At 44.4% G+C, this 143,558-nt stretch overlaps 2 protein-coding genes across 2 annotated transcripts; both read left to right on the top strand.

The window, feature by feature from the left end:
- Positions 1-33,815: 33,815 nt before the first annotated feature.
- Positions 33,816-118,650, top strand: GALNT10 (polypeptide N-acetylgalactosaminyltransferase 10; the record flags this gene model as incomplete). The annotated part of the gene is made up of 12 exons (XM_082489859.1): positions 33,816-33,989; positions 75,873-75,975; positions 77,232-77,370; positions 81,511-81,677; positions 100,787-100,972; positions 102,665-102,848; positions 103,740-103,857; positions 112,423-112,530; positions 114,398-114,619; positions 115,352-115,468; positions 117,555-117,704; positions 118,483-118,650. The coding sequence occupies 12 exons, from the start codon at positions 33,816-33,818 to the stop codon at positions 118,648-118,650; spliced, it is 1,836 nt and encodes a 611-aa protein (XP_082345985.1).
- An 11,846-nt stretch (positions 118,651-130,496) lies between these two features.
- SAP30L (SAP30 like) lies at positions 130,497-136,748 on the top strand. Its single transcript, XM_082489929.1, has 4 exons — positions 130,497-130,779; positions 132,656-132,778; positions 134,437-134,535; positions 136,500-136,748. The coding sequence occupies exons 1-4, from the start codon at positions 130,594-130,596 to the stop codon at positions 136,626-136,628; spliced, it is 537 nt and encodes a 178-aa protein (XP_082346055.1). The 5' UTR covers positions 130,497-130,593; the 3' UTR covers positions 136,629-136,748.
- Positions 136,749-143,558: the final 6,810 nt, after the last annotated feature.

Here is a 143,558-nt window from a genome sequence, read left to right as displayed (position 1 = left end):
CAGCTCCTTTTGTAGATTGGTGCTGTAGCCTCCTCCTGAGGACATATTTGAGTTATTTAATCTGCAAATTGTCCTGAAGTCCCCAAGGCAGGAGAAGGCTCCAGCCAGGCAGAAGCAGGAGTTTTGCTGGGAGCAGTGACTGCAAGGCAGGGGCGTAACGAGCTGTGAGCAAGTGCCGGGCTGGCCACGATGAGCACACGGATAAAACCCACTGCTCAATTATCCCGTGGGTGAAGCAGGAGCTTATGGCATGTGGGAGCACCCCCCAAGATCCCTCTTCACACCAGGCAGCTGCCTCCAGCCCTGCTCACCCACCCCAACACCCTGCAGCATCTCCCCGGTAGTCTCAGCAGCCTTAGCACCCGCTGCCTAATGAAATGTGCAGGCAGCAAGGGGAGGGGGGGGCTCAGTGCCGGAGGGTCTCCAAAAAGCAGACAGTACTTTGATTTATTAAAAATTACATGCTCGAGGACTCAGCTCACACCTGGGACCTGGGCACAAGAGCCGCACGTGTGCTGCAAGCAAGTGGGCACCTGCAGCCAAGGAACACGCCGTTGGGGCAGCCTCTGCAGATACCAGAGAGAGAAATATCAGAGGGGGTTTGCTCATCATGTTGCAGGGCAAGAGGTGAGTGGCAAGAACTGTGCCCCTCGGCAGCGCTTCATGCGATTAGGCGCATTAAAGGCAACAGCAGCTGCAGCATCAGGTGCTTTGGAGATGCTGGGAGAGAGGGAGGGAGCGTTAATCTCTTCCCTGCTGACAGTTTCTGCGACCAGTGGCAGCAATTAGAGCATCCCCGAGGAGGACGTGGAGCCGTCGTGGCCTCAGAGCCTAACACCAGCAGCAGAGGCAAGGCAGGACTCAGTCCAGGTCATACCGTTGATGCTGCACACTCACAACTTCACCTCCAGGGGATCTGAAGCGTGCACCAAGAGCCCCAGGGCTGTCATTTATGTCCCACGGCACCATGACAGCTCCTCACCCTGAGGAGAGCACAGCAGGATGTCCCCAGCTCTCTAACAGGGTCCTCGTGCGAGGAAGAGGGAGGGAGAGCTGGTGGCCTCCCCCAGGACAGGCAGGAGAGGAGTCAAGGTTGTGCTCAGCACAAGGGGAAAATCAAATTGCAGGCATTAGGATCTGCAACCCGATGACTGCTGCCCCGGGCAGTAGCCCTCTCCTCTCCTCTCCTCTCCTCTCCTCTCCTCTCCTCTCCTCTCCTCTCCTCTCCTCTCCTCTCCTCTCCTCTCCTCTCCTCTCCTCTCCTCTCCTCTCCTCTCCTCTCCTCTCCTCTCCTCGGGAGGGTGGCTCCTAAGGGCACACAATTTTACCACGGCCAAATTGCATTGAATTCGCTCTGGTTTGGCTTTGGGTTTCCCTCTTAGCCCTTCTGTCAGCACACAGGAGGGAGCTCTTCCCAAAACCCTTGCCTTGAAACATTGTGTTATCGATCCTCCCGGCATGTCAAGACACCACCTCCCTGCTCCCCCCTGCTAATTGCAAGATAAACCTGGATTTGAGGAGGGATGGCACACAATGTTTGAGTGCATGAGGGAGCTAAGGGACACCAAACATGGAGAACCAGAACAGGGACACCCAGTGAGACAAGGGGCTAGCGGTGAGGTCCCCGGAGAGTACTGGGAATTGCAATGTTCACTGCACGGACCCATTGGCTTGAGAGGAGTGGTGGATTTCTTTATGTTACAAGAGCTGACATGCCCTCAGATTACCTGCCAAAAGCTGAGACACGAGGGAGAGGACAAGGACACCCCCGTAACGCTTCTCCTCCTAGCAGAGCTCACACCAGCTCAGCGGCTGGTCCATCACCAGGCAAATCTGCTCTTGCGTCGAGCAGCTCCTCAGCTCTGGACACCCGAGCTTATCCTCCAAGAAAGCAGAAATCCTCCTGCGTGGGATGCCGTGCTGCTGGCACAGCCACACACACCAGCTTCCTATAGGTTATATTAATATTTTTTGTTGTATGTCATTTATGAGCTGCAGACTCAGAAACGCTAATTTCTTGCCTTTGTCAAAAAAAGGAGCAGCTCTACATATGCATTAAAATGCAGCACACACGATTTACCTCAAACCACCCAAACTTCTTGTTCTGGTGTATTATCTGCCAGCATCCGCCCTGGGAGGCGTTACATGGCATTTGTCTGCATGGAGCCCCAGTCCGTCAGAGCCTCGGTGTTTTAGATCATATTTCCTCAATAAGACATAAGCTGTTGGAAAAAAAAGAGCAAACACCACAAAAATGAGAGGGAGCCTGTGAGCGCATATGGAGAAAAGTCAAAGCAAGTTTTGGGTTTCCCATCCATGTTCTCTTGAGTGTCTTATTAAATTTGCAAACCGACCGGAGGCAGAATGCTCCAAAGCCCAGCTGTTTCGCAGCCGTGCAGCGGGAATTGCTCTTGGCCCCACGCTGCAGTTTGTCAAACAACGTTTTCATCTTTACAGGCTCTTAATTAGCCCCTTCGTTGTTTGCCAAAACAATCTTTGGGTTTTCAGCCTGCGTGTTGGGATGGGGTGACCCTGGGTGCAGGATCCCAGGTTCCTGGATGATGCTGCCCTATTCCCACAGGACAGTTCCAGTTCCCTGTGTAGCCTCTATGGAAATGCACAGCGACACTTCCCTCTGCCCTCCCAATATTTTTTCCAAATCACTTCTAAGAAACTTAGAAACAGGCTTAAACCCCTCCTTTTTGGTTCCATTACTGCAAAGCACCAATGCTATAAACAAATGGCAACAGCTTCAAACCTCTGGGCAGAGGCTCCTCCTTTGGGGGAGACCTCTCCCGAGCCAGACTGCTCCTTGAGGCTGCCATGCTGCTCCCCCAGGAGAGCGTGGGGAACCCACAGAGCTCCATGGGGCATCAGGGGGGGCTGTGTCATGCCTGCATCTCCTGCCAGCCTCTGCAAGAGCAGGGACTGTCATGTCCCCTTCCCGCTATCCTCCAACCAGGGAGGGAAAGCGCAGGGATGAAGCAGGACCTAAAGCATCGCGGGGCTCCTAAGTGACTCAGAGGAGGAGCAGCCAAACGGCGCTCTCTTTATTGATTTATTTATAGAGAATGAGATATTAATGCAAGACCTGTTGTTTGAACCGGTTTCTTCTCACCGTGCCGAGAGAGAAGCCCTGCTGTGCCCGGGTGTGTGTGCGTGCAGGCGTGTGCAGAGTGCTAATCCCTGCCCGGTCCCCTCCTCACTCCATCTGTTCCTTCGGATGATTCGCTTTGACTTCTCAACTTCCTATTCCCTTTCCCCGCTCTGAGCAGGGAGCGGCTGGCAATTAAAATACTAGCAGGGGGGAAACGTTTCATAATGCACATGATTATTCCTTTAGCCCAAGGAATTTTAATTAGCTGAAAATGCAGAACAAATTTTTGCAGGTCGGACCCTGCAGCCTGGAGGTGAGACCTCACTGGCTGCCTTCTCCTGACTGCAACGTGCCTCGGACGGTCCATTATTACATGGCCAGATCTTGTGCCGCCAGATTTTCCTGCAGTTTCATTATTACTTTTATGTCCACAATTTTATAACACACAGGCTTTACAGCAGGGTATTTTTTGTGATGGGTTTTTATCTTGGTTTTGGTTTTTGTTCCATAGCATAACAAGACGATGGGATTTATGGGCAACTCTGGGTTTTCTGTTACTGCTTTTCTTAGCAAGATCATCACTTTTGTCACTACCCATGCTGGCCTTTCTCTCCGGCTTTGGTGGTCCCCAAGAGACGCAGCCACCATTAGTCTCCAGCTGTTGTTCGAGCAACCCGAGCGGTGATCACACAGGAGCTGTTGTAGCTAAATAAAAGTTTCAAGAACAGCAGGGTTTTAAAAGTCTTCTGAGGTATTTCTGCTGTCATCCATTAACACTGGCTTGGGCAGAGCCCTGCTTACAGGGTACAGTGGGAAAAAGCATCCTCAGTTGGAAGGCTAAGGACTAACACAGCAGTCTTGAACGGCCAGCCAGGGACTGAGAAAACAGCTGAGAGCTGCAGCAAAGCCAGGAGCTATAAACTGGCAAAATGATAAAAAGAAGTGGGGTGTTACTCCTTAACGATGCCAAACTCAGGACCCGGGCAGCAAAGGCGTGAGACAGTTCCAGGATGTGCCCGAGCTGCTCTAGGAGGAGCTGCCCCATGGCTGAGGAAGCAGAGGCTCTGCCCGGCCATGAATTTGGGGCTGTGATTTTGGGGGCAACGGCCGTGAAGGCTGAGGGATCCCTGGAGGGCAGAGGGCATGAACCTTCCTGCAGTTTTGTGATGAAGGGAGAGCAAAGAGCATCCTGCAGCTGAGATCGTGGTGAGAATTTGGGAAAGCCCTCGCCGGGCAGCCAGCAGCCTTTGCAGGCTGATTCTTAATCCAGCCCCATCTCAAAAGCACGGCTCTTAAAACACAGTGTTTTAGCTTAAGTGGGCTAATGAGATTCACTCGTTAAAAATCCCACCAACCCGCCCACCCACCCACCAGGCAAGAGTGTGAGGATAAAGATCCAGCAAAAATCTCCTCCCCCCTTGATTTTGGGGAGTTAACACTTGAGTCTTCTGATTTCCTTTAGCCAGAGCCCCAGCGTGGGCACTGAAGGGCGAAGGGACGTGGGTACCACAGACTTTCTCCTTCAGCATCTTTCAAGGAAGGACAAGGGCCAAACAACTCTCTTTTTACACCCTCGTGTCTAACAATTTGCAGAGTCGAGGACATTTCAATGCTTTTGCATACACTTTGCAAATATTGCCGTACACGTTTGTCCAAATACTGTATTTTTTTCCCCTCAAGAGAAAAATCTGTTGCGATGTGGTCCATGACAGTGCTAAGACAAGTGCAGGGACTGGAGGTGTCCCTTCCAAGGGTTCATTGCCTGGAGCTGTGTTTTAGCTTAGCAATTACAAGATGATTATCTTGCAATTCCTTCCCTGGAAGATGCCGTAGGGGAATCCCTGGGGGTTTTACACCAGGGGCACCGATCCTGTGTGATCACCGCTCGCTCGGGTTGCTCGAACAACAGCTGGAGACTAATGGTGGCTGCGTCTCTTGGGGACCACCAAAGCCAGAGAGAAAGGCCAGCAAGAGTAGTGACAAAGTGCCACTTCTCGCACCGACAACCCCCTCCTTACCACTCAAACAAAAAACTTAAAGTAAATTTCTAGAGGATCCCGTAGCAGGAGCTCTCCTCTCCTCCTCCCCGCAGCAGCCAGGGCATGGCAGGGCTGAATCTGCCCTCCGGCAAGATGAGAAACTGCTCATTGGGCAGTGTAAATATTTCAGCCACGTCTCTCCCATGTGTGAGTGCCCTGTCCACTCCTGCGGACGTGCCGCCAATTCCCCAGGGTCCTGTGCAGAAGCAAAACCAAGCCGCCGGCCCTGAAGAGAATGCAGCCAGAATGTCACCAGTTTTCAAGGAAAAGTTAAAAAAAAAAAAAAAAAAAAAAAGGTGAAGGAATCACGTTTTACTACTCCTAAAGCCCGGCTGGGCTGGCTGTGAGTCGCTTGTCTCTGCGCAGGGCTGAGGCCAAGCTGGGACAAACCGAAGCCAACACAAGCCGGGATGAAGTGACCATCTGAGCAGCACTTTGCTCCGCAGCCAGCCCCGGGGGCATGGCCAAGGTGGTGCGTTCAGACCCTTGATCTGTGCATCACCAGAGCGCTGGACCTTTGAGGAGATTATAGACCCAGGTCCCTGGGGACGGTCACCAAGGCCTCTTGTGGCCATCCGTCATTGGAAGCTGTTCAGGCTGGCAGCAGGGCAAAGTGTCACCCACACACTAAACTCTGGGGCTTTCTGGTGGCTGACAGGGACACACACATGGCCTTAATGGGCTAGAGACACTTGCTCGTGGCCCCTGGACCAGGATAAAAATAAAAGTCTGGAGCAGAGGAGGTTTAGGGGAGCTGCTGGAATGCGCGTCCCAACTCCAAGGGCAGAGTAGACAGAGGGGGATTAAGAACAGAGACAAATATCTATCAGAAATGGTTTGGTAGAGCTGGTCCTGCCCCAGAGCTGAGGGGGGTGATACCTAGTGATCCCTTCCTATGAAATCTTCCTGTGGAAAATAAAAAAAAAAGATATTCATCCTAGATTCAGTGGTGACACATAACCTACATCAACAAGGCATTATCACAGCATTAGCAAAGCCTCCCTCCCCAGAATTGCTACCAGCTGGGACAGCAAGACATTATCCCATTATATTTGGGAACGAGATTAGAAATTTCGTATGGTTTCCCTGCAAGAGGCAAAGCAAGTAGGGCTGGTTTCTTTGGCAGGGCCACAGAAAAAGTCAGAGGAGGAAGGGGCCGGGCTTTGCCAGCACTGGGTGACGCGGGGCAGCAGCGAGGGATGCTGATGGAGTGCAGCCGAGGCTATCTCCTCCCTGTGCCAGGCATCTGCAGGACACAGCTGCTGCAGGACCAAAGCCAGGCTGGGCTGGTGCAACGCAACCCAAACCCAATCTGTTAAGCAGGGAGAAATTACAGAGAAATGACATTTCCAGCTTTAGAAGAGAGAGTGCGTTTTATGGGAGGAGTTAGCAGAGAGATGAGATGCTCAAAGGGGTGTTTGCTATCAGCAATCAAAAAGAAAGGGGCAATCAAAAATAAAGGGGGCGAGAATGTGGGATAGAAGCAGAGCTGTAGACACGGGTAAAAGAAACCTTTGGCAGAGACATAGCTCAGCATTCATCTTTCCCAAACTGCTGGAGGGCTCGGGCTGACCTGGGCATCTCTGTCCTTCATCCCACAGGAGACTGATAGCAGCTCCAGAAGGAACAACACCTGTCCCTAGCAGCCGGTGGTCAAAATAATAATAATAAAAAAAAAAAAAAAAAAAAAAAAAAGGAGGCAGAAAGCAATCGAAGCCCAGGAGAGTGAGGTGAATTTAAAACCAGGCAGGAATTTCCCGGGAGACCAGTTTGCTGGCTGAAAATGCCACTCTCATAAAAATGAAAATTTTTCCATGGGGAATATTTCAAGATTGATGAAAAATTATGAGTTTCCTCTGGGAGAAGGGGTGGGAGAAATGAAGACATTCACCTAGTCCCATTTCTGCCTTCAGGGAGAAAACAAAATTAATGGGCATTGGTTGAGCAGTCACACGTTGAGCCGAGAAACCCCACTGAGCTCTCCTAAAGCTTTTTCCACCCGATCTGAATATCTCCTTCCGTGAAAAAAATAATCTGATATCACATTTTACCCCAATTCAGGTCAAAAATTGGCTTCAAAATCACATTCTTGAGCATAGGATGGGATTTCATTTTCCAGCTGGCAGCAGCAAACTTGCATCAGCAAAACCTGTGCTCTCTGCAGCATGCCGTGCCCTGCCCAGCCTGCCCCAGTGTCACCAGTCTAATTAGCTGCTGTCCCCAGTGCCTGTGGCTCAGCTTAACCTCATGCGAATAAATCCTGCTGTGTCGGCTGAGCCGGACTCCCGCTTGCACCAGAGAGACATCAGTGCCTTTCTCCCCATTTTTTTTCCCAAGATTTCAGCCTGACAGAAATGAAAGCTCAGAAGACAGCCCCAGATGGATTCATACCTGCCTCGGTCACTCCATCTTATCTTAGGAGGAAAATGGGAAAGAAGGGACCTGTGGGAAACAAATCCTCCGCTGACCCTTGGTGTGTGGCTTTCCAGGCTGCCAGTGTCTGCCTGGGAGTGGGATTAATACCCATCATGGGCATTTTGGAAGTGAAGAACACCCTCACCAGATTCAGGAGGTTGCAGAGAGGGGCCAGGAGGGCCGCATGGGGGTAGAAAACACAAAGACAGGCTGGCAAAACTGGGCTCTAGGCTCAAAAAGAGCAGGTTTGTAACAACACGACAATGAGAAAAGTGATGGCAAGGAAGGGAGGTATTGGTTCTTCATCCTCCGCTGGGCAGGACAAGGTGGGATGGACTGAAACAGCAGCAAGAACATTTGGGGTTAGACATCAGGGAAACCCTTTATGGGCAGCGATGAATTCTGGGGTGGGTTGGTTGGGGAAGAAGACAGATGCACTGTCATTGTGAAGAACAAGCCAGATGCACCTCTCCAGAATGACGAAGGTGGAGCTGGTCCCGCCTGGCTGCATGGCTCTGGGCTAGACAAATTGCTGAGGTTTCTGCTGCTCCACTTTCCACTGGTCCAGCCCAGGGTCTGACCCTGCCTGACGCCCTGGGGGGGATCAGTTTATAGCCACTTTTATCACTTTACCACTTGTTTTCCCAAATGACAGCAGCACCCACGGAAAGCTTGAGCATCCAGGTGGGACCCCATGGAGGGAATTGGATTTTGTGAGCCACAGGCAAACCTGCACATCTCTGTGTGAGCTAAAAGTACTGCATCCAGCTCTGGAGGCCCCAACATAAGAACAACATGGACCTGCTGGAACATGTCCAGAGGAGAGCCACGAGGATGATCCGAGGGCTGGAGCACCGCTCCTATGAGGAGAGGCTGAAAGAGTTGGGGCTGTTCAGCCTGGACAAGAGAAGGCTCCAGGGAGCTCTTATTGCAGCCTTCCAGTACCTAAAGGGGGCCTACAGGAGAGCTGGGGAAGGACTTTTTACTCGGGCATGTAGCGATAGGACGAGGGGGAATGGCTTTTAACTGGAAGAGGGCAGGTTCAGATTGAACATTAGGAAGAAGTTTTTCACTTTGAGGGTGGTGCAGCACTGGCCCAGGTTGCCCAGAGAGGTTGTTGAGGCCCCATCCCTGGAGGTGTTCAAGGCCAGGCTGGACATCGCCTTGGACAACCTGGTCTAGTGGGGGGTGTCCCTGCCTATGGCAGGGGGGTTGGAAATTGATGATCTTCAAGGTCCTTTCCAATCCAAACCATTCTATGGTCTATGATTCTGTGAAAAGGGCTGGCAGCATGCATGGCTGGACGCAGAGAGTGGGGACAAGAACACCCACTTGCAAATCTTGCATGGGCACAGACATGACTTGGAAAATACCTTGGAGAGATTTGCTGAAGAAAAGATTTTCTTGGTTTGCTCCATCAACTGGATGAGGAATCTGCAACTGGTATCTCAAAGCACTGAAGGGATCACTTTCCCTTTGGATATATGATCAGGGACTTCTCCAAAAAGATAGTAGAAGACAGCCAGAACATTTTCTCCCAAGAAAAAGAGCAGTGCCAATGGGCAGGACTGCATCTACCAGGCTGACCTGCATTTCCCTGCATCCCACAGCTGTGTCCTGCTCCTTCTGCCGTGGTTCAGCCACAAGCTAAACCTGCCCCATCGTCACAGTTTAGGCTGGACTGGCATCTAAACAAGTGACAAATGCTCTCTTTTAACCTCTCTCCCTTCCCAGAAGAGAAGGGAGAGAGAATAAGGGAGAGAAACTTACGGGTTGGAAAAAAAAAAAACACTACAGCAGCTTTAATGAAATATTAACAATCAAAAGAAAAGATCATAATATTAATAAGAAAATAACAAATAATAAAATAGTTAAATGTATACAAAACCAATATCAAGCTTGCAGGATGATGATCACATCGCTGGCAGGCACTAGGAAAATCCCAGACTGGATTCAGGAACACAGGGATTGGAGTCAAAGGCAGAAGAACAGAGAGAGTCCTCCTCGGGTGCCAGCCATTGAAGCAAAGACCCTTTTCGATCCCTCAGCTTTATACTGAGCATGAGGCAGATGGGATGGATTACCCTGTTGGTCAGTTTTGGGTCACCTGTCCTGTCTCTCCTCCCCACAGGTGTGACCCCTTTACACTCTTCTGCCCCCAACCCTCCAACTCGGTGCATAACAAGGTTAGCTGATTTTGGCTGACCTAGCAGTAAGTGAAAGCAAGAGTCTCTCCGCGCGCCATTCCTTAGTATTAACTATAAACATCAGGCCTGATCGGGGCTAGAAGCAGGCACTGTCTGAAAAACATGCTGTTAATTTCAGAGAGTACAGTCAGTTAGAAGAGACTTAACTGAAAAGTAAAATTACTGAAAATAAAATTGGTTCCATTCTACCTCAAACCAGGACGCCCATCCACGCCGAACCCGCTTCCCCATAGCAATGAGCAGCGGTGCGCTCGGGGACAGGGTTTCATCTTGCTCTCGGGGTAGAGGAGGGGAGTGGGAGGGATGCGCGGGAGGGGGTAACCCTGCTGCTACGGAGTTTACCGGCCTTTTATGGTGCCTGATTTTTGTCATCTGCAAAACTATCAGCTGAAAACGTCAAATTAGTGCTGTTAGTCCACTGCGCGGCTCTTATCTGTGTCTCTCAGGATGGAAGACACTTCAAGATGATTATTGTTCCCCACTGCTCCTGAAATGAAATCGGCCCTCCTGGAGCGCTAAAAGAGAACCAAGAAATTGTTTGCCTGAATTTGCATGAAAAGCCTTGGAGACATAATGAAAGGGAGTGACAGGCCCGGTGTCACCTTCTGCCAGCTAAATGACGGAAGAAAAATTTTCCTTTGCATTTCTGCATCATTTTAGGGCATTGATTCCCTCTTCTGCCCCTTTTCCCCACCCGCCCCCGAGCCCTGTACATCTGCCCCCCCCCGACTGCCATGGGGGCTGCCTGCTTCGGAACCTGGATGATACTTTGCCACCCAAGGAAGGATAGTCTGTCCCCTACAGAGATGTGGACCCTATTCCCAGCACCACAACAGTGTCTGTGTGCCCAGGGACCGGCTCTCCCGCCTTCACCCCAGGGGCAAAGTGGGGTTGTCCCTGCTCTGAGACACCCCATCCTGCTGTAGCTTTTCCCCAGTTTAGGAAGTCCTGTACAGTAGAAAGGGGCGCAGTGACACTAATTCAAGTCCCAGCCACTCCATCATTGCAGCTTGATACTTTCCTTTTGATCCACTCACTCGGCTGCGAGTAAGCAAGGCAAACACTCTCTCATGGGATGGACAGACAGATGTCTGCTTCCAGGGCTCCTCCTCATCGCCACGGGATTGTCAACCCAAACCTGCAACACCCTGTATGGGGCAGGAGCTTAATGATGGGGGTTTGCTGGTGAAACACCCACAGCATCGAGGCAGATGCTGCTGGGGTTTGCCTGGGGAGAGGATTCTCACTGGACTGACTTTGCAACGTTTCAGCAGCCAGCTCCTGCAGTGCCCAAACGGGACTCCAAATCCAAATCCCGCTTTGCCCAAGCGTGCTTGTATGTGCGTGTGTGTGCGCTGGCCGGTGCTGGGCAGCAGGCAGGCCGTGCAGGCAGCTGCCTCGGGCCGAGCTGCAGCCAACTTCCAGCAGTGGATTTGCTCACAAGTCGTATTTTGTGAAATTGCTGATTCCCACCAGCCTTGTGGAGTTTGCCGCCTTCCCCCAGCAGTGGTTATCCCCGGCTGGTGGATTTCCTTCAGAAAGGGAGCGCCTTCCTCGATTTCACACTTGCGGAGAACACCTGGAAATCACGATGCAAACAAGACCGAAAGCTCAGAAACCTGAAGGCAAATACTGGGATCACAGAAGACGCGATTAAAACGTAGAAACTCGTGATCGGTTTGGTTTGGGTCTGAGAGAGAAGACAAAATGCTCTGCGTTGTTTCATCAGGGCAGTACTGGGCCATCTCCTCCCTGGTGACTGTGGGTGCTGCTTTTGGAGATTCCAGCCTCTCCAGCCCCTCTGTGCCCAAAAAACTTCATCCCACACAGGTCTTCCCTCTCCTGCCTCCCCAAAGGGCTGCTCAAGCACCAGCACAAATGCTCTGCACGGGTGCAAATGCCTCCAGCTGGAGGTGCAGGGACCTTAATTGACTTTGTTTCTGTTTTAATCCATACACAAGGAAACGTCCCAGAGGTGGGACCAGCTCTTGCTGGGATCGCTCCCTCAGTCTCAACTTTTATTCCTGAGCTGATTCCTGCAATTCTCCTGGTGTGGCATCTTCTGCTGCCAATTACCCGGCGCAGGGCTCACAGACTGCAGCCCATCTAATGAGAAAAGGCTGTTCCCCTGCGCCGGCAATGAAGGGCAAGGGGAGGGAGAGCGACCGGGCTGGCGAGCTGTGAAAGCATCCACTGTGTCAGGGAGGGAGGTTCAAAGCAGCAATAATTCATTGCCTGGAGATTTCTTCCCCTCTCATAATTGGGGGGGAAGGCGGACGTAAGCCCCCACTCAGCAGATGGGTGGAAACGGCCATTTCAAAGACAGAGACTTTGGCAGGGGACCCCAAAACTGGCCCGGGGCAATGACAAGGGGGGTGCAAGGGCTTCATGAGCTCTGGCTCACATGGTCAGTCTCGCGGGACCCGCTCCCTCGCCATACTGCCACGGCCTCAAAACTCTCTTTCTTCTTGAATAGTAAATTGGTCCCAGCCATGCCCAGCTCCAGGGTCATCGGAGCCGCTGTCACCTTGCTCAACCGAGCAGACATCCTCAGGTTCAGAAAGCAATGCCTCTGAACCCTAGAAACCCAAGTTTTGGGGCACTGTGTTTTCATTTGCGTGGTGGGAGGTGGGGTTGGGAGATCAGCCCAGGTAAGGAGCACAGGCAGGGAGGGGTGTTCGTGTGATGCTCTTCCTGCTGTGATCCGTTTTCTCTGCTTTAACAGCAGGCTCAGGAGATGGCAGGAGCGCCAGCCGCCACTGCCAGCTGCAGCAGGGCTTTTGGGGGCGATGCAGCGGTATGGCACACAGAGGATGTGAATCTGCCCTGCCACAGGGCTGCATTTAGAGTGTTTAATCCTGGCACCTCACTAGCTGTGGCTCTGTGAGGGACCCAGCGGGGTCTGCCACTTCATATATGTTCCCATTTCGCCATCACCCTGCCCAGCCGGCATTTTTGCCTCAACATCCACATTGGTTTGGGGAGCTCTGGAAGGGCTTTGAAGCATGGCGGCAGCTCCCTGGCCACAGGTGAAGTTTTGCAGGGCTGGTCTGAGGATGCCTGGTGGCAGCAAGAGGGATGGATGAGCACTCATGTTGCATTGTGCCGTCTCTGGGGAAGGGATTCCCATCCACAGCAGGGCTCTGAGTGACAAAACACAATGGAGCAGCCAGCATCTGCTGGGGCATCCCTGTGGGAGGAGAGCCAATATGGGGCTCCCACCATGGGGACCCTGTGGGACATCATCTTGTCCGTCACCCTCCCACACCCTAACACATCTGCCCCAGTCCCAGCAGAGCAGCACTATCCCCTTTCCCAGATGGACATCTCCCAGGCACAACATGGGTGGCATCCACAGCAGACACGAGGTCCCACAGCGTGTTTCCTCCAGGTTTCTGCCTGCTTTTTACTCTCTGCAACAGCTTCTGCCTTCCCTTGCAGGGACCAGGAACCCACAGCCCATCTGTGCTGGCAGCATCCCACCCCACACAGGGTCACAGGCAGGCTGCGGAGCATCTGCACGCGGGAGAAAATACAACCGGAGTCACACAAGTGTCTTCATGCCACTGCTCGGAGAAACTGTGCTGAAACATTCTCCCTCTTCACTATTTTTCCCACCTCCAGCAGCGCAGTGGGAGTTTTCTTGCTGCTTCACCTCCCACGGCCAAGCGAAGGTGGGATGTTGTGTAACAGGCGCCCTCGGGAAGGGAAACTGAGTCACGGCGTGGGGGGGTCAGGGTCCATCCCCCCTATTTGATGGAGGGGAACATGGGAGGGCACTGAGCAAGCCCAGCTTCACCATCACTATGTGGCTGCAGGAGCCCCCTCTGAACTGGAGCTCGGGCGCAGCGGGGAGCATCCCTGCAGCAGACCTCGTTGCCATGGTGGGGAATAAACCTGCCTGGAGGGAGAGAGAGGAGAATGTGTAAACAGCCATTGCATCCCTGGGAAGGCTCGTATGCTGCGGCTGGCTGCAGGGGGAAAAAATCAGATGGAAAAATAAATGGCTGGGAATTAGGAGGGAGCTCTCGGAGTCAAACAGAGGGACCAAAAAGCCTGACTACAGAGTCAGAGAAGGAAACAATTAAAACTCTTGCGGTTTGGTGGTGAAATGAAAGCAGCATTACAGTGGGAAAATGTATATATAGCCAAGGAAGACTAGATAGCGGTCATTGTGTTATGGAAGATGTGAAATGTGAAGAATGCAAAAAGCAATATGAAAATGCCAGGGAAAAAAACATGCCTGGAAGGGCTAGGGGCAATAGGAAAGGAGATTTTAAAATTATATTTGTATTATTACAGACAAATGCTTAATAGAGATGGCAAAATTTCTAATGATGATACGTACCAGGCAGAAACAGGAGCAAATATTTCTGTTTGGTATTTGGAAATGACCAGGCAGCTATATTTGTCTCACGTTGGGCTGCTGAAGCGCTTTCTAGTTCATTAATGATGTGTCCTTATTAAATATCATCTGCCAGGAAAAAACACTGGAGAAGCGGTAGGCCAGGGTGCCTTGGCTCCATGCCCTGCCCAAGCTGCGATCACAGGTCCTGGAGCAAAGCCCGGAGCTGGGGATGCTGCAGGAGGTAAAGGGGGGGATAAAGGTGAGTCAGCTCCCAGAGAGGCGATGTGGGATGACCCAGATCGGTGCTGCCTGCTCAGGCTGGCTTTAATCCTAGGCAAAATAAAAGAGAAGCTGATGTAAGATTCAATTAATAAAGAATTAAAGGATAGGAATCTAATTAATGCCAGTCCACGTGGTTTATAGAAAACAATGTCTTGCCAAACAAAGTTGGTTCATTCTGTGATGGGATGATGGGTGGGATTAGCAGAGGTGACCGCGCGCTGCACCAGCACACGTTTTGTGGGGCCCTGGCTCTGAACTGGAGGGTGTTCTGGTCCTCCAAAACTGATGCAACGCCTGTTAGCAGAGGACACACAGTCAGGAAGAAATCTGTGCTACAAGCAGCTCACAGCATCACAAGGACCCTCACACTGCACAGCCCCAGCTCCCCCAGGCTCCTGGCCCCCTGGCAACCTGCGGCTGTGGCATGCACACCGTGACACGCACAGGGACGCTGCTCTGCCAGCCCGTAAGCTCTTAAGGGTTGGTGTTACCCATGTTAATTAAGGTAGAAGAAGGGGCTGCGCATTTATCGAGGCCAGAAGGATGCTTCCCACACTCGCTGGGGTGCACAGGAGGATTTTGGGGGCTGGAGGAGAGTGCTCCAGTGTGCGGAGCTGGGGTGCAAATGGGTGCTGTCTGCAGGGATGAGGGCTGTGATGCTGGCTGCAGAGGACGTCTGTCCATGGGCAGTGGTCAGTGTCGCTGCTCTCCCCGATCCGCCAGCACACACACAGCCAAATCACAGACCCGCAGACGAGGCACAGCGAAGGGGACAGGCATTGGTGTCATGTCTGGTAGAGCCACGTACATCTGGTATTCGGCCCAGAAAGTTAATCCTGTAGCTGGGCTGCTCCCCCACCCCCAGCACAGCATGAAGGTGCTGGTGGGCACCAGGTGGGCATCGCTCACACCCCCCGTCCATGGCAGGGGGTTTACCAGGGACTGCACATTTCTGCTATGCTGCACATCACTCCGTATTCGCTCCAGGGGAGGAATTATCCTTACAGGAAAACACAAAGATGTGCTACTCCAGCGGGTCCCAATGTAGCTGGCACCTCACCTAGAGGTGCAGCACCAGAGGGGGACTGCGAGAGTTGCTTGCAGGGCAGCGTGGGCTAGAAAAGTCCCTGTGTCAATGGGAAAGGAATGGAGAAAATAGTTTCTGTTCAAGGCACGGGAGCAGAAGAGAAGAGGGAAACATCGCGGCGGTCCCAGCATGTGTGGGAGCACCCTGGTGCCATGATCCTGGCCGACAGTGAGCCCCTGCGAGGCTCTGTTCCCACACGGCTGTCCCCACCTCAGGGACCATGTCCCCAGGTGGGGAGCAAAGAGGTACATCTGCGTTGGTTTTATCTGTGCTCCGGGGCTCAGCCCGCTTCAGCCTCATTGCGATTCCACGTCCTCGTGGTGTCTCCTGACACTGGATCATTTACAATGCCCAGGAGGCAAATACAATGAGTCATTATTATTAGTTAATGAAGCATCCAAGCACTAAACCCACAGTCTGCCGAACGGATGAAGAGCTCAGGCTGAATCCGATTTACCACGCATCTCGCTGGCTGCTCTGGCAGCGACGGAGCTGCCGCCTACCGCAGCCCCCCGGCCCCTTCCCCGCCACTGCAGATGCAGGCAGCAGCCAGGCGCTGGCAGGGAGCGGGGCCGGGAGCATCCATCCTGCTGCCGGGGCTGGCGAGCAGTGCTGTCTCTCCCCACTGTGTCAGCTTGCAGATCAGCGACCACCAGTAAGGCACCAGTATCTCCCCTCCTGCAGTGTCATGGGCTTGGAAGGGCAAAGTCCTGACACAGCACCGGCTTGGAAGCCACCAGATTCAAATCCACTGGCCCCAGGGGACAAAGGGCCCTGGTCTGCATTTTGAGCCTGCACCAAGGAGACCCGGGGGACAGGGACAGTGGAGGCGTGAAGGACACGACAAGTCCTTGGCCAGCAGCACAGATAACGCAGATTCTCTTAGGCTGCATCTCCCTTCCCAGAAGGATAAATATTTGATAACAAATTACTTTGAAGATAATCCACTTAATCCTTTGACATGTCTCCAGGTTTCACTGTAATTAAAGTGTGATTAATTTTCTGAAGAAAAGCTAAAACCCCATGCCTCTACTCACCCCCTGTCCCCAGGGTGCAAGTGAGGGGCTCAGCCCCATGACAGGAACGATGGGGTCCTGCAGAGCCTGCTGCCAGTGGCCAAGCAAAGCCCAGAATTGGACCCGCACACATCCTGCAAGGCTCAAACCACCAAGCTTGGAGCAAGGACATGAAAGCCAGACATGCCTCCGGCACTGGGAAGGGCAGACACAGGCGTGCAGCCCCTTGGAGCTGCTCACCTAGATGTGTCCCTGGACTGGGAAGGAGCTTTTGACCCCGTGTCACCTCCCCCTAATGTCTTCCCTCAGAGCCTCACCTCCCTTAGCCCTCGTCCTCTGTCCAAAGCAGCTGATATCCCACTGGTGTCCTTTTTGTAGGGCTGGGGTCTCCAGAGCTGGTAGGATGTCCACCCCATGCCCTCCTGCATCTCCCAAGGGCTGGTGCAGCTCCACACTGGGGGTTTCAGACGCTCAGCCCTTTAACCCCACCTTCATAGAGGCAAAACCATATCATAGGGTGTTTGTTCGTAGTGGGGAGCTGCCAGTGCAGAGCTGGTGTGGGCCAGGGAGCAGTGCAGAGGGGACATGTGCGGGCTGTGCCCCGCTGATGGAGCGGGATCACCTTTCCATTCCCCAAGCACCAAACCCAGGGTTGACTCAGCTGATCAAAAATAGAGAGTGAGGGGAGGTGTGAAAGCCAGAAAAAAAAAAAAGGAGAAAGGGAGAAAAAGAAAGAAAACTCAACCAACCTGACTAAGGCAATCTGCATCCACCTCCGCCTCCCCCGAGGTCCCGGAGCCCGGGGAGGGGGGACCCGGCTCGTGTAAGAGTATTTCAGAGCTGAGCCGTTGTGACATCTCCCCCAAGGTCCCAGCCATGGCAGGGCTGGTCCCCACAGGGCTGGTGGCAGCTCTGACGTGGTGTCACACTTCGCAGCACACCAGGAGGGGATCCGAGGGGTGGGGATGAGGGTGCTGGCAGCAGTTGATGTCATTAGAAGTGGAGGGTAGGACCCTCCCTCTGCTCCTCACTTCCCAGCACAGGGACTCAGACACTCAGACACCATGAGGTGCATCCCTCGTTCCCAGCTGTTTCCCTTGTCCCGCAGCTGTTTGCAGCAAAACCAGATTGGTTTTTCTGGCTTTCTGCTGGTCAGTGTTGAGTGGGACAACCCAGGAAGCTCCAGCTTCCCTATGGACCATCACTGACCCAGATTTGGGCAGTGTCCTTGAGGCAGTATGGGCTGACCTCAGCCCAGTCCCATGTGTGCCCCGTGGTCCCACTGTCCCCTGCCATTGGGGTAGAGTGGAGGAGAGGACAGAGGTAACCCTGGCTGCCGGCACTTAAATATTCCCCTTCACTCGTGGCAGAGCAGCTTTCCCGGCCAACACTGGGAGGATGGACCTTGCTGCATCCAACTCTGACTCTTGGTCCTGCACGACCAGTGTCACCACCTTGGTCTTCCTAGGCAATTTCTCAGGACTGAAGCCAACTCCTTTCCACCTGGGTTTCAATCCTGGATGCCCTGAAAAGTTCCCAGTCCCAGCAGAGTCCAAGAGGAGAGAGCTGAGCAGCCAGGAGGGTAAAGCTGCAGGGAAGGAGTTGATGGGACCTGCCCCTGCTTGGGGGCATGTCAGCACATCACAGGCATGAAGCCACCACCCTTGGTGCCAGGCAAGCCAAGCTGTCCATACCAGCCAGGAGAACATTAATTTGCTTTGCCCACATCTAATGAGGACGTGAATCCTGGCTAAAATTAACACTGTGCCAGTCCTGGTGGGGCTTTCTTTATTATCTGTCCCAGGATAGTTGTATCTCCAGGTCAACTCTGTTAAGAGAAGCTTTGGAGGTTGGGACCATTCGTCGTAGAGTAAAATCCCCCTGAGCGCAGGGAGCGTGTGAGAGTGGCAAAGAGCCACACTTATCAGATAGTTCAGCCCAGTGCCGGCTCTAAGGATGCAGATGAAGCTGCATTACTCAGAATATTGGGGTTTGCTATTGAATCCCAATAGCCGGCCAGCACTTTTGAAGCAGCAAACAGAGCAGGCACCTCCCTGCAAGCTGGGATGTTGCCCTGGAGCCACTTCTGCAGCAGGCACGCATGCACGGACGTGAAAATTTGCTGGAGAGAAAGAGCCAGTTGGCAAAGGCTGCCAAATTGTCAATGGAAAAAGAGTTACGCTGCTGAAGGATCAGTTATTCAACAGAGATGGCAGCTTCATTGCTGGGATGAATCAAAGAGCCGTGTCAGCCCGTGGCAGGGGGACTCTCTGCCCACACGGCCGTGCAGCCGTGGGGGTACGTGCTGCTGTGAGCCGTTGGCGCGATGCTGCGCTCTAAGAGCACAGTCTTTTTCCAATAAAATATTACTAGCTTTTGCATCATGAGGTTTGGGGGTTTCATTAAATTATAATGTTAAGGAATAAAACTCAGCACATTCCTGGTTTTTGTCTTGCTGGTACTCAGCACAGCGCAGTCTGCGAGGTAAGTGAGCTCTGCTCTGAGTACTTTGCTTTTGCTGTACCCCAGGGTAGCCCCAAGGAAGTGAAGAAACTGTTGCTTTCATAAGCCTTCCTCCCTTTCTCTTTCCTCCTCCTCTTCCCCCCAGCGAGCTCAGATTCCCAAACAAAACCAGGCAAAGAAACTCCCATGATGGTCACCGACAGAGCCCGCTCCCATCACCCAGCTACAGCAAGGAGCTGTATTTTAGGGGTCCCCCCGCTGGGCTTTCTGCATTTCTCCCTCCCTTTACAGCACCTGGACGAGCCGTACTGTGAAAGACCAAGGGAAGAGGGATTGAAATCACCATCTGCCTTGACCAGCACCTCCAAAAGCCGCTTGACAGCGCAGCAACCCCAAAGATTCTTCCCTGTCTCCGTGTCCTGGCCGGCCGTGACACGCAGGGGACTGGCTGAGCATCCCCGCTGTCCCCTGAGCCCTGGGATGCCCCTGAGGGCTGTGCCCACACATGGGGTCCATCCAGGGCAATGCCAGCAGGCAAGTTTTGCATTTATTTCCCTTGAAAACATCTCCTTAACGGGCACTTAACATTATGCTTAAGTGACAACGAATTACACGTTTTATTTAAGAGCAGGCACAAGGAACAGTGTAATTCCCTATAGACTAATGGCACATTTCTCCTCACAGACAGCCAATTAAATATTTAATCAGCACAATAGCCGGTTAAGTATTGTATATGGGCATAAATACAACCCAATACATTTCCACGCCACATTAAGCTGAAGCTTGTAGACACTTGTCTCCCCAGCATCAGGCACGACAGCTCAGTCAATGCATCCTTCGAAAGCAGATTCTATTTATTTTGTCGTATTAAGTAGGCGTCATTTCTGCCTCGTCCCAGCCAAGCATATTAACTCTTCAGCAGCATCATATGAATAATCTGCATCAAATTGTGGATTAGGGGAAGATTGCCTCCTTCCCGCTCAGCAGCTATCTGTGAGCTGACTGCAAATTTCCGTGAATAATTTCTCTTTGGGTCGCACCCTGGAGCTGCAGCAGCAGCTGGAGGGCCATTGCTCTTCGTGCTCCTCAGATGCTATAGAAGAGATGGGAGATTCAGCAATTAGAGACACAAGCTAGAGAAAAAAGGGAAAGAAAAGAATTCTGTTTCTCCTCATTTAATGGAGACGGCTGAGGTGAAAAAGACATTAAAAATTAGGTTTTCAGACAGAGCATCCCACAGGGAAGGAGGGACGGGGCTTCCAGGGATGCACCGGAGTGCTCAGTGCTCAGAGCTCTCGGTGAAGGCGCAGCACAGGCTGTGGCTTTGGGCTTGAGTGGGGTTTCCCACGGGCAAGCGGACCCGGCCGCGAAGGAGGGCAGTGCTGGATCCGTGCGTGCAGGGCTGTGCTCAGTGCGGTATACAGAGAGAGAAACATTCATTCCATTTTCCTACCGTCTAGGAGGTGTATTCACTCCACGAGTGTCTCCTTTTGGGCTTGGTTTCTATTCAGCTTTCTTTCAGTCTCCACTTCCCAAGCTCTCATCGGCTCAATAATAAAATGTAAGAATAAATCTATTTACGGTGCATTGTTGCAAAATGAATCAATATACCCGAAGCAAAGACAAGGCCAAATCCTCAACAACTCGAGCAGGCGGCTTTGTCTCGGTTGCAGTGGGTGCTGCCTCTCGCATCGCCCCTGTGTTTCTCAGGTAAGTGCTGTTTGCAAATGCAAGGGTCGTTCCTGCTACAGAAAGTTAAGCAAAGTGGGTTATTGACAGCTTATTTTCTTTTCTGGCTTCTGAGTGACTTCAGATACAAGTCAAAATCCGCTTCTCATTTCTGCAAGCCATGGTGATCGGTGCTGGTAAAGTACAAGAAGAATATGAGCCCCTGCTTGCAGAGCTATTCTGCTCTCGGAAAAGGGGTCTTTGCTTGATTTCATGATGAGCACATAACACAGGGCATGCTGTGAGACTGCACCTAAACACGGCAGAGGCTGAGCAAGAACGGGATGTAGCGTTAAACAGCGCCTTCCCTGCTCAAGGCATTTGTAGGGTTTGCACAGCACCGAGCTGGCAGAACGCAGGCAGGGGCAAGCAGGTGCCAATCTGCCCCACGCCGGGATGGAGCTCCCAAACATCAGGGACCATTTAACTAGAGGGGCACCAGGGTAAATCCTGCAAAATGTCATTGTAAAAAGGCTTTTCAAGGTTTGTGAGCCACCCTTTGGAGAGCTGGGGGCTGTGAAAGGACAGACACTGTGTGGAGGGAAAGATCAAACTATGGGAGGGACACCATATTTTAGCTATCTTAGAATAGTTCCTATAGAAATCTTTTAAGCTACATAAAGGCTTGGGGAAAGCGAAGGCTACGTGGCTCGCTGGAGAATGACGAACAGACTGGGCACCCCAGCACTGTCCAGTGCCATGACCAGAGCTGATGGGCTTGGCCAGGCTGTGCAGGTCCACACCTTCCCAGTGAGCTGTGGTGGCCAGCTGGCGCCATGATAACGGGCTTCATGAGCTCTTAGTGCTTTAATCTCACAAGTTATTTCGTCCTCAGCCAGGCCATGAGCACGCTTGTGCCGATTACATCATCTCAGATGAAGCTTTAAGCCCCATGAACGCCACTGGTTATGTGCCCATTGCCTTAATTACAACCTGAATTTCATGAAAGGTTAATTTGATCCTAGACACAGGGAGAGACAGAGCTGGGACTCTGCCTTCAGGTACCCCCAGCCACCCTCATTGGATTCCTACTAATAAATCTCCTTCCATTAGGAAACAACAGGCAAGTGCTAAGGGTGATTTCAACTTTTCTACCTCTGTTGCTCTTAGTTCAACCTCTGCAACAGCTGCCAGGAGCCATAAATCATGGAGCACAGTCCTGGAGCTGGGGATCACTGTCTTGTAAAACAAATATCTTCCAGATTTTCTAGCACCTGATGCTGGTTACAAACTGTTGGTTGTCAGGTTCTTCCTCCTCTCTTCCATTTATTTCCCAGCCCTGCATCTCTGTTACTCCTTGTCTGCTATATATCTCCCTTTTATTGTTATTTCTTTCCCCCCTTTGTTTTAATAACTCTTTTACTGTGGATTCTTGTAAAAACAGCTGCTCTAGCCAGTAAAAAAAAAAAAAAAAAAAAGAATATCTGGAAACAGATGCCCTGGCATTACTTCAGCTGTAATCTGCTAGATTTATAATTCCTCTTCAGTTCAATATTGATTCAGAATAAAGCAACTCAAAACATACTCGCAGCTCACAGCTTTTTTTTAGTGTTTTTCTATCTTTCTTCTTCTCTGCCATGACATTTCTTTTCTCTTCATCCAAACAACTAAAAACGTACAGAGGAACAAACCAATGCAAGCTGATGAGAGACACTCAGGTGCCTGCAGAGCAGAGGGTTTATGTCTGGGGAAGCTCAAAAGAATGTTGTCAGCTGATTTTTTATTGTTTTAATTTCTTTCCTCTTGTCCAGCATTATCTACCTCCTCTCAGCATCCCCCCTTACGTCACTCCCCTGCGTTTCAGGGACTTACAGAGTCCCCGAGGTTCACACGGAGGCAGTGGCAGCCCGGCAGCCCCAGGCTGGGGCATGGTACCTGCCGGAGGATGAGGTTGTGGCCATCCCCCTCGGGGTCTGGCTGCAGGAGCCCAGGGGATGGGCACTGCGGCTCCTGACCCCATCTGCTGCTGAACGGCTGTACAGGAGTTAGCGAGTCCCTTGACACCACATTGAAATGGAAAAGATATCATTTCCCTTTGGTAAAGTGCCTTGAGAGCCCTCAAAGAAGGGCAGGAGAAAGCTATTAGCACGCTTCTTTCAGGTCTATAAAAAAAAAAAAAGCCCATTTAGGATGAATGTATTAAATATACAGCTTGTATTCCCACCGGCAAGCACAGGCACCAGGAGACCTTACAGCCTGCCTGTAAGTGGCTCGAGGGCCACACCATCCATCCACCAGCATACGGATTTCTTCTGACTTACCCTACACCAATGAGACTGTACCTAAGTGCAGAGCAGAGGGCTTGTTTGGGGCGTAAAAGAGGAATCTGCTCCTTTCAACATTTTCCCACACATCAGATGGTGCCATCTCTCTCTTACGCCTCAGTTTCTCTCAGGGCTATTTGATATGAATGGTTGGGACTATTTATGCCCAGCTCTTCCCTTCCAAGTCCGGTCCCTCCATGCTTCCTCCTGACAAAGCTCTGCCAGCCCTACAAGCCGTATCTTCCCGGCAGAGCTCTCATTCGGGTACTGTAAATTAGCCTATTGATTTCTCCTTCAGCAGAGGAGGTAGCCTGGGCTCTCTTTAGCTTGCAAAACTCCAGGTGGTCTCCAGTTATCACACCTCATCCAGACGGTACTGCCCATGCTCTCCAAGCCCAGTACAGCCCTCTGGGTTCCCCTGAAGGTTCCCCCTGGATCTCCCCTGCCCCTCTGGCTGCCTTCGCCCCCAAGAAGAGGGCACCAGCTCAAGGGCAGCACACGAAGCTCAGCAGCCACACGTCTCTGTGCTTACCTAAAGCCAGGTAGTAAGAGGCACAAATTTAGGAAGTGGAAGTAAAGGATCAGCCCTATGATAGGGTGAGAAACGTGGCTCCCAGCAGAGCTACACAGCTGCAGGGCACTTGATTTGGGGAAAGCAGGTCTCCCAGCCACCAGCCAGCCTGGCTGGCTCAGGCAGGCAAAATGTTCACCGATTCCTGTGTCAGCCTGGGGCTGGGAAACCCTCAGGCTATCATTTACATCCTTGTGCCCGGAATGGCAGAGATGCTTGCAGAGATGCTCCCAGAGGCTCTACATGAGCAGAATAGCTGCTCTCCATGCTGTCTACCTGTGGACTGGGGTGTCCTGTCCTCCTCCAACATGAGACCGTATGGTGGGGTGCGTGATTTCTCCAGCAGGCAGGAGGGATGGGAAGGCGCATGGTTTTAGCAAGCTCACAAGCCACTTTCAGCATGTTAGCTCAACCTGGAATATGCGCTACCAGGGGAAAATGTCACAGGCAGAGGTGGCTTTCTGTGACAAGAGTCCCCCCAGTCCCCAGCCAGATGTTGGACAGAGCCTGCTTTAACCAGACAGCCAACTTCTCCCGCTCTCTGCCCTGTCTGCAGCCCAGCACAGCACACGGGCAGTCCTGGAAAGCCATCAGAGAACAGCAACGGTGAAATAACTGAGTGCTTCCCCCAAAGCATCTCACGGGGCAGAGGTGGTTGTGGGTCTGGGGGTGCCCCTGTGCATCAGCACATCTTGAACATGTCAGCTGTGTGACACCGGGAGCGCCTCCCTGGATCTGTACTCAGCTCTCAACAACAGCAGTGGGTTTTGCAGCTTCAGTGTATCACATTTTCTTTGCCATCCCCTCCTTCCCACAGGAACATCCCCAGGATTGAGCCCATACACGAGGTCTGAGGTCTGCCAGCCTCAGAGCTGGGGGAAGAGCTGGGGCCCATCACCTGCTTGAGGTTTGCCACAGCGCCCTTGAAATCTTCTTGTGCAAAACAACTGGGATTTAACAAATTGGCAATCTCTGAGGGGGAAAAAAGTAATGTTCTGTTGGAGAATTTCCAACCAGCTCTGTGGTCACTATATTTTTCTTTCAAGAACTGATGTGTTGGCAGAGATGCGCTCCCCATACGTGGTCCCTTGGGGTGGCCCCTCTCTCCCACGTCTCTCCCACCTCCCCGACTCATTTCCAGCATTATTCCCTGCTGCGGTCTGTCACCATTGCTCTGGCTGTTGGTTATTCCAACAGTCAGCATTTCCAGGAGTGTGCAGGCAGGCAGCCTTTCCTACACAGTCTCCAGTGCCTGTGGCAGGGATGGGCCCCATCCCCGCCCCGGGAGGGACGGGGTCCCACGGGGAGCGGGGCAGCGTGGGGAGGGCTCACCCGCCCCGGCAGTCACCGTGCCGGGAGCTGGCAGAACCGACACCAACTGATCTGGTGTCGTCTTAATTTGATTATTTGTCGGCTGCCTTCAGGGTGCTGCAGGACGATGTATTCAGCCAGGATGCGCACATGGGTTCGTGACAGAGATTCATTAGGCTTATTGCATACCCCGTTAGACACAGTTACAAGAGCAAGTGGCTCTGACAGAGCTCTCTAGCAAGATTTGCAGTAGCACTGCTCTTTCTCAGTCTGTCTATTTATAATTTCTGGGAGGGAAGAGGGAGCTGGACATGACAGTAGCTGGAGAAACAGCCCGTGTAAGACCATAGGACAGTCCACATTGCTGTAATCCCTGTGCAAGGAGCAGGGAAATGCTATTTCCCAGATGAGAGGATGAGAGGATCTCTTCTCTGGTGCTGGACACATTTACTGTGCGTTCATGAGGTCCTTCTTTGTTGGCGGTGGGTAAAACACCCTCCAGAAGAAGGAAGGGCAGATCTCTCCTGCTCTGCGTTGGTGGCAGTGAGCAGTGCTGGGCTCTGCCGGGAGCTGGCGGGGACCCAGGACGATTCTCAAACCTTGATAAATCACAGCGTTTCTTCTCCCTTCTCAGACAGCCCAGCAGCAAAGCAAGACACTGCTCTCTGAACTCCGGTTCACCTGGTTCCTCCCTCATTTGCTCTCCCGGGCAAACCCATGCGTCAGCTCCAGGCTGAAATCTGGGAGTCCCAAAACTGACCTTGGCTTTCTTTTTTTTTTTTTCCAGTTTCCAACAAATTAATTAAGCAAACATCAGATCTGCAGCTGGGTGTGCTGGGCACAGCAGACGGTGATCACCTCCCCTTTGCCTCTGCCTTGGTAGTAGGGGAACCCTCAACACCACCCCTCCAGCCCCAGCCCGCTGTGACAGTGACTGCACAGCTCAGGCCAAGGGACATTTGTGCTGTTGTTTCCCCTCTGCTGCCTCTCTGTGATACGGGCAGGGCTCAGCCTCAGGTGTCCCTGGAAGGATGAATTTTCCTGACTCCTCTGAAGCTTTTAGGTGTGTTTCCCAGGGGGGGTACGAGTCTGGGGGAACCCCATGGGAAGTGCTTTGTCTTGCTGTGTTATGTACTGCAAGATGATGGTTATTAGCACACTCGAAGAAGCTGCCAGTTATCTTTCATCCTGCTGTATCTCCTGGGAATAAGGCAGAAACCTCTGCATAGTGCCTTGTTCAATAGGCTCAAGTCTTAACCATGGGGTCCTTTGGGCTGCTGAATTACAAATTAACCATGGGGCTGCTCAATTACGAATCCTCAGCAATAACAACAGTGATGTGATATGACAACCATAGCCTGGGATGTCTCTGGTGTCTCTTGTCAGCCCTGCAGACTCACCTTCTAAGCAACATGGATGTAGGACACGCAGAGATTTGCTTACCAGGCTTCCTCCAAAGGCAGCATCATCCCTCCTCCCTTCCTACCCCCACCCCAGCTCCATGTTGGTGCCTCCATGTCTTCCTGCAGAAGGAGCCCGGGGAGCGGAGGCAGATTGCCATCACTGAGAACTTGTGACAGCGAGTTTTCCTGACCATCCCAGGTTAATCACTACCTGTCATGCATGCAGCCACTCAAGGTTGTTCTTCACTGCCCCAGGAGATTCATTACCAGGTGGACTGCCTTACAGGGCAGGCAGAGAGGAAGGAGGAGGAGGAGGGTTTGAGGGATGGACTGCAGACTTCAGGGGGAGGAGAAGGAAGGACGTTTGGGACCTTCAGGACAAGGGTAGCATTCTGCATGCTGAGCTTCAGCTCTTCAAGTGCAAATGTCTGGTCCAAGCGAGTCACTGCAGCATCTTCTGTAGTCAAAGAAGGGAAAAACACCTCCAAAGGAGTGTCTGCCTTTTAGAAATGCCTTGTGGAGAGACAACTGCCTCTTCATTGACCTCTGGATAGTCCATGTGTATTTCCATATATTAGAGTTAAAGAATAATGGGATTTCAGCTGAACGACAAGGTTCAGCTGATGGGAGGGGAGCGGTACAATTCTTTACACAATGTTTCTGTGTGTCTTGGAGGCCAGAAGTGTTAACAGACTCTGAAGCAATCTGTGATATTGATAGAAAGAATGAGAGCAACCCTGGGGATACTGGGCAGGAGGAAGGAAAAGGGAGGGTATCCAAACCTCCAGCTTTGGATCTGAAAGACAGAAAACAGGGAACATACACCAAGTGGCTGAGCAACTCTGTCACTGACTGATGGCTACTGGGAGCCTGGAGGAGTGAAACTCCTTGAAGATGCAGAGGGCAATGTCTTTGAGTTACAGCAGAGGCGTTGACCTGACCTGGCACACCTCTTCCCACAGGCCTGAGCAGTGACCTCCTGGTGGGGCAGAGCTCTTGCCTCTCCCGGTGCTTCACCACGGGTCAGTATCGCAATGTCAGCAGACACTGACCCTCCCAGTCTCATCCTCTCATCCCACCCCACACCCACGTCTGCCTTGCTTTTCTGCTTCTCAAATGCTGTTTTATCCGCCTTTCTTTTTAGAGACAGAAAATAAAGGACAAAGGACCTGGTTTCTTTCTGGCTCTTGAACACAAGAGCCCTTGGAGAGGACCTATTTTAAGAAAGGAGAGCCTTCCCCCCGCTGGAAAAGCGGCTCAGTAAGGGCAGGCTCAGTGCCGTGCCCTCCAGTCGGGCACTTGAGACATCTGCTAGCAGCCACTTCAGCCGCCAAATGCTCATCCGGCAGCATCAGAAATCAATGTCTGCAAGACGTGCCCCAGCAGGATTCATGGGGAAAGAGGGGAGATTCGTATCTTGGGGAGAAGCCTCTACCCCACCCCACCTGCACCGGTTCACCGCCCGGGCAGCAGCAATGCCACCTTCTCCCCAGGGTGGGCACCCCACGGATGACAGGTGAGGGCACCTGCTGGGTGGCTCGGACCCCCTCCAAGGCTGAACATCTCATGCTTTCAATCCACAGGGCTGTAGAAGCAGGAGGTTACCATGAGAAGGGCAGCCCGGGCTCTCCTCGTTGATGACAGTCATTTATTTTCAGTATGAAAAATCCTGAAGCTGACTTTATGGCAGGGGCAGAAGGCAGGGCAGGATCCCGCAGAAGCCATTTGGCATATCTCACTCTGTGCTTAGCCCCAGGCTTGTGCTCTGGGAACACTTCTCACCTTAGAAAGCCCCAGTGTGTCCGGTCCAGCCTTGCCTGGCAGGTCATTCCCTGTGTTTTTGATTCTCCACTTGGGAAGGTGCTTCTTGACATCTGTTCTGAGTTTGGTTCTCCTCTACATTTTATAGCTCTTGTTCATCTCCTCTTGGTGGGGCTGAGTGCAGTAACTTGAGATGGTATTATTCATATCGCTTAAGCTTTTATGCTCTTCACTTAAATTTTCTCATAACCAGCTTTATTTTTCTCTTTCTCCTGGCTATCTCCAAGCATTATTTTAGTGCAGGGTTAAGCATCTTTACCCTTCTTTCCCCTTTCCATAAGGTTATTTTTTAATGGTGTAAGTGGAGTTTATCACACTTAGCAAATAACCCATTAAAGGAGAGCTTGAGCACAGAAGTGTTCTTGATCCACTGCAGATCCACCCTGAAGAAGACCTCAGACCCAAGCGCTGCTCCTCTCATTCCGGAGTGCATCCAGCAAGCTGACAGAAGACCTCTCCTCCAGGTTCAGCTCAGTGATGCACAAACTACTCACGTTCATAGGAAAGCTGCAAACCTCCCTCGAAATCAGCTCTATCTTCCTCTCATATATGCATTGGAGAATGTTTTAAGTTCCTCCTTGCTAAAACCATGCAAGCCCAGGGCGAGCACATTTTGAAAGCTGGTACCTGTTCCAAGCATGAACGGCTGCTACGGGAAACAGTCAAAAAAGTGAGGCTGACGACTAAGATGTTCAAAGCTGCCTTAATTATTAGAGCATGAGCTTCCAAATCCCTCAAGAAGCACAGAAAATGTTGGCCTCAAAAGTTACGGTGTGCTCAGAGAAGCAGGAGCCAGGGAGTTTTGGGGACATCTTGACTGCAGTCTGCCTGGCTGACTCCGTTGGACTTGGAATCAGTCCGATTCATTGCAGCAGCTCTGTATTCAGAGCAGAGGGAGCAGACAAGGCTCATTGCCTATTCCAGCCAGAGAGACTGCAACAACAGTTTCAGTTTTCATTTTTTAAAAAAATAAGATTACTTGAGGAGATGGCCAGGAATAAACCCTCTGTCCCCTCATCCCCAAACTGAGCCCTGCTGATAATTAAGCACAAACTATCAGGGCTGCTTTGGGAAAACAGTGCTAGGACTAAAGCAGCCTGACATGGTTCTGTGCAAGGCTTTGCCTGGAGAATGGGGGTCCTCCCCAACCACCAAAGCCCGGAGGGGAGAGCAGGGACCGTTCAGTCCCTGCAAAGTGCAGCAAGGGCTTTTTCTGCTCAACCAGTAATGGTCCTGCCAGTTGGGCAACTTGACCCAGAGGTGGGTAAGGGATTCAGTTTACTCTTGGGGGAAAAGCACATTTCCATGCAAAGCAAATCTCCGGATACGTTGGTGCATCTGTTTGCAACATGGAATGCATGAGGCTCACATCCCTCCTTGCTTCACTCTCTGTTCCAGTATTTATCCTCCCAGCAAGCCATCGCCGTCTCATCCTCCAGGACTGTGCTTCTACTTAGACATCAGCAATTTCCCCTGCCACAGGTGATCAGTGAAATTACCCACCTGATTTAAGGACAGGGGAGTTAAAAGACTGTTACACTCCGGGAAACTCTTCCAACAGCTTGGTTGCTTTTGCACCTCTCCAAGCTGCAGACAGACCCAGATGCTCCTTCCACTTTGCACCAGGCTGGAGGAGCCACTGCTGGCAACGGCACCACTTTCCAAGCAAGACCCTGAGCATCCTCCAGCAGCATCCAGCTTCAGCCACCTTCTCCTGCCCCACGCTGCTGGGCTCTGCTTGTCCGAAGTAAATGCAGGCAGATTTCCCAATTGACCACAGGGGTTTTGCTTGCTCAGGGAGATCCACTGGGAATATCAGCATTTTTATTTTATTTATTTTTCTGCTAAAAGCTGCACACAGGTCCTTCCTATGCAGATAAACCCCCCAGTCAGTCATGCCATAGATAACTCCGTACTTAGCTTCCCAGCCAGGGTGCAAGGATTCACGGATGTTGATGCTGTCTCTCCATCCCTGGGAGGGATGGGGAGAGGGTTGGTTTCCCTCCCACAGTGCCAGGGCTTGCAATTTCTTTTTAAAAGCCTATAATCATCCTCACTTCTGTGAGCTATTCAAGCATTTGCATTGTTTCATAGCATCTCGAGTGCCGGCTGGAAGCAGCTCCAGGTTTCGGGGGAGCCCAGCAGGACTGCTGTGGGGGCCGTGATGGCGGGAACCCCCCACTGAGCTGCAGAGGAGGGCTGTGCTCCTGCCAACAGGTGAGCTGGTTCCTGGGCATTGCCTTTTATCAGGAACGAAAAAGAAAAATGGGGGAAAAAACCCAACAAATCAATTCTGTTCACATGAGAATTGAGCTGAAAGGATAAAGAAATGCCATGGAAAAGCAAGTCCGGGTGTGACACAGCCACGGCTGAGATTCATTCATTTTTAAAAATATTTTTTTTCTTTTCTCCTCCTGGTTAAAAACAAGGTTTGCAGAAAAGAGAAAGCATCACCCAGCATACAAACATCTATCTTAAAACCCTCCCAAAGGATAAGCAGAGGAGTTGACTTTCCCTAAGGGTGCAGCTGTCTGACACAGGGAACAGTGTGAACACAGAGACCTGGACCGGAGTTTCCCTCTCCATCCCCCAGAGTGGCAACACGTACCTGTAGCATCCGTGAACCCAAGAAAAAAAACTTGCATGATATTTCGCTCCCCATTTCCCCTTTGCTATTAGAGGCAGATATGCCATCCCTCTGGCAGTATTTTCTTCCTCTAACCTGTGCCATTTGGCTGGCAGAGCAGATGGGGGCACAGAAAGCCGGGTCTTGTCTCACTCATGTCCACTCATCAAGAGAGAGGGGATCCCATAACTGTTCAGCTCTCTTGCAGGGATGCAAAGGACGTGCTGCTTTCCATTATCCACTCCAGCAGGATTCCCAGGATCAGAATCCAGCCCTTCACATGAGTCAGTCCTTGCCCTGAGGAGCACCAGAAGGCAGGAGAGCACTGATTCCCTCCTGATGCCATCTTGTTTCCATGCTGTCATGCCATCTGTGGGCTTTATCCCAGGAACTCCTGTCACATCCACTCCCGTTAGCATTTTGCAATGCTCTCTTGCCCTCTCCCAGCATCTGCTGACCAAGTTCCTCTGCCCACCCCAGCTCCCCATCCTTCATCCAAGGTTTCATCATGCCGCTACCCACTTTTCCTGTGCTCTGCCCTGCAGCATCTCAACATGAGCTGCAAATCAGGCAACCCAGCTCGCTAGCAAAGAGAGCTTCCAAATGGGGATTGAGCTGCTGTTAATTTATCCTGTATTTGTTTTGAAAAGATGCCTTTGGAAGGTACACCATTTCCCTTTCCATTTAGAGGCTTAACAGCCACAGGCTTTCTTCTTTCTCAGAAACATAAATCCATGTTTATTTTGCAAATATCCAATTAATCCCCCAGGCATTGCATCCAACAGGCCAAAATCAGAGCTCTGTCTCCACCAAAACACTTCAGGAGAAAGAGGAGAGGGAGAAATGCTGGAGCTTTAATAGAAGAAACACATCTATTTATTTGGGACCTAGGCAGCTTGTGGGCTATAAATGATTTTACTTGGTAACCCCAATGGGATTCACTCTGTCTTAAAGTGGGAAGGAAAGACTTGGAGCATCCTTTTCCAGTGTGACCACCGAGGAGCAGCCAGTCTTCAATTCCTACGAAGCTCTTCAGAGGGTTTGATTGTTCAGGATGCTCTCAAATACAAAATACTGATCTACCTGCAGCACGAGCCGTATTCTGTTCCCAGCTAAAACTTGTGCAACTCTGCCGAAGTCAATTTATGAGGCAAACATTTAATTTAGCAAGCAGGCACACAATCCTAAATTTAAACATATGTCAAACCAGCTAGTAGCTTTGTTTTAATTAACTCTCAAACTTTGCGGCTGTCATTTCTTTATATAAATGAGGATGTTCTGCCAAGGGCAGGCTGTAATCCTGTGTGCATACCTACGAAACCGCCTGCTATTTCACGATCACTTTTCGAAGAGCTCTTGCAGAGGCAAGGGGATGTGGATGTTATTATAAGGGTCCATATGGCAGTACGCTGGCGCTGCAGTATTAAATCAGAGGCATTGTAGCTTTCCAGCCTAGATTCTCACAGTACCAGGTAACGTATATGTAGCTTTATTGTTGTACAATTTTAGTGGCTATGCATTATTCAACAGCGGCCAAAGTCTCTGTGCTGCCGGAGGTGAGTCAGTGATGATAAAGGGAATACATTTTGCTCTAAAGGCAGGAGCAAAGGGATTTCACGGGTCGGTATCTTCTCCACCCACGGAGGAACAATGGAAGCATTAACATTTCTAGTAAAGAAATCAGCTGGCAACAAATTCTCATCGATAGTTAAAATGAAAATACAACCTGCCTTAACATGTAGTTAGAGTTAGGAACTGTAACCTACTCTCTAAATTAAATGCTTTCCTGGATAATTTGGCTATGGCAGCAGGCACTGAAATCTGCTGGAAGATGCCATCTAGTGGGTTATGGAAGTTTATTTAAGTTTAAATCCACTTGCTTGTGTGGAGCGAGGGTGGCAAGAACTGCAGACGCTGGGGTTTTCAGAGACTTTCTGTTGTTGTTTTTCTAAGAAATAAGAATTTCCCTGTGGGGGTTTACAAGGGAAGAGACCTAATATTTGTTTTTGCTAGTCTCCCCAGCAGAGCACTGGACCATCACAGCTTTGCTATTGACATTAGCCAAGCCACACGGCCATTCCGCTGGCAGGGCCTCTTCCTAATCACAAGGGCTGTTTGCTCTTCACTTAAGAAATAAATCCACTCCTCATTTTTGAAAAGCTCTACTGCCGTTGTTTTCTTCTTATAAAAAAGAACAAACCAAAACCCACCATCCCGTGCCTATAAATTATCTAGTTTATGGTACAATGGAAGCTGCCTAGTCAGTACCCAAATGAACAGCACTCCTTTTTAATAGGAGCCATCACCAGGGACCTGATTTGGAGCAATCCCGCCGGTGGGTAAGGTCAGGTAAGGGGATCGATGGCATCTCCGTCCGTGGAGCCCTGTGTCTGTGGGGACAGCTGCAGCCCTTGGGGAGCACCTACACCCCTTCAGGCTGCTCTGCCCCCATCCCCCGCAGACCCTGGCCCTAGCCCAGGCCCTGGGCCCCGTGTAACCCCGGGGGCCGATTCCTTCTCGCCGTTCCCCCCGGCCGGTCTCCTCCGGTACCGGCCCCGTCCCAAGTTGCTCCATCCCTTGCAAACCCCTTATAATTTTTTAGGGAGAGCATCAGCCGGTGCCGAGCGCCTGCTCCCCCCGCAGCGCCCCGCCAGCTCCCACCGCGGGGGCCGTCGCTTAATGAGCGTGGTTAATGCCGCTGGGCTGCTAATTGCGGAGCCTCCCTGGAGCAATTAACCACCCCCCACCGACCGCCGGTTCGGAGCCCGCTCCCGCCGCGCCCACCCAGGCCCCCGCCGGTGCCATAGCCTCCTTCCAGAGCCGTTATTAGAGAGTCATTAAGGGAGGAGAGTCATTAGCGGGGAGCGAACTGGGCGGGGGGAGCGGAGGAGGGGGCGTGGTTTCGGCGGGGCGGGGCCGCCCTCCGGCGGCGATGGGCGGGGCGTCCGAGGCCACGCCCACTCCCCCCCGCGCGCGCGGAGCGGAGCGGAAGTGCTGGAGTTGCCGCCCGCCGCTGCCGCCGCCGAGCGCGCGGGGGAAAGTTGGGCTCCCTCAGGGCGGCGGCGGGGGCGGCCGGGCCGGGCCGCGCTCCCTCCTCCCCTCCCTGCTCCGTCTCCTCCTCCCCGGCGGTGGCTCCGATGCGGCGGAAGCAGAAGCGGCTGCTGCAGGCGGTGGGGCTGGCGCTGGCCGCCCTCGTCTTCTTGCCCAACGTGGGGCTCTGGTCCCTCTACCGCGAGCGGCAGCTGGAGGGCGGCGGGGCGGCCGGCGGGGAGGGGGCCGCCGCAGGGCCGCCGGGGGCAGCGGCCGGCGAAGCGCCGGTGAGTGGCGGCGGGGTGGGGTTGGGGGAAACGTGGGGTGTGGGGGCTGAGCGGCCCCTCGTGTGCGTTGGGGGGGGTGAGGGGTTGTCTGCCGTGGGAGTGGGAGCAGCCGCCTTCCCGTGAGGTGAGGGCGGGAGGATTCGTGTGGGGATGGGTGCGCCCTTCTCCCGTGGCACCGGGGGGAAGCCTCGGCAGTGGCTGGGGAGGGGGGGCGAGAAGCAGCAGCCGCCCCTCGTAGAGGAGGAGGAGGAGGGAGGGGAGGCGAGGCGAGGCGAGGCAGAGGAGAGAGGGGGGGAAACGGGGGGCTCCTGTGCCCCTGAGGAAGAAGCTGTTTTTCTGTAGCCGGTGTCTGGGTTGGAGGGGGAACGCGAGTACTTTCTTGGCAGTTTGCGGCTGCAGGGACCGGAGGGTCTGCTTTCCTTTTTTTGGCTGAGCTTGGTAAGGGAATAAAGCGAGGTCTTTGCTCGTTGCTCCAAGGAATAAGGGAGGGGAGCTTGTCCCATCCTTGCAAAGAGGAGGACTGTAATTCGGTCTTCCAAGGGTGCGCCTTCTGTGCCATTTCTCTTTACCTGCCTTGGAAAGGTACGGGGGAATGAACATCACCCGTTACCTCTGGGTCCCCGCAGAGCTTAAGGCAAGGGCTCACAGAAAGTACCAGGTGGAGCTTGAAGATTATGGCTGTGTACTGATCCTCCTTTGGGGAAAGGGGAGTGGATAACTCTTCTGAAGAGAGAGGCAGAGGATGCCTGCTGGATACGTGGCCTGATGATATTGCAGCACATGACTGCATTCCTTTCTTGTCCCGCTGGTGTAGTAGTAAATTTACCAGACAAACCCTTCTGCTTAGCGTGCGAGACAGGAAGGCTAGATCACCCAAATTAGACATTTGGAAGCTCAGTTTAGCTGCGTTTACTTTTGGCTTTGTAATTACTTTATCCCCTCATGGGTTTGGCTTTGTACCATTAAGAATGATTGGGACTTGAAAGCTTGAAATGTCAGTGTGTAACTATCAGTTCAGCTGCCACTCTACAAGGCTCTGCTTGTTCAAAACCACTTAAAACTCTTAATTGTCTAAATCTTTCCCTCCTTGGAGAAGCAGGGAAACCTACTGTGGCAATTTCTGCTCTGAGGGAGAGAAAGCTCTCAAAAAGAGGTATAGTCAAACTGAGGCTGAGCTTCCTTCCCAGAAAAAAACGTTTTTGTTTTCAAATTCAAGCATTTAGTGCAAGTCCAGGTATAGCCATGATCATATCCTTGTAATATCCCACACCTGATAAGAGAAGGGGTCAGCTGTTACCTGCCATAACACATAAATTTGTAGCAGATCCTCAAATCTGCACAGAAATCCCTTTAACGTACACAGTGATCATTATCTGCCTGGAGTTCCTGATGTTACTGCCTTATGCTTGTATTTCTGTTGGGTGCAGGGAACCTATTTTGCATGATTGATAAATATCAAGCCTGTAGTCCACTGCTCCATAGCTTCACATGGTATGGTGTTATGGCGAAACGAAGACCATCATAAAATCGCGTGTCTTCCAGAGGTTATGAGGAGGAAGTTGGTAATTATTCTTAGGAGCCTTCAAAGATGAAGGTAGCGGTTTGTTCTACTTAAATCTGTAAGTGATGAAAAAACAGCTACAAGTTGACTTTTTATTTTTGGTCTTCCAAAATTGCCCTTGTACTGTGGGCTTTGGGTAGCTGTAAGCCAGGCAGTTCCTACGGTGCATCATTGCTGATTTCTGTGTATGTTCAGTGTTCTCAGTATTTAGATACCCTGTATTGCCTGTGTTGTACAGAATGTTAACTCCATTTTTCTATATGTCTGTTTAAAGTATGGCAGCTGTCAATAAATGGAGATCTGCTTTTTTTTTGATGGTGTGTTGAGCTGGGCAGGAAATGTCTGTGCAGCTTATGGGAGAATTCACAATAAAACCTCTCTGCACTTGTGTAAATCAAAGTTACTGGGTTTTAGGCTGAAGGCTTCATCTTCCAGTCTAATTAATGTGGAGTTATGGGCTGCAGTGGGTCTGTGTGTGAAGATATAATTGCATCGTATGCCTGTTTTTTTGAAGGATTGGGCCCTGAAATGATAGCTCCTGTTATACAGAGCAAGGAAAAACATACCCTAAAGGACAACTGGCTGTCTTGATAAAAATTTCAGATGAAGCAGAATAAAGACAAACCAAATGTTTGGGTTTTTTGCTGTTGTCATAATCTGCCAGCTGACTGCCGAGAGTTTTTTTTTGGGCACCCTCAGGTTCAGTGGTTACAGCCTTTCTTCCTTGGCCATGACAAGCATTCATGATTTTTGTCCTACTAATCAACTTCCAGCTTGTAAATGAGTATGCTGTTTGTCTGCTTGTTCATGAAGCCATTCGGTACAGCTGACTTCTTAATACCAAAACTCTAGATGATAGGAGGCTATATCATAAAAAATTATATTTGTAGCACTCAGAAAAGATATTCTTGTGTTTCTGGCTTTAATTTGCCTTTTTGTGTAGGCTAATCTTTGAATTGAGGACATTTCGGATGTGATACAGAATTGAGCTTTTCAATGAAATCTCTGTCCAGGCTCATTCTTTCTCTTTAAATGGTGCCTGCTGTTTCAGTCAGTAACTTTATCTTTCAGAGTAACAGCAAAAGGAGGGGAAAGGTTTTAAGAAACAGCTGAATTAAAGCTATAAAGCAATTCCTAGAACATAGAGTTGTGATGCTAAAATTTTGGAGTTTAAAACCTGCTAGGAGTTTGTTTTGTTGTCTGTCTTGTGCTGCGTTACCTTCAAAACGGCAATATATCAGTGTGGGTGATTTTGCCTTATTTAATCTTTCTAGTGCCTGAAACAAACGTGTCAGAAAATTAAGCAATCGGAAGCTGTGTAAATATATTCTAGGAAAGATTATGCTAAATGGTTTCTGCCGAAGTGCCTAGGCAGCTAATTGCTTCTGTATTTACATGTTCAGGGGAAACATTATGGTGGCTGAAAATAATGTATTGCTTTAATAAGGTGGATTAGGTCTGGTTCTTTCCTTCTGCCTTTGGGTTTGTTCTGTAGCACTGCTGGGTGCTTCTTGCTCCTCAGAGAAGGGATGGCCTCAAGTCATCAAGGTCTTGGCCTCAAGGTCGTGCTGCAGATCTCTTTAGAAAAGCTGATGTGTTGAGTTACTCTTCACTACAGCTGCATGTTCAGAAGTGTCCTTTATCATTGTGTATGTACAGTTGCTCATCAGATGATATGAACTGGGAAGTCTTTTTTTTTTTTCTTGGTGTGTATAACAGGTTTGGCTAGTGTTGTGGCTTTAAATGGGGATGATGGTATCGAGGTACTAAAGTGTTTCTGCTGACAGCAGAAATATTAGCTTAGAAGCTTATTATACTTCATGATTGTACTTTTTTACTCACCAGTATGCTTGTATCAGTATGCTCATGTAATGCAGATTGACTTTTGCGTCTTTTAATCTTTTTTGTTTTTTCTTAACAAGTATTCAATAGGTAAAACCGTATGATCTCTAGAAGAGAGAAAAAGAAGAGAAATGCAGCTATTCCTTTTGTCTTGTGAATCTCTGCTGTCTGCCTCAGAGGCTGTTGGACATCCTCAGCTGAAATGTTCAACTGATGTGTAGTCCTTCAGTACATAAAACACAGATGAGTTAAGTTTGTGGGCTAGTGGTTTATACTTGGGCTAATGCAAGTATTTACGTGACTTCTAATGCTCTGCAGAGATACTACTCTGTAGCTGTCTGGTCAGGCTGGATATCCACACCCAGTGTGATACCTGGTGTTATGGGAATGTGATGTTTGAACCCAGAGAGATACTAAGCTTGAACATCTCTTTCTTTGAATTGCTGGCTAAAAGCGTTGTAGCAAATTAGCAGCCTTTCATTGCATGCGTTTTTGTCTGATATGATGCATGCTTTATGGAGTCACCCTGTAGCTTGTTGTAGTAGTAATTTGTGCTCTATAAATTCGCTCGCGAACATGATGGAAGTATATAAATCACATAGGTGATTGTGTGGTGCCCTCTGCTGCCAGCCGGCTGAAGTGGGATGTACCTGCCTGCTGGTAGGTTGTGAATGAGAAATCAACTGCAAACTTGTGAGTGAAAAATGGTTTGTGAGAATGGTCCTCTTGGAAAGTTTGGGGTTGTAAACTTTGCCTTCAGTGCAATTAAGCTTAAAGTTTCCAGCCGGTAGTGCTGAAAGTGTAGCTCTGATGATGAGCTGATTGGGGAGCAATGCTGTGCTGCCTTCCAGACTGCTGCTGCTGCTGCTTGTGTCCTCCTCAGCGGACGAAGATGATCGGCTTTGCCATTCTGACCTGGGGGCAGCTATGAAGCTGTCAAGGATTGTCAGCTTCATGTTGCAGCTGGCGAAAGCTAATAAGGAAGAGGATGGTTTAGCAGACTGTGCTGCCAAGGCTGGGGTGGGAGGAGAAGGGCTTGGGAGAAGTGAGAGGAAAACCTTTCTGCTCTCTGCCAGCCAGAGGTAAATAAAACAACTAACTTACCGTACTTCCTATGCAGATTTCTTTGGCAATTAGACTTGTCGTGCCCTAGATCTTGCTACTGCTGTTGAACTCTGGGGCTTGGCTCCTCGCAGACCTCTTGGAAACTGCTGTGTTGGCAGTTGTATTTGCTTGTCACTCATCTGCTGATATATAAGCTTTGCAAAGTTTGCTTTTATTGGTAAACAAAGTGTAAAACAATTGACATCTAAGGACTGAAGTGCAAATGCTAGAGCTGGAAGAGCCTGTTATAAGAGTGATTTCCAGTATGGGCTACTCTAAAATTGATCAGTGCATTTGTGAAACTTGCAGGTTTTCCTTGACTAGATAATTGTGGACCACGCTTCTGATTAGCAAAGTGAGCTGTAGTGAGCATGAAGTGGTTAAACCATCTCACAGCTGTGAAGTGCAAAGTAAAATTTGGAAAATATGTTTATTTCAGTGGTCTTCATTCAGGGTCTCATTATTCCTCCTGGTGATCTTCACTGTAACGGCAACACAGAGCTGAATGAACAAATGGGCTGTATTCTAGGTTTCCTATGCTGTGTGAAAATAAAAGGTTTATTATACCTACCCCCAAAGAAGAGCAAGTATGTATTGTGGAGGAGGTGCTCCTGTTATCAGACAAGTGGTTCTGTGTTTTGCCATTCAAATGTGCTCTGTATGCAGTTCTTAATAGCTGCAACGGTTACCTTTCTTCAGGTAAGGACGATTTCAGCAGGAAAACTTTTTGGCTCCTGGTATCTGGATGGCTTTTTAGGTTAGTGGTGAAAACCATAATCATAGTGATCTCCACAGCTGTGCATTTTTCCTGTATGAATATGGATCAATTTGTGAAAGATAGCAAGATTTAAGAGCAACTATAGTTACAAATTTCATGGCAGATGACTGCCATGCATTTGACCAAGTGGGCTGATAAGCTAATGGGAAGTTTCTTGCCACCAGTGAGGAGTGTTGGTGAAAGTAGGCAGGAAAATGCTATCAACTGGACTTTCAGTTATATAGTATCATCTTCCACTCCCTGTTTAAATACAGTTACAGGCATCACTATAAAAAGATAAAGAACTGCAGTTAGCCTTCCTGTTACTTTGTATTTGCCTCCCTGTGGAGCCAACTGTAACCTTACATCGCATGAAAACAGACCCTGTCTAACTTAAACTTTGAGGAAATTGTTATCCGGGTGTAAAAGCAATCTGCATGCTGCTCCTGTTTCTTTGCAATCTTTTCCTATACCAGGCAACACAGGCAGGTAGTCTTCGGCTTCCTTATGGAAAGTGAAGAGCTGATGGGGTGCGTTAGGAGGTTGTAGGAGGTATTCCACTGTGTGCTTGAAATATCAATTGTGCTGCAGAAATTTGTTTTGATCCACTGTGAAAGCAGGCATTTTAACCTGCTAGCTTGGTATCCTGTTGACTTTAGCAGAGCTGTCATTAGTAGGCTTTTATGGAGTGCACCTTAACTGGAGTGCACTGTGCTGAGTTTCATGGTACTTCAGGATGGTATAAATGCTTATGTAAAGCTGCTGGGATATTTACCATCAGAGGACTGTCTCTCTCTGTCCATCGTGCTTCATGTGTTCCATCCTGTTAACTCTGTAGAGTAACCTCTAAGTTACTCCACTTTAAATTGTTTGATAGTAGCATGAATAATGCATGATACTGTGTAGACAGACACGGGGAGAAGTGGCTTCAGTGACTTTGTGCATATGAAATCTTTTAACAGTAGTAGGTACTCTCAGGTTAAGTGACCCGAGTGTATGTCTAGGTTTTCCTCTGAATCGCCTTTACTAGAAAACAGGAAAGGAATTTTCCCATAGCTGAATGGATTAAAAACTGGCTATTCTGAGGGGATACACTGTGATGGCAAGCAGATGTTAATGATTATTTAATAATAATTCATTTGAATATTATTTAAATGGTGCTTCAGTCAGACTGAGGTAGATTGGTTTAAAGCTGAATAGTTACTTCCTACATTTGCACTTTGCCTTAACTTGAGCTAATGTCCCAAATCGGAAGGGTTTTGGTTAGTCCTAGTGCAGTTTGGCCGCCCACATATTCCTTCTAGATAAAGCTTGTACTGTGATTCCTCTGCTTCTAGAGAGAAGTAGAAGACATTCTGACTTGACTGCAGGTCCCAGATTGTTTGCAAAACTGATAGCTGTCAGTGGGAATTTTTAGCAGTTAACAGAAAGTGTGAATCTGTTTATCAGTTTTCACAGACTCCTGAACAAATCCTGACGCTCGAGTCACTTTCAGGAGTATAGCAGCATGATGCTTTATTTCCAAATCCAGGGATAATAGCCCCTCCCACTTCTAACTTAAATTTGTTTGTGTTTTACTTTTGGACTGCCTTTCATCTTGTTTGTGATGAATTCTCTGTTGTCTCTTTAAGAGTCTACTTGTGGTTTTACCTTCAGATCTGGCATGCTGCTCATGGCTTCTTACAGCCTAGGGAGCTGGGAAGTGTTACTGGTCCTGCTTTGTTCAACACGAAGCCTAACCTCTCAGTGGTAATGGTATCTTTTCTATCAGTGTAACTGACGCTTGTGGTATTTCCTGCATTTTGTTACCCTAGCTAGATGGTGGATAGGTAACAAGGAAGGGAGTGTTTATCTACACAGCTTTGTTAAGAATATAAGTAGCACTGGATATCAAATTATGGCTGATTTGTCAGACTGTGCCTCTTTTGTTAGATTTAAAGGGTCTGGCAAGTGGTTGGAGAAAGCTACAGATAAGTAAATCAATATGTAGCACAGTTAAGTTGCCAGGCAGCCCTCCTTCTCAAATGCCTGGGTGGAAGAGTAACTTCTCTTGCGTCTGAGATCTGCTGGCAGTTCTGCATCCAAAGTCCTGTGCAGCCCCTAAATTATAAGAAATATGTCATTTGACATGTCTCCTTATTGTTCATAAACTTGATAAAGCTTTAAATCACAGCTTCAAAGAAGGAAGGACTACCATTTCTTGTTCCTTAAGTTTGTTTTTCTTTCTAAATAATTAGCTCTTTTCTCTGCCCTTTTGCAGTTCCTCTGTTTTCTCTAATCTTAGCTCCAGGGTTAAAAGAGAGCTCTCTAGAGCATATATCTATAATTAAGGCTTTTTAACCACAGTTACAGTGGAGTATAAGCAGTGCTCTGGTGTTGCCGATACCCAGGGAAGAAACTTGCTTCAGTATAAAAGCTGTTGATGTTGTAACTGGACTCTGTTATCCTAGTCATGGAATTCCCTCTGATACTACTTCATGCCTTTCCACTTTAAGTTATCTTTCTAAGATTGATGACCATTAATGGCATATCTTCTGTAGCTCACAAGGATAAAAATATTGTATTTATTCTCCTGGTCATTTTCCTAGAAACACAGGCTGCCAGCTATTGTGAGTAGTGTCCCTCATGAGTTTATTCAGAAAACTCGAGGAAACGTCATCCAGCTCATTTCTAAAGTCTGAATTCTTTAGGTCTTACTCTGTTCAGGCATCTGAACTGAAACATAGCTTTCATAAACTGCATTGATGGTTGGTGGCATTCAACAGACTTCTCTTTGGAGGTCATGATATAAACATGTGAATGTGTGGCCACCAACATGAGTCAGGGATTAAATTGCTCACTTAGTCTAGGTGGTTTTGGAGGTCTTACAACTGCAGTGAACAAGAGCATGCTCAGAGGCAATTACTAAACAGTAGCTGATGGCTTAAAATTTGCAACCTACAAAACTTAGTTTATATTACTATATCTTTTGCTTTTCAGTACTACTGAGTTGAACTGAAATGATAAGCAGTTTAAACATATCAAGGGTTTAAAATGGAAACCCTATTTTAAGCGAGTTGGTGTAACTCCTGTGGGTATTACCATTCTTTCCTTGGCCAGAAATAGAAAGCAAAGGAAAGGAAGGAGGATGGAGTCAGCGAAGGCTTGGCTACATAGCACTGCCCAACCTGATGGAGAAGTTCACTCTTAACGTTTATTTGGTGACTGTGTCTTCCAGTCTCAACTCCTTATTAATTTTTCAGCTGTAATACTTTTTTTTCCTCCCAATTAGCACAAGTAGAAGAAAGCAACTTCTAAGAAAGTGTCTTTCAAAAAGTGAATGCTGGCATCCTTCCCTGTTAAGCTGAGCATTGCCTCTGCAGCGAGATAACTAATTTCTGTTTAAAGTGTCTCCCCTCAACACTAACATGTATTTCTCACATGGATATCATGTGTAGCTGATGTAGCAGTAACCTGACACATTTCCTTAATGTAGCTTTCAAGTAGAGGACTTAGCCCATTCTGTGTGGTTGTGGTTCACGAGTTGACTGCTAAAGTCAAACTTCCAAAAGGCATTTCAAAGTATTTTTTTAAATGCACAGAAACTGCCAATGGCCAACCAAGGGGTTAAGTTTAAAACAAATGTTGAAGGGCGGTTTTCCAGGTACAAATATTTGAACTTGTGTCTTAAACTTGGATGTATGTAAATGAACTCTGTCTTCCTGCTGTAGAGCTATTTGGTAATAAAAATAAGGGATTTGCAGAAAAACAGTAAATCAGTCTGTCTCCTGCAAGAACTTTCTGGATGCATGAAATCTTCCTTCTTGTTTGACTGCTCTCCCTTTCCAAAAATCTGATTGGAATGACATTTTGTCTTTGTCGGTAATGTTTTAGGGCTTTGTCAGATCTTATCGGGAAACACTGTCAGCTGTCCCTCCTGCATGCAGAGCTGCTTTGCTTCTGCCCTCTTGAACAACTGTGTTTACAAGATTAAGTTATGAAAAGTTCTGCTCTGCTTGATCTCTAAAGCCTAAAATCCTTTGCTTGCAGTTATGTGTGCAAGCTAGGGTGACTTTTCAAAGGAAAGTCATCCTCTTCTCTGTCCTTGCGTATGATTATTTGGAAGATCTCACATTTAAAACCTCTGGTAGTCAGTCTTAGTTTTTTTCTCAGTGGAAGATGGCGTAAGCTTCTCTTTGCATAAATTACTTTGACTTGTGTTCAAATTCATTTGGGAAGTTACTTTTACCAAGTTCATGACACTAGCAAGAAAACAATTTTTCTCCATGATGAAAAAGAGGTAATTTTTTTCTTTCTTGAGCTTGCCTAACATTTCTCAGCCTTCAGATGAAGTCCAAAGAAGACATTTTCACAGAGACTAGTAAGCATGAGCTGTTGCTTAATAAATAAAACAGGTGAAACAGAGTTTGAATGTTCTTAATGTTTAGACCAAAGTTTTCAAAGATGTCTTAGAATGTGATGTTCCTTTGAAAAATAAGAATCTTAGTGACTTTGATCTAGGGTATGATACAAAAATAACCACATAACCAGGTCTGGCATTCCGTAAGATTTTTTTGTTTTGTTTTCTCTTTTTTATATTATTATCTTTTAAAGAGTGAGCAGCTCCTTCACTTCTGCTTAGACTGACTTTAATCTTAACTCTGCTTCCTTGGAAGTGGCTCTCTTTAGAGACTGTACTTTCAGCTCAGATAAGTAACAGTAAAATATGTTCCGTCGCTAAAGAAAATCAGAACCCCAAAAGCTAGACAAATACAGACATAACTGTGTTGTAAGGGGCTTCAGTTAGGCAAGTAAGTTATTTTCTGTAATATTACAGAAGGTCACTTAAACTTAGCCTGACTGTCAGTTCATGTTAGCCACTATGTAACAGGATTATTCTGGATCTCAAAAATAAGTGAACCCTGTGATTATCTTCTGTCTTCTCATTTATCTTCCAGGTGGCCTGTTGCCAGGGTTTAGTGTGTGATAGCCAAGTAATAAGGAATAACCCTTTTTTTTTCCCACTCCTGCTTATTTTAGTTTCGCTGATCCACCAAATACATTCTGGACTGCCACTTCTCTTTGATTCTCAGGCTGCGACTTACCGTGTTGGAAATATCTAAAAGTCCTATTGCTGTTTTGCTGTTGCAGGCTGCCTGATTTTTTTTTTTTTTTTGCAGCTGTTTTGGAATCTGATTCAAGGTACTAATTTAGCCTGGGGAAAAAAAAATCTCCCTTCAGAAAACCAGCATCTGTTCACAGGTCTTGTTCACAGCAGCAAAGAAGTTATATTGGTCCAATTAAACTGTTTGGAATGAGACTTCTCAAAATTATTTTGCTTGCCTGATTCTGAGGGCATGGAAGTAATCTGCTAAAACATCTGCAAAGTATTGGAAGACCTGGGGGTTTGATATAGAAACTGGCAGAAGTGTATTTGGGTATAGGTACGGAGACGAGAGGACTATCCAAGTTATCATTGTTGCCATTTTCCTGCTGTTACTGCTGATTTTTTGGAAATGTGGTTCTTTTCCCCATTCTGCCTCAGATTGTTTCTGGTCTGCAGATGTGGCTTGTGCACTCTGCAAATGGGGATGTGGAAGATTGGAAAAGTCTCATCTGCAATGTGTGAAGGTCCTACTTGTGTTGTCCTTGATTTTGATTGCTGCAGAGAATCTGTGTGTAAAAGATAATAGGTTTTCTTTCACTGTAGTTTCATGTTTTCAGCAAATAGGAACTTGGGCCAGCTGACTACAGAAAGAGAGTCCTTGGCAAAGCCATTACAAACTAACAAGAAAGTGTCACAAACCTTCATCTGTGCCAAGACCCATTTCCTTGCATTTTGGCCAAAGCTGTTACCAGCATAAACTAATACTGGTTATCATGGGGGAAAGGCCTAAACTCTGGAAACAAGTGATGTCTTGTGGCTTTCCAAGTGCTGATATTTTTATAGTAAGAGGCTGCTCATAGCAGAAATGCATCTGAGAAGCTGTGAACTGATGCACGTGAGCAGAGAACGCCAGTGTTGCTGATAAATTAGCTGGGAATTGTCAGTCACATAAAAGAACTCAAGTATTGGCTTAACCTGAAAATGTTAAATAAAATATAAAACCTACATATTTTCTCTCTGGATATTTGAAAACAATAACAAGTCATCTGAAAATGTGTTTTTTAAAATTATTTCTAGAGGGTATGAGTTTTTAAGCCTAATGCAGTGAAGTCTATTTTTATAGTCCTTGAAAACAAAACCTGACAGACCATATTTGCCAGCACTTATATTGCTCTGGTGACAGTGCTTCTTTTTAAAGCATGCCAGAGGAAATGCTCTGCGCCGGAGCATATGTCAGTGATTAGTGGGACCAGTGCTGCAGGATGAAGTGGGAGAAATATGGTTGCGTGTAGAAAAAGCTGAATGGACAGAACATGAGAAATGTAGTGGTTTATGGATTGGTTTTACAGTAGAAATGGAAAAAAACTATTTTTAGGGTTATCTGTATGTAACTGACAGTCTTCCAAATCAGCTGAAGTTTAACTCGGAGGACAACTAGTGCCTTTCTCTGTATGTTTCCCTTAATTTCCTCTTCATTTAGAAAACTGTTTGCCCTTTTTAATCTATCACTGCTTATGTAATGCAGGTATTGCATGCTTTGTTTATGCCAGAGTGAACCGAAAGCCCTAGGAAGTGAGACACTTTGGTACCCAAGTCTTTTTGTGGATTTAAGAGCTCAGTCAGAGTGTGATCCTCAGAAACCAGCCGATCCACTCCAGCCTGGCATCCTGGGTGCAGAATTCTTGCCAGTCAAGTCCCTGGGGTGCACGCTCACATTTTGCTTCTGAGTAGCTCTTGCCGCCTCCTTCTCCTCCCTGAAGCCCAGCTGCCATCCTTAGCATTGACCACCTCTTGTCAAGGATGCTGAGTTCAGAGCGCAGCTCTCGGACCTGAGTTCTGCACGAACTGTGTGGGACTCTGGGTACATCCATTCAAAGCCCTGGGGTGGAAGGGAGAGGAGGATGGTGTTCTGCTACCCTTCCACAAGGATTGTTGACTGCTTTTACTCAGGAGTTGCAGTGCAGCAGCTACAGCACTCAGTTGACTTTGCCTCCATGCTTTGACCGTGCAAAATAGCAAATAATCCCTGCTCTGTGTTTCAGAGGAACAACTCGGGCATCAAAGCATGCAAACAGGTATGAGTGTTTGATTCTTATGCGACATAAAGGTCACCTTGTATGTAAGGGCCATGCACCTAAGACCTAGAGAAATAAGAGGTCAATAGCCTGTCTTACCCAGTTGTTTTGAATTTGATCCTGAAGGTGCCTACAGACCTTAGTCAAAGACATTAGACTGCACTGTGGGAATCACAAAGCTGGAAGTTGATCTGTGAGATGCACAGCACCGCAGTATCAAAGTTTCTTGCAGATTTAGCCCTCGACATCATATATGTAGTCATCACTCAAGTGCTGTAAAAGATGTTCTCCTGCCTTACCCTGTTCTTCATATCTTGTCAGTTATGTTGGAGCGTGCCAAAATTTTTCTGTTCAGTATAAATGGGAGCAAAATGAAAATGCCCTGTTCCCTTTATCACAGTTGATGTATGTATTTGAACTTTGCCAGCATTTCTTTATGAAAACTGCTTGTTTTCCCCTCTGAAATCTTTTTGTTGGAGCAGCTCAATACAACTTGGATTAAGGGAAGTCGCAAGAGGCTAGAGAATCCCTGAAAACTAGAAAAAGAATTCATTAGACTGCTGCATAGCATTACCCTGCTAGTAATTAGACCGTTACTTTTTGTAGAGTAGACATTTGGCTATTAATATTTAAAGAAATAATTCAAGAAGCCAAGTTATTTCCAGTTAAATCCAAGTTATGAAATAATTGTCTTGAGCTCGCCACAGCTGTGATTTACCTATCTTATGCTTTTTTTGTGTAGAATTTTTCCTCACATTTAAGAGTTTTTAAAGCTATTTAGGTCTGGTTTTTGCTAACCTGTAAAGTTCTTGCTTTTGAGTAACTCTTGAGATAATTAGAAAAACAGAATTAAACTTTTTGGACCCTTTAGGGAAAAGTGATGGGTTCATGAGGATTGATTTGTATTTCTATAGCACGCAGGAGGCCCAGTCAGAAATCTGCAAGAAGTAAAACACCCAAAGGAAGACAGCTTCCCATAAAGTAACATCAACTGAAAGTACATTTATTTTCCTTCCCTAAAGTTGCTTTATAGAAAATGCCTTAAAAATTAGATTGCTTGCTGGTACTTATACCAAAACCAGCAGCTTCTCAGCAGTGCAATAATTTGATTTTTATACCGTGTCACAAGTACTGCACAGCTTTCTGAAAGGGACAGCTGGATTTTCACTGGTGACTGAATCCAGTGTTTAAAGATCTTGGGCTTTTTCAGTCTGCCTGGTGTCTCTCTAGGTTTTGTAATTGCTTCATATTTGAATCTGCTGGCTCAGGCATGAGATTTCTGGATCCGGTTTCTTCTTCTTTAGCTTGTCAGAGCTGTGAAAGGATTTGACTTTGCAACCTTGATTATTTTTAATCTCTCTTTAATTCCTTACAACTGTTAAAGGTCTAAACATTTAAGAGGAGCACTGTCTTACCTCAGTTGTGAGTCACACCTTCACAGTAACAGGATGTCTTCAGCAAAATGTTTTCAAGCTCATTGAAGTTGAATCCGTTAGTAATGGGTTCACGTGGGTTTTTGGTTGTCTCTGCAGGTATAGTCGGTTGTTTTTTTTTTTAGCACAAATATATTTGTACAAGTGGCTCTTTCAAAGGCTGCTGTTCCTGGGTAGCAAAGGAAAGGCAATGGCTCTGACTGGGAAGATCGTCAATGAGGCACGATGTTCATCCCTCCTCTTCTGATGGAGTCAGAACTATCTGTGTCTCTTGCTCATGAAGTGTTGTGATGCGCTGCTAAGGTAGACTTGTTTATTGACTCCAGCGATCTCTGTTCAGGAGGGGAAAAATTTTTCTTTGATATTCTTTTCCACATCTTGTTTATAAACTTTGTCATCTTAACATGAATGAGTTTGGGCATGTGTTCAGTGCTGCTGGATTATGCAGTTAGGATTCTGTTCTGGCTTCCTAGATGAGAACAACGTGTAACACATCACCATTCGGTGTGTGTGTAATCTGTTCTTGGTTCTGTGCTGTGTGCAGTCAGCAAGAAAGGTCAGAGATTAAATAAAGAGGAGATCGGTTCGTGCACCTGGATCTTGTTTGAAGTCACAGGGTACAAAGCTTCTAAAGCCTCTCAAAACTCTCAGCGGCCCCTCAAAAGAGGAAGCTGGTTGGCAGAGAAGACCCTGAAAGCTGCTTGGTTATAGAGTACTCTTAAAATTTAATGAAATATAATCCAACATTTTAATTGCATGTCTGGTCTTATGAATTTGATGTTGACTTTAGCAATTCTGCTTAGTACCTAATAGGGCTAAACTCTTTGTGCAACAATGAATCTCCTTCAAAAGATCTTAATCTTAACAAATATTAATACTTGAAAAAGCAGGGAGAGAGAGGCAGCAGTTGCAAAGATATCACCTGGTTTCTTGAAGCACCTCAAGTTTTAAGTGTCTCTTGTGTTTCAAAGCAATCTTGGCTTTAGTTTACGTTATGAAAATTTCCTCCTTACTAGTCTGCAGAACAGCTTGGACAACCTACAGCAAGTATGTAAGATTACTGTGATCTGCAGCCAAAATGGTGGAAGCATGAAACAATGCTCTTTGGAAAGCTGTTCTGCAGTTCTTTTGCTAAAAGGATTTATTGTACCTCAACCAGTAGCCACAAATGCTGGCTTGTGTCCCTGGAACGCTGAATGTTTGAGAAATGGCACAGTTTGCATCAGGAGTTAGTGAAGAGTTAGTTTAGGTACACCACTGCAACCGTTAATAACTGTGTGCTGAGTCTGACATGGGATGCTACTTTAGTGATTCTTGCTTTTCATGGTGGCTTACATTCAAGCCCAACACAGGACAGTAAGAGAACTGGTGTAGTTCTTGCCAGTCACATATGCCCTGACCACAGGAGAATCGCTAACTGTGCCTTTTTCCATCTGCGTAGGATGATGTGAGAATGAGACTGAATGCGCTTCCCTGGAGCAGTGGTCTTCAAGGAGTAAAGGAAGTTAACGTCCATTTCTTCATCTTATCCTCAGATGACATCCTATCCCAAGCCCAGCTGGCAGAATGGGCTGCATTGGGCAAAACACTGGGCTCTAGCTCTAGCAAGGCTGGTGGTTTTGTAGTACTAGACAGCTGGCATCCTGTGGATCTGACAGTGCTTGACATAACTATTAATCTGTGTTAATGGCATTGCTTGAATGGCCTTAATTTTTCATTGTGGAGTCAGCAAGGTGGATGCCTCAAGTCCGTGGGACTGAATACATGCTCCCAAGGCACCCACCCAGCTCAAGGGCGGCAACCACGTTCTGGCACGGCTGGTTGATGCACAGCTGACGCAGGAAGTGCTTGCACCAAAGCAGCAGTCTTGGAGGTGATGGACTGTGTGTTCTCTCTTGCTCTCATGTGCCAGAATAGCTCTGGTTTCTCTAGTGGTCTACAGCTTGAGATTGAAAGAAAATGTCTCTCATGTAAACGCTTTTGTGTATATATAACAGAAACTGTAAATGTGAAGGTGTTTTGGTATCTTGCTGTGTAATGAACCATCTAGAAACAGTGGTGTCAGTTGGATGGGCAGCTTTCAGAAAGATAGAAAGGTGTTGCTGCTGTGAATTTGCTGCTCCATCTTGGAGTTTCTGTTGCTAGAAGGAGACTTGCTGTACTTTGGAAAGGTTATAGTTGAAAGAAGTTACAAAGCAGCACCCCAGCTGGGTATAATCTCCTCAGAGTAATCTCTTGGGAACTGCATGTACTTGATAGACATTTCACGGCATAGTCCTTCTCTGAAGAGCAAAGGAAAGTTCATTGGTATCCAGATAAAGACCCTTTGGCCATCTGGACTGGACTTAGATGTTGTCTGCTGCTTGCTCGTGGGTGAGGAAGTGCTGTCTGAGCTGTGGATAGAAGTGTGCTATGCAACATATTCTAGTAGCGCTTAAGCTCCCTTGACCTAATTCGCTTGCTTTTTTACTGCAGCACGGATTAGCAGTGGCTTGCTAGTGTAAAAGTAAGCAGCAGTTAATTCTTGTAAGTCAAGCGCTGTATGACTGTAACTTGGGTAACAGTTACAGGACAAAAATGGGGCAAACTCCTTGAATGAACGTGATAAAGGACAGACAGGGTGATCCTGGTGCCAAATAAATTGCTTGTTAAGACTTTGATGGTGCTGGCTACTTCTGCTGCTTTCCTTCTCTAAGTCACAACTGATCTCAGCTCTTAGCCAGAGCAAGCTTCCGTGGAGGCCTTAACACATTCCACAGGATTCCAGATTGTTCTGAAAATACTTTCTAAATGCTGTCTTAATTAAAGATTTCTTTAAGTCAGAATTAAGTTATTAAAATGTTCCAGGCATTTTCTAGAAGTCTTTGAAAGCTGACTGAACATTCCTTTCAAAGTTGATCTACTGCCTGTTATGGGTTACAAAGTAATATTGTGCTGCTTGTGGGTTACAGATAAGTTCAAGTGTATGATTATTATATTTTTTTTCTTGCAGCAGTTTGCCTTTTTGTGCACTGACACTGCCATCGAGTCACTCCTTAGAATTTTGCGATTGCTTGGTTGTGGTCCTTTAGCAGTAATGGAAAAAAATGTCTAGTGTTCCTGGGAGGGCATTTCCAAAAATCTTTGGGTATGACAGACAGATAGACTAACAGCCATCTAAAATGCTTCCGTTTTGTTTTGCAGAACCTGTGGCTGTTCCTAAAACACTGGGTAATCATCCATGATAGGTTTTGTACTTTACAGAAAAATTGCATTGCGAGTTGTTGTTGGCAGCTCACACAGCTGCTGTGGTGCTGCAAGTATTTAATACCCTGTTTAAGGTGATTTGAAGATAACAAGTGCTTAAGAGATGTGCCTTTAAAGACAAGTTGCACTGTCCTGGGTCTGTCCCTACCAAGATCTGTTAGAAGAGGTGTTTCTCTGCCGTTAAAATAGTGATTAGAGCCTCAAACCTAAACTGTGTCATGACTGTTTTAGATACGTGTACCAACATGGATTGAGTGCTTCTGTTTTGGGTTTTTAATTAGGGGTTTAGAATTTCAAAGGCGCTTTCCAACTAGCTGTATTCTGCGAATCTAATGGAAAAGGCTGTTTATTGGAGGGAAGTGAATTTCTGTAACAGTAAAGCAGAGTTCTTAGCTTAAAAGATGTGTTTATAAGAGCTCTGTGTCTGCTCTCTTTGCAAATCCATGTTCTGCATAGATTATGTTCTTCCTTGCATTTTACGGGTAGTTTGGAGGAGCTAGTGGCTTCAGTAGAGTTGTCTTTTCCTGGTGAGTGCAGTTAACTTCTGCAGAAGATGATATTCAGTCTCCCCTTACTCAACCAGCATTAGGAAAACTTGGCTGCTGGTTCAAAGATGAAGTCAGTGCAGACGTGTCTTTGCAGTTGGCCTTTGACATTTTGCTGCCCAGTTCTGTAAGGTTGCAAAAGGTTTAAAAAAATGAAACTGGAACCTTGTCAGTTTACGTTGCTTCTGCTGGGACCCACGAGCAGCTGTGAAATGACTTACCAAGTTGTCCTGCTTTGAGGATGTCTGTTGTTCATCTTAGTGGCCAGTCCGGCCCAAACCATGACACAAGTTGATGTTCAGATTCTTACTGGAAATTGCAAGGGCATGTCAAACTAGAACTCAGCCCAAAACCAAATGTGGGGTTAGAGAGAGCTCCATTGTCATATACATCGTCCCAAAATTTTTTACAATAAGTGAAATGTTAATTCTTTTTGATTTGCTTTGCAATCTTCTGATATATCAAAAGCCATGTAATTATCTATCCTTACTAAAGATTCTGCAGTGGGAATGGATGACTGTCTCCGTACTTGCTGTGCAATTACTGTTAAGTAACAGTAAAGCCTGCTAAGTGGTCAGTTAGCAAAAGCATTACTGAGAAACTATGCAGCTATTGAGCACTTAAAAGCTGAAGACAGATTTTGAAGTGTCGTTTTTGTTCAGAAAGAAGGATGGGAGGCAGTTCTTGTGAACTTTGCACTGAGATCAGAAACTAAGCAGTGAAGGCAAAAAGTGAATGCATTAATCTATGGGGCTGAGAAAAACATTTCTTTCTTAGGAGAACAAATATGACAGGGCTGTTTATCTCTCTTAAGTTTCCCAAGAGATGTGAACCCAAAATGTGTTGCCCTCAGCCTCTTCTATCACTGTACTAGATAATTTCTTTGTAAAATCCCTTACCCAGAGAGGTCAGTTTCTAGCACAAGCCTTGCTCCTCTGTTCCTGCTCTCTTCTTGAAAGCACTTTGCAGATTTGCCTGGTTTGTGAGAGGTGCTTCCTCCAGAGCAGCGTGGGTAAGAAGAGGTTTAGAGCTGTTTGCATTAAAGACACGACAATAACACGCTTATTCTCTCTGACCCACAAAACAACATATATTGGGAAGGTATGGCTGGGGAAAGTTTACATGGGTTTTGGACTGCTTCACTGCAATCTGAAGCACAAGTTACATGTTTATTCAGGGGATTTCCACTTGCAGTATATAATTCTCGCAGTTTTCTCACTCTGGATCTGGATGGTGGGCTGTCTTCAGGAGTGTGGGGCTCTTTGCTCACAGACCATAAGGTTGGGCTGAACATGTGCTATTTATTTTGAGTTGGACACACTTGCCTGCCTGTTGGGTGAGTTGTTTCAGTTGGCTTCAACCTTTCCATACAGGAACGCCTGCCTGGGCCATAGGAACAGCTGAAATAGCTGGTTTTCCAGAATGTTTTGCTTGAGTTGTCTCTAAAGCCAAAGCCCTGGAAGGCTTAAGGAGCAAATGCAAAGTTAGGCAGAGCATGTTGAGCTGGTAGCAGTTGAGGGCATGTATAGAAGCAGTCCCTAAAGGAAGGGAGAGGCTTTCCAGAGTGCCCTGTCAGCAGGTGGCTGCGTGCACAGCAGTGAAGCTTTACCCCAGTTGTATTGCTTAGAGCACGTCCACACCCCTGTAAGTCTCGGCTATACCTGTGATGCAAGTGGCTGTGCTTTTCCAGCCTCAGTGTTTGTGTACCTTGTATCTGTGCTGGTTTAGATAGCTCGAGAACCTTTGGAGCAGGTAAACACTATCACCTTGTTTGAATGGCTTTCTTTCAGAGGGAATGGAAGACCTGGGTTAAAATTTAATTTCTGACTGGATTAAGATTCCTGCTCACATTCACTTCATTTGAAGTAGTAAGCCAGTATTTATTTGAGATGGAGTTTAAATTTAAAAACCACAATGTAAATTACTCGGGAGGGGATGTCATTTTGTGCACCTGCAGTGGTGATAACCTGGATAAAACAATCACAGGAAACTTATTTCTGGGGGAGAAGCGAAGGGAGGTATTCTGGGCATGGCACTTCTATGATAACTTCGAGAACTTAGGCCTCTTACCAGAAAGATTTTGGATGTTTGACTGGTACAATCAAAACCAGCTGGATTATGGGAATTTGAAGGGTTTTTTTTAAAGCATTTTTTTAAAAAACCCAAGAAGTCCAATTAGTAGAATTCAATTCATAGGAGTTTAAAAATGAATGGTAATTTACCTTATAAAATATAGATCACTTGAGACTAAACTAAGAGCAGGCATATGGTCTTGATTTTATTTTTTTTTCCCCCTTCAAACTCTGGCACGGTACTGAGGCCAGACAACTTTATTTTCCTGATGTATTATAACCAGCTGCAGATGTTTTAGACATTATCGCTTCTAAATGGGCTTTGACAAATGTCTCCTGGAAGCCAGTGGCTCTAAATATTAGATGCAGTGTATTCTGAGGAAATGTTGAAAATAAAGTTTTAAGAATTAAATGTTCGGTGTCTGAATCAAGAAAATTTACTTTCTGCCCTTGTCAAAGCATTTGTTAGCTGAAAACATTATTTTGCAAGACATGCACAGATGTTAGTCAGGACACATATAGACACTGGAACAAATATTGCCACGGATGGTGTTGCATGGTATGTTATTTACTGGTCCTCTCTTGCTAATAATGGAAGGTGGACACTTGCTTGAAAGGGTACTTCAACATATATCTAAATGCTGAACTGAAATTTATAACAGGTATGCAACTTTTCAGCGTTAAGGCAAAAAACCTTGAAGTATGTATTTGAACACATGGAAGCATTGTGTTTTTGTGCATTAATAACAGCATAGCTTTCCACTACAGAAAGCTTTGTGGTGTTTCAATTACTCTGTTGAGGATTAAAAAACTTTAAGATCTTTTTGTGCTTTTTGTCTTTGCTGTGTAGCTTTGAATTGAACACTTGCCCAGAATGTTCTCTTCATATATATATATATGCATTACAAAATGTTGCTTGCATGTTCAAATGTATGGCTTTGGGGTGGAGAGGGACTATATGATCACAGGCATGGGAATTGCATCAAGTGTCCTTGACTTCCAGAATTCAGACAGCTTGATTCATCACTGCATAAACCATTCACGCCTTTTTCCATACCCTGAGAGAGGTTGGGAAAATATCTGTGCTTTGCTGTAGACATGTCATTAAAATCTGATTCAGTATGCAGCATGCTGAGTTCTTGGTCTGGTGAAGGCAGGAGAGAAAGGAGACATCCTGAGAGGATGGGCTGAGTGCCTAAAGGCTGAATGCTCTAAACTAGGTAGTGAAAATACCCACCTTAGGCAGGGAAGTGCCAAACAGGCAATACATCTGATAAGGATTGTTTATATGTTAGCAGTTTGTCAAGTAATGGTGGTCCTAATTGTTTGAAATTGTTGGGGGGGTTGCCAAAAATCTTTATAGAGAGTTTTAAAGGGAAATGGGGATTGCTTAATTTTTATTAGTAGCTTTTTTTGTGCAAGGACTTTTTTGGTAAAAAGGTATTTCAGAACAAGGTATGTACCTTTACATATAAAGGCTAACGATGCATCTAATTTGTACCACACAGGGTAACCAAAGGGAATCTTCGTGCCTGTCTGTTTTACCCCTGAAGAGCCTTCCTCCAGCTTTGGACCAGTTTAAATTTAAGCCAGCTTGTGCTCATTGAAATCCCTAGAGCCTGCCTGGCACTGGGGAGCAATTCCAAGAGAAGATTAGAGATGGCAAGCATCAATGGGTAACTACTTGAGCAGGGACCTGCATGCTTTGCTTGAAGGGACATGGCACACTGCCCTACAGCAGGGAGCCGAATCAGGCAAATGCAAGTCTAATGATTTGGATTTTGCTACTTCACATTAGTGTTTAAAACTGCTTAGGTATAATCCTCCTAGCAAATCTCTCCATGCTTTGAGATGGTGAACATTCACTGCTGCACACTGATTTTTAAGTATGAACTGGTTATACTGAATTCTTATGCAGCTGAACAAAGGCTCTCACTGATGCCTGGCAAAGAGAAGTTTTCATGTTTGATTCTGTTTGTACAGGAGCATAAAATGGTTCTTTGTATTGATGTGCTGTAACAAATGAAACATTCAGCCAAAGGTTTGGTTTTGATGCTTGCCAGTTGTGTAGTGACTCTGGAAAATGTATATATCAAATACTTTGGGGGGGGGGGGGGGGCAGGCGGGAATTCTGCTAAGTTGCTGTAGAGCTACTGGTTGCATGTGTTTAGCTGTACATGTTTTCTTGTCTTACAAATTATTATTAAGAAAGTTTCCATTGAAGGTTTCTGTTCATAATATTAATCTTTTCTTAGTGGTTGCTCTCCTGAGCCACAAAGACAAGTCACCCAGGATGTTTCCACTATCTCTAGAGCTTGCTCTGGTTTCTTGCCATGACTTCATCAGAAAAAAAATCTCAAAGACGGTATGTGCCCCTCAGCTGCAGCTACCTTAATGTACTTATTCTGAGGTCCCTTCTCTGTACAGTGTATGGAGCCCAAAGTGCTTGCATTTCTGACTGAAAGACAAGCCAGAGTTCATTATGTGAAACGTCAATCAAAAGTATGCAGTATTTTTATGCAGCACTTGGAAGATTGATCTGAATACTTTGAAATCTGTAGTAGCTATGAACTTTAGCTTGCATCTTGTAAGGAAAAGAAAACGATCCTACCTTTAATGGAAACTAGCAGAAAGTTGGCTTCTATTTGACTTGAAGGAATTTGGGGTGGTTTGTCATCCCTGTGGTCTAAGTGGAATATCTTGGCTTGTCCAAAACAGCTGCTGCTTTTTGAAAATGCGTTTAAAGGAATTTTGGAGGTTAAAATACTTGATTTTTCCCATGTTACCACCATGTACTATAGTTTCTTCATACTTTCACTTCTTGGATGAAAAGTTTAGCTTACTGTAGTGAGAGCTGCTATGTGAATTGTTCCAGACAGTCAGAATAGTTCTTACTAAGGATGGAGGATTAAGTGATGAAGGCTTTTAACTACATGAGCATTGGGGTTTTTTTTCCATGCAGTGATCTTTCTGAAGCTTGCAAAGAAGATTACTTAAATAGAATGGTGTTGCTGTGGAGTCATTGTTGTTTAATCAGGATCTTCTTTGGCTGTCACTGAGATTAAGATGTTAGCATGGGCTTGATGCAGTTCTGAAAAGTAAAGCAAGTGCCTGTTTAAAGTTTTATGTAGGGAATGTGGTTTAAAATGCAGCAACCAATTAGATTCAGCTGTTTGGAGATGTTAAAAATAGGTGTACTAAGCAGCCAAAAATGTGTTGAATTTCACACCTACTCGTAAGCATTTATTGATTCCTTTAAGGCTGGCACTGAGATTTCCCTTCTGTTTTTACAGAAGCAACTTTCTTCTTTAGAAGGTTTTTAACCTCTTGGTTCAGTAAGCCTGAAAGTTAGGGGAAAGTGGAGATTGATACATGTTCCTGTATGAGCGAATATGAAAGTATCAATTTGAGTTTGCTAGTGGTAGAGATAATGGGGAGAATAGTAAATTAATTGCCTGAATATGCTCTCCTGCCTGATGAATAACGATCCAGTAACAAAACTGTGTGTGTTAAGGAGGGCTTTGGCCCAAGTTGCCTCAGTAATAGAGGCGATTTGGTGATCTTGCCCCTATTTCTCAGGTTCCCCCTCCCTTGTGCTGGTACGGCTGGGTGGGGACCTACTGTAAACTAGATTGATGAAATGAGATGGATTTGAAACAAGAAAAAAGCTTATAACCAAGTTTTGCTCCCAGAGATAATGAGTATAGAATAGCAGTATAATTCAGCAAACTATTTTTGCTGAGCTGTATAGAAGAAAAAGACTGTTGGTCTCACCTGTTCAAAGAATTTATTGCAAGGATTTACTTTGGACCATGGACAACAGTGTCAGGAATTACCAATCTAAGATTAGTTTTACTTGAAAGTACATAACAAAACAAACAAAATCAAGGCTGCTATGCAAATTGGAAAGTAAATCCACTAAATTGCATGTATTAAGAACCTTATTTTTTACTTTTGGCAAGACTGACATCTCATCATTACAGCAAGTGTTATGGTCCTTCTTCCTCCTAATGTAATTTGTGAAAATCCTGTCCTATGTAGACTGTTTCTGAGCAGCTGTCCTAAATGGGATTACTGAAACATTGACATTTATCTGAGCTTTTTACTTTTATAATTCATAATAGCCAACTGCTTTGGCTTATGCTTTTGGGGACAGTGAACTTGTCTTGCTTCTTTGCACAGTGGTAAAATTATGGAAATACATAAATATTTCCTAATCTGGGAGCATCATATGGACACTTAAATCTTGAAGTCTTTTTGCTTGTTACTTCAAGTTTCAAGAGATGTTCTTAGAAGTAAAAGGGACTGGTTCACTTAACATGTGGTCCTCAGAGTATTTTATAACATGAGGCGTGGGAGAATAGGTCTAGTTGAAGGCATCTGTGAAGTGATACTGAGAGAGAAGTAAAAGCTTGAGGGGGGATGAAAGTATTTCATTGCTCCGTATGCATGTTGAAGTGAATTTAGATGCATCTGAAAGACCACTCTGGTTGGCAACTTGCTATGCAATACCCAGACTGACTTTTAGTATGTGGTAGGTATGAATTATGAAGTGATCTGAGTCCATATTCAGTGTGCATCTCTTAATGGCATAAAATTATTCAAAGTTGAGTTGTTTCCTAGCATTAAATGCCTGGCATATTTATGATTCTCTTGCCTTTCTTGCAAAGGTGGTAGCTTTCACATGTAGCATTTTACTTGCATTTTCAGAAGGCAGTTGCTTTTTTATATTGCCTTAAAATACGTAGCTTGTCTCCTAGCGGTCTTGCATGTGCCGACATCCAAAACTAGAACTGTATGTATTTAATGGATTTAGTTTGGGATTCAGGCTAACATTCTCAGGCAAAAGAAAAGCTTGCCATGTGGCATCACGTTCTGTGATCTCGTGGGGAGAGATTGCTCACAGCTTTAGGTGTGTGACTTTAGTTTGGGCTAAATAATCTGCCTGCCTGCTTATTACTACTAGTTTTGTGTGGTGCTTTTTTTCCTGAAGCTTGACAACCAGCCTTTCTCTTGCAGTTCCACTTTGACTTAAAAAGCAATCTTTCTTACCACAGCCTTTATCTTCCATGCATCCTTTCCCTAAGAGTAGCACTGCAGATGATGTTTTCCATAACAGGTTAGTTGATTAAATGCTATGACAAATTAACATCAACTGCTTTCAAGTAGCTGTAATGTCTCTAATTTTAGTGTCAAGTTACTCTATCTTAAGTAAGTCCCAAAACTCTGCAGCTCCCTTTTGTAGAGGTCATGACTATGTGGCTCACCTGTAAACCTGTCATCCCCATGTGTCCTCTCCTTTACGGAGGGGAGAACAGATGTTTACCTATGGAAAGATGCTTCAGGCACTTGCTGCAGTAGATGGTCACCAGGCTGTCAAAAGCAATCTTTATGGGCAGGCTGGTCTTTCACAAGGAGATGTGTTTACAGAGCATGAAATTAACATTTTTGCACAGAGGCAAATAATTGCTTACAACGGAGACTTTAGTAGCAGATATGAAGCTTGAATGATTATTAGTAAGGTCAGATGGAGCACATAGTAATGTCCATCTCCTGAGCAAAGTCATTCAGAACTTTTTAGCTGTTCATTTATGCCAGACAAGTTTAAGGTGTAATGTTCGTGCCTTGAGCTTGTCACTTTTGATAAGAACTTGTAATAAGCTGTGTTGCTATATCTGTATATGTGGTGTGGTTCCTTCAAAATCATTCATGAATGGAAAACTTATTTTTTTATTTGCAGAAAAAGGGGTGAACCCCCATTCCCATTATCTTAGTCTTGAATTATTATCTAGTAGTGCTCTGGCAATGGCAAGTTTTTTAAGAGACTTTGCAGGAAGTGTCTGTGAAACAAACATTGTCAGGAACAAAAGGGTTCGCTGTGAAAGTTTTCTGTGGTCAGAAGATGGGTCTAAAGGCCAGTAGGTCTTGGATAGTGTTGGCTGTCCTAAGCTGCTCTGGTAAATGCCCTCACGTCAGGTCAGGGCACTTTCTTGAGCAGTGACGAAAAACTGTTTCCAAAGAATGGATATTGGCCAGAATTAATCAGATTGATTCTTCACTTATGACACAGATCAAGTCTTGAACTTCAGTCTTCTATGCTAATAAGACCAGTTCATCATCACTAATTGCCTCTCTTCATTCCCGGTTTCCTCAGCCTGCTTACTCCTTCAAGGTGACTTCCCCCTCAACAGATGTGCATGTCTGACAGAACGTTTAAAAACCACGGAGCTTGAAGTAGATTAATTTTGTGTAAAGGAAATTCTGTTTCATTGCAATTAACCACATCACAGAATTGAGTAAGTCTGACTAATGTTAAATGTAAGTGTCCAGCCAAACTTCAAAGTGGAGGTAGCTTTTCCTCTCTTCACACCACAGTTGTAAATTGCGCTTAGGGCGTACAGTGCTCCATTTTGAAAACGTCTGTACTTTTTTTTGGGGGGGGGGAGTAACAAATGTCACAAAGGCTGTTCTGGAAACCTTTTTAAAGGCCGCCTGTTACACCCATGATATTCCCATTGCTTTTCTGTAGGACAGTATTCTTCAGAGGCAGTGGGACTTCTTGCTTGCTTTGTACTCTGCAGGACAGCCCTAACCATAACACCTTTCAGCAGTTATCCTTGTCTGTACTGAAAGCCAGTGCATGTGGCTCTTGAAAGGGATATCCAGGCATTGCCTGAATATTCCCCAAAAACCTGTCCTCATGTTCTGGGAACACCCAAAATCTAGGATACAGGATACGTCTCACTCCCTGCTCCCATTAAAAGAAGGCTTTAAAATAGCTTAAGCTACTTCTATACAAGACTGAACAGAGATTCACCTTCAAAATTCCTCCAAACAGGTGAAATGGAGCTAAGTGTTTCTGCGCACTTTGTGTAAGCTGTGCAATAGCACTGTTTTTGCCACAAGGTGTTACTCCGTAAGTTTTCAGAGGACACGAGAGAGATCATGCATACAATGTATTACTTGGATGTTCTGTAACAAGACCTGCTAATAGCCTACCCTCTTTTAATAGTCCTAGCAGTGTGAACTGGTTTTGCCTGTTTATAAGACCTGGTAGAAGTATCGGTCATTCTCTGCTGTATCTTATGTACAACTATGCATTTTATTTCTTTATTGATTTTTCTGTTTTTGTCGATGCTTAAACAGTATTTTTTAAATATGAAGCGAGACTCAAAAAATACAAGGTATAACATGTTTGTGTCAAATTGGGTACTTTTTTATTCTGGTACAACAAGCTTTAAAATGACTATTTCAGAGAACGTTCTGCTATACAGCAATTTTTCTTAGACTCATGGAGCTTCATTACAGTGAGGTCAGACTATGCACCATAGAGAAGAGAATTTATATTTTATCATAGGGCTAACTGCTGTGCTCTTGAAATGACCAGGCTGCCCAGAGAGGTTGTGGAGTCTCCCACTCTGGAGGCATTCAAAACCTGCCTGGACACCGTCCTGTGCAATTTGCTGTAGGTGACCCTGCTCTGGTGGGGGGGTTGGACTAAATGATCTCTAAAGGTCCCTTCCAACCCTGACCATTCTGTGATTCTGTGACCCTGAAGGACAGTAAATGTTCTAAATACATCAGTTTATGTGGAATATAGTTATACTGTGCTATAGGAGCTAGAGTAGATCTAGGAAAATAGAAAATATTGTGATATCTTTTAATGTGATTCCTACTGGATGCTTGTGAGACTGTTTGGCTGCTATAGGCCTGTCCAGAAAGTGGACAGTGAAGATTTCTGGAATTTGATGTTTTCAGTGTGCTCTCACGGGCGAGACCTCCCTTAAGACCCTTGTGGTAAAATGAGACTTCTCAAAGTCTAATTGACTCTGGGCCCAAGATGGAACATACTAGTTTCTCATGTAGTTGAAAAGCCTCTTCCATAATTTCACATGTTGTGCTTTTAATTTCATATCTTCCCATTTTCTACTTTGCAGCAGCGTGGAAAACTGTGAGGACTATTTGTAATACTTGCCCTTGCTTTCTGCCCAGTCATCTCTGCCCTAGTCGGCACCCATTATTTCACATTTTTCTGTGTATGATGTTTCTGTAAATATCTTGGGATGAAACTTGCTTTTTTTAAAACAGCAGGACACAGATTCATACAGGCTGTGATCTGTCGTCACGCAGAAATGATGATAAAACAACTGCTGAACAGCTGCATAAGAAGCCATTCAAGTCTTGCATTTGTAAAGTTAATGCCTTCTTTGCTTACCCTTTGAATTGTATCCCAAGTTTTTTGATGCGTTGTTCTGTTATCAGGACCACTTTTGAATTTTAATCCTGTTCTCCACTTAGCTGGCAGTATCAGCAGATTTAACAAGCATGCTTTTTATTCCAGTATTGGAATCGATAGATAATTTTACAGGGTCTAGAAGGATTCTGGCAAAGTTCACTTTGACACAGGACCTGAATGTTTGCATCAAAATGTGTATGTTTTTATAAGATTTAAGTGAATTCCAATTTGGATATTAACAAGACTTAGTGTACTCAGGTTTGCATTGCTGAGTGGAGTGATACATCTCTCTCCTATCTGCCCAGATGTTAGCTGTCCCAGAAAGAAGCTGCTTGTTTCTTTGTTTTAATCCTGACACTGCTGTAGTTAGTAGCAGTTTGTCATTCTTAAGGTGACACCTAAAAGAGATTTGTCACCTTTTAGGCATGTACAATGTTTTGGTTTCTGCATCCCCAGCCCTGCTTTTGCTCAATTCCCCAGAAGTTTTTGTCATCTTTCGGTTATTGGAAACCTTATCTGTCTTCCACGGGCACTTGGAGATAATGGCCCTGCGACTGTCAACCAGCTTCTTCCCTGAGCCAACCAATTTATCTTACCAGTTTCTATTTTTTCCCTGTTGTACCCTAGCCAGGCTTAGTGTGCACTCTTGCTATGCTGGCACCATGAGCAATCAGGGAGTTTCTTGCCATATGACAACTTGCAGCTGCCCACGTCAAGCGGTGATCACTACTAGAGGGCATCTCTAGAAGGGACCAATGGACCTATGCAGGATCTTGCCTCTGGACTTAGCATTTCAGTGTAGATGTCTTGATCATTTCCTGCCCTTAGGTCAGCCTCATCTCAGCCCAGAGTGGAGGTGTGGACAATTAAAAGCCTTGGGATGGCATAAAGATGCATGATGTCCACAATTTCATGCTGTATTTGAAAGGGGTAGAGGCAGACCTCTTGAGCATCTTGTTTAGGAGAGGAGTATTAAACCTGGGAAGCGTGATCAGATGGCACATACAGCACACACGAGTACTGCAGGGAGTTCTGCCAATGCTTTCCTTGTGGAGGGAGGAGTGGTAAAAGGGTGGTAGATGTTCTCTTGCTGGGTACGAATGCTTGGCACTTCAGTTTAACTGGTGAGAAGTCTATCCATTACTGCAAACACAACTTTTTTAAGGTGCCCAGAACTTTCCATGGGATGACCTTCCCCATATGGTTCATGGTGGGGTTTTAGTCCTTAATCATGTGATGTGCGTGTTCTGCAAGCCGACTTTGCAGCCTGTCAGTGGTGGCTTGGTCTCCTAGAAGAGGTTGAAGACTGAAGTTAGGATATTTGTGCTCGGCTTTCTGTTCCCAGTGAGATAATGCAGCTTGTCCCTGGTCTCAAGGAGCGGCTCATGTTTCCTGGTGAGAACTGCTTCCACGAACACCATAATGGTACAAGAGATTCCTACAGCTATTGCCCAGGTGTTTTGCACTGCAGTCTACAGCAGGACTCATCCTCACCATCAAGGGCAGTAATTCTGTGTGCTGCCTTCTGTACAAGGAGAATCTGGAGATGCAAACAAAGCACAAGTACATCAAAGGAACTGACAACATAAACAGGGGGAAATTGGTGGTAGCATGGCTCAGATACTTTTTTTTTTTGAGTAACTGGGGTAATAGCAGTAAGTCTGATTCTGAGAGGAGTGTGATTAATCCTGGCATAGATCTGTGCGTTTGCTATTGCTGGGTGCAATGTACTAGATGTCTGAGCAGCAGTTAAATAACTTCTTGGGAAGAAGAGGCGTGTTAAATGTTGCTTTTTAGTGCTGATGTTTTCAGTTTAACATAACACTGTCAAGAAGCATCAAGTCTGCTAGGAAGTTGGTAGAGAATTTACTTTAAAATCCTTAAAATAGCTAAAAGGAAAATAGTGGTATTCTGTTGCTGAAAACCAGAAAAATGTGGTTTTGCTGCATTGCTGCTAGCAAAAAGCTGTGCTGAGACCGATGCTAACAGTATGAATTAGGAAGCAAAGCAAAAGGTGGACTCCTTCAGGCACCACCTGAAGCAATAGTAAATGTTTAATTGAAAACAATGATTTTTTTTATTTTTTTCCTAAACCAAGGCTGTCACAGTGATTGTTATGGGTACTGTTGGTTGCCCAGTGACTGGAAGGCAAGCAAGCAGTGTCAGCATTGAAGGTACAGAGTGAAGAGTATGGAAAATAAAATAGAAACATTCTTGTTATTCTCTTTGCTTTGTTGGCGTTAGCCAGAACTATTTTGTTCAAGTGATGTTTAAGTATTACGTGAGCATGGTATTGTTCCTGGTAGCAGGAGATAACTGGGAGAAAAGTGCTCTCTGAAAATACCTGTAAGCTTCTTGATGTCTTAAGTTTTCTCTAGAATCCTTTTGGCCTGGGTCTTTATTCAGCAGGGGAGGGGTGACAGGCTCCTGTGTCACCCGGCCACGTTTCCAGGGACAGTTTGTTGTTAAACTGCAATTGTGATCCGCTGAGCAAGACGAGCTGGCGCAGAATGTCTGGGGATTATTTCCTGTACTAGCAGGTGCATGCTGCTGGTAGATGATTTGACATCCTTTGCTTTTGGGTCTGACTTTTCAGCAGACAGCGTTGTCATTCTCAGTCAGGTTGTGTCTCCTTTTGAATTTCTGATAGGAGATATTTCTATAATTTTGTGTAACTCTTAATGATGGATAAGGCCTCAAGAAAAAAAGCTAAAATACAGACTTTTTGCACGGTATCTTTCAAAATTCATTAGGGAAAATGCAATTTCTAAGCTTGGTATGCAGCTTGCTATGGAAAGCACTCTGCTGACATAGAACACAAAATCTCAGTACCTGGCGCACAACTAAATGGGAATTATGGTTCTTATTCCAGTTTTTGCGTCATATCCGTCACATGGCTTTTGTATGGATTGAATATAGTTTTCAGTAGCAGTAAATGTTGGGATGTTTTTTATTGTTTTGGAGCTTTTTTTGAACAGTGCTATTAACCTTTCTGAAGTCAGCATAGTTTACATGCTGACAAATCTTTGCACCTCCCCAGGGCTTCAAACTTCTGTAATGTGTCCTTGAATTTTACTTGAATAAGTTTGGCATCAGCCCAATTTCCATGAAGAAAGGTAAATATCCGACCTATGCTGTCAGTTGTTCCGAAGACTGCTACAGCTCTGCTTATGGATACAGAGCACCGTAAGGTCTCCTTTTCCAGGCAAAACCCAGATCGCTTCTGTTTACTATTATGAACTATAACTGTTGGCAAGCTTTCAAACTGCCTTGCTCATCCTACCTCAGAAAACATGTTATAATGCAGTCTCTTGTCTTACTTCTGCCTTTCTCTATCACAAAGTGCAAGGCATCCTGGTAGTATAGTTTGCATGTTGTTAAGTCCCAAAATTGAGTGGTTTTCTCTTGATTTGTCTGTATCTGCGGAAAATATTTATATCTTCCTTTTGGTGTCTAGCAGGTAGGTTTTGTCCTGTCCTTGCTTCAAAGATTGTTGGGGCATTACCTATTTTTTCTTTTTTTTTTTAATATCAGTTATAACAGGGTTTTGCAGGGACGCAGTGCTCATTCCATTTTATGAAAGGCACAAACTGTCACATTTCGTTAGTCATTCAAATAGTTACAAATGCTGTAATTTAATTTTTTTTTAATGAAATGAAGTCAAATTTACAGTCACATGTTTGCCAGGTCCTGCTCTGTGTAGCAGCAGGCCCAGTTGCAATCTTGTATGGGTTGTCTGAGTGTTGTGAATTTCACTTTTGTGTAGTATTTTTGTGTTAAGGATATACCAGATGTTTGTTGTGGTGTATGTTTAATGAGATTTGTGCATTTCTGCCATATGATACATGGTTTGATTCTCTGCTAGTATTCCAAATATTTGGAAGTTGTGTTAGTCTGAGCAGTTCTTGATTGGCGTAATGTTCCTATAATCTGATCAGGAGTTTATAGCTCAAGTACAGGGAATTCATGGAAATGACAAATTAATAGGTTTTGTATCCTACGTTTTTATTAAATCTTAATGCACATTAGTTAAGTGTTTCTGCAGATGCAGCATAATCTGTAAATCTAACTGGTAAGTCAGATTTCAGAAATGTTGCTCTGAGGTATGTCCTTACAGGAAACTAATACAGCTTGTGTGCCGTTTGCTCCTGTTAAATGGAGCGTGGATATATGCAGACATCTGCTGCTTCAAATGCCCGTTTCTAAAATTGATCTCCGAACCAGCTTGTTCACCTTCTTTCTGTGAATACAAGGCTTGTGGTATTTAAGATAGCTTCAGATAGCACTAAATACTGTGGAAAACAATGTACATCTCTGGATTTCATCCTCTCAGATTCTGCCCGGAGTTGTAGTCTAAACCCCCAGCTCTTTGACACACGTTAAAATGCTACATGTATGCTGGTTCCTTGGGAGAGCTCACCTCGGTTTATGTTTCCAGAAAGCACGTAAAACAGAACAGGAAGGAGGGAGGAATGGGGAATCTTTAATCTCCTTTGGAATGGCAGTTCAGAGTTGACTTTTGTCTACATCTTCATATTTCACGTGTTTGCTGTCAAAGCCCCTCCTGGCTGTCACACCCCAGGCAGGGTGAGTAAGGGGTTGTGTCTCCCTTCTCAACTGGAGGGTAGCCCAGGGAGTGACATCTTGTTTGGGAATTTTATGATGTGTTGCTGTATGTTAAAGCAAGGTCAAAGAAATGTGCTTATCGCTTGAAGGGGAATACGAGGAGGTTTCTGATGCAACTAAATGCCTGCAGCAGCTTATTCCACAGCTTTGAGCAGATCCCTGAGACGTGCTGCTATGTGGGAAACAGAGCATTTCTGTAGATGGGAAAGGCTGTAAGCATTTCGGTGAATAGAAAAGATGAGAAAGCTGTTGTGGGCAAATTAAAGCAACGAGTCCTGCTCTGAAGTCTAAAACTAGGCCAGCTGGGTTTTTAACACCTGAAAGAGAAGTCTGAGATTGAAACTGCCGTGGTACTGCAAGGTGTGCTAAAACCTGGGGACGAACTCGCTGCTTGATGCTCAGCGCTGGCTTTGGAAAGGCACTGGGCGCTTGGACACCTGGATTGAATTAGTCAAACAGTAAGTTTAGAACAGCAAACACTGCAAGACCGTAATATTATTTCTAAGGGAAAGTGAAGAACAAAGTGTAAGGTGTTTGCTAGAGATCGATGACTAAGCTAGATGTCATATCGCTGTCCTCAGCTGATGTCTTTAGACTTTAATTGGCTGATGAACCAGGATTTTTTGCTAGATAAAACTTTGTGCTAAGGGACTTTCAGCAATTGAAGCTAAATAAAACTTGTTAACTGAAGGAATTTAAAGGGGGGGGAGGGGAGTTTCAGTTTGAGCAAATACTGTTCTAGCACTTGATACAAAAAGCTTTCTGCATTAAAAAGTACAGTCAGCTAAAATTGGGTAATGCTTAAGCAGTAGGCTGTTCTGTCCACCAAGGAGCTGAATGCCTGGGGTTCTGCAACAAACATATTTCTTTAATATCTTTACAAGCAGCTACTGAGTGTCCCTGGCCATTCTGCAGAAAAGGCTCTGCTTTGTGTCTGTATGCACTGACCCATTCAGCTGGTTCTGGTCGAGCTGTAGTTTAATTAGCTGCTCTGGGGTAATGACTGATCCGGGAGTTCCTGCAGTATTTGTGGCTCTACTTTCTGAAGGAAGCAGGCAAGTTATTTCCATACCCCTTTTCTCATAGAAAAACACAAATCTGAACATGTGGATTTCAATGTTACTGGTGTTTCAGGTGGGAGAGAAGAGAACGATCACCAAATGGTAGCATCATGGCATTGTGCAGAAAACTTTTAGGTGTGGTTCAAACCTGTTGCTTGGATCTGAGTTGCAACACAGCTGTGAAGACATACTTGGCTTTTTTGTCTTAGAAAGCACTTAATCATTCCACATGATGTGCTGCCGTGTAGTCCTATGTTGCCTTTTAATAGTTCCTGAAATGCTGAAGGTATAGATTATGTTAATGGAGCTTTTAAATTTTTTATGGACTGAAATAGCTTCAAAAATTAACCTTTTGAAAAAGCTTGGGTAGATTGCACGACAAGGCTTTTAGCAGCTTTCTTTTTCTAGTATGCTATCTCCTGTTCCAGTAAATGAAGCGCTTAGACTGACCAAGGCTGTGCTCATCTTCCTGTCCTAGGACGAATGCCTCCAGCTGATGTTGGAGATATTTTTATTTTTCATTAGATCATCTGAAAGCCTCAGCTGTTTTCATGCCAGTACGAAGGATGGGAGACTGTTTGTACTGCCTGGGTATTGTACCAATTTGTTGTTCAACACATGATAATAGATCTCTGACAAACCAAAAAAGATTTTGATTTGTTCGTGGTGCAATAAGACTTGATATCTATTTGTTTATGAAAAGGTCACATACATTTAGCATGGATGGTCCCAGGATCATTAAAACCTGGGCTTCTTGCTGCAGTGAGAGGGAGGATCCGTCCTTGTTTCTGCCAGGCCTGGCTTCTCTCATGTTTTCTGCCTTCTGAAACCCCCTGGATACTCTAGGTTTTGGAAAACTGAAGAGAAGCTGGCTATAGATGTTTCTTATTTCTGCTTTGCTGTGGCACAGATAATGACAACTAGGTTGTACCCAAAGTGCGTGGTCTTGAGTCTTCCACTGAGTCCACCTAATAGAAGAGGGCTTTCTATTTGCTCTGTCTTTTCCTCTTTTTTTTCTGGATTGTTTTGTCATTTTCAGCATCTTGTTGTAGGATATAAATGCAAGATACACTTGCAGAGGTGCTGGGATAAATGAAGAGACCTAGGGTGGAACAGAGACCCCTTTTAACACAGTCTCAAAAGATCATAGCTTCTTGGGTAGGATCATAGTTCCTTGGTTTAAAAAAAAAAATCAACAAAAAAAAGTTTCAACAGGGTTTGAGATCTGTATGGCATTATGATTAGCATATGCACTTCAGCAAGTCTTTTTTCCTCGTGTACAGAAAACTCTTGGCTTACATCTGCTTACGTTTCCATCCACCCTTCTTTTATTCTGGCTGGAGCCAGGCACACTAAATAGTGATTAAACAAAAGATTAAAATTCCATTTTTGTGCATTTGGCGTTTGAATGCTGATCAATTGCTTTGGCGGTGTGTTAAGTAACAGAATGGTAGACAACAGAAGGGGCTTATTTAGAGCAATCTGTCTAAATCCATTTTCAATGTATTGCTTTATATGCCTTTCTACTTTAATTCATTTTCAGTTTTTAAAAAATGAAGGATGGAAACAAGCAGGAGATTAGTTTAAAATATTGCTGGAGAAGTAATCACTCCTTAGTGGTAAACAACTTCTAGTTCTTAAGGAAAAGAAAATATGCTTGAGCTGAAATAGAACTTATGGGCTTGCTGTAGGACTTAATGGATAAAATTCAATGGCTTGTGCACTTACATAGCTTGACTAGATGATCATAATGAACCCTTCATGCTTTGAAATTTCCTTTTTGCATTGCTGTTTACAACTGACCATTTCAAAAACAAGGGAAGTTTTTGCAAAATGAGAAGCTAAGGTAGAGCAAAACGGAAAATTGCAAAGGCTATAGTCTTGCTGACCTCTTTTATAGGGACAGAAATCCAGATCCATAATACCAATTTACCCTAACCATGATAACTTTATCCTAACTGATGACTGCAATGTTCAAACTCTGGTCCCTGTATTCCACAGTTCAAATGCAGATAAAGAGGGATGTGCTGGTGGCCTTTGGACAAAAATGTTATGCCTCCTGCTATGCAGTTAGAATTAATGAGAAATTAGGATAAAAGTGAAAATTGATGTGTAATATAGTATTACAGGTAAGACACATCTCCCCGCAAATGAGATGCTTGTTTAATAGTGAAAGCAAAAGTCAGTCCTAGGAAACTTGCTGTGTTTTGCAGATTGCTTAGATATCACAGTCTAGAGCATCTGTTGAAGGGGTATCATCAAGTTATGTAATTTGCATAATTGAGTCAAATCCCATGCAGCATCCCTGAAGGAAACCACTAAAAAAGGCAACATTCTGGTCCCTGTGTGCTGTGTCTGGATTTCTAGAGCTCAGACATCTTTTACAAAGACGGGAGAAAAAAAAAAAAAAAAGAAAGAAGGAAAAAAAAAAAAAAAAGGAGCTTCCAAAATAACATCGATGTCAGCAACCTGCCCATTTTCAGAATGAGAGAGACTTTGAGCATATATATGCATATCTTCCGTCTGCCCATGATGGCATGTTGCCCGCAACTTTACACACTGCTCTGCTAGTAGTGATGACATGAGCATAAAAATTGCAGTCAAGGTGGGGAAGGCAATGTTTTATCATTCACACTGGCTTTTTTTGGTAGTCTGCTGAAATTAAGTTGGTCTTGAAAGTGTGATTCTTAACAAGAACTATGATGCTAATCAGCCTGCTGCAGCTATGCCTTCCCTGTGGGGCTATGTGGGTCGCAGGTGCTAGCAAGGTCACTGAAGCGAAGACACTGGTACTCATTTTCTATCACTGAAAGTCACTTCAAAATTAATGTTCAGACATTGTTGACAGAACTTGTCAGTGACTCACAGCAGACTTTTCAGATACAGTGTTTTAATAGCAACCCGCAAAACCAATAGTAAGCTTTGTACGTTTGCTTGCAAGAGGTGTAGTTAGAAATATTCTAACCTCTTAACATTTACCCAAGTTGAATTAAATTTAGTGGACCATTTCTGAGTTGGATTGACTAATGTAACTTCTCTGCCCAAGACCAAAAAATCTCTGGAATGCAGCATGTCTGTCATGACCATCTGCAGCTATGTCTACCCTTCAAGATTTTAAAAGCCACTTAAAGAGAAGTATGTCGATCCAACAGAAATTAATGTTGTGTTTTTCTTCTGTGAATCTGGTTTGGCTCTAGTTGTACAGGGCAGTAACATCATGAGCGCTCCAGGCAGAGAAACAGATAATGAGTCACCCTACACAGTCCTCGTTTTACTTTGCCCGTGCCAACGTGAAGAAAAGTCACTCCTTGTAAGTCTGCAAGACTGAGAGCTATACAGAGCTCATTCCTCAGGACTTAAGGATCGATAAATCTTATTCCATGTGCCTCCAAAGTCCAACACTACAGTTCAGAAAGGTCTGAATAACTGATGCATGTACTCCATGGTTTCCCCTCTTGCTTAATTTAAAGTTTACAAATTACTGAAGTTTTTCTGTTGACATGTGTGGCCTTGACAGCGTTTAGCTTAGCCCAGCTCAAAGAAGTTTTCGTATGTGAATTTATTTGGGTCTGAGAGAAGTAATACATCTATCTGCTAGACTTTTTGCTGTCCACCTGCCTGATTTGGGCTCTTTACATAATACAGTGGCAGTCTCTGTGATTTTTTTTTTTTTTTTCTTCCTTTTTTTAACATCACTGGAGGAATCTGTGCTACTGCCTGCTCTCACTCAATATCGCAGTGTTTAAATTGCTTGCATCGGGTTGTTGCCTGCTCTGAGGGCATTTAAATGCACGTTGCTGACCTCTCTGAAGAATGGCTTGAAGCTGTGCAGAAAATTTACTTCCCTGTTCACAGTATCCTATATTGAGCGCACAAACACAAGGGTGACTCCAGCCCAGAGCCTGGGCATGCTCACCCTGGGCAGGGATGGCTGGAACTGCTTTTTAATGGCTTTTAGGTTGCTGCTTGCCTTGATGAACTTGGCTGCTTTGGTGGTACAGCTTTGTAATGGTATTAGATGCCCCTCCTGAAGCAGCCGATAGCCCAGTGGTGTGGCTTCCCTCCAGAGGATGCTGGAGATGTTGGTGTGAATCCTTTGAGGTATACTTCGAAGTTGCCTCCCATCTCCTGAGAGCTGTTGTGGAGGGCAGCTCAAGATCCATCCTGTTAGCATATTTTGAAAGGAGAACAATCCACACAGGTACCTGCAGCAGTGGATGCGTATCTTCTAAGGGACGTTTGCAGACTAGAGTTCAGAGGGAAGAGGGGTACCTCTGCAATTATAGTTTAAGTTGCTTGACTGCCAAGAAGAAGTGGGATTTAAAACACTCTTATCAGTGCCCTGTTAGGCAGCTTGGATGCCTTTTTGCTGGTGGGTCTCTTTTTTTTCTTTTTTTTTTTTTTTTCACTCTCTTTCTCTGGGGTGCCTGGCTTCCCTTGATCACTTCATAGGGGCTTGGCATGGGGTGCTGGGTTACCATGTACACAGTGGGTGTTGTGAGGCTCAGAGTTGTGCTATCTATGTCTCCTTTCAGATCTAGCCACTAGACACTCTTACAGTGCTCTCCTCTTCAGTGGTGGGTGGGATTTCTAGAGTAACTGCTCGTAAGGGGTTTACTCATGTTGAATCGCAGCAAATGCGAGAAGGGATAGTAGCATTGTAAACGATTCTCCTGGTGTGCTCATTCAGTCCAGAGCTCTATAAACAAGAGACAAAAGAGACTTAAAATATTGAGGTTTCAGACCTGCCAGTTGTTCCTGTGCCCAGTATGACACTTGTGCACAAGCCTAGTGCTCAGAAAGTTGGCAAAAACTCTGCTGGCAAGGAGGTACTCTGGTCTGTGAGAGCTTTCCAGGACTTTTCCTGGCAGGGGAGTATCCTGGGGAGGAAGCTGGCTGGTGAGCAGGGCTGACAAAGCTCAGATCTCAGAGAACAGTAGTGTGTTCTGTGGGTTATTTCGGGGGGATGATTGGAGGGGTGGCATATTGTCTGAAAAACTAAAAATTACTGTGGTGGCCAGACAAGTAGAAGTGCTGGACTATTGTGGTCACACAGGGTGGCTGCTTTGCGGTGCTGAAAATTTGATCTGTTTTACACCAAAAATAATGAAGCTGTGGCTTCTAATGTCTGCCTGTCACACAGCTGCCATCCAAACCTGCTCCCGTTAGCTGGCACGAGCTAGCAAAAATCAGGTAGAGTTTGCATAAATTATTTGTGCTAACATTAGGCCTGACAGAGCCATGGGTAGATGCTGGAATTGGGTTTGCCAGCCCCTGGCCTGCACCGTGCCCTGGCTCACTGCACCCCGAGGAGGCATCTCAAACCACCTCTGCTCGCAGCCACTGTGCAAAAGCAGCAGCAGCCTCCTGTCGTGGAGCAAACATTAGGTTTCTAGCTGGTGTTGGCATATACCCTGTATGTTTTTCAAGGTGCTCTGTGATCACGTTGCTGACACAAGCCTCAAATTGACACAAAGATTAGCTGCATGCTTAGTTGCACCCCAGAAGTGCTGTTGTCCACTGTTTGGTTTGTCCTCCCAGTGCTTTCTTGCACTTTTGGTTCCTGGCTTACGCGTTCATCTTGACGCTTAAAAGTACTTTTTCATTATCAGCAGGGAGAAATTCATGCAAGAACCGAGGTGTTTAATGGCATGGCTGGAAAACCACAAGGCTGGTTAAGCAATTTAGTTTGATATTTATAACTGGTGAGTTCAGATGAGCCCTTCCAGAAAGGGAGAGCACAGTTCTTCACCACAGCTCTGCTGCTCTGGAGCTGCACTTACCTTCTCCTGGATGATGGGAGTCGGTGAGGCTTTTGCAGTGCCTCGCATTTACTGAAGGAAAGAGGTTTCACGAAAGTCTTCAACATGTACAGTCAGAGGTGAACTGAAGACATTGGATTGCTGGTGGAGATCTTCATTTTATGTCCTAATAGGTGCAGAGTGAAATTCAGGATGATACACTCCCAGTTTCTGTATTTGAACAGAAGTAAGGATTTAGAAGAGTAGAGTTCCTGTGCTAAAGGGACAGTAATTAACAATGTAAAAAATGAGCTATTGTTTTTGACTCATATAACTTCATCGGAGTGGAAAATAAAAGAAAAAATAAGAAAAATTAAAAAAATTAAGGCATCATGGGGTAAATAAAAAAAATCAAGTACACCATCTAAATATAGCTCTGCTGGGATTTTTCTTTAAGTGGTTGCTTTTCTTCTTTCTCCTTTCCTGCTAACCAGCCTTTTCTGCCAGTTGTCTGGTTTTCACCACTGTTAATCGTGTCCTGTAGTGTGGTCCTGCTCTTCCCATGCCGCCCTGGGAGTTCCTTTCCTTCCATCTTCCTACATCATAAGTATTTTTCAGAGAATATTCTTGTGAGCTCCAGGTGGCACAAGTGGAAGTTACTTAATACTTGTTCACATCATGAACTAGCTGACTGACTTCTTGTCCATCCTGAGTGCTCATCAGCTCTTCTTCAGTGAAAATAAAATTAAATTGCAGGGAGCAGGAAGGGGAATGCTCCGAGTATTGATGTTAGTTAATTGAAATGTGTAACTGAGTGTCTGGTTTCATGGACGAAACTACTTCTGCCAGGTGTGTTACCATCTGCAAAATGTCAAGGAGCTGAGTGTAAATCATTTTATGATCTGTGATTGAAAGGATCTAGATGATTTAAAAACTTCTTATGCGGGGGGATGGGGGGAGTTCACAGGCCAGTGATTTATCAGATTGAGCTTTATTACTTTTAGGCCACCGGTTTCTTACCCTTTGGCATGGTAATACAACCAGCACAACTCAAGGTTTTCATGCAGTTCCTTTGTTAAGGTTTACCACCCATGACAGAGCAGGCAGAGCAGAGCGTGTACCTGTGTTCAGTCACTCTAGTTCACTTTGACATCTTCGCTGAAACCTGTTGTCACTGATAGTTTTGTAAGCTAATAGACAGGGTTCCCTTCCTGCTGACTGTTGTAGAAGAGGGGTGATGCGATGGGGATCATCTGCAAAATCCTCACAGCAAGGTTCACCTGAGTTCATCTGTCAGACTGCAGTAAGGTGAACTGCATCAGGCTGAAGTCTAGTGCCTTGGAATAACAAGTGAAATGTCCAAATGTCTTATTTTCCCAAGACGAATCTGGGCATGAAAACGAAGAGTTTGTAATTTAACTAGTCAGGCAAATGACATCTGTGTCCCAGATGCCAAAGATACCTGATAACTCTGCAAAGTTACTATGCCAACCGTTGCTTTTTGGTGGTTGTTTGGTTTGATTGACCCATTAGTGAGACTTTAAACCTCTTGCCCTCCAAGAAGGGAAGCTTTTTTTTTTTTTTCTTTCTAGGAAGTTCTAGCCTGTGGAGTTGTCACTGCAGGACATGAGGAATTAAAAGGAAAAAACCCTCTAAGTTCTTTGTGTAACTACTTCTGCAGTGATGATGCTGAAACGACTTGCGTTTATACTCTACCAGCATATTACAACATAATTGAAAACTCATTCTCAGAGAAGACTTTTCTCGACCCTAAAACTTACTTAAATATATTTTATATATATTTATATATCCATATATTTTCCAAGGGAAATATATATATATTTCCCTTGGATTTTGGGGATCTCGGTGTTTGAGATGTATTATGGTTTTCTTTCCACACACCATAGTCCCTTTGATCCTGAATTCACCTCATCTTTCATTTGCTAACTTGTTCCCAAAGCACCCATTGCTTTTGAATTTCAGGAACAACATCATGAAAAGAGGAGCTCTAATTGGGTTCAAGACAGGCTCATACCTTGTGTAAAATTTGCTTTTAAGTTGAGCAGCAAGAGTCTTAATAAATGACCTTTTAAATCTTATTTTGATTTTATTCAGGTATAGTACTGTGCTCATTAATAATGATCCTGCAATAGGTCTCCCATTACAGCTTTATTGTTAATTAAATAGGATGTAAGATGTATTGGATGTTTTCAAAATGAAAATGGGAGTTTTTAATAGATTCCCTGATTAAGAATACTGGTCTGCATACATGATGGTGGCCTGAAAAAATATCACTTAACAGCTATAGATAAAATACTTTTCTGAGGCAAGTAAAACTTGCTTCTTCTCTCACACTTTTCAGGATAAAAACTACTTGCTTGTGATGGTCTTACCTAAGGAAGATGTTTAATATCTTTTTACAGGAAGGGAAGGCTGTTAAGAGAAGGTTTCACATGTTGCGTCTTTAATATATCTAATCTTTTGTTTAAAAGGTATCATATGTGAGGCAAAAGAAAGACCCTTACTTTGGTGATGGACAAAGGAAAAAGGACTGGCATAACAAAGAAGCTATCAAGAGGGACTCAGAGCGTGTAGGTATGTAAGATTACTATAAAAATGTTTTAATACTGATTGTAATTTAGTTTGATTTTATTTGGTAGGCTGAGTGCAGAACAGCATGTTCAACTTCAGGGTCAAGGTGTTCTTGACATGACACAAGAGTTGTTGTGTGTTAGTCACAGTTAAAGCCTTTTCCCCCAACTCCATAATCATAGAATCAGTGAGGTTGGAAGGGACCTTTAAGATCATCAAGTCCAACCATTAACCTACCCTGATAAAAACACCACCACTCCTAAACCATGTCCCTAAGCACCTCATCTACCCTTTTCTTAAACACCTCCAGGGATGGTGAATCCACCACCCCTCTGGGCAGCTTATTCCAATGTTTAATAACCCTTTCAGTGAAAAAATGCTTCCTAATATCCAATCTAAACCTGCCCTGACATAACTTGAACCCGTTTCCTCTTGTCCTATCACTTGTCGCCAGGGAGAAGAGGTCAGCTCCCATCTCTCTACAACATCTTTCAGGTAGTTGTAGAGGGTGATAAGGTCTCCCCTCAGCCTCCTCTTCTCCAGGCTAAACAACCCCAGATCCCTCAGTCGTTCCTCAATAACCATTTTGAAGTGAAAATATATTGGTAACGTCTTGGTATTTTTAGGATAGGTGCAGCATTCATTTTTAAAAAGGTTACCAAAAAAATATGTGCCTATACCTCTCCCAAAAATGGGAGATCCAGGAAGGAAGAAGGTGGATAAGAAAAATGTTCTAGATTGTAACGTTCGTGCAAGTTTTAGTCCATAGTTTGGGGTTTTGTTTTGCATCGCATAAAAGGGTCCATTTTGAACATCACAGCTTTACACTGGTGTGTCTGAGGCTTTACCTCCTCTGTGCAAGAGCTCAGGTTGTTAAATATACATATCCATCTGTGCTGAAAAAAGCAACAGTGATGAGGTATTCAAACCATATGTATTCTGCAGTGAAACAAAAAACATTCTATAGATCCTCCCCAGCATTTGTGGTAGCCCCTTCGTCTGTTTCTGATGTTAGAAGGAAGACTTTTAACTTCTATGTTTTGCACAGCTGAGTGGTTTGTAGCAAAACATATCAAATAAAAATGTTAGGTGGACATGGTTGACCCAGTGATAAATATGACATAGAGCACAAAAGTAATGCAGGACTTTTCTAAAGAGATATAAGATGACTGCTGTTCTTTTGATATATGGATTCGTTTCTGGCCAGTTAAGTGCCAATTAGTAGTAATGATGCATGTTTATTTTCTGTCTATCCATAGGAAATGGAGAACAGGGCAAACCTTACCCAATGACTGATGCAGAGCGAGTGGACCAGGCGTACAGGGAAAATGGCTTTAATATCTTTGTGAGTGATAAAATTTCTCTGAATCGTTCCCTTCCAGACATCAGACATCCAAAGTGAGTATACAGTGTGCATTTCTACAACTGAAACTTTACAAGCCCTAAATTACCGCATTTGCAGGAGTGTGCTCTTTTTTTTGTTATGGGTTACTGTCCTTTGTTCATCAAATACAGTCCTTTGACATCTGAGTCCTGTTGGCTCCTTAATAAAGGACAGCGTATATTAATTACAATGGGAAATAGAGGAGACCAAATTTGGGGAAAAAAAATCCCCTTTCAATTCCAGAAGACTTTAAATTACAAAAAACTTGTGGCCCTACACAGAAGAGATCTTGAACTTAACCCAGAGGTGGCTATCTCCTTCACCTCTTGTAATGTGACAGTTCAGTTGCTGCACCTGCTGACATAGCCAACAACTTTTAGCAACTAATAAGGTGGAGCAATTTCTTTCTGTAGTGGAAACTGATGTAATTGTCTGACTCAGTTGGATAATGCCCTAAGTGTCATCAGGTGATGACTTTGTAACTAAACAAGTGCCTAGTTCTTATGTTGGCCACCAGCTGGAAATGACCATGAAATGCTCAAGAGCAGAACAAGATTTGAATAGTTCCACTCAACTATGTATGAAGAGTTTTATCAGAAATCTTTCTGATTTATGGATTAGTTTCTTAGACATCTTCCTCATGAAAGCCTCATCAGGGTTTATGAGTAGGAACTAGTTCCAATTGAATTCTGGCTTTTGAGTTCATCTATTTTTGGACATTATCCATTAGGATGGTGTCACACTGGATTTTGTGCAAGCCAGAAAGAGTTTTTCATTAGCAAAAGTGCTCAGTTAGGACTTAACCCTTGTTTATACAAAGCTGAGAGGTTTTTAAATACTGTTTGTGCAGTTCTTAATCTGAAAGCATTGTTAGACATTTGAATGGAAGCTTGTTTTTTGTAAAGCTGTTCTTATCACAATTTAGTGAATCCGAATTCAATATCTACTTCATTCATGAGCTGTAATTTCCAGAAGTCAGGTTTTATAATTTGTTAGCTGCACATTTGAGAGATTACCTCTTCAGCTGTCACAGCAAACTAATCAAATACACTGACTTGACACCCTTTCTCAATATATACTCATAAACCACAGTAGTGATTATAGCTCCATAAATATTTTAGGCATGCAGCTGAAATGTTTAAATGTAGAGATAAATCAGGTAATTGAAGATGCTTGTCGATCAGCTCATACTCACGTTCTAGCAAATACAGTTTGAGTTTGCTAACCTAAATTATACCTGGCTTCCATTTACAGGGGCTGTCGTGGGCTCTGAGAATTTAAACATCAGACAATGCCAGTATTTCCTCATCTGAGGATTTGATATATTACCTCACATTCCCCATTGTTTCCCACAGTTGTTGACTCCACATTGCTAATTCTGCTATTTAAACTTTTTTAAAAAGTGAAACTTCAAACTCCAGTCCCTGGTTAAAATTAATAAGTGAAGTGGCTGGGTCACCGACAACTTGAGTAGTGACTAACAATGCCGCTGCAGCTGGTTTGCTTGTTGTTTGACACATCCTTTACCCCAATGTAGCAAGTTAGAATTGTGGAGGTTTCAAGGAGAGGATAAACAGCGTGTATATAATGGATGCTAGGATTAGCTGGGCAGGGAGTGGGGTTACATATAATGGAGACTTGTGGTAAAGGAATTCACAACTGAAAAGGTCTGTTGTGCATTCCCTGTGCCCATTAAAAAAAGGTATACTTGAAATGGTATGTATAACGAAGTTCGGCTGAGATGAAGTCCATAAAGAGCATTCTAGAAAGAAGCAAGCTGTGTTTTAAAGCTCTTACTTTGTGTAGCCTTTCACATATGGTAAGAGAATAGAGACTTTGTTGTTTGGAGCTGTGCCTGCAGACAGCAGGGACAGTAAGGAGAGGGTGAACTAGGGAAAAATGCAGCATCCATCATGTCCTTTACCTAAGCTTTGGGGACACAGTTGGGATTTTCCCCAACAGCTGGCCTGGGTGGGGAAGGACAAAGAAGCAGCCAATGTATTTGCTCACTTCTGAGATGGTTTGTGTGGACATTTATATACCAAATAGTGTCACCTCTGCTTTCTGTTAATCATGGGAGTCAAAGGACTGGGGGAGGGCGCATACTGGATCTCGTTGGTTCATGCATACAGCTGTTTGTTTCAACAGTTGTCTTCCCCTGCTAACATTTCCTTTAAGTGCTGCTGGGTTTTTTAATATTAAATACTAATTTTTCAGGCCTTGTAAAGCAATTGTAAATGTGGTAGCTGGAGGGAAACAATTCCTCTCCACGCTTAATGGTTAAACTTAATAGGTAAAGTTTGCCACTTGTTAAAGTTAGTCAGAAAAGGAGAATTCCAGTTTAAGGACAGAAGAGATTTGGGGGCTCTTGTTTCATATTGGAACAGAATTACAGCTAGTAGCTATCTCGGAAGAAGGTTAAGATTGCAATGCCAAGGGCTGGATGAAAGCCGTCCCTGCAGCTTTATTTTGCATCTTGCATCTGTGCATTGCAGCCATAGCCTGCAGGCTCTTGGCAGCACCCCAAAACAATTCATTAGACCCAGAATAAGCTTACTGTCCTTTCACGAAGGCATTTCCTGTAATCACAGATTTATTGAGCTTGTAGAACATAGGTGCAGCCTTCTCCGTTCCCTGAGAAAGGTACCAGGAAAAAGCTGCCACTGCCAGAGCCACGTTCGTTCCCATCTCCCCTTCCGGGGAACAGGGAGGGAATTACCTTTGTGCATGCACTGCATTGTGCACGTAGTGACAGCCTAGCCAAGGGCCTGGCAGGAGGGACTCTGAAAAATCAGCTCTGGTGCAGGCTATGTGAGAGGTCTGGTGGTGTGGCAGGGCGGGGAGGAGAGTACGACCTCCCTCCCCTGCTTGAGAACAGAGGACAGCCCGTCCTGCTGGCAATGTCATTAACATATTTTTTAAAAAACTCTATTCATGTAGCTACTTTTGTCTGTTTTGCCCTGGACGTGTGGGGTTCTAGGAATATAATAGTTTTTTGCCCCCTAGTGAACAGCTGCTGAGTATTTTTTTAACTACAATTGTTCATTGTATGGCTTTAGATCTTACCTGTTTAACAATGTTCAAACTCCACTACTAGGGCCACACCTGCAGGAAAATAAACACTGCATTTATTGCTGGAGTTGGAATTTTCTTCACGAAGCTACCTTGAAAACACTCCCACCAGGCAAGGGAGCGTTACTCCTGTTTCAAAATTAAGATGATTAATGCTGTGGGGAAATACCTCCACATTCAAGGGGTCCATACAGGGACTCTGCAGAGCTGACTCTCCATCCTTATCCAAGTTCTGCAGTGCTTTGTGTTCAAAGCCCAACGTCCTTCACTTCTGTCTGCAGAACTAATCCCAGGTGTCAAACTAGACCTGCTGAAAAATGGAGAACACAAGACAGATTGGTTTGGAAAAGTATGATTTGAATAATCTGTCCAGCATGACAAAGAAAACCTTTGGTAGAGAGGTTGGAGGTTGATCTATTATGGAGAGAGGTGGGTTTGTTTATTGAGCAGTTCTTACCATGCAATTATCCTGTCTCTTCTGTCTGTTGCTAATAAACGCTTGAACTTCTGGAACTGTTTAGGGAAGATGCTGTCAAACAAAATCCTTACTTCTTGCTCATTTTTGTTTACAAAAACTGGATGACAGTTATACATGTGATTAGAGTGATTTGCTTCCCTGAAAACTGGGAATAAGTGAGCAAAACCAATATACTGATAGTGCCTAGAAAAGATACATTCAACTTTTGAAACCACTTTGTAGAATTTCCTCTTCCTAGTGATCTTTGAGGTATAAGGGCAGAAAAAAGAATTATTTTAGAGACTTTTGTATCTCAAGCTATAACTGGAGTTTCCTTTAAAAGCAACTTCAGCACCTAATAGTTTCCTCTGACTTCGTGTTGCTAAGTGTCACTGGCCGTTAACAGTCCTCACTTCATATGGATATTATTTATTTTTTTTTGGCTATGTAGAGTAGATCAGGTCAACACTGGCTTGATAAGGCCTGAAAGGTGGGGTGGTTTTTCTTCAGGCACTTAGCATCAATTTGAGGGGTAAAGACTGAACTAAGATACTTGACAGTAATGAATATGGAAGTGCTGGTGTTTTTTGGCACCACCTTTTAACCTTACTCTATCTGTGTCCAGCTGCAAGAATAAGCTGTACCTGGAGAAGCTTCCGAACACTAGTGTGATAATACCATTCCACAATGAAGGATGGTCCTCTCTCCTCCGGACAGTGCACAGTGTCCTAAACCGCTCCCCTCCTGAGCTGATAGCAGAGATAGTGCTGGTGGATGACTTCAGTGACAGAGGTATGATAATTTGTATGTGACATCTCCACCTATTTTTTACTTATCTATGCTTACCTACCTAAGGGATCAATGAACTTGCAAATACGTGTATAATGATTTGAGGGTTTTTTTACTTGCCAGCGGCTCAGCTCAGGTGAACCTTGCTCCAGTACATTTGAAAGACCAGTCTAGCAAAAACCTCACGTTCCATATTCAGTTTGTGCTGCTTTAGCTGCTGATAGCATGGGCTGTCCTGCGTTTTGGATAATGTGAGTAAACAGGGAAGATGGTTTTAATATTCTGCTAAGGGCCTGTGTAGCCCTTAACATTTAACCCTGTCATTAAATGTTTGACACTTGGAATACAAAAAATAAGAAAAAGGGGGGGAAATAGCTTACTCTTCACTTTCTGCCTTTTTTTTCTAGACATAGAAAATGGTAAAAGAAGCTTTGATAAAACATTTCCATCTCAGACTGCTGATGATTTAGCTTACATTTCTCTTGAAATTTGTGCTTCTGAAAAGTAAATCTGCAACATCCAAAACTTTGACTGCTCTCGCTTGCTGACTTGCTTGCAACTGCACTCCATATTCTGTACTGCATTCCCAGTAGTAGTTATTTGGGATTGGTTTTAAGTGCTACATGCAAAAACTTAGTCACTGGCATACTGCATCACCACAAATGGAACAAACACTTGTAATTGCAGCAGCAATGTGTAGATGTATTTGCTGAATTTACTTGTTCTGTAGCAGAATGACAAGGGATCTTTTTCTCTGAACCATTTAAATACTATGTGATATCAATTAAGCTAGACTTTGTCTTTTAGTTTGCACCCTTGCTAGGGTGGAAAAGGCAGTCAGGTGATGGAGGAATGAATGCCTTTATCATGCAGACATTGCATAGCTAGAAAGATCACATGGAAAGTCCTCTGCAGTAGCTGCTCTTCTCCTGTGTTGAAAAGGGTACATTGACTTTAAGGGGTTATGATCAGATGTAGAAACTCTATTTGCTCCTTTAAAATTAATAAGAATGTTTATCAGCTGCAGAGTTCGAGTCCTGCCACTGAAATTACTCAACTGGGGGAAAAGACCTCTCTACACAGATACTAAAGAATACACCTCCAGAAATCTGACATGTAGGAAGTGCCTAAAATGAGCTTGGAAACAAGCTTGTGAGTATTTAGTGTTCTAACCTATACTGACTTTCAAATAAGCACTATCTATCAGCTATAGTATTTGTTCTAAAGTACATCTGTAATTAGTTTGCAAACAAGCATGCTGGTTTGAACAAATCAATGTTATATGAAATAAGTATTTCTTTAGAGGATTTTCAGACTAAGCTGAGGAGGAAAAAAAAAAAAAAACCAAAACAAAAAACCAGCACCCTTCCAACAAGGTCTCTTTATTGCTACACAGTCTAGGAGCAAATTAGACAAATTCATGCTGTAACCACAGCTGAATTGTACAAACAAGTTTCTTTTGAGAGAAGTGGAAGTAATGAAATCTGGTTTCCTGTAGATCTATTTTCCTTGTTCTCTAGATGTGCCCTTCTGACCCAGTGAAAGAGAGCACTCCTGGCTCTCCCACCCCTGCTCCTCGTCAGTCTGCACACGTGCTGTTCGCCCAGCTCTCTTGCTCTGTTCCACCTGCCTCTGATAAGATGCAAGCTCTTTTCCGTCAGTCATCTGTCTTTCATACAAAGGTTGCAAGAAGTAGCTGAGATTAATTTGTATGCAGCATCTATTTATAGATGGATATAAAAGACTACTGGTGTTGGACAGTGAGCTAAATTGTCAAGGGAAGCAAACAACACACAGGCAAATAAAGTGCTAATAAAACCCTAAACTTTTTTTTTTTTTTTGTAAACCAGTGTTTTCCTGCTGGTTCAGTTGATCTATGCATGTTGGGACAATTACCAGTTAGGATGAAACATTTTTCCTTCACTGCTGTCAGTTCTGTATCTGCACTGTAGTGTTTCTGGCTGGCTACTGCTCCTTTTCCAGCAGTCAGCATTCTTCCTTAACCTTAACCACACTGGGGTTGGCTTCCACACCCCTCCATGGGTTTAAATACATCCTTAGTCTTCAGGAGGCTGTTAAGTCCTAAACATGTGATCTTGCCTAAGGCCACATCCAGCCTTTCAAGTCAACCTGGTCTAGGGGGAAGTGTCCCTGCCTACGGCAGGGGGGTTGGAACTCAATGATCTTCAAGGTCCTTTCCAACCTATCTATGATTGTATGTATTGAAAAACAAACAAACAAAAAAAAACAATAAACAAACACTTTAATCCAATACCTGAGAATTGATGATTTAACACATCAAGCTGAACTGCAGGAAGGAGTGGAGGCTCCAGGAAAACTTCTACTTCACATGTTGTACGTTTGAAAAGGACACGTTCCTTTGATTTGGACTGTTGGGCCACTGCTCTGAGTTGTCTGTTCCTCGTGATTAAATTGGGAAGGTGGTAAAAACCCTGTGTCCAAGCTGATGATCGTTACTGCTGTGCCACAGAACCAGTGAGCGGTAAAAAGAATGAGGAGAGATTTCTTAATTTTCTTTGAAAATCATAAATTATTAGTTCTCTGCATTGTCTGCAAGGAGGAATGCTGTGATTCTGTTTGAAATGCTGGTCCCACAAATTTGTTACAGCATCTTTCTTCTAAAATTATAGAATTGCTGTTGGACATAGTGATAGTAGAGGCCACATTTGAGATCAGAGAGGCATAGTATGAACAGTAAATGTCAGCTGCTTCCCCGAAGAGATCAGCAAATAATCATCATAAACTCCGGTGAAAAGCAAAAGATGAAAAGCATAATCGCTCAATAAAAATCTATTATTAATTTTTTTTATCGAGAGGTTACCCTGACAAGATAAAATATCAGATATACTCTGCTGTACCTCATGATGGCATTTCACTTGAGGGTTGTCTAAACAGACCTCTAGCACTTTAACTCTCTAAAAAGACTAACCTTCAAGAACTTGGCTTTCCCTGGCAAGGAGACTATCTCCCCCTTGCTAGCATTTCTTGTGTACTGACCTGTGTTGGGGTTAAATGTACTGGGCTTCGCTGAGCTGTCCTTGAGGTTCTCTTAGTGTTGCTCTCTTGTTCTGCTATTGCACTGGTTTCTGTAGGTGGTGATGTTAGTGCCAATCCATCAGCCTCTTTCATCTGTGTCTGTAATACGTGGAGAATCTTTGCTTCATGTGAAGTAAAGAGGACTTTACTAATAATAGAAATAGTAAGTATGGAAACGTGGCTACTGCACACGCCAGTGTTTTTTTCTGACAGATGTTACTTTCATATGTTTTTAAGCTTGAGACTAAGGAATTTTTGGTGCAACTACGAAGAGGGTTGAGAAGTTGGCTAAGAGAGTGATAGGAGAGTGAAGACAGATTTTTGGGTTAGTTGGTAGCTGCCGTGGTCTGCAGCATACCTGAGAGGCAGCTGTGTTGCTTTGCGTTATTGGAGCTCTCAGATGAATCATCATCTGGAAGTGTCAACAGCCATTTATTTCTTAATTTGTTTGAGAGAGACAATTCTGTGACCTTTAGCAATAAACATTTTTCAACCAAAAAAGGCTGTCCTGATGACAGCAAATCTTAACAGCAAGCAGCAAAAGCTTTACGAGTTGTGTTTTTGAAACATTTCCTATGCTTTGAATTTGAAAAATCAAAATGTGCTGGAACAACTTTGTGTTTGGAAATTTTTTTTGCATGCCTGTAGAATAATATAAAAGATCAAAATCTAGTCTTACTTCAAAGAAATCTAGTGCTGGATTCCACCTGAGCCACAGTGCTCTGGGAAAGGCTACCTGTTGGTGGGATCGGTCTAATGCACTGCAGTGGTAGCATCCAGTTTGCTTTGAGGTGCGGTCCATGTTGTCACCTCCAGCAGCTGTCTTTGCTGACACTTGAATCTTTCTTTGTGGGGATTCCCGTGTTAGGTTGGGTTATCTTAAAAGAAGCTGCTTTCCAGCATGTGCCATTGGTCACAACAGAGTAAATATTGTGGGGCTATTTTCTACTTTCTCTAATAGTAGTCTCTAGTACCAACATACCATTCCCAGTAAGATTATGATAGCTTGTGCTTTTTCCCCCCCCCCCAAACTTAGTTTTAGTGGGGATGTCTGTGATATAAGAACTTTCTTCTCCTGGCCATAAGCATTTCAAAACAATTGTAGGGACTTAATGTGCAGAAGAATATAGGTGTTATCGAAGAGGGAGACACCAATTCAGCAGACTATTGTTGGAGAATAAGAATTGACCTGCCCAGCATTGTCTGCCTCTTCCTGCACGCTGGTGAGAACTGCTAAAGACCCACAGACTGACCTCCTTGAATTCACCTCAGCTATTTCACAGTGGTCCAAAATAACACCTACCCTTCTGGATAAGCAGAAATCAAAATGCAATACATGTGAATTATGACTTTAGAATTCCTGATCATAAAAATGCTTAGCTGTGGCAGTCCTGTGTGGATTTGTGGCTTCACTTTTAATTTCTATAGCTATTCTTTAGTTCTGATCTCAGTTAAATTAAGCCTTTTCATATGCTGGCTTGCAGGGTACTAATTATATCCCTCTGAGCTTCTTGTTACGAGAATGGCCGTAAGTAAACTAAAATGCTTTTTTCATGTATATCAGTTTTCTCCTGGGGACTGTCAGATGTGAAATTTGTTTGCTTTTTGATTATTTAATTACAGTGCTGCTGAGTGGTAAGTGGGTTCTATTATATCATAGAAATGGGAGGAAGGGAAGAAAAGTTGAAATTCAGGTCAGTTTGTAACACTGCACATTTTTGTGTTGGCTCTGATGGCATTTTATTATTGATAGCAGGCAACGAATAACAGACAGGCAGTTCATGATTCTTCAGGGTCTGCTTCAGTCCCTAGACCTAGAATCTGAATCTGGTTATGGTTGTAGGAAATCAAGCCGTTTATCTCTAGTGTCTGTCTTGTACAAAATGGATTGTTGGTCTCTGTCTAATTCTTGTAGCTTGTGGAGACCTCTGCTGTATAAGCTATCTGTATGTTTGCATGAACAAATGTAAAGCTGTCCTCTGCCTCTTGCTAGGTAAATGAATGGCCTTAAGCTGAAGGAACGGAGGGCAGAGGTTGCCACATTTTCTCTCTTTGGAATCCTTGTCTAAATGTTCTTTGCTTTTCACCTGTTACATATTTGGTAGCTCTACACAGCAGTGGAACATCAAGTATATATCACTATTGAGTGAAAGGCAGGAGTCAAACGCGCTCTGTTTTGGAGAAAAGATATCTTTCAGGTGGAGGCTGGACTGGAACATGTACAGAATCACAAATAGTTGAGGTTGGAAAGGGTGTCTGGAGATCATCTAACCCTACCTCTCTGCTCAGCTACAGCAGGTTTTTTGAGATCTTATTCACTCATATTTTGAAAATCTCCAAGGATGGAGGCTCTATAATGTCTCTGGGGAACCTGTTCCGCTCCTCAGTCACTCTTACAGTGACTTAGTTTAAAAAAAAAAATATCTTTGTTTAAGCAGTATTTGCTGTACTTCAACTTGTGCCCAAGTACCCCCACGTCCTAAAGCTCCTTTCCTGCTGCTGGGTCCCCAGTCAGTACAGGTCCATGGGGTTACTCCACCCCGGGTGCAGGAATTTGCATTCCCATTTTGAACTTCACGAGGTTCCTGTTAGCCCACGTCTCTCACCTGTCAAAGTCCCTCTGAGTGTCACGTCACCATGCCTCCCAGACCTGTATCATCTGCAAACCTTCTGAGGGTGCACTTGGTCCCATCATCCAGGTCTCAAATGAAGATTTGCAATGGTATTAGCCCTGATATTGGCCCCTGGGATGCACAGCTAGTGACAGTCCCAGCCTCCAGCTCAGCTTTGTGCTGCTGATTAGAGCTCAGCTAGTTTTCTGTCCACCTCGCAGTCTGCTTACCTAGCCCAGATTTCATTAGTTTGTCCATGAGAATGTTATGGGAGGCAGTGTTGAAAGTCAAGATGCCTTTTATAGGTAAGAAAAGCTTCAGAATGAGGGAATCCAAATGTATCGGAAGAGTAGACGCAATAAAATGGGCTTCACAAGCATCCTTTGTGCCCCTGTTGCCTTGTCAAGTCACCAAAAGGTATAACTCTCTAGGGAACACCAATGCCTCTAAAACTTAAACTAATTGTTTGCATTTGTATGTTTATCTGGAACAAACTAGCATCGTGTATTTTTCAGCCCTTCCTTTAATGTAAAACAGGGTAGGGTTTTTACCTTTTCACCCTTTGCAGCAATGAAAAATTTTAAATTATTCAAGACATTGTACAGTTACTGTGTGCTAGAAGGCTGCAACTTGCTGAATGTCGTTTAAAAGAAACATCTTGCTGCGTACTTGGGGCTAGCTATGTGCAGAGAGGAAAATGTACACCCCACACAGGTGGTTCACAAGTACTTTGGGTATATCTTATTTTATGGCTTAGCTTGACAGAAAACAGTGATTGTGGCCAAGTGCTTAAATTTCATATAAAAGTCACGTTTCAGCATTCAATTATTTGCATATTGACTGACAGCCTGTTCTTACTCATTTTTAATACTACTTTTGTGTGACAGTGTTTTAGAACAAGTGTCCCTTGTTGAAGAATGAGAACTGTAGCATCAGTCATCTCTAAAGCACGCGTTATATGGAAAGCACTATGTTGATACTGTAATAAAGTTGAATGTGACAGCACTGAAAATACGGAAGTCTCCAAACATCAGGATTGTTCTGGAAGTGTTAACCCAGCTGGGCTGTCTGCCTTCTGGCATCGTATGCCTGTACGCTGGCAATACATGAAGACGTACCATCCTTCTTGCAGTAACCAGTCAAAATCTGCACCTGTGACTGGGAGGCAGTAACAGTTTCAGCTGAAGTACTTGAATATATTTAACCCCATATGACAATGACATTTGCAAAGTCAACCTTCTGGCTTTTAGATCAAACACAGTGTATTTTAGGATGTGATTATCCAAGAGGCATGCATACTTGGCTGTATTTGATTTTGAGGAGAAAATTTTGTTATAAGCAAGGTGTATGGGATCTCATTTTCCCTTGGGAAGGTGATTAGGGAGGTTCTGGTTTTCAGCTTTGTCTTTCTTCCCAGACTAACCCATTTCCTTGAGCCATATTTTAATTTGTGAAAATTTTATCAATTTAGGAGTCCTGAAAAGATTTGTTTAGCCATTTTTATTTTTTCTTACTCTTTCGCCACTTCTACTCGCTTTTTCTTTAGTTATGTGTTTTCAGCAGGACTTCGTGCAACAAGAATTAGAACTGCTCTTTGACGTTTGGGAGACAGCGAAGCATTATGAGCCCAGACTCTGGCATGTGGCCACTGCTCATCTTTGAAAGGCAGCAAGAGGCTTTGGGGCCTTTTAATGAAGCAGTCCAAGGGTTTTTTTCCCCAAGCGGTGTCATCTCAGTCCTTGGTTTTGACCAATATTTTTCCCTTCGTTTGCCCTCTTCCCTCGTGTAGGGCCGGTCACCTTTCTTTGCTTTGCACCATTTTGCTGTCCCCACACCGTCCTGTAGCGTGCTCGAACGTTTGCTGGCAGGCAAGCCTCAGAGTCCGTCTGTCCACCAAATGTCAGAGGGAGCCACAGCCAAATCCCTCTTTTTTCCCCTTTAAAGGTAAATCCCTGTGACTTTTAAAATCTCTCTTTATGTATTGCAGTACAAGTAATTCTGGAGATAGTCTTATGGGATAATCTGAATGGAAAAACAAATGTGGGTGAGGCCGCTTGGCTGAACCATGCGGCATAATTTGGTCTGAAGGGCAGAAGTCACTAAGTAGTGTACTGAAGGGAGAAGGCAAGGGGTGATTAATGCATCACTTGGTGCAGCATCAGGTATGTAGCAAATACAACTCTGTTCCATTAACCACATCTGCCAAGCCTTAATTGAAAGAAATCATGTTCTTAGTATCTGAAATAGAAAAGGCTTTAATACTTGAATTCTTTTTGATCTTTAAATGGAACAGTAAAGGATTTATGCAGCTAAAGAGATTATCGTTTCATCTTTAGGCACACACATTGTAAAAGTATTTTTTTTTCTCTTCTTAAATGCGCTAAAGTGAATCTGGTTAGTACATCTCTGAATATGGAGTGACTGTGCTTAGGACAAAGTGGTGACAGTCTTTCTTACTGAATTTTGAATATGATTCTTTTAAAGCTTTTTACCTTAATGTATTTAAAAAAAGAAAAAGCTAAGCTTTTCTTAAGCATCTGTGCTTTTCCACAACCTTTTATTAAATGTTGCTTTCAACGTAACATCTCTTGTAGAAGTTGTGGTAACTATTGTCTCAAGCAACTGATAAAAAGATATTATTTTTTTTTGTAAATTGAGTCACAGAATAGACATTTTTCCTTTTTGTTAGAATTCATGGCAAACTATCTCTGGTCTGTTTAGACTGTCATAAATAACGGCTTTAAAGTAACTGTCAGGGAGATCTTCCCTTGCGTAATGGGGAGAAGGTTGGTTCTTCTAGGTGGAGGGACTTGGAAGTCTGAGAAAAGAAATGTACTCTTTACTTTCATTAGAATGAAATTCTCTGTCATGAAACATACTCATTTTGATATCTGTATCTCATTATATCTTAGGCTTTTGATGATGCTCATTTTGTGGGCCTGGTCATTTGTCTTGTGGTTTGACACTATCAGGTGCACAAAGTCACAGTGAGCAGTTCTTGGGCTACGGTCAAGTTCTAAGACTTTCACTACTAAAATGCTTCTGATGGAAGCCAATACTGATGTCATTTTTCCACACAGAAACTGACTTGGCTTTGGTGAGTATCACTGATTCACAAATATTACAAAGTGAAAAAGGCTTCAAAGTCATTTAAGTGGTTGTGACCCACAGTCCAGATGTTATGTTTGTTATCCAAACTCTGTTGTGACTTACGGGTAGCACCAGTATAAATGCTCTGCTCTGCAAGAGTGAATTTGTGAACTCACCAATGCTCTGTTCAATAGTGAGCACCAAAGGCAGTGGAGCAATAAAATAAAACCTGATGAAGATGACTGGTTTATGAAAAGAGTAATTTGTTGTTCTTCATTTCTGGCAGTGTCTTATGGGTGTGGGGTACTTTAGAGAGCTGTTAGTGACAGAGCTTGCTTTGGATCCATAGTGAAATGTGGATGGGATTCAATTTTATGTTTTCCTTTTTAAGGATTTATTTTTAATGTGTCTTTAAACACAATTTCTGTACTTGCACATACCCTTCATAAAGGGATATCTAAAACCTACATTGTTCATTAGACAATGGCTGGAGAATATTAAAAAAATATTCTCTAGTATTTTAAGGGACCTGAGGGCCCATTGTAGTTGTTTACTTCAGCTTTCTTTGTGACAGCCTAAATGAACTATCCTTTCATCATCTTGTATTCATTATTTTCAGATCAGTTGCTACAGCTGAAGGATTCTCCTAGAAAGGAGATGAGGTGGCTTTAAATGGTCTAGTTTACTACGACCTCTTTCTTAACTAATTATTGTGTAGCAAAGGGTGGCTGGCAAACTAAAGTTGAAAAAAAATAAATAATTGAGGAGCAGAATTTCCATTACAGCTCATTAAAAAAATCTAACTGCATTGCTTGCTCCTAAGAAACCCTATTTGTGTAGCTTCTATTAGTGGAAGTTTGCAGGAAAACAGCTTTAATTTTATTCTCCTTACCTTGAAGTACATGTCCTCGTCTGCTAGGAGTCAAAAATCTAGATATCTGCCAGCTTCAGTGGAAATCAGCATTTTAATGTTTTACAGCTGCTTCTCTATAGAAGTTAATTAGAAATGTGATTCAGACACCCTCTGCCAGTACTCATTTATGATGTCTATTATTGGTAATCATAGTTTCTGCTATTTAGGCAAGCATTTTGGGTGGTATTGACAAAGCAGCTGTTCCTACATACGGACTTTGATAAAGGTGGAAACTTCTTCACTTTGAGAAAATTGGAAGGTAATACTGCTGCAATTTAAAAATAAAAGTGGATAATCTAAAACACGTTCCTTTTTATATAGTTTTAATTGCAGTTATAGTCTTAGTGAAGAAATGCCACACTCATTCTCTCACTATAGCATCTATTCATAAAAGTTGTGAGGACCACTGTTGCCTATTACCCACAAGCTAAGTGTGCATTGATGTCTCCAGTGGAACACAGTAGTTTACCTTGCCGAACAGTGGAAGCCAAGGCTCAAGACTTAAAAGCAGGGTACCTTCAGCTATTGGTACTGCTGTCTCCCCTCTGTCATCCAACTAAAATGAATGTGTCAGTTGAGAACAGTATTGCCTGTGAGATGGTTTAGTTTTGGTTTCAGTACAGCTGTGAGCAGTCCTGGATTTTTGCTTCAGGATTTAATAGATTTATTGACCCTTCTGGCAGATAACTTACTGGGATAGTTACGTTTCGTGCCAATAAAGTAAACAAGAGCATTAGGAACTGATGGCAAAGAAGTCTAGAAGAAGAGTAAAGTGTGAGTTTGTAAAATATACTTCTGACATGCCAGTTTGTTGCCTTCAGTCAATGTATCTGTATTATCCCTGCAGCTGTATTGGTAATTTTTTCCTTTCCCAAATAATTTGTTTTCTGTTCTGACATATAGACTACAAGACAAACACGTGTTTGCTTTGTCATTCATGGTGATTAACATACAAGCATTATTGTAGGGATGAAGGATTATCTGTTTTCTGATATTCCATTTGGCTGCAACCCCACAGCAAAAATTTTGTAGGTCTGTGCTATTAATTTTAGGCTGCATAGTTGTTCTTCCTCACTTAGACATTTGAGATCAAAGCCTTTGGACTCCAAAGGGATGCATTCCTACCAAATCAAAGCAACTTTCAAGTGGGTTACATCTTGAACCTAATGGCATATTCTCTAACAAGACAAAAGTCTGAAGTAGAGGTTTTTTGTTAATTCTTGTGCTCTTTCTGAAAACTTTCCCTTTTTGTTGGTTTGCACAGAGCAAATACTTCCAGGCCAAGAAGTTCTTTGTACATGAATACTGCTGATAAAGGCAAAGCTGAATCTCTGAGGACTGGTTTGTTTGGGGTTGTTTTTTTTATTTTTTTGCTTTTTTCCCCAGCAAAACTCAGTGACTTTTTAAGGCTTTAATCTCACAACTTTGATCTATTCTAAAATGCTTCAGCATGAAATGTCTTAATGCTTCATGTGCCTGCATCTCCCCAAATAATGGCAAGTCTTGCTGTGCTCATAGGCTTTAGGTTCATCTCATGATCTACTATCCAGGACATCACTATCAACAGTGAATGCATACTAACACGCTCACCAGAAGTAGATGCAGCTAACCCATCTAGCGCAGCAGCTTGTTCTGACTCAGTCCCTGTGTACCCGCTCTGTTCTGAAGCGTGCGGTTTACAGAGGTGGCGTGTTCGATTGGGTTGGCTCGGTCCTATGAGCAAATTTCTGAAATGCTTTTGCACCCCTGCTTGTCTTTCCAATGCTCAGAAGACAGTCGATAATGTAGATCAAAGGCGATTAAAGCCTAAGCTGGCCTCTCACGATTTTTAACTCTAGTACACTAAAGTGGAATATAAATTCGCAGGATCCTGAACCAGTGTGTGGTGTGTATATTACCCTCGAACTGCTGGAAGTGGTGATGCCATTGGTGTGGTGGCTTGTCTTAATGTTTTTCAGTGTTTTCACCTGCCCATACAGTGTTTATCAATTTAGTAGAAGCGTGCTGCCATTGAGCAGGAATGCAGGCATTCACTTGGTTAAACAACTGGATAATCAAAAACACTTATTTGGCCTTAAGATGAGGGCACAGATTCCCTGGTTGAAGGCAGTGTTTGGGACAGTAATACCCTTCCTGCTAGTCACCATGGCTACATCAAACTTGAGCTGAATATTAAGTGTGCTGTAAGGAGTTCAGTCCTGTTTCAGCTGCTACAAAGGCTACACAGGCCAAAACCTGCAGCTATCTACTTTGTATGTCAGCAAAACATTCTCTCTGATGTTAAAAGCAATCAACAAGGAAATGACTGAGAGTCACAAAATCACCTCTTTAGATCAAATGTAGTCAACGGAAGAGGAAAAAACCTAAGTGGGTGCTTTAATCTTGATACATATTTAATGAAATGGTAAGGGAGAAGAGTAAACTAATGAGAATGACTGTTCGCCCTGGGAAAGATGGGTTGTGGCAGAAGAGGAAAAATTGATATTGTGGGTTGACCAGGGAGTCTGTATGCAGGACTTAAGAACTGATGCACACACCGCAGGCTGGCTTCACTGCTTCTAACGAACAAAAGGTGCTTAAACCTTACAGCATGAAGGAAGGATGAGTAAATGGATTTTTCTGGATTCCCTCAGGAAGAAACAGTTGGAATAGGCTTCCTTTACAAGTGAAACTTGCCTGAGAGATTAAGAGGTTATGCTGAAGCAAAGGTGATTATTCCATGTGTATTTCCCTCCTTGGAAATGCAGCCTACTAAACTTTCCCTAGGGTCTGGGTGTATTTATATGCTAATACCAGTAAATGTGAATTTTCTCATTTTAAGATTACACCTTTGTCTCTGCATTCAGTACTACTATCTCCTGAAGCCATAACTGAGCTGGGTTCGGCTGTCTGCTGTAGGGTGGAGGAGGATATGAGCAAGTTCCCTTTGCAAATTCAGGAAGTAATTGATGATACAGGGAAGACAGCAGAAGTTCATGCACTTCACTTTATCGAAGCACCCAGCACAGCCTCGCACAAGTGCTCTTTGCCCCAGCAACTTGCAGTCTGGCTTATTTCTTAAGTCTCACACTTCCACTTTCGTGCACTTTATTGTACCTAAAATGGAAGCTTATTTTTAAAACATTTAGAAAGAGAACAAAGCCAGTAGGATTTCCAGAAACCTAATTCTTTTAATCTTTGTTACAACCTAAACAGTGATGACTGCTATATTAGCAAGTGAGGTGGTACACTTTCAGCTGTTGTCCCGTGCACAGAAACCCTCTTCCCTTCCCCCACCCCCCCAATTTTTGTTTGTAAAGACATGCTGAGACCCCACACATGTGGAATGGGCAGTGGAAACTGGGCCCCCTCCCATTTAAGAGTCTACCACAGAACAGTAATCAGTGAAGCAACAGGTATTAATAACAAATATTAATTTTCTTCCTTCACAGGCCTTTTCTTCTTTGTTGGTAAAAAGATTCAGCTCAGAAGGCTGTGATCAGCTTAATCAGTTTGCTATTATTTGGTCTGGTGTTCATAGTACAATTTATTAAATCAGTTTATTATCCTCCCAACTGACTTTAGTGATCAGAGGGTGAAAAAACTGAAAGAAAATTAAAACTAGTGTAAGTGCTGCCTGTTTGGGTAACAGCACATTTTGCTATTTAAAAGGATTACTCATCTGCACCAAAACAGGGAGAGAATTTCAGTGATGTAGAGCTTTCTATTTCAGGGAGGCCTGGCTTGCACATTGTGATAGATTCAGGAGAAGTATAATTCGTTCTTAAATTGTTAAAACAGCACATTAGGGCCAAGTATCTAAGTAAAGATGAATGGATTCATTTGTAATCTTAAACAAGCATGTCTTTGTGTGGGAGGGTAGGGACGGGAGGCTGGGATAACCTGTAAACAAATGCCAGATGAGCGGTTGCACTTCAGGTTTTGGTGGTTGGAAACTAGCCAAAGTAACCTGCAGGGAAGGGAAACCAGCCCTCTCTGCTTAAAAGGGAGTTCTGCAGATCCTGAAGTCCTCTCCTCCTGTGCCCTTCAGTAGGAGGGGAAAGTTCCCTGGATTTCAGAGTGCAATGGCTCTCCCGTCTTCATATCTTCAACTTTCTGTGTGTAAACTGAAGCAGAGCACCTCGGCAGGAGGCAGGATTCTGTATGGCAGAGGGAACTACGGTTTCACCGATGGTAATGCAGGGAGGTGTCTGAGAGTGGTTCTGATTTCTGCAGTGCTGCACATTGTGAATTGGGTTCATAGTACTCATACGAGCAATGACACTGGAGTTGCAGATGTGCTGTACAGTGTAAAACTCAGGAACCAAAGCTGACAGGGCCTAAAGTAACATATGAACATGAAATGTTGTACTAGGAGGACAGGGGAAATGTTTCCCTCCTAATTATTTCTCTAGACATAAATCTGTGTCATAGTTTCAAATCCTGACTGGTACTTAAAATGAATTAATTTTTTTCTATCCCAAGATCACAAATGTTGATACAAAAATGTTGATGCAAAAATGTTGATGCAAAATACTGCAGAGAAGTTACAGGAACATATATAAAAAGACTATGCCAACCATGTTATTGCCAAACAAACTGTGTTGAGCCCCAACAGCCTTACCCTGCCCTCCTCTGCAGAGGACACTTTGCCTGAAAGTAGAGTTTGCTTGCAGCTCCTTTGAGTTCAAACATCTGTGAAAATAAAGGTTTTGTGGGATGGGGCCAAAAAAATCCAGTTTTTTCAGCCCTAGGGTCAATTAACAACCTTGACAGCTCAAAAGCCCAAGCAATGGCCACATTATTCAAAACGTTCAACTTGAGTCCTTCGAAGTACAGAAAGCAAATGTGTGTTGAGCATCTCTCAGTCACAGCTGCCCACAATTCACTGCAGTCAGGGGTGGAGGTCATCATCGTCATCTGAGCTCTGGAGAGTCACAAAGTGCCGCCAGACCGTGAGTCTGCTCTAGAAATGCCCAGTGACTTCCTTAGAACAACACCCATTTTTGCATCTCAGGAGAGAATGACCCAAGTCATCAGCTCCATGTCTTTTAAGGAGAGTCTCCTGCTTAAAACCAAAACAAACTCTCAAGTTCTCAGCAGGCCTGATGCAACTACTTTTCTTTAACTCACCCAGCTACTGGGAAGCAGCATAGCACACGTGTCCAGTGTGCCTAGTGAGGGAGACACGCACTAGTTGCATGTAGCAGTGGGTTTTGTAGGTGTCTATGGGGAAGGTAAACCACCCCATACGCAGTTACCTGCTTCAGGTCTTGGTATGTGATTTGGGGGAGGGAAAAGGACACAAACCAGGCCAGGCTGCTTCTGCGAGCGGTGTGACTACAGTGGCCTGCTGCTGTCTGCAACGCTGAGCTGTGTGAGCTCAAGGGAATGAAGTTCCTTTGTACTGCAGAGCAGCTCTTGTGAGAAATAGCTGTTGAACTTAAAGCACGCAGGCAAGGCGTTATTTAAAAACATGTTAGAAACTTGAGAATTGCTGGATGTCTCCCACTGATTTCTGTGGGAAAATGACTAGGTTTGTAGCCTATTGTTGAATTGATTTGGCTCTTACCCATTGGTGATTTTGCATAAGCCTCAGAGACAACACGGCTGAGCCAACAGGATGTGAAAGAGGCAGGGAGGATCCAGGCACTGCCGAGTGGAGAGGGGCTGCGTGGGTTGCAGTGAGGGGATATATTGAGGTAACTTCTGCTTTGACTTGAACAAATGAGTCCCATGGACCCTGCAACTGCAGTGCCATTTAAGCTGTTCCAGTGCTGCAGATCCTTGTCAAAGTTGCCTTGTTTCTCATGCATTTGCCTCTTTAAGCTGTAAAAAAAGATAATCCTTGGGCTCCTCTGGCCTCCTCTGGTTTCTGCATATGTTTGGTTTGAAGCTGTAATGTTTCTTAGGTGCCTGTTCGATTGGCAGGCATGCAGTGGCTGGAATGGAAACTCAGCTGGACATAAGAAATTCCTATCTTGGAAAGTCCTTGCCATGCTACAACTGGTCACCAGACTAAAGGCATCTGAGGGCAGCTCTGCTTGGATGGTGAGGCCAAAAGGAAGAAGTACAGCAAGACCACCACAGGAATTTGACCTAGGGAAAAAAAGTCTTATTTTGGAAAGCTTTGGGACTGCTTATGCAAAGCAGGCCTGCTGTTGAAGCTTTTCCGCTCTCTTCACACAGTTTTATTTACAGCTCAAAATAAAGAAAGCAGTAGTTCTTGACTGGTACTGTTAACGTATATGCTGTATATCAAGTTTATTGCAAAGTCTGTTAGCAAGCTACCAGCCTAGTTTTTAATCTGCAGATAATCTTACTCTCATTTATATGTTTGGGCTGTATTACTTTGCCCAGAGTAGGCACAGCCATTGGAATCCATCCAGTCCACCTAACAACTTTCATTAAAGAAAATTGCCCTTGTAATAAAAATTACTCAGTGTGACAAGATTTCGTAATATATTTTTTTAAAGCCTCATAAAATTTTGTAGCAGTTAATGCCACTTGTTTGTTTTTTGAGATTTTCTTTTAAAAGCAAAAATTGACTTAATTATGACAATATTTGTAATAGAGTGAAATAAATATTTTTCTGTCTGGGTGTGTGGAGGCCAGACTGGGTGGCAGGAGTAGTGCAGGAATAAGGAAATCAGAAAACTTTGTGTTTGAAAAGTACATTTTACTGTGTTTTGTATATTGTTTGTGAGATTGCTTTGGAAGTCTGTGACTCTTTAGTAAGGGAAAGTAGGTACAATAACGTCTGCTCACTCGCAATTCACGGTACATAAGTCTTAACCTTATAAAACGTAGCGATCAGGCGTGAATTTTTCTGCAGCAATTTGGAACAGCTTATCTGAGCATCATCCTGCTTGGTATGTGCATCCCCTGCATCAGTGAGAATACATGGGTGCTGATGGAGTACCTGTAGTTTTTCCTTGCATCTTCCAGCCGTCAGAGACATAAGAAGATTCCCTATGCGCGAGACATTTCTTACCAATGCGGCATAGAGCAGGCTACTCACTGCAAGCATGAAATGCTTTGGTATTTTTTTACTCTGGAAATGCAGTAAAGAAGTGCTAAAGAACCAAACCCGACATTTGGGAATGGAATGGGAAGTCAGTGAATTAGAGTTCCTGCTGTCTCTTTGCAAAGTACTCACCTGAGAAAACTCTGTGGCTTCTATGCCTTCTTTTTTCCTGTTACACTAGAAAAATGGGGAATTTTTTCTGTTCTTAACTGCCTGTTCATTAATAGATATAAATCAACCTGTCTTCACTTAGTCTGTAGCAGAGCAGCCATCATCATCACTACAAATATGGCCAAGTCGAGTGACTTTTTGTACACTTGCTAGTGTGTGTCTTCCTGTTGAGACCAAATCCAAAAACATGCTCGTGTTTCTTGGTAGCAGGCTCAGCTGTGCCATGCTCATCCCCTGGAGGGATTGGTTAGGCTGCCTTCAGGTGTCTCCACAAATGAAATTGCACAACAAACCAATGGTTTTATGGTTTTCGGTTTTATGCCAGAGCGTAAAATGACCAGCATACAGATGGAACTGGGCTCTTTCACAGTCTCATTTTCTTGTTTCTATCAAAATAAAGAGTTGCGGAAAGTCTATATAGATATTTTTCGTTGTTTTGGATCTTTGGATTTTTTAAAGACTTTCCAGTGCTTTGTAGGTCTGGTCTAGATAACATAAATATTGTGGGGTCTGATATTGTAAGTGCTACGGTATCTGTTGCTACTGTTAGGGGGATTGGACCCAGAGCTTCTGTGCGATGGTTATGTCCTTTATTATAATGAGCACTGGCAGGCACTCTCCTGTTTATCTTGTCTTGGGTAGATTCACTAAGGTGTACCTCCTGGCTTGGTCTTAACTGATTTATGCTTGAAGTGAGGATTGTTTGTTCTCTCTTCTAATGAATTAATCTTTTGTGATAAACTAACAATGGCAAGAGATGAGCTGTGATGTTTAACAGTGGTGGTAGCTTTTTTTTTCTTTTTTTTTTTTTTGGCTTTTTAGGTCTACCTACTGCCTCAGGAGGAAGGCAGCTGCACTAATAATATACCTAGTCTCTATGGAAGGCTCTTATTTGAAAAATCTATAATTGAGTGGACAAAATTTCTGGTTGCTTGAGAGGATCTATTCAGAAGAGACTTGAAAAGGATGAGGGAAAAGTGTGCTAGACAGCAAGAAGTACTAAGGACTCTATTGAGCAGGGAAACCTATGTAGATATTGTGGGACAATTAGACTTGTCAGGCAAAACACAAAAATGCATTTGTGAGCAGAAAGTCCTGGAGAATGTTAAATAAAGCTATGAAAAGGGCAAATAGCTTGCTAGGAATACCTATAAAGCAAAGAAGTTGATTTAGGTGATCTTTGAAGGAAAGCAGGTGATGGCTGCTTCAAAGAGAAGGTGCAGAATGTGAGTTACTCGTAGGGATTTTGCCCATTTTTTATCTCCAGTAGCTAAAACCCTGAAGCACAATTGCTGGGTCAGCACCACGGGAGAGAGCTTATAACTTAGTTAAGTTTATTTGTCCCTTTGCTCTTTTTAGAGAGCTATTCCAATACCAAGCTTCCTTGGTGCCCTGTTCAGGGGCACTTTCACACTGTCTGCCTTTTCAGCCCCTGCCTTTCATCCCTGCTTTGGAAGCCAAGGAAGACTCTGCTGTACAGAACAGAGTGGATATGTTCCCTAAAGTCAAGGCAATTAAACCTGCGAGGTTATTTGTATTTGAACGATTGCCTCTGTTTGAGTTTTGTTATGTGAGATTTTAAGATTAGTTAATTGCTTAGATTTGACAAGCTAGCTTTCGCCTAATGAGGCTTGTTTCCTTGATCAGTTGCTGATGGCAGCCATTAATGAACAGTCCCTGGCACAATATGAATGGGGTTTGCTGTCAAGTAAGTCAAAACTTCTGATGTCTAGAGATCAACCCACTGGTGATTAGGCCAGCATCAGTTCTTAGCCTATTTTTAGGTTTTCCTTTGGTGCTTCACTTTTTGATGTAAAGACAGCTGTGTTCCCCTCACTCTTTGTGTAGACCAAGCTTTTTATTTCAGGATCTAAACAAGCTATCCGTTGTTTTGGTCACCCAGTGATCTTTTTCTGCAGCTTTCCTGTTTGAATTCTTGTTAATCATAGTGACCACAAGTGTCTGTGCTAATTCAGATGTGGCTTCAGTCCATATTTGGTAGCTTAAATATTTCCATATTTAAATGCAAATATCTTGTCTGATAAGCATTTTATATAGCCATCCAAATATACATAGTGGCTATGCCTGCCTTGCCAGCTTGGAGGATGTTTCACTAGGCTTTTTGCTGAATAAACGAAATTATTCTTATTTCCTTTTTCCTGTTATTGCATTTGTTTACTGTTTAGGACCTACTTCCAAAGACAGGAACTGCATTTTTAAGAAATTAGTTGTTGCAGCACTTAAATTTCTCATTTTCATACAGAACACCTGAAGAAACGCCTGGAAGATTATATGGCCCAGTTCCCAAATGTAAGAATCCTCCGAACCAAAAAGAGAGAAGGGCTAATAAGAACTCGAATGCTGGGGGCCTCTGTGGCGATAGGGGATGTCATCACCTTCTTGGATTCCCATTGCGAGGCCAATGTGAACTGGCTGCCACCTCTGTTAGGTAAGTGTGTGGTGTTGTACCTGGCTGAAGACTGAACTGCTAAAGAGCTGGCAACACATGTTGGTGTTGAATTTTTTGTTTTATTTCCACCTTCTGCTTTCCCCTAATGCTGTAAGTGGATAAAAGGCAGATGAAATGTCTTTAAAAGGAGAACAAAAACAAAACAAAAAAAAACAACAAAAAAAACAATGCAAACAAAAACAAAACAACCAGCCACAAGACTCAGGTGAATTGTTGGCAACTTGTAGCCTTTAATACAAGAAATTTTTTCTGTTCTAGAGTCCTGCACTGTACAATAACCCTATCATATGCTTTGCTTAATTAAAGAGCAGAGACCATATTCTTCTGGTTCCTCACTAAAATAAATCTAAAATAATTTACAGCTTGCTAGGTGAGTAAACTATCATATGGCCATTCAGCAGCTTGCAAAGAGGAATGGCTTTATGGTACAGAAAAGATCTTTGCATGAGGTTTTAAGTAGCTTTTAGGGTTTGTTTTTCTCCTATATAACTATGTTTAACTTCGTAGTCTGCAAGTCTGTTGAAAATGCTTCTTGTGAATGGCAGCTACCAATATGTATTTGTAGAACACGTGCAGTCCTTTCCAAGGCAGTGCTTTGTCTTTAAGGAGGCATCAGTTTTACAATGTCAGTTCTTTTCAAGGATGACTAATTGAAATGACAGTGCCTTCTGTTTCTGGTACCTGTATCCCTCTGGCCAGTACCAAACTCCTTTACAATCCTATTGCAAGTGACCTGTCAAAGCTCTCTCTGAGGTGTGACTTTGTCAAATAAATTGTGGCAACAATAGTCAAGCAGAGATTTAAGAAAAACTAGTCAGATTTGTCAGCAGGATTGCTGGATGGTAATACTGTTGCTTTCACTACAGTTTGTATCTGGCGGTAGTGCAAAACATTTGCAGCTTCATGAGCCCCGAGGAGGGAGGACAGAATTAGCTCAAATGCCATTTAAATGAGAACACATAGAGCATGCTTTAATTTTAAAGCATAGAAAGGATTTCTGTTAGACGTGCATTGGAAGCTGAAACATCATTTGTCGCCTCTGCTCTGAAAGTTAACTTCCAACAAGAGACCATCTCAGTAATAAAGTATTTAAGAAGTTCCAGATGTTTATGCAGGAATTAATCCTGTCTTGTATTATTTGGTTGGAAGAAAAGGTTGAGAGGAAGAGGTACACTTGTATTTCTTGAGCCTGCTGAGAGTAGTTATGCCATTAGTCTGAATTGCTTCCTGCCAGAATCTGGCATAGCAATTAAAGCTAGGTGGTACAATGGGTTATTGCCCTGGCTTTGAATCAGTGCAGAAAGGGTTCACATCTCGGTCACTTGTTAAAACGAGGACTGTTCACTAAGGACAGGATTGTCTGTTTTTTAGCCTGGTGGTTTAGGTACCTGTGGTAGTGTGGCTGTGTCTTTCTATTCTGCTTCTGGGTGGTGGTCGCTGTAGCATGAGTGCCTGGTGGTTTTATCTCAATATTTCTATCTTGAATATCTCAATTATTGCAGAAATACCATATAATCTAATATAAATTGGAGCATCTGCCTGAAGGAGAACAAAAGGGAAGAAAGCTATGTCATTCTTGGACAACTTCATATTTTGATGCTCTTTTCTGTAATTTCATGGTGAAAGAAACCAACTGGTGCAGGTTTTCTAACATGTTTCTCCAATCTTCAGATCGCATTGCCCGAAACCGCAAGACTATCGTTTGCCCTATGATTGATGTTATTGATCATGACCACTTTGGATACGAGACTCAGGCTGGAGACGCAATGCGAGGTGCATTTGACTGGGAGATGTATTACAAGAGGATCCCTATTCCTCCTGAGTTACAGAAACTTGATCCCAGTGATCCCTTTGAGTAAGTTACTGAAATGCAGCGTGCTGAGAGCTGGCTAACAAAATAACACCCTGTTACAGGGTTGGTTTACACCTCAGTGTAGTAAAAGTCAGAAGCTGGTGTTAAGCTACTTGCTTTTTGGCAGCTGTTTGCTTTGTTTGGTTTTAAAGAAATGCAGTGTGGTAGCTGTGAACGTTCTCCTTTTCATTGCTATTTTTTGTTGCCTTAATTCTTGCAGAAGTTAACATTTCATTTAAAACTGTAATGTGTAACATTTAATGCTATCATTTATTACTGAGATCTTTCAAACATAACTTAGTATCCCTAATGCTCTGCCAAAACCAACAAACCAATGGCAGCTTATGTCATTCCCAGGTGTGGGGAGAAAACCTAGCAGAATAATTACAGCCATTTTGATGACTGCAGTGCATTGCAGAAGTAAATCTGTGATCAGGTTGTGTTCTGCTGCTGCTGTGCTTGCCAACATTGAGACAGTTCCGCTGTCCTTTATACTTCTGCGGTGTTCAAAAAAAATAACCGAACAAAACACCTTTTGAGGTCATGCTCAATGACTTGATCGTACTACTGAGACAAAGAGCACCACATGTGCAGCATATTGGGTCCCTCTGGGAGGTTATGTCCTGTCACTTAATGCGAACTCTTTTGTCTGTTTAGAGGAGAGGCATTGACTGGTTCTGAAGGGAGCCTAGTCTGGTCCTCCTCGTTTGCAAGTGGGAAATTAGTAGATAATGCAAAACCAACTGTTTGATGCTCTGACAGGGCTGCAAAGGCACTGGGAACACTGGACGGTGAGAAGAATATTTGTCAATTCTTGCTTTGTTTTTTAAATGTTTAGCTAGAGATTTGCATCTTTGAATGTGTTTGTAATATGGAGTCTGGTTTTTCCTTAAGGTCTCCTGTAATGGCTGGAGGACTGTTTGCAGTCGATAGAAAGTGGTTCTGGGAGCTGGGAGGGTATGATGCAGGTCTGGAGATATGGGGAGGAGAGCAGTATGAAATATCCTTTAAGGTGAGCTATGTTCTCTGGAAATTACTTTTGTTTTGAAAAGTAAGAATTGTTCTGAGGTGCAGAATGTGAATGATCTATCTTGTCCTTGCTTTTGCGTGTGACTAAAGGTGAAAGAGCTGGGAGTAGTAAGATAGTACACAGAAGAAACAGCGATGATGTGACGAGTCATTGGTGAGGGTCAGTTTTGGAGCATGATTAGCTGGGGTGTCCCCCGTTCTGTGATCACAGCTTCAGATGCATACACTCCTCCCAGCAAGGGTAAGTCAGCTTGTGTGGAACTCGCTCTGACTCTTAGGCTTCTTAGTACTCACCCTGGCAACAAGGTGAAATACTCTCCTTCTTGAGGGAAGCAGAATTCAGGCATCTTGGTGTTTGCCTAATTGAGTACCTCAGTCCTCAGCTTGAGTTCCCAGAGACGACAGTAACTTACTGTATATAGTCAATCCATCTGACGCCTGGCTGCAAGGAATGGAGACTTTTAATTACCCTGTAAAAAATCCTCAGCAATTGGAATAATAACGCTGTTGCTGGCAATGACTTCAGATCATTATCTGCCTGGCTTGGGGACAATTCTGTTACTGATTGACCAAACTGTTCAGTTGAGGGCTTTAAAATGAGTTAGCCAGCTGACCAAAACTGCGTACTAAGACTAACTGTGACCCACGAAGACCGCTGGTACCTGTGTTGTCTTGGAATATTGCACCGAAATCCATTCTAGGAAACCCACTGGAACGTCCCAGACCGCTGAAGACTGGTGGCTATTCTTCTCTTCAGTGGTGGGAATCCCTTCCATAGCCTGGAGCGAATTGAGTAAAGACTTCTGTGTTAAAGTCTGAGTCCCCACGTGGTTTCTCTTTCAGAAGTTGAATATCATAATCTCGTAGCTGTCTGGATGCCACTGAACTAAGCTAGTTGGCCTCAGCACGAGGCTAGAAGATGGTAGCGATACTAACGTAGTGCACAGTTTAGCTTTGGCGGCTAAAATTCCTCATCTGTCTCCCCAACAAACAAGTCACGGCTGATCCTCACAAAACAGATTCCTAATTCTTGATGCCACTATGCAATTAAAAGGCATATCAAACTATATTCAGCAAGATGTATTGCCATGCATACATACTTACCGTGTCCTACTGTACAGCAAACAATGCAAGAAAAGGCATTGTTCTCAAGGCGATTTATTTCCTTCCATCACAAGAAAACTCACAAGAAAACCCTAAGTAATAAAGTCATGTTGGAGGTCCCTTGTCTTCTGTAATGGTAGCAGGAAGGGAGGGGCGGGGGGCACCCACTTTGGAGATGTCATTACAGTTAGAGCCATTTATTCTTTGTGTTGCATGTAATGAAATTGTGTAACAATGTCATCCTCTGCAGGAGGGGTAGTGGCAGTATTCATCCTCTTTTCCTTGGCCCTTTTTGAAAATGCTGGTTTCCAAGAGTGATGACAGTGGCTGGGCAAGCCCTTTGTCTCCAGTGCCACAGCAGACAGTCACACTGCTTGATCTGCAGGAAATAAGACTACTTCATTCATCTGTTTGCTTATCCTCTCTGAAACACACTGTGTTTTATTTCAGTCCAGAGATGGTAATTTATGGAGGGATAAATTTGCTTTAATTAATCTCTGCAAAGACCCCCTTTTTTCTTTCATTGTGCAACAGAAAAATGAAGTTTTAACTGAAAGAGGCTCAGTGTATTTTCAGAAATTAAGATAAATTGATACATTCATCTGCGGCTGATAGATTTAATAATTCTGCTGGAATTGCAAGAATAGAAGGTTTGTTCATAGAATTTATGAAGCTATGGCATTTCCTGGCGAGCTTAGAGCTACGTTTTTACCTTTAGAAGCAGACTGAGATTTTGTAGTTAAAGGGGCACTGTCAAATAATTTAAAGCTCTGGGTTTAGACGTGGGATACCTGCTTTCACACTATTTATTACCTAATGGGAATTCAGATTCTAAGTGTGTCAAATTTACATCCCGGCTTTAACAAAGAATCCATTGCTGTGCCTGGGTGTTGTGGGTGCAGGTACTCTTTAGTACTGCTGGTCTTTAATCCATTGCATCAAATCTGGCCTTCTGAAGCGTCACCAGAAGTAGATATTTTTTTTCCCTTAAACATATTCTTTTTTTTGCCATGTATGGACTGTACTTTACAGTTTTTTTGCCTTTATTTTAAAATCCACGGCTCTGTTGCTGAGAGACTGGAAATAAACAAGTTTATTTAAGAGCCTCTTGCCTTTCTGTTTTGAGATCATATGTATTTCTGTCATCAGCTGGCTCTGCTTCCTTCTGAGAAGAAACTTGCAGGCTGAAGGAAAGCCAACAGAGAAATCATCAGTGTTTAGTACCTCAGAAAATATTTAGCTGGAGGGTGGATCAAACTCTGTTAATGGAAGCCTTGCTCCTTGTATGAAATGTGTACACCAAACATCACTAGAAAACATAGCATGCTGGGGAGACAAAAAATTCTGTTTCTAATTGAAAATTCACCTAACTTTCTAACCCTAACTGCTGGTTTGTAGTTTTCTGGGTCTTCTCAATCCCTTAAACCAGAAATTTCTAGATACGAAATGAAGGAGGCCATCTATCCATTTTCCATATTCAAACAGAAAACACGCGCTTCTTTCTTCTCTTCACCTGTGTATATCCGGAATAGCTTGGTGCCTATACCCCAGTACTTCCACAGGTCAGGGATCTTCCTATTTCAGGTCATCATCAGATGCAACAGGAAGATTGCAAACTTGAATTTTAGTTGCAGTCATTACACTTGTTCAAATGAGCCTCTTTTTTTAATGAACCCCGCTTGCAGAACGCGCCAAGCAAACTGCTCTGCAGATCTGCGTGGTGTAAGAACCGTTCTCCTCCATCTCAGCGGACCACCAGATGCTGACCTTCGAGTACATTCTTGTACTTTGGGGAAAGGGTAAACAAGCATGCACAGCTATTTCTGTACAGCACTTGTTACCTTTTCTTTCTGCTGCCCCTAACTCTACAGCCATAGTTTCTCTGTTCAGTGGACTGCATTGAGGGTTTGGTTTGTTTTTTTTTTCTTTTTGGGAGTCCCTTCCATACCTCTTCTCTCCCACAGTTTTTCCTGGTCTTTTGTATCTTTCTGCAATGATGTGAACGAAATTGCATACTTTACCCAAAGTGACAATGTGTCTTTCCTCTTCTAAACACAGCTTAATAGCTCTGATTTTCTGAATGCTGCTGCATACTCAACAAATACCTACATTCTGCTGCCTACATAACCACTTCATTTTCTTTGAGAGTAATGTATTTAATTCGGAGTGGTATATATGAAGCATTTAAACTGTTCCTTTCTGCAAATGCTACTTTGTATAGCAGTTATCTATACTCAGTTTTATTTGTTGCCTCTTTTCCACTATTTTTGTGGCTTCTGTTCTGTTTTGCTTACGTAATCTTTGCTAAACTGCTTCATGCCTCTCTTCCATAAATATATCATCTCTGATTTATTGGGTATGGGGAAACAAGAGGAAAAAGTGGCTTATATAGGCATAAATATTGATGTACTTTGTACCTTGGATCTTGAGCAGTGCCGCTCTCAATCCTTTAATTGTACATTGTACTTTAAGAGCAAAGAATTGAGAATCCGGAATGTCACTTGCTACATGATAGATCGTTTCAGTTTTAGAAATGTTTGGTTTGTAATTTAGAGATGTTAAAACCTTCACAAAATTCAGTGGGCTTGGTGCAAACAAGCCATATCGACAGTTGCCCTGAAAATAACAATTAAGGGGGAGGCAAAAGAGATGGGCGGTACTCATGGTCTTCACTCCCTGCTTCAGCAATGGGAAACATCCACTGCGCTTACTCTGGTGATTGTAGATCATTGCATTTTTCCAGATCCTTTTCCCGAAGCATCAACAGGAATTGCTTCTCCTGATTTCCATAGCATAAAACACGTTGCATGTTTTCCAATAAATCCAAGTTCTCTATAGCTTCTGTCTGCTTATCTATTGCATGCGTCTCCTTTCCCCCTGTCAGCAGCGCATTTCTGATTCACATTTTGCCACTGGCCTCCTGGCAGGTGTGTAGTTAGGGCGCAGCGGCCAAGGGATCACTTCTGACAGCATTTCTAGTTGTGTCGCTGAAGTTAGTGCTGATTGTGAGACTCCACTGCTTATTCCAGGCACTTACTCACACCACTTTCCAACAGCTCACGTTTGCCCACACTGAAACAGGCCGGGCATTCTGCTGCTTTTTTGGTGTGTGGATTTGGGGTTTTTTTAAGCCAGAACATGCTGCTTAATTCTACATCTCTCAGCTGCAGTAGAGGGTGGCTTCTTTCTCCCTGCCTATCTGGTGATGCAGAGATGACTTTCAGACCACTGACTTGAATTTTTGGCCTCTGTTCACCCTGTGTGCTTGGTTCAGGTTCCAGAGTAGCTTCGCACCAAGCAGCAGCAGGAAAGTGGGCCCCTCCACTCTCTGAAATGTGATTATTGGAAAGTGCTATCGTTACTTTAAAAGGCTCCAGACAGTAAGGAGGGGCCATACTGGTGTATGTTGTGTGAGAGAAGGCATTATGCAAACACATAGATCCCAGTGGCTTTTGAGCTACCTTAATCTTTTATAGAGCAGTAAGTCCCAGATGCAACAGCAGCTGATGCTTACCATAGAGAGGATTACAATTTTACTGAATTATTGGTTGCCCTTGCTTTCATCCTGTCACCTACCTTCTTGTGCAGAGAACCCCCTTGACTTACCCACCGTGTCCTTTTCTTCCCACCTTTCAGTGTGTGCTCAGACAACCAGCCAGCTTCTCCCCATTGGTCCATCCCATGATCTTTATTTCTGTCATGGCTTGCAGAAGCAGCTTTCTTTTCAAGGCTTGACTCTTTTCTTTGTGTTTTGTCCCTCTCTTGGGAAGCATTGGTTCATCATGGAGCAGTCTTTGGAAATCATAAACCTTGTATACCCAGATAATTTGTGTTCACACACCAACTGCAGTATTGTCTTGTGTGTTTGCGAGAGGTTCAGCTGTCTTATGTGACGTTGTTTTCTGAAATAACAGAAAGGGAATTAGATCAGCATAACATTCCCATGTAGAGAATAGGTGGCGTATTATCTTGTGCTTTCATAGCACACTAGCTGAGTCAAAGGGTCTTGAGTAGCTTTATGAATATGGAGTTACAGCTCTCCAGGCCACTGAGAAGATGGAAGTAATATCACTGGTGCTGTTATTTTACTTCCCTTGTATATGGTTTTATTATTAGAGTGAGATTGTGGCCTTAGAAAACTCTGTTGCAGTATGCCCATTGACCTCAGCGTAGCCAGGTTTTCTCTTACTTCTAGCAGATCTGTCAGCTGCTAGAGTCCTAGCTCAAAATGTAGATTGGTAAAATTGTGCCTGAGGAGGAAGACAAATTTCCTGTTCTCTCCTAATGAGATCTGATTAGATCATTGTCTAAAGTACTGCCTGCCTGACCAGCTTTAATTCTTGTTCTTACGGCATTCTAGTAAATGGCTGATTGAAATTAAGTGCGTCAAGTTCAGGCTCTGATGTTTACTGTCATGTCAGCCAGGGAGATAAGGCACCATCTCCACCTTCTGTAAAACAAGAAGAAGAAACTGGCTCCCCTGGCCTAAGGAAAACACAGTAAGTGACAGTCAGTGTTACTGTGAAGGCACAAGGTGCTGCCCCACAGAACAGCGCCGTTTCAGCTGTTTGAGTGTGCTGTATTTTTAACAGTCTAAGTTCTGGTGTCATGCCTGTGAACAGTACCCTTGTTTAAAAACAACCAAATATCACTAACTGAGTGGAAGCATTCTCTCAGCTAGCACGCAGCTATTTTGGGTTTGCTTCGCTTGCAGTTATTCCTTGACAGACCCTTGGATGTGATTCCCCTGACCTTTAACTCTAGCTTTCCAATGCTTTTGTTAGCTGTGTTTTACCAATGCATGTCACGCTCTTTCCCTCTCCCCCTTCTACCAGTTTTATAGATAAGAACTGGTAATTGTCTTTATGGAGGTTGTAATGAGTTCTGTCACCACACAAAGCAGCTCACTAATAAAATAAATCAAAGCAGCAATGAATGAATGGAAAGCATGCTTTTAAAATTAGATTTGTACTGCAAGTGCCATACTGTCACTTGCAGCATGAGACAATGTTAAAAAGGCACTGAGTTGGCAAAATACCTTGAAAGGGTCACTGAGCTCTGCTAGCAGGAATTGGGAAGCTTTCCATTGCCTCCATGCAGCGCTGGTAGTTGCAGCATCATTTGGGAGTAAATATTTTAAGGCATGATTAGGAAAAAAGTGCTTAAAACTGCTCTTAGATTTTAGTTATTCAGTAACTCAGTTAAGTAGCTTTTCTTATCATATCGTTACATGTGTTCGTGTAATGTCATCTTCTGTGCCTGGAGTCTTGTACCATCTTGGAGCTCTTGGCCCAACATATCATCAGTTCTGTCTAGCTTCCCATGCCCCCTGCCTCTCCAATGTACCACTCATTAGATAAGTGCTGTCTGTATTACCGCTTCACAAGATCTGCAGTGCAAGGACAGTGCTCTCCTCCCTACCTGCGTACTGACTGCGGGGGTCTGTTTCTCACATTACTTAGGGAAGTCACGCTTTCAGAGGAGATGTGTATTCACGGTGGCCTGACTGAAGGCCTTTCCTTAGAGATCGGGGCAAGTGAGGCATGCTGTGAGCAGGCAGCAAGGATAAGAAGGTGGTGTTTTCATTCAGCCCAATAGGGCTTTCATGATGCAGGGTGCAGTGCACGGTGTAAGAATACGGGTTGTTCGGGAGTGTGTGTGCCTATGCAGCTGAGGCTTCTTCAGCTGTTCCTGCGTTTTTTTATAGTTCCCAGATCTGTTGCAGCTCTTACAGCCTTATACAAACCATTTCTGTCATAGAAACACAAAACATCCCCAAATTCTTGTTTTCTCAGTCTACCTGTTAATTTCCTAGCAGAGGAATCACACTGTGGCCCACTGCAGCAAAAAGCACAGCAGCTACAGAATAAGAAGCATTTCTAATTCCACTAGAAACTTCACAGAAACTGAGTGCTGGTTTCTTTTTTCATCTTCATCTCTTCTGTACCAGCCTCTCAAGACTCAGCAGGGACAAAAGGAATGAAATTCTGTAGAAAGAGTGTTTGTCAACTTTCTTCTTGTCTCTCTCACCATAATGACGTGTAATTAAGTACCTTGAACTTTAGAAGTTGCCTGTGAAAAATATTCCTCTAACTGAGAGCAACCAACCTCCATTAAGTTATACGCAGTCAGCAAATGACTGTAATTATTAGGGCCAGTAGACAGAGCTGAAACTCCAGAGGACTTTAGTGTCAGAGCTAATAATTATGCAGCAGCCTTGGCCAAATATTTCTCTTCCGAGCTAAGTATTTAATATTGTCACTGTAGAATATTAATGGAATTGCCTGCTATGTGTGAAGCTGTTGACTAAGCTCATTGTACAGTGAACTGCAGTGGCTCAAATTAGCCACAGTGAACGGAGAGATCAAGAACACTGCATCAGCCTGCAGCACCAGCGAACCTTCTTAAATATCGCTGCCTTCGGGGCATTAACATAAGATTTGGGGACAAAATGAAGGGCAACACTGTCGTGCTTCGAGAATTCAGAAAGTCATTTGTCTTACATACTGAGGGGTACTTTTTCTTTAAGTATTGATTACGTATATCTAGAACGCACATATGAATATATTTCTTAAACCAAATGAAATAGATAGGTTGGTTCAGAAAACATCTCCTTTGGTTTCACTTGGACAAAATTATAACATCCATGCTATGAATAAGGAATAAAAGAAAGTTGTTGCAGAGTGTTGGCACAGAGTGAAATCTTCCCAGATGGGGAAAGAAACTTCTGGACCTAATCTAGACGTTAAGCAAGCATCAAGGTAGTTGTCTTCAATTAGTAGTGTGTTCCAGTGACTTTCTGAGGGCTTTTTTAAAGCTAATTGTGTTTTCACCAGGCAGGGATTTCTACTTAATTGTAAGGCTGCAAAAGCAATGGGTGCATGTCAGCAATGAAACCATATGAGAGCAGTGATAACCATAGGAAAAAGTAGCATTTTCTTCTGGTTCCTGGCACTTGAACAGGCTCATGAATTCCCTGGAGTGTTTTGTCTAACACATGATCTGTACTATAGAGATGGCCTCCCTTTTACAGCGACCTTACACAACCTACACCCAGGTCTTATATGGCAGTCCGGTTTTAACTATTGTGGTTACTATTGCTGTAAGAACATATATCAATTCAAAGTGTGCTGTGTGCTGTTCTCTGGGTGCTTGGATTTATTATTTTTTTCCTGTTCTTTTCTCTAAGTAATGCAAAATTGAACTGTTTAGCCGTTGGGCTTGATAGCACTTGTGTTAAATCAAGGCTTGCCGCACGGCTCTAAGCGGGTAGTTATAGGATTTGAGACTAAGGCAAGGAGGGCAGGATATTTGGGATAAAGTGTACTTTAAACTAAAAAATCTGGGTTAAGCTTTTTCATGACTTGAAAGTCTGTCTTATTTTTTTCTTCTTCATTTTTCTCTGTATAACCAAGAATGAATCTGTATCTCTGCTGTTCCACAGGTATGGATGTGTGGGGGTCGCATGGAGGACATCCCTTGCTCTAGAGTTGGTCATATCTACAGAAAATATGTTCCATACAAGGTTCCAACAGGAGTCAGCCTGGCAAGAGTAAGTGGCAATGGCATTCCCCACAACATATGTCTGACTGCAATGTGACTGTGCTGTTGTCTCCTCTCACCCCACAGTGGGAGGCAAATGTAGACTTTGTAGTCCGTAAATTGTACTTGTATGGTGGTCAAATGGAGCAGTTTTGCAGTGGTGGCTGCATAGCACAAGGGGCCGAGAGCCTAGGGGAGCTGCAGACTCATGTGCAGACAGCTGCCATGCTCTAGACACCGGCCATTACCAGGTGTGGGGAAGGGACTTTGCAATCAGGCACTGGCTATGGAATCACCCATAAAAACAAGATATGGCTGTATTTGTATAATACTTCAGTCATTTTATAGTTGTGCTCTCCAAGAGCAGCAGGCTTCACCATGATGATTGTGTTTTGGTGATTGAAAGACCTCTCAACTTCAAGCATCACAGACCACTGCATGGGCAAGCTGTAATTTTCCACAATGGAACGTTCTGTGCCATCTTATTTCTTAATCTACTGTAGTCCAAACAGGAAAGAGTTTTTGTCTATCACGCACTAGCTTTCTCCAGTTAATTTCCAAATTGAGAAGGGATTGCATTGCCCTCTGGTGGGAGAAGAAAAATCATAGGAGCAGGAAGGCTGAAAAACTTAAAAACACAAAAAAGTACCCTGCTGTTCTGCAGTCTTACGGCTTGCAAGTGTTAAAGTGTTTCCCAGTTTAATAGCATCACCCTAGTTACGGATCTGGATTTATTACTCAGCCCAGCAGTGACCTGTCAGAGCAGTAGAGTGCTCTCCTGTCTGTGCTGTCTCTACAGGAAGAAGCTATATTTCTTTTCGTTCAGTATTTGGCTCTTGTATACTTCCACAGTGCTGGAAGGAGATAGCAGACAGGTGTAGGAAAGGCTGTTTCTTGGCATCTAAGATCGTACAGTCACCTTGAGATGAGCACGTGCTCTTGTTGTGCATAGGCTGCATTTGGGACAGGGTCAGCATGCTGGTCCTTCTTAACATCCTAATTTTTTTGGTAGTAAATGACCACTGCTGGACTGAACACCTTCATGCAAGATGGGCAGTGCTGCTGGGTTACTGAAGTCATGACTGCACGTGGCACGTTACTGTGTGGCACCAAGAATGTACCTGATGTTGCCAGAGAACAGTCCAAGGTCCAACGGTCTCTTGAGTGTGTTGTGGCAAGCAGAAGGGCGGGTATCTTGAGAGGGTAGTCTTCACTGCTGTCTTGGAATTGCACAGTGGATTAAGCTTTGCAGTGAGACGTGAAATATACTGCTGCCAGGAGGTAAACCCTTTGCTTCTATTCTGAAGGGTCATCACCTGAAAGTTCCATATTCCTGCGGTATCTCAGTTTCTTTTAAACAGCTTTTTACCCAAGAAAATGGAAAAATAGTGGTAAGAAAGAATATTGCGAACTGAAACTTTCCAGAAGAGAGAGTACTGCAAATCCCATTCCTAGATGGATATAAAAGATGCAATAAGAAGGATTTAAGAAAGCAGCTTTTTGTCAGGGACCTTTGAATGTCCAGTGGTATTTACCAGCATCATTTTCTGACTAGCTTCTTCACAGAAAAAGAGAAAAAAAAAAAAAAAACAACTTTTGATTAATGTTGTTTTTCTTAGCCACAAGGAGCTAGATATAACGGCCAAGTGCCAGGACTCTTGACCTCAACTGAAAATATCTTTCTAAAAGTCCCTTGGAACTAGAGAATAATAAAAATAATCTTCGTCCTGAAGCTGGAGAGAAAGAGTGGATGTGAATGAAAATCCTTTCTGAGCAAAAACATGGGAGCTGTTTTGAATGCTAATGTCAGTAGTTTGTGCAGAGTGTTCTCAGGTGTTTTTCCCTCTCATTTTCACATGTGGCTGTTACCCACACAGAACTTGAAGCGGGTGGCTGAGGTGTGGATGGACGAATATGCAGAGTACATATACCAGCGCAGACCAGAGTACCGGCATCTTTCTGCAGGGGACGTCGCAGCTCAGAAGGAACTTCGCAACAACCTCAACTGCAAAAGCTTCAAGTGGTTCATGAACGAGGTCGCGTGGGACTTGCCAAAGTTTTACCCACCAGTGGAGCCTCCAGCAGCTGCATGGGGAGAGGCAAGTTTGTGCTCTGAAACCTGCAGTGGACAAACAGGCTGCGGTTTGGTTTTTTAAAGTTGCCTTACCCATGTGCTCTGGTACTGTTTTGCTGTGAGTAAAGTGGCAAGCGAGTGTTTAAAGATCCTGCTTGATATGTTTCAAAGACCAGAACTCTCTACCATTATATTGGCCTGATCAAAGGCAGCAGTTAGGCAGACATTTCTATTAGTGCACAGCAACAAAGAGAATAGAGTCTTGGCTTGTTCTGCATGTTGTTTATTTAGTAGAAGGCAGAACATGCCAACAGGGAGGATGAGAGAGAGGCAGCAGCTGAGCAATAGTAGGGATCTTGTATTTCAAAAGGGTTGCACAACTGTGTTGAGCTCCTTAGCTTTCCCATCTTAAAGCTGGGAAAACCACCCCTGTTCTTGCAAGTCAGCTGTGTTCTGGGAAAAGAATCATCCCAGGAGTGAAGTCGTGGACTGTTACACACAGGAACATAGTGAACTCTGCAGTCCAGTAGCTAATGGGTTTTGCTGTGTCCTGGAGGTTATTGTACAGCTGGCGATGGGTCCCATTTTGAGTTCCTATGCTTTCTTCTAGCTGTTATCTGCCAGCTCAGATACATAGTTAAGTGAGGAATCTTAAAACTCTCTTCATACAAATACTGCTACTATTTAAAGCAATTTAAGCCTTCTTTCCTGTCACTTGGTAAGAGTAGGAGATTCAGTCACTAATTTACTATTTCAGATACGCAATGTAGGAACTGGACTGTGTGTGGATACTAAGCACGGAGCCCTGGGATCACCACTGAGGCTGGAAAACTGCGTGAAGGACAGAGGAGAGGCAGCATGGAACAACGTGCAGGTAACAGTCCCTCTGATAAATCATCAGCCCCTAAATAAATTTGGGGAGGGAGAAGTTACAAGAACAAATGTTTGCGAAGGAAGATCATTGCAGAACTCTGTCAGGTGAACAGAGGGTGCTGTGCACCCCAAGGCTCACGTGCTAATTATACTTGATGGGCTTGTAGCAGGATGTGGCTTGTGCTTGTGGCAGGGCCTGGAGCCCGGCAGACTTTGTGCAGAGCTTTTACCTCTGCTTTGAAGTTCTCAGAGTGAACAAAAGAAAGCACAAGAAAACCATATGCCAAAATAATAATAAAAAAAACAGTAACAAGGCAGCTGTAATATGTAACAAAGTGAATATTAACTTCAAAGGTTGTGCTGAAAGAAGTGATAGAGGAGCATCATGCATATTAATGAACTTGCAGGAGCATTCAATCACTGCTTACTATCATCCTTCTGACAAGAGGCAAATGCATTATAAACACCCAACCATTGCTGGAGAGAGATGAAACCGGCCAGGCTATAGATTCACCCTCTCGACATATAAGGTGCCAGAAACGACAGCTTTATTGTAACGGAAGGGAAGGAAATATTAGTTTGTCTAAATTGTAGCAGCTGAGCTGAGAAAAGATCAAGAAAACAATGCCTCTATTACAGAGCCATGCATAACTCTTCAGGGGAATGGCTTCAGTAGTAGGAGACAGAGGGTTGTTGCATATCAATTTTGATGCATGAATACTGGAAACGAAATCAATTTACTCAGACACAGTCTAAAACTAAGCTTCTGTTGAGTCAGGAGAGTCTTGAACAATTAGTGTTGGCTTATGTTTAGGAGGATAATGTGTTTTGAACTTCTGCGTAGCATTGAAACTAAATGATTGTGGTAATTTCTCTCCCAAGGGAGGTTTAAAAGAGAGACAGAAACAAAGCAGCTTCTTTGTGCAAAAGTATTTTGGGCACACTGCTTCAAATAGTAGCACCCTGCTCTGTTCCTCCACCTGGCTCCAGAAAGAGCCCCCAGAACAGCCCTTCCCCATGGGCACTGAGAGAGAGGTGTGCTGGCTAGTAGCCCTGCAGAACCATGTCAGCTAGTGCCGGTCACACTTGTACCCTTGCCAGAGATGCTGTCCTTGTCAAAGCAGAAAGCAAAAGCTTGACAGCAGTGCCTGCATTTAAACAAGTTCATCTTTTGTGGGATTCAGTCCTACAATGCTTAAAACATGTCATAAGCCAAGCTGTGATCATCAGACCGGAGATGCAGCTTGACCACACTACTGTCTCAAGCTGTGGCCAAACGCAAATGCCACAGGGGCAGTGCAAGGAACAGAGCATGCATGTGGTGGTACTTCCATCGCCTGTTCTGTGGTCCAGTCCCTGTGGCTCAGGGATCTCCACGCCACCTGTGCTGGCATCCAGCAACTTTCATCAAGCCACAGCCTTGTCAGGCATTGGTAGGCTGTGCCTGGTTGCTACACCTAAAACCCTTTCTCTTCTTTTCTGTAGTATCCTTCCTTTCATTTCACCTAAAAGTGCTGAGACATCATTGCAGAGTCAGTAGAAGAGAGCACCAGGAAGCATTGCCCTAGTGATTGTCCTTCTGACACTCCTGTAGAGTGGGGTGGGGAGCTGTGGGCCTCCTGGTCTCTTGTCACAGAAGGTGTGGGACAGACTCTTCTCAAGGTGACTCCGGGCTGCCTGGGCAGACTCGGGTATTTACTGCCAGCTTTAACACAGAGCTCCTGTAGCTCTGCCTTTTTTTGCTAACTGTGAAGTGCTGTAATTGGTCAGCTGCTCACTTAATCCATGATGTATGTCTGCATTGCAGAGACATTCCAGGCTGCTATTAGTACCCAAGCTAACTAGCATGGCTGTTTGCAGCAGCAGTCTCATTTAGCATGCTGTGTGGCAGTCCGTGGGGTGGCTGCTACAGACTCCCCTAGTCAGCAGTCCCCGTTCCCAGAGGTGGAAGCAGTTTTTCCTGTAGAAGGTATTGTCCTTTCCCTGAAGCCATCCCCACCCTGTGGGCAAAGAAGGGAACGTAGTTCTGCTGGTGAAAGTACCGTACCCAGTACCGGCCGTCCTGAGGGTCCTATTTGTCCTGGCAGGTATTCACATTCAGCTGGAGAGAAGACATACGTCCTGGGGATCCTCAGCATACCAAGAAGTTTTGTTTTGATGCCATTTCCCACAGCAGTCCTGTGACCCTCTATGACTGTCATGGCATGAAGGGGAACCAGCTCTGGAGATACCGAAAAGTGAGTGTGTGTGTGTGTGTGTGTGTACATGCGTATTCTCATTTAAGGTGTCAAATTGCCTGTAGGCACTTAAGTTTCCTTAAAATGGCACCACTCATGTTTTATTCCTTCTCTTCATGTAGCTGTGATAAGAGAACCTGCAGACAGTCTGTTGTCATTGTGCCATTAATTACCCTTGATTAGAAAGATGTGACTCCCCTGTTCCACTGGTTAGAAATCGTGAGGACTGCTTCTCCAGGGCTTACTAAGCAGAAGGACACTCTCCTTGCAGTCCTGTCCACAGCTGGCAGTGAGGTGTTGCAACACCCTTGCAAAACCCATTTGCAAAGAGGTGTGCTTGCGTTTATTCATTTGTTCTGAATACTAGAAGATCATGCCAAAAGTAGGTAAGGATTTATTCATCCTCCTACTAAAGCAATGCTTTTGTGGCCGACAGGTAAGTAAATTCTTGACTAAATGCCCTATCCTAGTTCTTGAAATCTGCTTGCACAGTGCTGCTGAGTGACTACAGCAGGATGTGAGCCTGTAGGCTGGAGACCTGGCTTCAGACACAGCTTTAGAGCTTCCCGGGGCAGATGTGAGGGTTGGCCTGGATGCTGTGGCAAGGGACCCTTGCAGGAATGGACCCTGATGCTTGCCAACTAGTTAAGTGTGAACAACTTCAGATACATCCACGTGACAAAATAGCTTGCCTTGGTTTTTAAGACTTCTTTCTGTTGGTTTTAAAATAGCTTTGCTTCTCTGCTTAGCAACCTCACATCAAATTTCTCTTCTCCAGGACAAGACTCTCTACCATCCAGTAAGCAGCAGCTGTATGGACTGCAGTGAGAGTGACCGAAAGATCTTTATGAATAGCTGCAATCCTTCATCTCCAACACAGCAGTGGATATTTGAACATACAAACTCAACTGTCTTGGAAAAATTTAACAGAAATCTTGATCTTTAAAAGACTGAGAAAATATATATATTTTACAATTATAGTTTTTACTGGGGAGGGTTACAAAAAATTTTTTAAGAATACTTTTTTTTAAACAGTTAATGAAGGTAAAAGGGAGAATCTCAGGAGAAGGTTAACTAGCAGGCCAGTCTTTATTGCAAAGATGCTGCATCCTTCTCTTCTGGGGATGGTGGAATTTTAAAGGCTTTGCCAGAGCCACTTCTGTGCTGAGACTGAAGAGAAACTCTGTTTTCAGAGGAGTCTGAATGTGATTCAAACTGCTTTTTTTTTTGTTTTGCTTTTTTTGTTTTGTTTTGTTATGTTTCCCACCTGGGTCTGGTGTGAAATGATTCTGTTATCTGGGACCCTCCAGGATATTTTGTAGCTGCTATACTATCCACTGAAGCATTCCCACATAGATGCTTTATCTTCCAAAGTCCATCTAAGTAAAATCTTGAACACGAGATTTAATCCTCTGACATCATAGACATAAAAGAAAAGGGGCCATCAAAACATAAAATGAAATTAATTTTTTTTCCCTAAACCAAAATATATTTCAAACAGGTTGAGTATTACTACTTTCCAAATCATAGCTCTGATAAAGGAATGAGCTCAAGTGGAAGTGCAGCCAAGTGTTGGGAATATCACTGTAGTTATTAGCGATGAGGAATCTGGGTTTCTGGTCCATTCACTTTGCAGTCAGTTTGTCACTCACTGTTGAATCTTCAAGGTGAAAGATTAGCAGAGGGTTTTTAAGTAAGAGCAGCTCTTACAGGTGAAGATTTTTGCTAAGAGCCTTTGAATATCACATTCCAAATTTGCCTCTTATTCAGAGTCTTTTTAGTACAGACACTTCCAGGGTTTCTCAGAGTTAAATATACTACATCAAGGCAACTTCCATTTTTTCTTTAGAGGTTTGAAAGCTATCTTAATTCATAGTTGGTGTGAGCAGATTAATTCAGGATAATTAAGTCAGGGCTGAGATTAGCCATTGGTCTTTATCCATTTGTTCTTCAGTCTGTAGTTTGTTGCAGTCATGAGTTCTGTGGTCAGTGGAGTTCTAGCCTTGTGGGAATGCGCTATTCATCTCTCCTTCTTTCCCAGCCTCCACAGCTCTGTATGCTGGAAATCTGTTTGCTTAAGCAGAGATATGGAATTGATGGGCCAGTTTCACCAGCACCCTGCCCCTTGTACAGTCCGTTAGCAGTGCAAGGTATTACCCTTCTGGTTTGGCTGCAGGATCTGCCAGACACTGAATCAGAATTGTCTCATGCCAGGAGCTGGAAAAAGTGCTGCTGCTAAAGGATGAATGGAGGACCATTGTTTTCAAGTCTATCTGAAGCAAGTGTTTAAAAAAAACGCACGCTGGTTTAAAATTAAGTTGTTGCAAAAAGATATAATAGTTCAGCCCATTTAGTCTTATACTGAAGGCAGTAATGGCATTTTCTAGTAAAAGCTGTGAATGATGGTGCAGTTAACCTTTTGCAAAGATGCTGCATAAATCCATAAAACTAGCCCTTTTCCAGTAGTTGCCCAGCTCCGCAGTTTGACCAGCTGAGGAGGTAGTGTGCAGCCAGCTCTGAGAGTGAAAGGCTGGAAGGAACACTCAGGGTAGGAGTGGGGCACCCCTCTGAGACTCTTGATAAGCACGGTTAGGGACTTCCCCTCCTTGGAGGGGCAGGGCAGCTCTGCTCTGGGGTATCTTTCTCTCCTGTGAAGGCAAGGAGATTTTTGCATAGTGTCAAGAAACAAGCAGGCTGGCTCCCTCTGCAGAGCTCCAGAAGTAAGAAGCCCTTCCTGATGTTGCCAATTGTAGGATCACTGCCCGTGTTTCAGATGTCTTTGAGGCCATGTAGTGCTGTGTCTGTCAACTGGGAGCAGACTAGGACACAACTGGCTGCCTCACAAGCTCTCAAGTCTGATGTAGTGACTATGAAAGTCAAAATCATTTCCACCTCTCTCATCTTCGCAGCTGAGGCCGTCTGACCTGTTCTGCCAACTTACCTGGCCCATGTGGTCATGAAGCAAGGGAAACATGGGCACTGGGTTGCAGCTGGGACTGGGCTTGCCAAATGTGTTGGTGTCTAACATTTTGGATGTGAAGAAAAAAAAAAAAAAGCACTAACTTTTCTTGTGGCAGTTTTGCAGCAGTACTGCTCTGGAAGTGAGACCAGTGTCAGAGTTGACATCTTATGTTCTCAGTAACTACAGTATGTCTGTCATTAGGATCTCTTTTCATTTCTGTGGGAGACAGAGCCACTTTCCAACACTTTATGTCTGACTGTTGCTTTCCTTAAGTTATTAATGCTCTCATTAGTCTAGTAGTGCTGACTGTGGATCACTAGATGGCCTGACTAGATGTCTTTATGAATGTTTTAATACCTGTGGAACAAGAAGCTGTTTGTCCATGAACAGTGCTAGTTTTTTTTATAATTGAGACACAATCAGCAAATTAAATGGACTGTAGGTCATTCTGCTTGCAGCTTGCAATTCTGTGTGTCTTAGTTTTCTAATGAGAGGATTCTGTTTCTAAAATGCATGGCTTGCTTTGTGCTTAGGCTCACCTTGTGAAGAGAGTCCCAGCTGCTTGGCTTGCTGGAGGCTTGCTTCAGAGAGAACTGCAGTAATGAACAGGTCTTTTACCACTTAATGATCTTAATTTAGAGAGAAAGGACAGCTCTTAGCAGCATGCACCAAAAGATTAGGTAATTTTTGAGGCAGTTCCTGTTTGACAACTGACCACCAGTGGAAACTGGAGCTTTAGTGTGAGTGATCCTACTGGGTCCTTCTCAGTATGGTTGATCTGATCTGTTTTCTGAAGGTTTGGGATCTGAGTGTAATGAGTGCCCCACGAATTCTGTACACTTCTGAGTGGCTCGTTGGGCTTTGAGCTATTAATTTATTTACATCAATTGTACTTTTCAATACCCTAGAGGCTTTGCTGACTAATGAGAAAAGTTAATATAGCCAGCCATCCGCTGATTGAGAAATAGAAGCTGTATTTCATCACCTACATCTTTAATTGAGCCTTTGCTGGGCAATCTGGTTAATTATTCCAATTACTTTTTGTTATTTATAAGCAAAATTGCTAAAACATGAATACATAAGCAAATCTTCACATCTGTATGCAAGTGAAGACTGGAGATTAAATACCAGTGATTATCTAATGCAAAATAAATGTTTTCATATTTTTTCCCCAGAAATATTCAAACAACCCTTCTCTCCGAGGCTGCATAAATTCTGCTGCTTTTCAGTATCAGAATCCCAGACAACAGGGGAATCCCTGGATGTGTGTTATCACACAGAATCCCAGAATGGCAGGAGTTGGAAGGGACCTCTGGAGATCATCTAGTTCAACCCCCCCGCCAGAGCAGGGTCACCTTAGAGCAGGTTGCACAGGACGGCGTCCAGACTGGTTTTGAATGTCTCCAGAGTGGAAGACTCCACAACCTCTCTGGGCAGCCTGTGCCAGTGCTCTGCCACCCTCAAAGGAAAGAAGTTCCTCCTCATGTTAAGATGGAACTTCCTATGTTCAAGTTTGTGCCCGTTAGTTACCTCTTGCCCTGTCACTGGGGCTTCACTGAAAAAAGACTGTTCCCATCCCCCTGGCACTCTCCCTTTAAGTATTTATAAGCATTAATAAGATCCCCCCTCAATCTTCCTTTTCTCTAGACTAAAAAGGCCCAAGTCCCTCAGCCTTTCCTCATAGGAGAGATGTTCTAATCCCCTAATCATCTTGGTAGCCCTATGCTGCACCCTCTCCAGCAGGTCCCTGTCTTTCTTGAACTTGGGAGCCCAGAACTGGACACGGTACTCCAGATGTGGCCTCACCAGGGCAGAGTAGAGGGGGAGGATGACCTCTCTCGACCTGCTGGCCACGCTCTTCTTGATGTACCCCAGGATGCCATTGGCCTTCTTGGCCACCAAGGCACATTGCTGGCTCATGGTCATCCTGTTGTCCACCAGGACTCCCAGGTCCCTTTCCACAGAGCTGCTCTCCAGCAGGTCAGCCCCCAACCTGTACTGCTGCAGGGGGTTATTCCTCCCCAGGTGCAGCACCCTACACTTGCCCTTGTTGAATTTCATAAGGTTTCTCTCTGCCCAACTCTCCAGACTGTCCAGGTCTCTCTGGATGGCAGCACAGCCTTCTGGCATGTCAGCCACTCCTCCCAGTTTTGGAGGAGTGTCCCTTCATCCATGTCGTTGATAAATATATTGAACAGGACTGGACCATTATTATGTCGCATAATAATACTTTGATTTGCTCTTGTAGCTCTTGTGGATTTATACTGGTGCTAATCTCTAAGGCCTACAAACAGGAATAGGTTTGGGGCTCTTATGTGTGCAAGATGTCTTTTCATGCCTGGGAAATTAACTTTCTTTTCCACACCATAATAGAAGACTGTGTGGGCCTTACTGAAGTGGTATACAGCATCATTAAAATAAAGATGTGCCTTTTTAAATGTAAATGTACAGCAAATGCTTAAACTTGAACCATTTCCTAGTGCCTTGCTGGACAAGAGAGAAGAGGGGAAGGGGTTGGGAGATAAGGATGTAAGAAAAAGCTTAACTCGTGCAGTGTTTGTGTTTGTGTGTGTTTTTTAAAATGTCTGACTTTAAGTGCAAAATTTGTGTGAATGACAGTAATTCAGAAGCTCCGGGTTTCCTCAGTTAAATTGATGTCATTAATGACTGGGGGGGTAGGGGGGGCAGGGGGCAGGTGGGGAGAGTGTCACTCCAAATAGGAAGACTTGGAAAGGATGGCAGCTTCCTCTTTGTACACTGTAACAACTAAAGGTAGGCCAGAGGATGTCTTGGTTAGCTGTTGGATGATTCACCTCATGGTGAGGGCTCATGCATTTCACCGGCATGCAAGATCCTGCATTTTATTTTCTGAGTATCTGAATCAGAAATCACAAACAGTCCCAAAGAGATACAAGATCTGTAGCAGAAGTGTCTTTTGGAAAGTCGATGTTTTCCATCACTGGGAAACATTTAAAGGGTTTGTTCAAATATCTAATACAGAAGTAGCAAGAAAGCGATTTCTCAGCTTAACTTTCTCCCTGGTTTGTTTTACAGTAGTCTATGCACAGGGCTTTGCTTTCCTTTACTGGAGAGTTCCAGTCAGCAAGCTTTCCTCCTCCCTGCTGCACTGAGACATCAATGTACTGGAAGTCAAACAGGCACCACCAGCAACCGCCACTGCAAGAACACAGTGCTCTCGTAGCTCGTAGGGTCGTTACAGTAGCTATGCCGGTTTACACCACCAAGGGGAGAGGAGAGGAGAGGGATCTAGAAGTCATACTGGGCAATAGCGTAACTGCTGGGCAAAAAGAGAGAAGCTTTTATTTTAACTTGTCTTTCAAGATACGGACAGACACTTGAATGGTTTTGAGTGGAGAGAACAGCCAGCCTCTAGCAGTCAGCCTGTCACGCTTTCAGTCAAAAGAGCCCTGGTAAAGTTACGTCTGAAACAGGCTGGCTCTGCCAGCACAAGGGATTCGAGTGTACCTTGTGTCCCACATCCACTCCCAATTGCTGTGGTTCATGTTCCTGCTCACCTACTTCATTTCTAACCAGTTGCAACAAAGGAGCCCGGTGGTGCCTAAGTTGGTCCTTATCTGACAAGCGGCAATCTCGGTTTCCATTTTAACAATCATTTAACATGAAAAGCTTCTTAAATAGTTAGCAAACTGTTGCCAAAATGGTGAGTAGCTTTAGGTTAATGTCAGAGTCTGGGGGGAGTAGGATTAAAAGGCCTTTCACAGTATACATAGCAAAAAGGGGAGCTGGACTAGAAGTCAGGAGCACTGGGTCCTGCTCCCAGTCTACCAGTGGCCTATTACTTGATCTTAAGCAAGGAAAGTCTGTGTGCTGCAATTTCCCAACCTGTGTAAGATTTAGCTTTAAGTGTTTCATTTGCTGACCTAATGCGTGTTGACTCTGTATTTTAAAACAAGCTGCAAGTCCTCACCTGGTTCAAATGGAGAGGAGAGATGCAATGGGTGGAGAATGGGAAAGCTGAGATCTGAAATTTCCATCAGCATTCAACACGCAGTTGTCAATTCATTTCATATTCCTCATTAACCAGTCAGATTGAATTATTCACATAAATTTAAAGTGTAACTGAAATAAACTCACCTCTGCTGTGATTGCTCCTTTGTAGTGTCACACTTTAACTTGGGAGATCTGTGTATGAAACTAGGCAAAGATAGATTATGGAAATCCTAATAAAAATCCTATGGCTGTTTTTTTACTCTGCCTCTGCTAGCTGAGTATGCTCCGTTATTCGATGCATTTGAGCTTTCTTGATGCTTCTGTATGACCCAAATGGCTTCACCGATTCCAGCAAATGTAAGGGATTTGGGAGTTTTATATAAAGCCACTGGATCTATGTGGTCTTAAATCTGCTAGTTCAACTCTAGGAAAAAAGTCCTAATCCCAATTAGTGAGCAAGCAAATGTGAACTTCAACCACAAAACAAGATAAAAACTGATCAAGCTAATAGACTAAAATGTTAGCCCTTACAATAACAATATCAAATAGCTTTAGCCTCTAGGGTGGAGAAGGGAATTGGTTTCAAAATGCATTCTCCAGGATCTCAGTGATAAGGTCTAATTTTGTCTATTCCTTGTACTGCATGCATTTTATCTGTAAAATTGGATGGTGCCTCTTGAATCAGTGTATATTTATTTCTGTGCACATTAGGACCAACAGCCTAATATCTGGGGGTGGTAAAGGACTTGTAGCACTTTAATGTAGTAGCTTTCATAAATTGGGAATCATTGATAGAATGCCTAGTGTTTTTCAAGTTGAATGGACTTCCTTTTATAATATATTTAAAATAAATTTTTAATGTGTTTTCTGAAACTGTGTATGCAGAAATGACTGTCCCTGTCTGCTTCGTTCCAGTGGTTGATTTCCCTTCTTGCTACTTCTTAGGAGAATAAGTGTCATTACCCTGGTCTGGTGTTTCCTCAGCATAGGCTTCCTGGCCACGTCACGCACCGCTCTGCTCCATCCCCCTTGGAAAACATTCTTCCCAGCTGCCCCTTGAAGGTATCGAGTTTAAATTGCAGGGTTTGCTGTGTTCATGCACAAGCAGCTGACAAGCTCACGCCTGAGCGCTGTGTTGGGCGTACATGGCAGGTTCAAGCAGCTGAGGGCTGCAGAGATGCCCGTGGGACAGAAGCTGTGAACTCCCATCTGCCTCTCACAGCTGCTTCCAGACAGATCTGAAATCAATGGGAACAACCCACCACACCCCAAAACTCCAGCCTGTCAGAGGACCCTGCAGCATTCAGCTCAGACAAGTTTAATGAAGAGCAGCAGCCATGAGGGGAGGAGACACTTGAGGAGAAATGTACATAGGTGTGAACAAAGCTGGAGATGTGAAGGGAGATATGTTTGTGCAAGGAGGCACTCTGCGCCCAAGGGTACAATCCTGGAGGGACCACGGTCATGGTGGATGATTTGTGCCAAGGTAGGACACTCCTGAGGGATAGGGGCCATGGACAATCCTTGGTGGCAGGGCACGCTGGGAAGCACAGAGGAGCAGAGAAAACCCAGCACAGAGAAGTGAAGACAAACAGTTATACACTTGACCCTGATCTCCTGCATCCATCACCTCACTGAATGAATTCGGAGAGACTGCATGCAAACAGCGGCAAAGGGAAGGTGAGACTAGGAATGAGGGAGGACAGATGCTTGGGTGAAATTTAGCCAAAGGAAGGAGGAGGAAAGGTATTCAGTGTGTGTTTTCTCTTTTTGCAATGCCCGAATCGGTGATTAGGAGTTTGTGTTAATTGGCAACTAAGTAAGTAAAATTTCCTCACGTTGATACTGTTGCAGATCACACAGAGTTGGAGCATGGTCTTACTGCAGTGACTGCCTCAGGGTCACACCATCGCTGGCTTTCTGTAAGGGGGGATATTGAGTGCAGTTGGCTGCTGCTCTGTGTGGGTGAGTACTTCAGGAGAGGGGCCAGGGTGGGACACTCAGGCACTCTTGTTCCCCTGACCAAACACTGCAATGCTGTCATGGGTGGATGATGACCCTCATGCCGTCCTCCTTTCTGTCATGCCTGGATGGTGACCCTTCGCCATCTTCCTTGGGGCATGGCCCTTGCTGTCCTCTCAAGAACGGAGCCTTGTGGTGAGGTCCTCTGCGAGCTGACACCTGGGCTGCAGCCACCGTAGCTGGGACATTCCCCTCCCTGAGCCTGCCATCAGCCATGCGTTCAAAGCAATGCAAAAAGTTTTTCTCAAAGGCAGTTTGTGTGTTTACTGCTGAGACAGATGGCCGTGAGAATAAAATATTTAAATCACCCAAGCCTATACAAGTGTCTTGTCTGAACTACCTTTTCCTGCGGTTTGAGGGAGCTCAGCATCGCATGACTGTTGCCCAGCTTAGGGCAGGATGAAGCTGTTACTCTCCTTTCTCTGCGCATCTGCCTTGGGAGCAACCACTGGCAGATCCATCCTACGCCTTGGTTTTCAGGGAAGCAATCTAACAGCTCACTGCCCTTTTTCTGTTCTAGTCTTTGGGCAGAGAGTGCAGTGTTCCGGCTCAAGACAAGGTAAGTTTATAGGCATTGCTCATGGCCCTATCCCATGTTCCCATTAGGACCCTCAGCACTTTCTACAGTCACCACTTCATTTTTTCTCAATGCTCTTTTTTACATAACGCCATGGAGTGAAAACCCGTGAAATAAATGGAGGGGAGACAATAGCATGTGTGAAAAATTTGCATGTGTGAAAATCAGCAAAGCGTGCTCCTAAGGGAAGACTGCTATGATTCTTGGGCCACGGGAACATTTCCCAGGGGGAATATGTGCCAAAAGCTGTGACAGTTTAAGCATTTTAGCAGGTTCAATATGTGCCACCCTCAAAAAATGCTGAGGACAGTCGGAGTCTGGCGGAAGGCACTAGGGCAAAGTCTCCTTTGGCCCCCAAGGTACAGAAAATGGAAATGGTCTGATTCCTGACTGGAGGTATAAAAAAATAAAAAGGGCTTTTTCCCAGGACATCTTTGGCAGCACAGACCTTTTGGACCGCAGCATTTCTGCCCCAAGAACCCTGAACAGCTCCATCAAAACAGTAAGTTCCAGATGGCAGCTACATCGCAGACCTATCTTTAGAGGGTAGTGCTGCTCCGGCTGAGATTTAAAGGCCCATGCAGTTTCCTCTAATTTGATTAGAAGCCTGGCTTGGATGGGCAGGCTATTACAGCTTCAAAGGCACTAAAGCTGCCCAAGTGCTGATGGGTTTATGAAACATTGTTTCTCACTTCATTGCAGCTCCCACAAAGAATTATTAGATCAAGTTAGTGATAGATACCTAATAAAGAACGTCTCTATGAGGCAGTTTATTTCACAGCAAGCTAGTTCCAGACTAGCAGAGTGTGAAATCTTGAGGTTCCCATGAGGATAAATATGCTGAAGTAAACTGCAATTATATGAACACCTCCGTGCGCTTTTTTTTTTTTTTTTGAAAAAAAGGTGTCATTGTGTTAGCCTGAGCTATAGGTACTTCGCATTGAAGTAGGAAACAGTCAGTGACAAAAGCAGGGTTTTTTTCCTCTTAGTAGGTGTTGCGAAACAACTTAAAATCCTTTCATTTGCATGGGACGAGAGTTTGCAGCCAAAGATAAAATACAACCTGATGGTAAGTACCAACTTGTTCTAGCACTGATGGTGCCTGTTACCCCAGCCACTCCCAGCCTCCCAGTGAATAGTCCATGGAGCACCTGCAGAAGCTCCTCCTCACAGAGACAGGAGGAAGTTCTGCCTGTTATGATCGTGTTCCCTTTTATCTACTTGCTTGCTGCTATTATCGTCTGTCCCTACAGTTGGTGCTTTCAGCTTCCAGAATGTCCTCCTGCAAGATTTCATCACCCTGCCATTTGATTTTTATTTGTAATGTTAAAATAAACCTAGAAAGCTTGCTGTTGGGAGCTCTGAGGTCACTGCCAGCCTTCTGGTGTTTTCCCTTTCTCAAAAACAAGGGAATGTCTGTATGTTTTTTTGCCAGCAGGCTATTGCTTCAGGCAGGCAGATCCCAGGCAATTTGGCCGAGGGCTTTTATAAGAGAAAGCATCTTGTTTTTTAAAATTTCTTTGCTCTGCACTAACTGCTTGTTGGTCTGTGGGTAAAGTCATTTGTTTCCATCACCTTCCCATTGGAGTGGCTGGCTTCTGGGAGCGGTGTCCCCAGGAGAGTGCACTGTGGTTCTTTAGTAGTCACACGGACAAACAGGAATTAGTAATTGCCTGAGTGCACCAGCAATAAAAATTAAGAGGCAGAACTGTTGAGGAAGAGTATTAAGTTCCTGTCCTGCAGATTTACTCTGAGACATGTTTAGAATTGCCTCGAAAATACAAATTTTAGCATTTCTTAGTCTTCTTGTAGGGAGCAGGCAGAACAGGCTGCAAGATGCCTGTGCCAGTGTTACCGTGCAGCAGGCTGATCTGATGACCAAGGGTGTTAAGACTCTTTCTTGCAAAGGTATTTTGTGTGTGTGATTCAGTACAGTTCACCCTGTGCTAACATACATTGTTCCATGTGTGGGATTTCAGACTTTGAAGTAATTTTAGTCTATAGAACCTCTTTTCTGTTTGTGCAAAAAGTCTTTTCTTCAGGAAGATGAAATCCTTTTCCATTTACAGCTGCCCACGCACCTTTGACGATACAATGCTATTACAGAGGTGACAGCATTTCCAGAAGTAACATCTTTTACATCTTTTCTCTACAGATCAGCAGGAATTTCTTCCCCCTTCCCCCCCGCCTCATTTTACCCTTTTTTTCTGAAGATGAAAGAAATGTAAAGCTTCAAGTCAGATTGCTTTGGGAAACACTTTCCCAGGTCTGATCTTTTCACTATCCCTACCTCGTAATTAGTAAACAATCCATTTTCTTTAATAATTCTTTCAGACAGAACTCCTACCTACACGGCACCAAGAGCCTTATGTGATGATGTAGCCAAGAACAGGCGTTTGTGGAGTATGTCGACATAAGTTTTGCACAAGTGACCGGGAGAGAGCCTGCTCCAGCCTGGCCGGTTGCTGCCTTCGCTCTGTTACTAGAGCGCTACCGGTTCACCGGTCGCAGACACCCGGGTTAGGAGTCCGTGGCCCGCAGGTTGAGGCGGGCCAGTGCCGCGGCTAGAGGCTTGTGTTTCGCTATGGGGAGCAGAGGAAGCCCGAAGGCCGGCGACGAGGCCGGGACGCGCTCCGGCAGCGCCCGGGGCGAAGGCAGAGGCTGAGTTTCCTCAGCCTGCTGCCGGGAAGAGCCGGGGGCGGCTGAGAGGCGGCCGGGCCCGCCGTCCCCCTCACGGCCGGGGTGAGGCGGGGAGGGGGGGGGCATTGCGGTGCCTTGGCAACGGCGCGCGGCCCCCCTTCCCCGCGCTCGCGCGCCTCTCTCCCGCCGACCTTCCGGCTGCCGTGCGAACGCGGAGGCGGGCGGGGGCCAGACGGCGGCCCACTGAGTGGCAGGGCCTCCCACTAATCGACGCGCGGAGCGGCGGCGGCGCGCCCCGCCCCTCCAGCCACGCCGCCCAACCAGCGCCCCGGCTGTTAGGCGGGAGGGGCGGGACTTCCGCTGCCGGGGAGGCGGTTTTGTGTGTGTGTGTGAGAGTGTGTGTGTGTGAGTGTGAGCGGTGTGTGAGGGGTCCAGGCTCCCCCGCGGGCGGCGGTGCTTGGGGGGCCCGGCCCGGCCCAGCCCCACCTCCACGGCCTCCGCTGAGGGGCTGCGGCGGCGGGCGGCCCTCCTTCCCGGCGGCGCTGAGGGGGGTCCCCCCTTGAGGGGGCCCCGGCAAGAGTGGGGGGCCCCCGCGGGGGCGGCGGGGTCCCCCCCCGTCCCCCCCCGGAGGGTACGGGGAGACCCGGCGGCGGCGGCGGCGGCTGTTTCCCCGGTTGTCGGCTCCCCGGGCGGGGTGAGGGGCGGGCAGGTGGGCGATGAATGGTTTCAGCACCGAGGAGGACAGCCGGGATGGGCCTCCCGCCGCCCCCTTTTACGGCCAGAGCTGCTGCCTCATCGACGACGGGGACCGCTGCGTGCGCCCCGCCGGCAACGCGTCCTTCAGCAAGAGGATCCAGAAGAGCATCTCGCAGAAGAAGCTGAAGCTGGACATCGACAAAAGTGTGAGTTGCGGCCTCCGCCGGTCCCGCCCGCCGCCGCCGCCGAGCCTCCCCCCGCACACACACCTCCCCCCGCCGAGGGGCCGGCCGGCCGGGCTCGCCGTCCCCTGCCCGCCACCGCACTGCGGTCGGTCCCTGCCGGGGAGGCCGCGCTCCCTGCGCCGCCGGCCGGCGGAAAGTTGCTCCTCCGCCCGGCAAGTTAGGTTTTCCGATTGCCCGGAGGGAAGTGTATGTGGGGGGGGTGTCCCTTAACCCCTGCAAGGCGGGGGGTGGTGGTGGTGGTGCGGCGGTTTGTGCTGCAGACTCGCTTCCTCGGGACCGCGTTTTCTCCGGTGTCACCGCGCTTGGGTAAGGGAAGAACGTGCCTGGGTGAAGATACGGCTTTTTCTCACGGCACTGATTATTTCGTAAGGTTTAATGAAGCAACACGAGAAATCGTGTTTGGGAGGAAAGCTCTCCTGCGGTGGGGAGCAGATGATGTTCGGGGGGAGCAAAGGAGCAAGCCGTCCTTGCTTTGGAGGCAGTAGTGCTGTTTTAATTTCAGTTTCGTATTGAAAACCGCTGATGCTAGTAGGTGAAATCGACGATATGGGTTACTATTTCAGTTAGGTGTCACGTTACTTTTTTAATTGGTAAGAATTCGTGTTCTAGTTGAAGCAGGCTATTAAAAATGAACTATTGTTGGTCGACACTAAACAGCCCGATTTGCTGGTGACCACTTAATGACATTAAGTGACAGCTGTCAGCTCAAGATAGAAACGGGTCGTTTGCCGAGTAACGAAATAGCTACAGGAGAGCAGCCCATCAAGATTACAGAAGGAATTTCTCAGAAGTGACTCGATTAACAGAATTCTGCTCTGTGTGCTTTTATGACCTGATCTTTAAAAATTAAAACAATTAAAACAAAAAAAAAAAAAGGTGAAGTTTTGAGTCTGTGTTTGGCAGCTTTGACAATTGGTTAGGTCCCTTTTGCACAGCCAAAATACATCATGTCATGGGAAGAGAGTGACTCAATTTGAAATATAATCTTATTCTTAAAAAACGGAGTATTTCTCCTGGTTGTAGTTCTCAGCAGATTTGTCTAGTGGTATAGTAGTTTCTTTCATTTTAGGAAGGATTCTTTGTTGACAGATATAAGGCTTTAGAAATAAAAAGAGGAAGTCAGACTAATGAACTCGAAGGGAAAGTATGAAGTGGGCTGCATAAAGTCATTTCAAATGTAGAGTGCCTGTGTTATATGAAGACATTTGTGCCTTACAGGTACCAAATAATTTTGATCGTTTGTGGTCCTTTGTTGTTTCTATGCTAATTTTAGTGAGATAGTATCTGTTAAAAGGTGTTTCTATGGCAGGATAAACTATAGGAAAGAGATTTTTGCTTTTAGTTTGCTTGTTTTAATTGAGGTAATTAGCCAACTTTTATTTGATCTAAATTTTGAAACACTTGCATTAGTAATCTCATGTACTATTTAACCCAGAAAGTTTACAAGAGGGGAGCAGAATGATGTTTTTCTTGCTAGTGACCTGGTAGTAAGTCCTGAAGCAAATGCAATTCCTCCAGACAATTACCTATTTTTTTTCTGACATGCGATTGCAACCATAAAAAAGAAATATATTATCTGCAGAGGTTCAGGTTCAGCTGGAGCTCGTGAGTCCTTCATTTTCCTTGCCTTTAGTCTTTGTAATGTAAATTATCTCTAGCTCAAGAGTACGATATCAGTCCTGGAGTTTAAGATTAGAAATTCCTTAATGTTATGAGGCAGTCAGTCATTCCAGTCATGAGGGATGCACTCTCTAATACTGGTGTATAAGTGGCTGCTGTTGAGTGCTGTTTCTACAGTATCTGTTTTGATTGCTTTTTCACCACTTCTGATTCTTAGGTGAGACATCTGTATATTTGTGATTTTCACAAGAACTTCATTCAAAGTGTCCGAAACAAAAGAAAGAGGAAGACAAGCGATGACGGAGGTGACTCTCCCGAGCACGAAACGGATGTCCCGGAGGTTAGTAAGTGCCAAGCAGGTGGAGGATGCTTTACCAATTTTGAGCACATTGAATTTTGACTTGGATGTTTCCGTGTATCGGGAAATATTTAAATTTTAAATTGCAGCTCCTGTGAAACTGCTATGGATTTACTCTCATTTTTCAGGAAGATTTTGTTCTGATGTGTAATGTCCTAATTTTCTTCTTCATTCCTGCACGAGTTCTTTGCCCATGTAAAGTTTTCTATAAAAAGAGGTATGATAAGGTAACTGCACAGCTTCATGTATATACTGCTTCCAGCGAGTTGTTAAAACAGTATTTGATACCAGTTCTTTTTTAAATGTAAAAGTAAATTATTTTTAGTGGTGATTGAGGCCCTGATTGGTTCTTCGTTACCTAGCATGGATCATTTTGCAAATACACTAGAGATTCAGATAGATCAGTCTCTCTATGTTTGAGTATATGATATCCAGGGATATTAAGCTTCTCCAGACCTTCGCATATATGGTTATTTTCGGCACTATTTAAAACTACCTTCAAATAATTTATAACATCTTTTTATTTTCAGGAAATAGGCCTGTTTTGTTTGGGATATTTTTTTCTGTGTTACAGAACTCCAGAATAATCTCTTCTCTGTGTCATTGTGTTCTGTATTTGCTTTGGTGATGTTTCTGGTACTGTTGACGCTGCAAAAAGTTGTGCAGAGGTGATGTTCATGGAGGAGCAGAGCTCTGGCCACATCAGCAGAGCCCTCTGCTGGAAATGCCACCCGTATTGTCAAAAAGCATTTTACTTCTGAAAAAAAATCCTCCAAGAATTGTTTTGCCAGCAAAGCTGTGTCCACACATCTCTTGTGTGGATGTGTTGAAAGAGTAGCAAGTTTTTGGTTTGTTTTTTTTTTTAAGGATACCTGACCTTTTTTTGTAGTTGTTTGTGTTGCCATTCTACAAGGTTCTCCATCAAAACTTTCCTATACAGGCTTTACGTTAGTTGCCAGGATGATTGGTGAAGATCCAGCTGGCATCTAACAGTTAGTGCTGTAGAGCACGCAGGGTATTTGGTGGTTAAAAACTGAGGGATGCAGGTAGGTCACCTAACTAAACAGGGAACTCTGCAGTGTGTCAGTTTTAATGTCATTTTTTTCTTGGTTTTCAGCAGAGATTCCTTTTTTCTTTGAAAAATGGCATTTTCCACATGATCTTCATCTTCCTTCCTGAAGCCTCCCCCACCACCACCATTGGTTTTAAACTGTGCACTTCCTATTGAATTTCATTTCTTCTCTGTCTCTGTACTCTGTTTTATGTCACAAGCCATTTGTTCAGTGCCTGCTAAATTGATATTTCATGTGTGAGCTTTTTTAAACCTTGTGGGAACAAAAGGTTCCCCTTTGCTAGGAGGTTGCAGAGGTGTAATTGAGAGCAGAAATTGGCCAGCAGTTCTGTTGACAGCATGTGAACCAGAACAAAATTTTGTATTTCCCTGAGGCTATTTTGGTCCTTTAGCATTAACAAATACAAAATATACTTAGATTTGTCAGTGAGGCAAGCTGATGTGGTTCTGAATGCAGGCAAGGAACAGTCCTGTTGAGGAAGAAATAGTTATCTAAAGTAAGTCCACATTTCTGCCTCATAGAAGCTAAAGGTAGTGCTCATCCCCTCTTCTTCTGCATCACTTCCAGGTTGACTTGTTCCAGCTCCAAGTGAACACTCTGCGACGTTACAAGAGACATTATAAGTTGCAGACTAGGCCCGGACTCAACAAGGCTCAGCTAGCAGAAGTAAGTGACAACAAAAGTAGTATCATCTCTGTTATTAAAAACCTTTTTATCTCCTCTGCTGAAGTGCACATTTCTTGGACACTAATACCTGTAAGTGACTCTCGCTTGTATGTACCATGTGCTCTGTGAAAGGTCTCAGGGGATGATGCCAACAGAAAGCTGCATGCTTTCTTTCACCTGAGACAGTCATGGAAGCTGCCTCTTGAAGGCATGTTTTAATAACTTGCTTTTCTCTGCTTCCTTTCCCTCCTTGTTCATAGTCACAATCCGTTACCTTTAGGAAGCAGAAACAGAACCTAGTTTCCAGTCGTGTAGGTGTTAACTGAAGATGGCTGTTGTACAGAAACTCAGACTTACACACTACTAGTCACCTTAAGTGCCCCTGGTAGTTTTTCTTTCCTCACAGGCACTTGAACTGGTTGGAATTGCTTCTTATTAAAGGCAAAATCACTGGCCATGACTTCAGATTCTTTATTTTCCTCCCTTGTCCTGATGTCTTATGACTCTGTATTAAGTCAATAAAAGGCTCTTTCCGTAAGGGCCTCTACTGCTGCTTTCTCACCATATGGGGTACTTGTTAAGAAAGAGCTCTCTGTAACTCTATTATTTGGGCTACTTGTGCTTGGTGTGCATCTGCTCTGCTCTCTTTCCTGACTTGATCTTAAGGCATTCTGTGGGACAAGTCTTCTCTAAACCTGAAAAAACTGTAGCAGTTACTGAATGGTAATGAGCTTGGTTTTGTAAGCTGAGGCTTCCACAACTGTCTGCCCAAAACTGTTTGTTTTGCTTTAAAGAACAACTGGCAGACCAAAAAAGACAGCAAGACACTGTCTTGCTCTCTTTCAAAGTCAACTAGGGAATGAATATACAGAATATAGAGATTGTGTAGTGTAGAACACGTAGGAGTAAGGTGAACAAAGCAGGGTGGGTGTATGTCCTCATTAGTAGTTCTGAATTGTCATGTTCTAACTAACCAGTTCATAGTCTCTCAGCTACCTCCTGCCATGAAGGACTACTTACTTAGGCAATTTACCATGAGTGTGCCCAGGAGGAAAAAAAAAAAAAAAAAAAGAAAAAACTACTATGCAAGCAGAAAATAAAGGGAGCCTAACTTAAAGTTGTCACACACTTCCCAGATTTCCTGTGAAGTCTGAGCAGCTTTGACCCTACGCTGGATCCTCGTCCAGCTCCCATGCTTGAATCACTGCTGCCTGAGGCTCTTAGACTCCTGCTGCTACCCCACCGTAAGGAAAACTAAAACTTCCATAAATCTTCTTGGAGTGACTTATTGCTCAGCCTGCATCAACATCCAGTTCTGGAGCTTTGTTGGGTACCAAAAAAGAGCTTCTTCCATATGAGAAGCAGATCTCATCCATCTCCAACATGTATTCTACGTTCATTTTCTGAGGAAAAAGCAGATAATGGTTCAGGGTTTATGCTAGTGTCAGAGAGGGGGTAGCCCTAACCAAATCTGAACCCTCCCATTGCAAATCCCCTAGCGTTCCTTTCAGTCAAAACTTACCCGGTGTGTTTTCCTCTGGACTCTTAAAACTTTGCTACACCTGGTTCACCCAGAAAAGTGTTTCAATATTTTTGACACACTCCTTTAAAATACTGAGATGCAGAGAAAACTTGCTCTCCAAATAATCTCGGCATGAAATGCCACTTAGGAGAGGCTGTGCTGCTTTGGCAGGAGGACATTCTGGCTTCCAAATTCCACTTGTAGGTTGGCTGCAAATACTGCTGACATAGCAAGACTATGCTATGTTCATATGCACATTCCAGCTGTAAAAAGAGAGAGAGGTAAATGAGGACTGACAGTTTGAATTGGTGCATGTTTGACTAAAAGTATATTGTGCTCAGTGGCCATAAAATCATTTTTGGAAAGTGAAGAGAAACCCTGTTCTGATTATTTCTACTTTTTAATTTCAGAATTTCTGTCTCTTTACATGTTGTCCTTCTAGACTGTCAGTCGTCACTTCAGGAATATTCCTGTGAATGAGAAAGAGACGCTTGCGTATTTCATCTATATGGTGAAGAACAACAAGAGCAGGCTGGACCAGAAATCCGAAAGTAGCAAGCAACTAGAATGAAGATTAACAAGATTTGGAATAAGAGAGACCTTGAAGGAACAGATGGTATTGTGCATTTTAGGTATATAAAAACTGTTGAAGTATATTGTAAATTTTTTTTTTTAAATGCAGTAAGTCTGGATGACAGAAAAAAATATAGACATTCTTATCAGGAGTATTTGAAAACATGTGCCCAGCATGTTTCTGAAGACTTCTTCCCCTCATTTCAAAGTCACATTGGAATAAAGAAATGAGGATAATGAGGAAACCAAGTAAACCTGTAGGACTGTGGAGTTTGTCAACTCAGTGTTTTAAACCATTTCTGGAAATCTGCATCTCAGTGCAATTCACATCACAGATGAAATGTTTTCACTGAATTCAGACTGCATCACAAGCCACCATGCAGTTTGTCTTGGCGCAGGACTGGAATAGCGGCAGAGATAAAATTTGTTATCAAGGTGCATGGGTCAGAAGTTTGTCTGAAGCTTGCTCCCCACCTACACATGCTCTGTCTTGCCTTGAGTCAGTGCTTCAAGTCCCAAACTTCTACAAATGCTCCAGCTCACCAAATCTACTCCAGTGAACACTACTTGACTAGTCTGAAATTTATTTTTAATTTTTTTTTCTTTTTACACCATTTTTCTTCTCGCCCCCTTCTGACATGGATGTCAACTCTCTGCAACCTCTTTTTCTCATTTCTTTTATTTAAGAACTCACTAATTAATTGTCTGTAAGCATTTAAAAACTCCTGCATTTCCTCAGAATGTGGTATTAAGAAAAATAGAGCTTATTTTCTGGGTTTGATCATATTGGTAGAAATGCACGTTTAATTCACTTATGCATATTTCCCTTGTATTCAGGGCTCAGTGATGGTAGGTGAAACAATGGCTTAAGGCATCTGTCTCTTAATCTCTGTGTCGGATCAGGTGTCAATCGCAAGCGATGTGAATTGTATACTGAAGCTAGTCTTCAGCAGGTGTCACAAACCTGCTGTGTGGATTAGTGGGCTCGGCAGCCTCTGCTTAGTATAAAGCAGACTTAGGCTAATGGGTGTAACACCGCAACCAGGGTAGAGAACTGATGGGAGCATGATGCATTTCATCTGTCTTTGCAACGGGCAAAAAGTTTCGAAGCGGTTGCCTTTTGTGAGCATTGCGTGTGCTTTCGTAGGAGCTGTGTGAGTGGATGGCATGCTGGTGCTCTTTAACTGGGCGCTGTAGGAGGAGATCACTCTGATTTTGTTATTTGAAGCCAAGGTGTCCTTACAAATAACACAGTGGTTATTTTGGCAAAAGGAGCTTATAAAAGTGTTGGTCATGACTGACTGTTCTCTAGTGACCTCAAATTCTATTCAAGGGGATCTCATGATTTAAAGCACCACTCTGTTTCTTTGCTGTCCTAACCAGTGTCTCCATTCTGTTACAAGATGCCAAGACTCCACATAGAGTGTATATTCTCAACAAGCCTTAATCAACAAACTGAACAGTAGAAAACTTTGGCTAGCGTTTTGTCAATGGCAGGTTTTAATGTTCCGAAACTGGATGAAGCTTTGTTGAAGAGCTAAACACACAGATCCAAATCCCAGCTTAGTACGCATCATGTTTCGTAAAGCATGAAGGGTTCACATAGTGAAGCTCTTGTCAAAGCTCTCACAAGATCTCTTTAAAAATCAAATCACAATTTAAAGCAAGCTGTTCACATCAGCTCTGAAGCGTTTGCTAATACTCCAAAAATATGTTCAACAAACTTCAGCGCGTCTAAGTCCGGTATCATAGGCAGAAATACTCTGTTATGGTACACGTCCCACTTGTGAAGTTTTGGGAGTGTGATTGTTTCAGCATTTCCTTGTTCAATTCAGTATGGATTTTAAGAACATCAGCCAGGAGAGAGGTTCAAGGAATGAGGAGAGAATGTCTTGCGTTGGTATTTCATGAATGTTTAAAAATTTCCTAATTACACTGGTCCTTTCTTTATTCAAAGAATGTGAAAGAATGGAGTAATTCCCACATCAGTCCACATGATCTGGCTTCTCTCATCTAGGACAGATAGCTAAAAGGGTACGTTCTCTGACTGCATGTTAATCTTCAAAGTGCTCATGTAATCAGAGGATATTACCAAGGGAAAATGAGTTTCTGAGTTCAGAGGCTTATGCCTCATTGTAACTTCTAGACCAAAACTGTAAAAATGTAGTTTGTTTGGGGTTTACTTTTTTGTTGTTATTTTGTTTTGGTTTATTTCTAAGAGTAAATAAATCTGTTGGGGTGTTTTAGCAGCCAGCAGCAAAATGATTCTTTTCAAGGAAATATGGTGGCAGGTTCCATCTGTTCAGGTGTATTCACTGGAATGCTTTTGTGCAGAGGTGGTATCCAGGAAACTTTTTTTTTTTTTTCTGAAAATAATCAATTGATGTGAAATGTGATCTTTGTTGGTTTCACTCTTAAAGCAATTATACTTTTTTGAAAAAATTCTTAGTGAAGTGTGATGATGAAGAGATGTTTACCAGCCATTAGCAGTTGTTTATAAGGTGGAAAGCTTGGAGGCAAGACACCAAAGAAACAGAGGAATCTTTGGCTGTCAGACCCCATGGCCTTATAAACCCTTGCAAATGCCTTATTACCTTGTTCTCAACTTAGCTAGAGCAAAACGCCTTGAGCAAAAGAAAGCCGATGTCTTGTTGGAAGGGTTAGCCACTTTATGGCTCCCATGCTATGAACTGAAATCACACGTCAATTCAGTAGCAATATCCATGTTCAGGGTGCCTGTGATTCTTGAAAAGCATTTAGTGTCTAATAACCAGAAAACGCAACAATGCAATTGTCATTCTGTATAATACCATTCTGTGTATTTGATTCCTTATGCTGCATGCCAATTAAAAAAGACTTTCCAACTTTTTGTTTTAAACTTCAAAGTCAATGTGTTTGAACCTCACACTTGTGAAGCCATGAGGTGGGACATTTTCTCAGCACTTTTAGACGGGACTTGTTGGAAAGGTGGAAGACCCAAATCGCTTTGGCTGGTATGATAAGATTATTTTTTTTCTTTGTACATTTTGCTTTTCACTGATGGGCCTTAAATTCTGTCTAGCTTTGAACCATGGAGCACAAGCCTTGGGGGCATGGAGGATGACCAGATGTCATCTTCCATTTGTAATAGTGGAAGCTTATTTCTTACAAGCCTGCATAGGTGACATTCACCCTGGGGCAGAGGAATAGTCTTTGAAGCCTCCTAGCCATTATATAACCTAATTCTATTACGTAGCCTAATTCAATCCTTGTTGAAGAGTTGCATTAACTTTATTAGACTTCTGAATAGATCCAAAGCTATTAGTATGAAATCCAAATAATGTGGAAGCATCTCTTCTGGGGTTAATTTCATCCTGTATGCTGACCCTCTGCTCACTTTAAGGGAAGAAGAAGAAATCATTGCTGGTAGTTACTGGCTTGAGCTCAACTGAAGGGAGTTGGAAGCATGTGAAGACTTGGGTCGGTGGCAATCTGATGGCTGAAAAGTGCAAATAAATCCAAGGAGGCTGTGTTAGAATGCAGGGGTTTTTTAAATTTCTGCATCTCAAAGAATATTGTATATCAACCTGAAGTAAGCAATTGCATTAAAAACTAATGTTTCTTTTGCCAGGCACTTTAGATGCTCAGCCTGAGAAAAGCAGAGTGGGCAGGTCTGTACCACTTGTCCCCAGTATTCTGGTGTCCCAGTTTTCCTTAGAAATGTGTCTGTAAACCACTAGATAGCCTGGAGTGCAAGACTTGACCAAAACATACCAAGTCTGGCATTTAAAGTTAGTCTTGAGTGCAAGCTGGCTTCAGAGAGGCTTTGAAATCAGGAGCCAAAAAAATCCACAGTAAATGCAAGGTTTCAAGCGGGTCATGATGGCACAGAGAAGATGAAACGGGACGTGGCCCACAGAGAGACTGAACAAAACACGATTCGACAGTTGGCACTGTGGAGGAAGATTGGTTCTGTGTTAGCTCTTGCAATGGATGTTTTATGAGAGGGGAAGAAGGGGGGAGCTGTGCACTTTACGTCTTTTGGTTGAGCCAAATGTAAATACCAATGGGAGATCTTCAGCGGTAACTGCAGTTGGAGGGGAGAGAAATGGTCTGCTGGGGGACTGTTTATTTAAATCCACAGATCGTTATACTTCCCCTGAGCACTAGAGTCACTTTGCCTCTACATTTTAAAAAAGTGGGTAATACAAGGTGGGCTCCTGTACAAAAGGAGTCCTTGTACTGCTCGGAGTATTGACTGAAGAGTCCCAAAGGTGAAGGAATGTTATTGATGCCTCACTCCTCTTGTCACTGATGCCCTTTAGCCATCTCTAGCTTATCAAGTTAGGAAGTTTTCATTTTCTACTTTCAAAGTGCAAATGAACTGTTACGATGCAAGATATTCCTTGCACTTTTCACAGCTATCCCTGGTCTCACGTTTTTGACTTGCCTGTGAACACATCTGTTTGGAATGAATTAAATGGTTGAAGAAAGCGTGGGGAGAGGAGGGGGGCTCCTGCCTTAAACCTGAACTTCCCTTGCAAGCAACTCTGCAGGCCGTCCTGTACATCAGCAGGCTCCAGGAGCTTCTTAATCAGCTGAGCCCTAACGGGGCTGGGTTTGCTCCTGTCCTCGCGCTCTGCTCTGCACCTGGAACGCAGGGGAGGGGAATAGCAGGTAGCTTGCAGAATGGCTTGGAGTCTTAGTGGGCTTAACTGTCAGAGAAAACTGTGTTCCCTCTTCTGTTTCTGGCCTCCATGTATTGTGCTGATCTTATGCCAAATGTTTTGGACACCTTGTATTTTTAACTGTGTAATATAGCTGTGTATTGTTAAAGCAACTTAGTAACTTATAGCAAAAACTGTAGAACTCATTTCTCTGAGGTGTAGGAAATGTCCTGCTTCCACTGTGTATGAGACTTTAACTCTGTACTGTCTGACAAAGATAAAATGCTGAATTTCACTTTAATAAATGATCTATCTAGCAACAAGGCCTACATTCCCTTCTGTTTGCCTTTCTGCCCTCAGCACTGGTGGCTCCAGAGCCAACGGAGTTTTGCTTTGCAGGGATGTTTTGTGCCAGCCTTCTCTAATTCAGTCATTTCCCACCCACCAAAGATCTTGCAGATGTGGAGGGGAGAATGGCACTGCTGCCTAGTATATGTCAAGCCTAAAGGAGAAAACTCAGGTGATGAGATATTTTGTGACAAATGTGTGTGGGTTGCATGGAAGCAAATCACGGGGTCCTTTGAATGCAACAAAAATACAATTCACGAGAAAGATGGAGGTTGTTGGAGAGCCACCTGAACTTCCCTTTTGGGGAGTGTTGGGCTTTTCTGTGATGGGGATTTCCCCCCCATCATGAACAGTCAATCAAGTGCAGCATCTCATTTGATTCATGTTTCCTAATGAATCTTTATGTCTAGTTCAACGCTGTGTTTCTGTTTCCTTCTCAAGTGCACCCTTGGCTGCGTTTCATGCATGACTTCTAGCTCCTGTTGTCCAGAGTCAAAGCTGCATGCCCGGCTGACAAGGTGGGTGCCACTCCAGTGCAATGCTGACATGTAGCATCCCAATGTTCAATCAGTTAAGCTACAAGATCCTTTTACATGTTGTGCTTTGGTTCATTTTTTCCCATATTGCTCTTCCTCTTGACCATCAGCCTTATAGGCGGAGATACCTTGCTTGTTTGCTTCAGTGAGGAAGTGAGTGATACCAGAAATTGGAGCTTCAATACTTTTTCTCCTGAACCCTGTCGTGGCATTTCCTAAGGCTCTGCTGGCACTGTCTGAGGCATGCTTTAGCCTTGATTTTTAGCCAGGAAAGAGGTTGTAGGGTAGCTTTTCAGGCACTTGGGCTGTCACAGAGAAGGATGATAAGATGTTGAGAGCTTTACACTCAAAATACATGACCTGAATTTATCACTGTCAACTTAAATTGCACTGTTGATGTGCAGTAAAGATTTGCACAGATAATTTTCCCTGAAACAATCCCACAACATCTTCTGTATCTTTATTCCTTGGAGCTGTCCTACTCTGCTTATTGCTGGTTGATTCACAGCAAGGGCTAAATTGCCCTTGGGGAGGAGGGTGGCAGGTTGTGTTGCTGCTGAATGGTGACTGAGCCACGCAGAACATGCTTGTTTATACTGCCAGTGATGTGTGCAGGAGACACTTGGTCCCCCTTGTCCTGCCTCCCAGGATACTAGCTTTTGGTAGCAAAGGAGCGAGGACAGCAGGGAAGAGACCTTGGAGAGCTGAATGTGTTGATGCTTTACTAAGCTGCGAGAAACAATCAATGATCAGTAGTTACATTTGAGCCTAATATTCTCTTAGCTAAAGATTGTCCTTGATGTAGCGGGAAGCTGGGGGAGACGGAGCTGGCACATCAAAACAGATCCCAGTGTGGTCAGTGCCTGCGTTTGTGGACGTGTCTGGAGGCCGTTGCGATGACCCACGATCTTTTTGTGTGAGGCAGCATGCTGCCATGCTACAGGGGTGTTGTCCCTGTCTTGGGGAGTTCTCAGTGGAAGAAGTCAAGACCAGAGGTGACACAGGTGGGCACCACGAAACAAGAAGCAAGGGTACATCACTTCACAGGACATCACCCACATCTTGTCAAGCTGTTTTAGGAGGTATCAGGGAAAAGTCTTCAGGTGAGGACAAGGGCAGCGTACCCTAGTGGCAGGGGAAAAGCCATGTCATTTGCATTCTCGAACTGGTGAGTGTGGGCTCTTCTGCCAGGACAGTGAGAAGGTATCCTGCCCAGTGAGGAAAGGCAGAATGGCTGAAGCAGAACAGCTGTAAGCAGCAACCTGTTGTGCAAGTGCTGTGTTTAGCATGAGAGGGTATACTGGAAACCAGCGATACAAATAAACTCTGCCAGTTAATCTGTTATTTGTACAGACTAATGAGTAATGCTGCTTAACCTCATGTTTGCTCCCTGCCAAG

This window comes from Vanellus vanellus (genome assembly GCF_965231255.1).
Source record: "Vanellus vanellus genome assembly, chromosome: 13".
In the NCBI taxonomy this organism is placed as follows: Eukaryota; Metazoa; Chordata; class Aves; order Charadriiformes; family Charadriidae; genus Vanellus; species Vanellus vanellus.
The sequence above is the reverse complement of the archived record's forward strand: the minus strand, read 5'-3'. Positions and strand labels throughout refer to the sequence as shown.

Bases quoted from the DNA above. Each gene is read 5' to 3' on its own strand.
- SAP30L (XM_082489929.1), top strand. From the start codon at position 130,594: ATGAATGGTTTCAGCACCGAGGAGGACAGCCGGGATGGGCCTCCCGCC. The intron at 130,780-132,655 runs GTGAGTTGCGGC...TCTGATTCTTAG, and splicing joins AGCTGGACATCGACAAAAGT to GTGAGACATCTGTATATTTG. The intron at 134,536-136,499 runs GTAAGTGACAAC...TTGTCCTTCTAG, and splicing joins ACAAGGCTCAGCTAGCAGAA to ACTGTCAGTCGTCACTTCAG.